The following is a 144,179-nucleotide window of genomic DNA, read 5'->3' as shown; positions in this document are numbered from 1 at the left end:
TGTGTACTTCAGTCTGAATACATAGAGGTTAGGCAGCTAGTAAGGGACCAGGGAGAACAAGAGGATCCAAGGAAGAAGAAATAAGAGTACAATATTATAAAGAGATAAATGGAAAACTAGACTAGGATTCAATGGGAGGGTATGTGAGGGCAAGGTAGATGAGGGAATAAAAGGAAGGGCAATTACACAAAGGCCATTTGAAAACATATATGGAAACTTACTATTATAGAAGCACTCTATAAATATGTATATATGAAAGGAATAATAATGAAGTCACCATATAATAGACAAGACAATGCTCTAGAAAGACATCTTATGTCACCAAGTAAACCTTGAGTGCCAGGAATGGATTACATCATGTTCAGTCACTGGCCAAAGGAGTTCCTGTAGATCTCCCAAACATCACAGACTATTGCCAAGGCTATTGGTTGCTATCCATAACCTGATAGTAGGAACCTATTGCTGAAGACCCCACTTATTTATGTCATTAACACAAGAAATGAAGCAGGTACACATTGGAGGCTTCACCACTACTCCTAGCATTCATGGTGCTGGGAGGTTCTTTGATGCTCCTACAGGAGAATAGTAATCAACAGTATCCCCTAGTTATGAGCTCTGTGACCTCCCCAGTAACATGCCTGCAGAACATTTTGGCACAATAGTGGCACAAATGTTATGGGAACAACCAATCAATTTTTAAATTTGGGTTTAAGTTCCACAACCTGAAATGAAGCCTATACCTGACACTGTGAAGTGGTCAAGAACCTGAGACTAGACAGGTCCTGAGCCTGGGGGAAAACATACTGCTACTATTTTTCCAAGGAATCATAGCATGCAGTGATTTCTGATCACATATTGCTATACCTATAGACCAGAACATTGCTCAACCCTCATTAGAGAAGCTTCTTCTTGGTAGTTTGGTAATTTACAAAGAGGTCCACAACTGGACAATGTAGAGAGACTAGGAAACTTTGTAGCACATATCCCTACATGGGATGTCTTCATCAAACCCCTCCCATTGACACTCAGAGGTCTATGCAGAAGGGGAGGTAAAAAGGTTTTAAGAGCTGGAGGTGGTGGATGCCTCCAAGGAAACAGGATCTTTCAGAAACTATAGGACTAACACACACAGGAACTCACAGAGATTGTAGCAGCATGCACAAGACCTGCAGCTCAAGCCAGACAGAATCCCAGCACTGAAAAGGGGAAGTGGACACACAATCCCACCCCTAACCCAGAGGCTATGTGTAATTGGTATTTGCTGGGAAAAATAAAATCAGTTTTCTCCAGTAAGGTGTCACTGGGAATAACAGCTCCACTCCAGGGCATGACCTTTCCCCCGGGTTAAGTGACCAGCATGAAACAGACTTCATATGGGTTTTTGCAGTTTTGTTTGTTATTCATTATCCTACTGCTTTTCCTGTTCTTTAGTTTGTCTGTTTTGATTTTCTTTTGTTGTTGTTGTTTTTCTTTCTTTTCTTCAGCTCAGGGAGAGAGAGTGGGCTATCACAGAGTTAGGTGGGTAGGTAGGTGGGAAGGATCTGGGAGGAGTTGGGGAAAGGGAAAGAATATGATCAAAATAAATTGCGTGGAAATTTGTTTAAATAAACATCTTTAAGTGCATTTGTAAATACATTACAAACCATTCTAGGTTAGGAAATGGATTGTGACTAACACATGTAAGACAGTCATGCTCTTCTCTAATCAGGACTTCCTGTCTCCATGTGTTGCTTCTGAAATGACACAATGGACCCATCTCTGTTTACCCTCAGAGTACTGTAACAGTTCAGGTTTGTCTTCTAGCATTTACAGGCATGGACTCAAGTTTCCCATCCACCTTTTAGCCAATTTATGTTTTCTGAATTTATTGAGACAAATTTTTATGCCCTTAGGACAAACTTGCTTGAAATCCATGTTCCTGTGATTCTGACTCCTGAACTGCTGCAGTTGCATGAGTATCCCCCTACATTTGGCTTAGTAGGCTTAATTTTCAAATACTTTTATGTATACAGAAATTTAGGAAGATAGTGTAGAGAGTTCTTGTGTGCCCTTTGCCCATATTTTGTTAATGTGAAAATTTCCTTTGCCAAGGTACTTTGGTTAAAACTGACATTAACATTGGGACATTGCTGTTCATTAATCTGAACACTATAACAAATTCCACCACTTTCCTATTAATATCCTGTCTTGTTTAGGGATCTAATTTGGGACATACATTGCATCAATCTTTCCTTATTAAAAAATAAGCTGTTAGATATAATGGGGCCTAGAAGATCACTGAATTTAGACCCCTGTGACTGGATCCTGAGTATCATTTAGCACACAGTGGATGCTCTGCAGCATTGTTTCAACATCAGTCTAGAAGACGTTGCTATACTCTTTTATCTCTGAACTTTAAGGAAGAAGGTTATTCCCTTATGACCTTGGGATTATTATAATTTACTATATGTCTTAAATACTTTGTGAATATCAAGGCCTGTTAGTTAGGTTTTTATTTTGATAAAACTGTATGACCAAAAGCCCCTGAAGCTACTTGGTGAGAATTGCCAATGTTTTGACTAAATGTGCCTCTTCTGATGCTTTCCAAACTAAGTAGATAGGTTGATCAAGACCTAGAGGTATTAAAACAATAGATAGATTCTTTCACAAAATTGGAGAGGCATAGACTTCTCATGAGATTAAAGGATTCTGCATGACTTTGGGAACAACCTGTTGTTTCTATCAATCATTAATTTTAAATAAATCTTGCCATTGTCAGAAAAAATTAATACCAGTCTCTGTTCTCTTAGTTCCCCTGGCTAACTACTCTATTATCAGCACTGTCTGGGCCTTTAGTTCTCATTCTGATTGGATTAACAGCAGTGCCTTACATTTTAAACTAAAACAGGATGAGTCCATGATTTGACTCATTCACTAACACCAGTCGAGAATGTAACAGGTCTCCAGGCCTTAGCACAGCTGACTCCATGATAGGAGTAACATTCATGTTGTAGACCTCAGCATGTAGGCAGCACTACCTGCCAAGATTAGACAAAGGCCTACTATGTCAAAGTCCACATAGTTCTGAGAAAGTCCCAAAATGTACTGTTACTTTGTAGCTTCTACAGTTCTGCTTCTGGAAAACTGTTCTTGTTAACTGAAGTATGCCAACCCAGAGCATGTCTATTGTGCTTAAAAGCTGATCCTGGGAAAGTCTTAGTGCTACATTGGGATCCTGAACACCCAGTATAGTCACCCTCTGGCTAATAAAGAGTTTCTATGGCTTAAACCCATGTCTGAGCAGTCTTCTCTGGTGAATATCCTACAAAAATGAGGGCATATCTTATAAACTTATGTTCTACCAAGTGGGAAACCCCAAAAGATATTGATGAATTTCTAGACATTATGACCTAACAAAGTCAAATGCAGATGAGATAAAAATATAAATGGGATAGAAGTGGTAATATACCACTCCCAAAAGTCCAGGCTCAGATAGATTCAGTGTATAATTCTACCAGGCCTTCAAAGTAGAACAGCAAGTGATCTCAAGAGATTCCCAAAAGTAGAAAAGGAAGGAATACTTCCCACGTCATTTTATGAAGTTAGTGTTATCCTGATACCAAAACCAGACAAACACACAGCAATATAAAAGTAAATTGGGGGCCGGGAGGTGGTGGCGCACACCTTTAATCCCAGCACTTGGGAGGCAGAGCCAGGTGGATCTCTGTGAGTTCGAGGCCAGCCTGGGCTACCAAGTGAGTTCCAGGAAAGGTGCAAAGCTACACAGAGAAACCCTGTCTCAAAAAACCAAAAAAAAAAAAAAAAGTAAATTGGGGAACATAGATACAGACATTCTCCATAATATCTGCAAACTGGTTGTAAAAATAATTGTTCATCATGATTTAGCTGGCTCCATTTAGAGATACAAAGATGTTCAACATTCACAAATCAATAAATGTAATACATCACATAAATAAACTCAAAGTCAAAATCACTTGATTATTTTAATAGTTGTAGGAAAGGACCTTGACAAAATCCAACACCCTTTCATGAAAACAACCCTGAAGAAAATATGAGTGGAGGAAACTCATCTCAACATGATACAGACTGAATGACCTGCAGCCAACATCATGATATGTGGACAAAAACTCAAGGCATTTCTACTAAAATTAGGAATAAGCCCAGGCAGTCTGCACTCTCCACTCCTGGTCAGTACACTGCTTGAGATCTTAGCTAAAGCAGCAAGACAAGAAAAAGACAGAGACAAACAGGAAGGGAGAAGTCACAGTGTCCTTATGTGCAGATAACAGGAGCCCACACATAACAGACTCTAAAGTCTTCATCAGAAAATTCTTAGAGCTAATAAACACCTTCAGTAAATTGCTGGGATACAAAATTAACAAGTAAAATACAGTAGCTTTCCTACAACCAATGACAGACTGGGAAAGAAATCAAGGAAATAATATTAACCACAGCACCCTCAAAAGCAATAAAATACCTTGTAGGGAAACCTAACAAAGGAAATAAATGATCCCCACAATAAAAACTTAAAAATACTAAGAAAGGAATTGAGGAAGATTCCAGAATAAAGACCTCCTATGCACATAGAATGGAAAAATTACTGTTGTGAAAATCGCTGTTCTACAAACAAACAAATACAAAAAAAAGCAAAACCAAAAAAACTTATCAATGTAATCTCCATTAAAATTCCATCACTTTTCACACAATTGAAAAAAAAACCATGGTAAAATTAGTGTATTTAAGCATAAAGACCCAGGGACTCCAAAGCAGCCATGAATAAGAAAAACTAATTCTGGAGACATCAGCATGCTATACTTCAAGATATACAACAGAGTCACAGACCTAGAAACAGTACAGTACTGGCACAGATAGAGAGTGTAAATCAATGGAACAGAATGGGGGACCAGTATATACTGACTTATAAGATAGTTCTATTTTAAGTCTCTGAGAAATCTCCATGCTGATTTCAACAGCATCTGTATCCGTTTACATTTCCACCAATAGTGAAAAAAGTTTCACTTCCCCCACATGTTCACTATCATTCGTTTTCTCAATAATATCTGTTTTTATTGGGGTAAAATACACCTCAAATCATTTAATTTACAAGTACCCACTGAGTAAGAATTTGAGCAGTTTTGAAAATATTTATTATCTATTTTTCCCTTTCTTCGTTTATGTGTGAGTGAGTGAGTGAGTGTGTGTGTGTGTGAGTGTGTGTGTGTGTGTGTGTGTGTGTGTGTGTGTGTGTGCATTTCTTCTGTGAGAACTCTCCGTTTATTTCCATAGCCTATTTTTTATTGTGTCATTTGCTTTCTTGATGTTTTCAGGTTTTTCTCTATTCTGGCTATTATCCCCCATCAAGTTTGTAGCTGAGGATTTGCTTTCACCACATGATCCAAAGGACTCTGTCTCCTATTACAGAGATACTTGCCCATCTGTGATCATTATTGTTCTAGTCATAACAGAGGAAATGAAAATTGCCTAGCTGTCCAGTGCTGAGATGGCACTGGTGATGAACTTAATGGAAATGGGGCACTATGATAATCCATGCTAGAGAGATACAGACCACCACACTAATGTAGACAATTTAGTTTATAAAGTCCTTTAGTTTTGGCCATTGACTAAGAGCAGGTTCATACTTCAAAGTCTCCTGGTGCAGAAGGTCAGAGGTACAGCATTTTAAAGGCAAAACCTACAATTTCATTGATGTTGAATGAGAGGCAAAGTTACCTTGCATCATCTGTTTTTACAGAGCATTGTTATTTCAACACAACCTGATAATTAATTTTGACTTATACCTTCTTCGGTTACTTTAAGTTCACACACATATCAATAATTATTTTGGTTAATACGTCTGGATCATGGTCATGGAAATCCCAGATGTGTTGCCAAGACAGACATCACTGTTGCGGGGTTGAGGCCTAGAAGTGTCTGAGGAGACCCAAATGGAGTCAGGACAGGATGGCTTTTGACAATTCAGTACATGTATGCAGTAGAATTTTATTGAGTGTAAAGAAAATGAAATTGGAAAATGGATGGAACTTGGAAATATTATGCCAAGTGAGGTAATCCAGGCCTGGGAAGATAAATGTTCTCTCTCAAGTGTTAATCCTGCCTTGACACTTTTAGACTTGTATGTTTAAGTCACATGCCTGTAGAGGCCAAGAAGTGTGAAAAGGGCCATTACTGGGGAAGACAGTAGATATGTGTTATATGAAAATACAGAGGGAACACTAGAGTATAAAGGTTTACATGGGGGTAAGGGAGGAGGAAGGAAGTGGAGGGAAGTTCATCTGAATCAAGATCTGTGTGAAAAAGCCACATAGAAATGTACAATTTTGCAAACCAATTAAACAAAAATAATTTAAAAATGAGCTTGAAGGGTGGTGACATGTATGAGTAGACAATGCTGCTCCCAGAGTCATAGGTTCTTAAGCAAAAGTCCTGGAACAGATGTGGGACTCCTCCTTAGTAGTTTTTGCCCAGAAGGCTCCAGGTGGCACAGAAGTGTAAGGCAGGTGTCCCAGATCCACTTGGGTTTAGAGTAAGGCCAGGTTAGGGTTGGGGGTGAAAAGAATCAACTAGAAAGTTGATTACATAGTTATCAAATCCTCAAATTTGGGGATGTAACTCTGGCATACCTGGGGCAGGCCTGGAGCCCTGGGTTAGGTACCAACACTATTACACAATAGAAGTAAAAACTAACTAGAAGTAGACAGCAAATGCACAGAAGGAAGAACATGGTGACCTTTGGAAAAGGTGGCCATGATGGAGCTTGAGGGAAGCCCTGTGGTCCTCTGTCTTTCCTGTGTGTCTCACTGCTGCTATCTCCCTTCTCCTTCCTTTCCCCACTTCTGTCCTTCTCCATTCCTCCCTCTTCTCTTTTCTTTCTGCTCTTTTGTTTTCAAGGTAGAGAGCAGAAGTTTCACTTTGTAGCCCAGGCTGGCCAGCACCCTCTATGTAGCACAGGCTGTCCTTCAACTTGCAAACTTTGGACCTCAGACTGAGTTCTGAGATTATAGGTGTGTGCTCCTATTCCTCCTTTTGAAGTACTTGAAATGTTCCATAAAAAAATCTGAGGTTTACAAATACAAATATGTCACATTGTAAATGTACATCAAGCTGTCTATGTAGATGTAACTGTCTTGTTAAATAAGAAACACAGAGCCAAATGCAGAGTTTTTAGCCTAAGAGGTTAGAGCAATAGCTGATACAAAAACCCTTTCTTACCCTTCCTGCCATTGCCATCCTTCCTCTCAGCAAGAGCGCTACTTCTTGTGTATCTGTCTTTTTATTGACTTTCTGTTCTGCCTTCTCATTTGTTGTAAACCCTACCACATGACCTCCTCATCACTGCCTGTCTATACAGACCTCCAGGTCTTCTATGGTTGGTATTGAGATTAAAGGCATGTGCCTCCATGCTGGCTGTATCCTTGAACACACAGAGATCTGTCTGTCATGTGATCTGGATTAAAGGTGTACGCCACCATCACCCAGCTCTTGCTATGGCTTGCTATTAGCTCTGACCCCCAGGCAACTTTATTTATTAACATATAAATAAAATCACATTTCAGTACAAATAAAATATCACCATATTCCCCTTTTCTATTTTAGTAAAAAGAAAAAAAGGAAAAAATTTATAACTAATATAAGAAAAACTATATACAAAAGTACAATAACTATATACCATATATACAAGCAATAAATATCTAAACAATGTCTAGTCCATTTGCATTTGACAAATTCAGAGAAAATAATTCCATTATCTATCCTATTTTGCTAAGTCCAAAATATACCTGATTCACTTTCTATCCTAACTTATATTACTAACAGAACTATCTTATACGTCTTTCAAATTTATACACTTACACCTCTTTAGTGAGTTTCTTTTCTAAAATTCTTAACAACGAAAACTATAACAATAACTATCTAATCTTCAACATATAACTAACTAATCTTCAACTCCCTCAGAGACCCAAGAAGAAAATAATATTACTTAATAAAAATAAAAACAGGAAGTGCATGCAAGCAGCTTCCAAAAAAAAAAAGAATGTGAGTTGACAGAAACAGCCAGTTGCCTGGACAGTCACCTGAGATTTCTCTGCAGTGTTGGGGCATCATCTTCAGCCTATAGGTTTAGCGTATCTGACAGACTCATTTGTGAACTAGGATGTACACAAGGTCAACAGTTCAACCTTACATTGGGTGAGAGCAGTCCATGTGCCAGAAACACATGAGTTCCACTAGTGTCCTGTCATGATTCAGGATTTTAAATTCTGGAAATTGTTGATGTTTTTTTAATTCAGCTGTCCATTCTTCTTAGCTGTGTGTGTGTGTGTGTGTGTGTGTGTGTGGCTTCATCTCGGCATCCTGTTCTTCTCCATATTCCTCTATTGAATTCCAGTCTACCATTGAGAGGTTAGACTCTGTCAGCCTAGTTACTCTTCAAGAATAACTGTTTCGGCTGCTGTTCCACTGCACATCAGAAGCCATCGGCCCACTGCCTGTTCAGTTGCCTTTGAAGAAAAGGGCACTGTACCTTTTCCGGATTGTAAAGGCCACTTCAAGGATGGTGCCATATTGTGCTGGCCTCAGAAGATGCCTTTTGTTAAAGCCACAACCATACTTGTCTTGGCAAGAATTGGTAGTCCTTTGTTTCATGTCCTGTCTGTCCATTTTGTCCTGTTGATTAGAGGATACTTTGTTGTCCAGTGGCTAACTTTTGCACAGTGAAAGTTAACTCCATATGCAGTTTCTTCAGTGCCCATATTTTCTTTGAAGTAGATTGGTACTGCCAGGAGCCAATATGTCTCATAGTCATAACAAAAAAGAAAAATTTTCTAAGTTATTAAAACATTTTAAATGCCACATTCTGTAGCTCTCTGAAGGGTTTAAAGATGACTTGTCTATCTATAATATATCTGCTCAATCTTGAAAACATACCTAATAGGACTACAAGTTCTATTGTAACGTCTAACTACTAACTTTCGTTTCTTTATATCCTAATAGTTGGTAATAATAACATTCAAGGTTCAGCAAATTTCATTACATTGTTACATGAACGGTGTAAGTACGGTATCTTGAACAAGATTAGAATTATATGTATGTCATTTTCTAACAATATCAACCTCAATATATATAATTTGTATACAATATAAAACAATCCAATCCAATGTAAAGTATTTAAAACTAGTAATTGTTTTTTTCTTTTTTTTTTAAACAAGAACCTTTAGCTAGAGTTTTCCTGCCTGGCCCACAGTCAGGACAAATCTCTCTCACCTGCCAGTCCCACAGCTGCTCAGACCCAACCAAGTAAACACAGAGACTTATATTGCTTACAAACTGTATGGCCATGGCAGGCTTCTTGCTAACTGTTCTTACAGCTTAAATTAATCCATTTCTATATCTATACCTTGCCATGTTGTAGCTAGAGTTTTCCTGCCTGGCCCACAGTCAGGATAAATCTCTGCCACCCGCCAGTCCCACAACCGCTCAAACCCGACCAAGTAAACACAGAGACTTATATTGGTTTCAAACTGTATGGCCGTGGCAGGCTTCTTGCTAACTGTTCTTACAGCTTAAATTAATCCATTTCTATTAATCTATACCTTGCCACGTGGCTTGTGGCTTACCGGTACTTTACATCTTCCTTGTACTGATGGCGGCTGGCAATGTCTCCCCCACCCAGCTTCCTGTTCTCTCAATTCTCCTCTCTGTTAGTCCCGCCTATACTTCCTGCCTGGCCACTGCCAATCAGTGATTTATTCATTGACCAATCAGCAACACATTTGACATACAGACCATCCCACAGCACCATGTGGGTTGTGGCTTACCGGTATCTTCACATGCTTTTTGTCATCGTGGTGGCTGGCAGTGTCTCTCACTCAGCCTTCCACTTCCCAGCTTTATTCTCCTCCTTGTCCCGCCTATACTTCCTGCCTGGCCACTGGCCAATCAGTGATTTATTTATTGACCAATCAGCACCACATTTGACATACAGACCATCCCACAGCACTTCCCCTTTTCTTTTTTTTTTCAAAAAGGAAGGTTTTAACCTTAACAAAGTAAAATTACATATAATTTTGGAATTTGGGCATAGCTTCTCTTACTACTTCCTGCTGGAGGGGGGCACTGTATCTTATGGGGACACAAAGAAAATTTTAGGATTATGGAATAGTCCATGAGGCTGTATTGTCTGAGCCAGTTGCCTTCAAACCATTCTGGATGTTGGATCATCTGGGCCATGGTGTCATCACAGACCTTTCAGGGGGTCTTGGCTGGTCAAACCTGATGTATCTTAATCTGGAACAAATCCATAGCCTTTGGCTTTCTGTGGGAACAAAAGCAGAGACTCTTTTCCAAAGCAACATATCCTTATATCCAAATTTTGAAGTCAAGGTACCTTTAAAATATACATTTTGGCATAACTCAACAGCTTTTATAATCAAATGTTTTTCTGCAGTTAGAAATCCCAAAGACAACACAATCCAGATTCTCTGTGTAATATTCATCTTCGCATGGCTTATTTTTTATATTAATTTTACTGTCTCTTTAAAGATTTTATTTTTTAAAACTATGTATTTGTTTATATAACTGTATATATCACCTTTTTTGTCTCTTTCAAGCCTACATATATTTTACACACATTGTAAACTATTACATCTGAATCTGTCTTATTGTGAATCTATTGCTTTAAACTGCAGCATTTATAAGACTGAAAAGGCACTGTTGCTGCTGGATCCGCCCACCTCAGCTTCCCAACATGGTGGTGGTGCGTTTACCACCAGCTCTGGGAGCTATCGTGGGTCTATGCTTTTATCCAAGCAGCTTGTAGCCCAGAAACCTCTTTTTTTTTTTTTTTGTTTTGTACTAGCAAAGTCTAAATCTACCATGTAGCTTAATGTGCCACTTGCAGAGGCCTCATTCCCGCCATATGGCAGGTCGAGCATGCACGCATGCTAGGAACCTGCCAGTAGCTCAGACCGGCAGCTGCCACTCATTTGAGAGAGACAATTAAGAATCTGTTTTTAGCTCTGTTTTAGAATCTTTTTTCTCAGTTTTTAGGTGGAAACTCTTGCCCCATTTTGGGCGCATTTTTAGCTAGAGTTTTTCTGCCTGGCCCACAGTCAGGACAAATCTCTCTCACCTGCCAGTCCCACAGCCACTCAGACCCAACCAAGTAAACAGAGACTTATATTGCTTACAAATTGTATGGCCGTGGCAGGCTTCTTTCTAACTGTTCTTACAGCTTAAATTAATCCATTTCTATAAATCTGTACCTTGCCACATGGCTTGTGGCTTACAGGCATCTTCACATGCTGTTTGTCATCGTGGCAGCTGGCCGTGTCTCTCTCTCTCAGCCTTCCATTTCCCAGCTTTATTCTCCTCCTTGTCCTGCCTATACTTCCTGCCTGGCCACTGGCAATCAGTGATTTATTTATTGACCAATCAGCAACACACTTGACATACAGACCATCCCACAGCAAGAACCTTAAATCTAATCTCCTTTGCTTAGCCCTTTTCCTAACCCTTAACATTAACGATGACTAGTCCATTAACATTTGACAGGTTCAGATGGAAAACTTCATTAATATATAACAATGTCCAGTCCAGTAACATTTGTTAAACTCAGACAAAAATTTTCATTACTTATCCTATTTAAAACAAGTAGTTCCTTTTTAAAAGTAGATTTAATAATTGACCTTGTTTATCTTATCATATACATATTCTCTTTTTTCTTTTCATAATAGATTCAATAATCTACCTTTTGTCATTTTTATATCTTCTTTTTTTTAGAGTAGATTCAATTATCTATCCATTTATCCTATTATTTCTTCATGTTTTTTTCTCAGAGTAGATTCAATTATCTACCTCATATCTATATTCTTCTTTTCTTTTTCTTTTTTTTAAACAAAAACTCTGAATCTAATCTCCTTGTTCAGCTTTTTTCCTGATCATTAACAATTAACAACTTGTAACCAACCATCATAAACAATGACAATATCCATAACACATTGAACAACCAAAGACCTTCTATCCCACATCTTGGGAATGTGGGTGTCATTTTCTTAAAATTACTTCCTGCTTTCTTGGAGTAAAGACATCTTTAGGGAATCCTGAAAAGAAAAGTTTTGGGTTAATTGTCAAGTCCTGTATCATTTGTCCAGTTGATGCATAATGAGAAAGTGCAGGGCTTGCTTCAAGTCCTTGTTCAAGTAGTCTGTCAGGCTGGATCATCTCAGCTAGTCATCTCAAAATTGTCCTAAACACTTTGTAGTCCAAAGTCGATCTTTCCTTGGTGTTAATCATCTTAATGGCTTTACCATAGTCCATGTGGAATCATCATTGTGGGATCCTGTCATCCTTTTGAAGATTTCAAAGTTGCTGTTAGGCATGGTCATGGTTCCCTTTAGAATTTTTTTTTTGTGCCTCATCTGTGGTTTGGAGCAATCACAGTCTGATAAATGTCTGTCTCTCAGAACCATGAATGTCCTTTCCTAGAAGAGAAAATCTTCACAGCAATTTCTCCCCACAATTTGTCTCACCAAACTTTTCCAAACTGACCTTTGCCAATGTTTTCTTGCAATACGATGGTCCTGGCAATTCTTCTCTGAACAAGCAGCAGCAAACCCTTTGTCCCAGGTAGCAGCATCACTGCAGTCACTGACACAATGAGAAGAAGCCAGCAACTCGGAGTAGCGGCCACTGCCTCCATGGTCCCACCACAAACGTTTGTGGCTAGGCCCCTGCCGAAGCTTCTCCTTAGGAAGCCTTCTAGGCCGGCCTCAAACTTGGGATCCTCCTGCCTCTGCCTCCCTCAGTAAATCAACCAATGTGCTTCACCAAACCGGCTGAGAGTAGCTCAGTTCTGAGCAGGAACCCGAAATGTTACAGGCAAGCAGCTTTTTTGTAAATTCATACCACAAACATTGGGTACCAGATGTAGCATGAATCTTAAAGGTACTTATTAATAAAACCAAACCTGGGGCCAGTTATTGGGGCAATTGCTGGAAGATCAGAGAAAGAGAACAAGCCACAGCCACCTCACCTCGCCAGTTCCTCAGCTGATCCTGTTTCCTCAGACTGGAAGCCTCTGAGTCTTCATCCAGGATGAATCTCAGCTTAACTGTGCTGCTTGAAGCCTAAAAGCTTAACCAGCCAAAAGCTTCTAGTTCCTGGTTTTCACACCTTATATACCTTTCTGCTTTCTGCCATCACTCCCTGGGATTAAAGGCTCACTTTCTGGGATTAAAGGCGTGAGTCACCATGCCTGGATGTTTCCAATGTGGCCTTGAACTCAGAGATCCAGAGGGATTTCTGCCTCTGGAATGCTAGGATTAAAGGCGTGCATGTGCTACCACTGCCTATTCTCTATGTTTAATATTGTGGCTGTCCTGTTCTCTGACCCCAGATAAGTTTATTAGCGTGCACAATATTTTGGGGAACACAATAGCACCACATGTCTAGTCAGATTTTCTATAATTTTGTATGTATGTGCATGTGTGGCTGTATATGGGTGTGCATCCCTGTGGAGGTCAACAATACTCCTGGCAGTCATCAACTGTCTATAGCTCCTCAGCTGGAGAGGGAGGGCTCCTGTGATCCTCCCACATTCATGCTGGAATGTTACAGAGACTATTAGAGGATGAAACTGACTTATTTTCAACATTGACCTTTGTGGTCTAGGAAGTGTCCTGTACTGCACACACTGCACCATCTGACTGCAGGTTCACAGTCTACACTGAGTCCCCTCTCCCCTTCTTGTTCTTTAGGGATAGAGTTTGAGATTTAGCTAAGGCACACAAACCACAAATCCTTCTGCCCAACCTCTCAGCTATAGGGATTACAATCATGAACAGTGAATTATTTCTCAATTGGTCTCTTGAGATATCAAATGAAACTATAAATTAATTTATATTAACAACCTGGGCACTTAACAAGCCGTATCCTGGGCTGTCCAGACCCCGTGTTTGTCCCTTTCTGTGGTAAGTATATATTCGTCTACTGTTTATTATCCCCACTGCCAATCTATTAAAAAAGAAAGAAAGAAAGAAAGAAAGAAAGAAAGAAAGAAAGAAAGAAAAAAAGAAAAAAGAAAGAAAGGGACAGGGGAGGGAGAGACAGAGAAAGAAGGGAATGAGGGTTGAGGGAAGGAAGGGAGAGAGATGAAGAGAGAGAGAGGGAGAGAGGGAGAGAAAGAAAGAAAGAAAGAAAGAAAGAAAGAAAGAAAGAAAGAAAGAAAGAAAGACCCCTTTGCTTTTTTTTTTCTTCCCGGGGACTGATTCCCCAACATCCAGCACTGATGTGGGTCTTTTTTAGGGTTCAGTGCAGACTGCCCAGCTCTCCTGTTCTTGCCAGACCAAGGACTCCCTGACAACATAGCACAGGAGAATCCTGACTCTACCACCAGGTGGTGCGACCTGCATTCCATTTTTCAGGCGCCGCCCAGGCCCACCTTCCATCCCTGAAGTTCCTGATTCAGGCAGAGGCTGAGGACAAGCTGAGCAGCAGCCTGAGAGGCTCTTCTTCCCCTGCACCTGACAGCAGTGAGTGTGGGTGAGCAGGAATGGCTTTCTTATAGTATAATTAGCATCATACACCTCATTGACTTACAGTGAGGAATTCTGTGGCTATGGGTATATTCAGAGGTGTGCAAGCTTATTTCCATAACATACCCTGCTTATTAAATCCAGAGATGCTTTACCACAGCTTCTCTCGGTCTTTTCAGTGTGTGTGTGTGTGTGTGTGTGTGTGTGTGTGTGTGTGTGTGTGTGTGTGTGTGTAACACTGTGTGTGGAGATCACAGGATAACTTTTGAGAGTCAGTTCTTTTCTTTCAACTTGTTGAGGCGATCTCTCCTGTATTTCTTCCATGCTGGAGTACCACAGTACCTTTTATTGTGTGCAGGTGTGAGCTTTCTCTTCCTGGCTTGTTCAGGGCTGTAATCAAGAATGGATTTATTTTTTCATAGACTTCTTCCATATCATTCTTATCCTTGATCATGTTATGTGCTGAATTACTTTCATTAATTTGCATATGTTGAACCATGCTTGCATAAAACACATACTGTTCAATCACCACCTGTTTCTGTAGTTTCTTGTAGTTGATTTTTACTCCAATTCCATTGTGGTCTGATAGGATATGAGAAACAACATTTTAGATTTGTTAAAAGTGTGTGATTGAGTGTTCCAATTATTAATATGTAGTTACTTTTATTTTTCCTAACTTTGCCTGGATATCTGCTTTGTCAGGTAGGAGCATAGCTTTTGGAGTCTGTTTGCTTAAAATGCCGTTTTCCATCCTTGCACTTTCAGTCTCCATATACGTTGCCAGCTAGAGTTTCCTGCTGCAATAAACAGTTGGTTATTGTTTCCGGCTTTTCAATTCAGCCTGCCAGGTGCAACTTTTACTCCAGAATTAAGATCATTTATATTTAGGTTAGTATTAAAATATTTGTGTTGAATGAAATTCTATTATTTGGTGGACTCCTGTTCATCTTTCAATTTTCCATTTTGGCTTAAATTGCTATGTGTTCATTTCTTTCTCTCTCATCTTAGAAGTTTGCTGACTCACAGGGAATTTGCTTTCTATTGCAGTGATAAAACATAATGATCAAAAGCTACTTGGAGAGGAAGAGGTTATTTGACTTAAACATCCACACTGTAGTCATCACTGAAAGAAGCCAAGGCAGAAACTCAGGCAGGAACTGAATCAGAGACTATGGGGGAACATGGTTTACTAGTTGATCCTCATGGCTTGCTCAGCCTGCTTTCTTAAACATCCCAGGGCCCCAAAGTGGTCTGGTCCCTCCCACATCAATCGTCAATTAAGAAAATGCCCCACAGACTTGCCAATTCAGTGGAGATAATTCCTCAGTTGAGGATTCTTCCAAGATGACTCCATCGTGTATCAAGTTGGCAAAAAGCTAACCAGCACACTTACTGAGTCAATTCTGTTGATTCCTGAGAACTGCAGGAATTATTTTTTCCCGAGCTCTTGTGACTGTAGTGTTCTATCTTCTTGCTCTGTGATTTTATTTTCCTGTGAGTGTCTTCTGCACGGCAGCATCAGTGGTCAGCATTGCTTTAGTTATGTTCATCCTGAAGGTCTTTACAAAGGACAAATTTGCATGTAGTCAAACTGGTTGTCAATTCTTTTCTTTGAGTGCTTACAATACATAGGTCCATGCTCTGGGGTTTAGCATTTCTGTCAAGGAATGTGCTGTTGTTCTGACTGGTTTGCCAATCAGGTACTTTGTTAGTAACTTGCCTCTTCTCTTAATAGCTTCCAACATTCTTTTCTTGTTCTGTACTCTCTGTATTTTACCAAGAGTGTGATATGACAAGATTATTTTCTGGTCATATCCATGTGGTGGTCTAAGTTATTTCTGTACCTGAATGTCCTTATCTTTCAATAGATACAGGATATTTTATGATGTTGCTTCAATGAACAGATTTTTCCATAGCTTTAGTCTCTATTTCAGCATTCTAGAATAATAAAAATGTTCTTCTTTGGTCTCTCAGTCATGTCCCGGAGGTCATCATAAGTTCTTCTTTACTTCTCTTAAAGAAAGAGAAGTGCAATAACTCATTATCTGTAGCCAGAAGTTTTTCAAGTCCTGCCAGGCCCTGTGGTTGGGACGAATCTCTCCCACCTGTGTCCTGCAGCCACTTGGATCCAAGTAAACACACAGAGGCTTATGTTACTTGCAACCTGTATGGCCTATGGGTCAGGCTTCATGTTAGCTAGCTCTTATAACTTAACCCATTTCTATTAATCTATATGTTGCCATGTGGCTGTGGTGTTACCGATCTGCTGGCATCTTGTTGCTCCTTGGGCAGCAGGCTGGTGTCTCTCCAGACTCCCTGCTTCTACATCTTGTCTTCAGTCTGAATGTACCGTCTAACCTTATCCTGCCCTGCCATAGGCCAATGCAGCTTTATTTGTCAACCAATCAGAGCATCACATACTCACAGCATACACAAAGACATCCACAGCACTTCCCCTTTTCTGTCTAGTCAAAAAGCAAGGTTTTAACTTTAACATAGTAAAATTACATATAATAGAATAGTTATCAAGCAAGAATTACAGTTATAATATCTAGTCCATTTGTATTTGGCAAAATTAAAGAAAATATTCTATCACCTATCCTGTATTTGTGAGTCTAAAGTTTCATATCTAATTTTTCTTTTATTATAATCAAGGAAAATTAATTATAACTATTTAGTCTTCAACTACATCAAAGACCCCAGATGGATAAAATATTAACTAAATAAACCTATGCAAGCAACTTCCATAATTCTAGAAATGACAGAGACATCTGGCTGCCTGGACAGTCATCCAAAGTTCCTCTGTAATGTTGGTACATTTATCTTCAGCCTATAGGCCTAGAGTCTCTGGCAGACATTTTAGTGGAGCAGAAAATTTAAAGGGTTGTCTCGCCTATTGGCAAAGTTCATCATTTGCTTCTCCCTGTGTCCTGCAGAATGTCTGGCAGTCTCCTTGGTGAAGCAGGAATCTTAAGGACCATCTCGACCTGTTTTGGCAGAGTTTTGTGGTCAATTTCCCATGGGTTCTGTATGTCTATTGTATATAACATATTGTCAAGCAGTCCAGGCAAGAGAAATTTCTTGCCCAAATGGCCAGTTTTGCCAAGAAGAAGATAAACTCCATATGGAGTGTCTTAGATGCCCACTTCCTCCTTGAAGTAAATTGGTGCTGCCAGAAGCAGATGTGTCTCACTGTCCAGAAAAATCTAAGTTTTTAAAACATTTTAAATGCCATATTCTGTAGGTCTTTGAAGTGTTTAAAGATTATCTACCTAACTGAAATATATCTATGTATGCCTAGAAAACTTAACTAGCATGACTATAAGTTTGATTATCATAGATGACTATTAATCTGTATTTCTTAATTATACGTTGCAATTTTAAATGAGTTGTATAAACATAATACCTTAAACAAGAGTAGAAATATACATACAGTATAAAAAATTAACTTTAAATTTGTATCAATAAACTGAAATCCAACTGTAAAACATTTCAAACAAGTTGTTGCTCTTTAAAAGTAGATTCAACAATCTACCCTTTCATCCTATCATATCTATATCCCATTTTCTTCTTTAAATTATAATTAACCTCCTGGGGCGCCAGGTGTAGCCAGAAGTTTCTCTGGTCCTACCCAACCCTGTGGTCAGGACAAATCTCTCCCACTTGTGTCCTGCAGCTGCTTGGTCCCAAGTAAACACACAGAGGCTTATGTTATTTACAAACTGCATGGCCTATGGATCAAGCTTCTTGTTAGCTAGCTCTTGTAACTTAACTCAACCCATTTCTAGTAATCTGTATGTTGCCACATGGCCATGGCATTACTGGTCTGCTGGCATCTTGTTGCTCCGTGGGTGGTGGGCTGGCATCTCCCCCGACTCCATGCATCTTTATTTGTCAACCAATCAGAGCAACACATATTCACAGTATACAGAAAGACATCCCACAGCACTTAACTCTGTCTTTGAAGCCCTGAAATTTTTATCTTTCAGTTAATTTAGTCTGTTGGTGATGGTTTCTACTGAATTTTAAAAAAATTTATCTGCAAACTTTTCCAAAATTTCCATTTTTAAAAATTCTCTATTTATCACTCATTTCCTATATTGTTTTGCTTATTTCCTTCAGCTGTCTCTTTGTGAAGTTGCAATCCTTTTGAAGTTAACCTCCTGAATGATTTCCTCAGCATTCTGCCTAATCAAATATGTTTCCATTCTGCTGCTGTCGTGTTATGAGCTTTTGAGGAAGTTGTGTCACATTGTTTCCTCACATTCTTGTGTTTCATTCTCCTTTTGTGCAGCTGTGGGAGTGAATATATTTTACACATTGAAGTGAGGGTTTGTATAGTAACTTCCTTCTAGAGAGGGCTTAATCCCCAGCACTGGTTAGAATGCGAAAATAAACCACAGTAACAATATCACAGCCAACTTCCCACAATAATCATAATGGGAACAATGAAATAAAGAACAGGAGGTGGTGGTGCATGCCTTTAATCCAAGCACTTGGAAGGCAGAGGAAGATGGATCTCCAAGTTTAAGGCCAGCCTGGTCTACAGAATGAGTTCCAGGACAGCCAGAGCTACACAGAGAAACCCTGTCTCAAATAAACAACAACAAAAAGGTGTAGAAAGTAGGATTAGAAAAAAAGAAAAGTAGAATAAGAGAAAAGAACAAGAGGTTAAAAACAATATAGTACCAGAGCATCATTCACACTACAGAACTTCTTTGTATATTCTTTGCCACTGCTACCCCTAGAGGTCTTTGGGACCTGTAGTTCAGATAGGCATTTCTGTTTATGGGTTTGTCTAAGCAAAGCCATGTCTACCAGCTGCTTTGGGGAAAGTGGGGATCCCATACAGAGCATAGAGTTCTGCAATGGGGAGAAGTCCTGGGAGCTGAGCTGTGTGCCTAAGCATTTTCAGATCCTATCCAGCAGCAAAACACCATGTAAGAAGGAAGAAGCTGTGGAAAGTGAGTAATTCTTTCATTGGGTTCTGAGTTCTCAGCTCACGTCTGCTGCACATAAATTGCAGCATGAGGCAGTTTCACAAACCAAAAGATCTGCCAGCCACCTGCTCAGAACTCTCAGGCTCAGCAGTCATCCACAGGAACCACATCATTCCCAATACAGGAGGCAGGGCTGCCTGTCCTCATGCCTCCACAGCCTGAGTTATGAGTGTGTCTGTCAGTCACTCTCACGTGCACTACTGTCCCTCATGGCTGCCCACCACCCAGTGCATCCCAGGGCACCATGACATGTGCTTGATGGTTTTGGATACCCACCACAGTTCAGACTCAGAGAATAGAAGCTCCTGGTTCTAGCACTGTGAGAGATTGAGTGTGTAGAGCTTGGGCTGTGCCCATCTGTGTTCCTTTGTATTGTATAGGACAGTAGTTTTCAAAGTGTGCTTTACCCTGAGTGACTCCATTTTATACTGCAATGGTTTGCTTCATTTTGAAAACAAATACTGAGGCAAAATAAATCTGTACCTTAAATGTGCAAATGCCCAGCATAGATAGTAAGACATAGATTGATAAATAACTTATTAATACAAATAAATTATCCCTACCTATAAACATATTAAGCCAGGAACACCGAGACCCATGATGTTTGAAGACCTTGCACAAGAAACCGAGCTTGTGTCCTTGTCCAGAACACCAGAGCAATGAGCGCTGTCATGCCCTCACTTGATTCATACACACTGAGCCATCATCAGGCCACCTGATGTGTGCATCACTAGACACAAGGCAACAGACTCTCAATCCCGTCTTAGTACTTCTGCTCACCATGACCAGCCCTAATGGAAGTGACTCACTTGAGCTCCCAGTTGTTCAAACTCCTTATGCCTGGAGTCAGCTCTGTGCTTTGGAGCAATCTGCCCCTTGAACCCTCTCTGGATCTTGAACTGACACTGTGCCTTGAACCAACTGAGTATTTATTGGCCACCCTGTTCCAGAACAGCTTTCTCTGTTGCTGTATTAACTCTGTTTTTCCTTCCACAACTCTGCTTTAATCCTTGCACCACTGTAAACTTTCTTGATACTTTGTATTACTGTGTTCAATGCAGTCTGTGATCCAAGAGAAAATATTAGTCATTAGGATTGGAAGGAACCAGTTTACACTTGCCAAAAGGCAAAGCCTCAGAAAAAGCGAAGGTAGTTGAGAAATGAAAAGCAAGAAAGTTGATGCAGCTTGCGAATGCATTGTTCTTCAGTAATTCTGACATGTGGATGACATGAGTGTATCCATGCATGTTTTTCACATGGCATCCCCATGACAATTGTAATAGCATAGGCCCATAGGGTCAAGGAAATTGGCTCAAACCAGTTGCCAAGGTAACCACATAATGTACTCCTTATGAGCCAACCTGGAGTCTGCCAGAGGACCTAGCAACAGTTGCTGTCAGAGTTCCTGATCATGCCCAGCCAATAAGGGACGACCACACAGACTGGGTGCTGGGAGGAGGGTATACAAGGCCTACCCCTTTAGTGAATAAGAGTTCATTATTTGCCTTCAACTGACCTGGTGTCTGTGCCATTGACAACACACCTTCTCACCCCCTCCCCCAAGGGAGGCTTATAATCCAGCAACAGAAGGTGATTGATTCAATGAGTTTATCCCAGTACTGCTCTGCATGCAGGAGGAGACAGTGTCAGGTGGAATACCCAACCTGGATTTAAGGCTCCAGAGAATGATGGGTTCCTCCTGACAGTCTGCTATCACCAGGGCAGCCTGCTTGACCTTGGAGTTGCTGCCCTGGCCTCACACATGCTGAACATGCACTGACCTGTCCTCTCAGGGCCAGGCCATTTATTCTCTAGGTGCTAGTTGTCTTCTGCAGGTTCCCCCTCACAGGCGATCTTGTTCAGGTACTTCAGACCCTGTTGTCAAGTCCTGCAGACTTCTTACACTATCATGTAGCTCTCTGTCTTTTTAACTTGGAGCTTCTTTTTTCATGTGGTAATTCTCATTCAGGATGGATTTCATTTCAATATCAGTCATGTATTTCTCCAGTTCTCCTTCTTAATCTATCAGTGTTTAAGTGGTTGCTAAATGCATTTCTGAAATCTTAATTATGATGGTTTTTAAAATAGGTTTTGTGTCTTGTGATAAGAAATCTGTAATTCCTTTCTGTCTTTGAATGTAGCAATCAATTGTCATATTATTAATGATTGCTAATCTCAGTCTGGATTACTTGTGAACCTCTTTCTCTGTTCTCACTTTAGGAATATTTGATCATGTTTACTGGCATGCTAGAAATTTGCAATTGAAAGTTTGATAACATTTTTGAAACAGGAAAGATTTAACATTCTTTCAGCTATGTCTGAGCAAAGCACACTAATGTGGCAGAGGCTTAGCCCCATAGTTTGGTTTGTCTGAATTCCCAAAGCCTCATCCCTCTGGACCTCAAGGCACAGGGTTTAGAGCATGCCATTGTTCTGAGGATCCATGTTTGCCTAGTGACAGATTGCTAATGGTTTTCCCAGGAGTAACAGGGCTTCTGGCAGATGTGTTTAGCAGGTTTTGTTTTCCTGCCTTTCCTGGAGTCGCCCTGCACTTTTGAGGTTTTATGTGCCCATGGCAGGAGGGAAGGCAGGAGGGGGCTGGGCTGGCTCCAGTGCTGCTGTCCCTCAGCCCTGGCTGCTCTGGTTGGTGTCATCAGAGCTCTTCACACAGCTGCCTCCCACCCTGTCTGCTTTAAGGTTGCTCCTGGAGGAGGCTTGCTGAGCGGCTGGTCCCTCACAGGCAGGAGCTTACCACCAAGATGTCAGATCTTAGAAATAAAACTATCTGTGTTGAAGATGGTATTTTAAACTGTTTCACAAGCTCAGTTCACCAAAGGTCTTACTTTAAAGCAGACATTAATAATTTGTGAAATAGACATTTAAATTTCATTTGTATTGTTTTCCTTAAAAGTCCTAAACTGCTTAGCTACTGGTTTGGTGTCAATAATCATTATCATTTTAAAATCTAAGTCTTGCTGGAATTTCAACATTCCCATTCCAGCAATGATGATGTCATTGTCAGCAGTTCATCTTCTTGGTGTCTGAAGATGCCTGATGACCACAGACACAGTCTGAGTCTGGAAATAGCAGAAATTTCTCCTGATTGCTGTGCAATGCCAACTTATTAATATGTTACACCCCATAATGAGACAGACAGACAGACAGACAGACAGACAGACACACACACACACACACACACACACACACACACACACGTACACACAGGGCATGTGGTAATGATGGTCATGTATCTGTCTCTGAACTTACATTGTTTCACAATGTGCTTTAGAAGTAAGACAAATCTGCCCCCTCATCTGTCCCCTTCTTTCTTTATGAATTATGAATAACATTTATACTCTACTCATTAGGGCTCATTTGTTTCTTAGGAATTGGGTGTCTAAGGAGAGTCTATGTATTCGGTTCCGTCTGCTTCTCATTGGGTCCTTAGATAATCACAGTCACATGAACTGTACATCAAGAAGGAATCTGCCTATGCCTGTGCAGTTTAAAACAATCCTGAAGTGTGCTGTGCTGTGTAATAATGTTGCTTGTGTGGACCATCAACTCACTATTGCTGTTCCTTCTACAGGAAGGAAGAACCTCTGGAGATGTCTTCCAATAATGACCCTGTTGCAATCCCGATGATAGAAAGAAATCCCAGTGACCTTCCTGGAATGGACACCAGTGACCCAGATACATTGACTGGAGAGGCTGTGTTGAGTTTTCATAACATCAGCTATAGAGAAACTGTGCAGAGTGGCTTTCCATTTCGTAAAAAAACACGTGTGATAGAAAGACTGTCAAATATCAAGTATGTGCATACACTAAAGAGACCACAACTTTGGACAACTTTTTCAACAAGTTGTCCATCATCAATTAGCTGTGTGTGTGTGCATGTGTATGTGTTTGTGTGTGTTCAGTGTATATATCTCTTTATGTGTGAGTATGTGTTTACATGTACAGATGTGAGGGCGCTATGACACACCCATGGCACAAGGCCGTCACAGGACAACCTTGAGCACTGGTCTTCACCTTCTACCATGTTGCAGACAGAGTCTTTCACTGTTCACTGCTGGGTATGCCAGACTAGCAGCCTGCAAGAGTCCTGGGATTCTCCTGCCTCTGTCTCCATCTCTCCATAGAGCATGGAGTTACAGGTGCCCACTACTGCACCCAAGGTCATGTGAATTCTGGGTGTTTAACTTAGGTCCTCCCCCTCACACAGCAAGTGCTTCATCCAATGAACCATCCCCCAGCCTTACCTTGTCATACATATAGATAGGTTCATGATCACAGTGAAATTAATGAGATGGAGACTAAAGTAACAGCTTAATGGATTAATGGCACAAAAAGTTGGTTTTTAAAAATACGAATAAGCTTGACCATCACTTAGACATATTACAAAAAAAACCCCTGGGAAATGATTTTAATTCAATAAAATTAGGGATGAAAACATAATATCAAACATACTATTAAAATCAACATATGATGAGGGAATATTGAAGATTTAATACCTAGAAATTTGAATATATAAAAGAACTGTATATGTGTCTGTACGCACATGCACTCTCATAACTGAACTGAGAGTTTCTAACAGGCTGCCTGGGTCAGTTACAAGTGATGAGATGGAAGCAATGAGGAAGTCCCAACAGCAGAAAGTCCGGGTCCTCGTGTATTTGCTCAAAATTCATTAAGAGCTAAGAAGAGCTAAAACCAACATTCCACACATTGTTCCATAACATGGAGAAGGCATGCTTCTGACCAAATTTTGAGGACAGAGCACACATACCAAGATTTCCCCGCTGTCTGTATAGACTCTCCCTCCCAACCCCAACCATGGCCTCTGTTCTTGGGCACTGGTCATTTCTGCTCCTCCACCAGAACTTCCATCATTTTCTTACTAAGAGGGGAATGGGCAGGGCAAAGGATTGACACATTGTCTGGACTGAAATAAGAAATGGGAACGTAGCTAAGTTTTCTATAAGAATATGCCCTTTTCAATCTGGATATCCACTACTCTGAATCAATCAGTTTTCTGACATACCTTGTGTTTGTGCTGTACCTATATATCAATGAAGAATGTCCTGTACCTGAAGGATGTTTCTCAATTCTAAACTGAGCATATGCTAATCTCTTTATCAGGAAAGGAAGTCATCATTTTATGTGTGTGTATTTAGCTTTTCTGTTTTTATTAAGGTGGTTTTGTTTTGATGTGTTTGAGTGTTAAACTTGGCAATCCTCTCTTGTCCTCTGGAGCACTTCTTTCTAGTCTTTTGATTTCTACTTAAGATACATTGATTTGGGTTTGATCCTATTTTAATAGAAACAATACTGCTACTGATAATCCATGAATCATTGGTTTCTTCTGATGAGGTATACAAAGCAGCAAGCAGGGCTATATGAAGATACTGATCATTAAACATGAGCAAGAAACTGTCATAATTGACACATAAAGGCTGTATATATAAAGTGTAGCAGAATCTTAAAAGGTCTTTATTAATAAAAACAAACCTGGAGCCAAGTATTGGGGTGAACTCTGGAAGATCAGAGAGGCAGAACAAGCCACAGCTAACCTCACCTGGCCAACTTCTCAGCTGGTCTTGTTTCCTCAGACTGGAAGCTTCTGTGTCCTCATCCGAATGGCTCTCAGCTGAACTGCTGCTCGAAAGCCTGAAGCTTAACCAGACAAATGCTTAACCATCCAAATGCTTCTAGTTCCTGATCTTCACACCTTATATACCTTTCTGCTATCTGCCATTACTCCCTGGGATTAAAGGCTCATTTTCTGGGATTAAAGGCATGAGTCACCATGCTTGGCTGTATCCTTGAACAGATGGATTTCTGCCTCTGGAATGCTAGGATTAAAGGTGTGAGTGCCACCATTTTCTAGTCTCTATATCTAGTGGCTGTCTGTTCTCTGACCCCAGATAAGTTTATTAGAGTGCACAATATTTTGGGGAGCACAATACCACCACAGTAAAGGAGTCTTCATGAGAACCTGCTACTTGCTTCAAGGAACACTGAACTTAGATGCACCATGTTTCAAAAAAGACAAGTCCTTCAAATAATAAATAAAAGGGTTTTTGTGATATGAGGTATTTATCTGATGAGTCCCCACTAGCATTTGACATCTTTTGTAAATAATAGGTTTCTATTAATATTTCAATCTTATGAGTTTGTACTTATATTCTGTATAAAATTTCATCCAACTTCAATAGCATGTTCACTGTAGACCCTAAGTAAATAAAACTTCTTTAAAATAGAAAATCAACCAGTATGTTTTTGTGCTTACAGTGGGATCATGAGACCTGGCCTCAATGCCATCATGGGACCTGAAGATGGGAGCAGATCTTGGTGAGTATAACGGAAAGCACATGTATCCAGTTTCTGTATCCAGTGCTGTAAAATCACTTCCACAGGGGTTATTTAAGTATTGTGTGATTGTATATGTGTGAGTTTGTAAGTATTGTGTGAGTATATCTGTGAGTATATATGTGTGAGTCTGTAAGTATTGTGTGAGTATCTGTGAGTATATATGTGTGAGTCTGTAAGTATTGTGTGAGTATATCTGTGAGTATATATGTATAAGTCTGTAAGTATTGTGTGAGGATATCTGTGAGTGTATAAGTGTGAGTCTGGATGCATGTGCTGTGGATAATGTTCAGGGGGATGCATTTGAAATTACTACCAAGAACAGAAAGTCTTACTAGGTCCACTTTACTGATAGGAAACAAAGGAGTGATTGGCATATGTTTTCAAGTCATATTAATATTTAATGTGGTGGAGACAGTATTAAAATTGGGAAGATGAAGCAGAAGTTTTCTGGTGACAAGAAATCATCACCAGGGCTAATTCTCAAAATACAGCAGCACATTACCAGTTTGAGTCCCAAGGTCAGATTGCAGGGAGGGATAGTCATGTGGATCGTGTCTTGCATTCATAATTCTGGGCTGTATTAGAGCACAGACTGAACAGGAATGTGTGTGTGTGTGTGTGTGTGTGTGTGTGTGTGTGTGTGTGTGTGTGTATGTGTGTGTGTTTTCAATTAAACTTTTGACTTGTTCACTACTTAATTTTCTGTCTTACTTTATATGTAGAATTTTTATTCTGAGTAGCTAAAAGATGATAGTTTTACTGAAGGGAGAAAGTAAACTACATAACATATATAACCCTTTGTAGGTTGCTAGATGTCTTAGCTGCAAGGAAAGATCCACGTGGATTATCAGGAGATATTTTGATAAATGGGAAACCTCGACCTGCTAATTTCAAATGTACTTCTGGTTATGTACCACAAGTAAGTGTTGGTGGGTTTGTAATTTTAAATTTCCCTTGTCTCTGTATGGGTAGATGCTCAGCTTGTAGATTTGTGTTTTTCTAAATAATTATATGACACATTAATAGGCCTAACTTTCTCTACACCAGCTTTTCCTAATGACTCATTACCCTGAGGCTGGCAGTATTAAGTAGGAAGATGGGGAGGGATTGGAGTCTGACAGCTGTGGTACAGCATTAGTAACTGCAGCTGGGATTTAATTCTACAAAGACTGCTGCTGTCCGATTTTGCCATCCCTTCATCTTTCCCCACTGCATAGAAGATGCCTTCTGCAAATAATTGCAGGTAGCAGTCACCTAAATCCCTGTGCTTTACTTGGAAGGCAAATGGGGGGGGGGGTGTAGCTAGAGTTTTCCTGCCTGGCCCACAGTCAGGACAAATCTCTCTCACCTGCCAGTCCCACAGCTGCTCAGACCTGACCAAAGAAAACAGAGAGACTTATATTGCTTACAAGCTGTATGGCCGTGGCAGGCTTCTTGCTAACTGTTCTTACAGCTTAAATTAATCCATTTCCATTAATCTATACCTTGCCACATGGCTCGTGGCTTACTGGCATCTTCACACGCTGTTTGTCATCGTGGCGGCTGGCAGTGTCTCTCTGACTCAGCCTTCCAGTTCCCAACTTTATTCTCCTCCTTGTCCCGCCTACACTTCCTGCCTAGCCACTGGCCAATCAGTGATTTATTTATTGACCAATCAGCAACACACTTGACATACAGACCATCCCACAGCAGGGGTGGTGGTGGTGAAATGATTTCATCCGGCTCTGTACCTGAAAGTAGTAATATTTTTAAGTACAGCATTACACTGGGTATGCTGTATGTGTGACTAGGTTAAACATATTAGAATGATGGTCTTGCTGATAACTATTTGTAATTAAATTTGAAATTCCATTTAACCTTCAGAATGATGTGGTGATGCCCACAGTGACTGTGAGAGACAACATAGAGTTCTCAGCAGCTCTTCGACTCCCGATGACTGTAACAAGAGATGAAAGAAGAAGGCGAATTGATGAGATCCTTGAACTTCTGCATCTGGATAAAGTGGCAAGTGTCCAGGTAATGTGAAGAGACATCTTGGAAGACTCAGAGAGAGAGAGAGAAAGAGAGAGAGAGAGAGAGAGAGAGAGAGAGAGAGAGAGAGAGAGAGAGAGAGACAGAGAGAGAGAGAGAGACAGAGAGAGACAGAGAGAGACAGAGAGAGACAGAGACAGAGAGCAAGAGAGAGACAGAGACAGAGAGAGATCGATCTCTGTGTGGGTTATATGACCCTCCATTATCAGTTTCCTCTAATGTGTGTGGTCCAGGTGGCTGCTCTCTGTATTAATGAGTAAGTGACTGGTTACATGATGTAAAGTGGAGATTGAGCTGGGAAGCCTTCTTAGCAATGGTTAAACCTGGGAATGGAGTATGATCCAGAAGGGAAGTGTTCCTCACATGGCCATTTCCAAGTTTCCTCACATGAGCCTCCTCTTCCTCAGCCTTAAACTCTTGACTCATGGAGAATCTGACAAGTGCTTTCTTCTGTTTATTGTCTCTTCCCTGAGGACTTGTCCCTTTGCTGTTTCAGAATGTTTTCTGGACTGACATATGACCTGGGATTGAGGACTCTGGCTCTGTGTTTCACTCTGTATTTATTTCCTCCAGGGTTGTACTTGGTCTCTTTAGCATTTACTTCTGACTTATTAAGTGCTTGTTATTTTCTGTAGCCTTTCTGTGTTTTTATCCCATCCTGTCTGTGGTGGCTAGTGTTAACTGTCACCTTGACACAGTCTGGAGCCACCTGGAATCATCTAGAAGAGAGTCTCTATGAGGAAATGTAGTCAGTTGTCTTGTGGGCATTTCTGAGGTGACTGTCTTGATTGAGTTAAGCGATGTGGAAAGACCCAGCCCACTCAGGCAGCACCATTCTTTGTGTTTGGGTCCTGGGTGTCATGAGAATGGGGAAAGTGAGTTGAACACTGACAGACCTGCATGTATTCATCCTCTCTGTGCTCTTGACTGGCTGTAACCAGCTGCATCAGCTTCCTGCCTGGACTTCCCTGCCATGGTTGACTGTACTTTGAACTGTGTGCTGAAATAAAACTTTTTGTTCCTTGTTTACCTTTTATCTTAGCAACTGGCCATAAAACTAGGGTACACTCTGCCCTCACTCCCCATTTCCTCATCTTCTGTTAATAGTTAGACCCTATTTAAGGTTTTATAGATACAACCTTGGGCAAGTGTAACAATGAGTGGACCAGTGATGCCTCCTGTTGAGACTTGTGCAGGATCAGGAAAGGTAATAGATGAGCGGTGAACTTCACAGCTGACTATTGAAATAGATCACTTGTTTCTTATTGACATATTAAAAAGAGTATTATATAGTATTCTATCCATTTATACTTATTTCTTCATCCATGAAAAATAAGAACATTTGCTTATCTTAGTAATTCCATTTTTAACTATCAAAATAAAGTAAACCTTGATATACTCAGTCTGTCAGGTAATAACCATTCAAATTCCCCAAATATATTTTACTATTATATTGTTTATAAAAACCTGACTAAGTACTGTATTTATTATATACTTAGAGATTATAATATCAAGATTGCTTTCCTTTTCTTGTGTCCTCCAAACCATCCTGTCTCTCACAATGACATTAATTCATTGAGAAGTTTATATATAGATGCCTTCTGAGCAGACATTTGGTGGTACTGATGAAAATGTGCTCCCCAGAATATGATTCTCATGAACTAACTCCTGTGGTGACTCCTCCTTAGAGGCAGTGAGGAATAGGAAGGTTAGGGCTGTTGATTCCCATGATACTTCTCCACAGTCGTTTATGAGATGTTGTTGATCTTGTTGGGAAGAAAAGCTGACATTCACCATGTGTTCTTTTTTCCAAAGTGATGGAATTTTGTTTGCTTTGGCTCTGTTTATTTACATATTTTATGTTTACAATAAAGTACATTATTTTAGTTTTGTTTTTAACAATAATTAGTTACTGCCCTAAGTTCCTTATTTGTTTTTTTAGGGACAACATAGGAAGATATTTATTAACTTCTTGAAAGTCATAAAATGTAATAGATTGCAAGAATTTTAATATAATTTTTAATGATAGCTTTCAAAAAAAGGTGTGTGTGTGTGTGTGTGTGTGTGTGTGTGTGTGTGTGTGTGTGTCTGCCCAAATGCCATAGCACACACATGGAGGTCATAGGACACCTTTGTCAATGGTCCATTCTCTCCTCTGCCTTGTTTGTAAGTCAGGGTCTGTCTTGTTTTACTGATGCCCTACACTCATGCCTGATGCTCCTGCTCCCCCTTCCAGCTCATTGTAATTACATCTTGATAGAAATACAGATGCATGCCACCACATACAACTTTTGAATCCAGGCTTCAAGCTTCTGTGGCAAGTGATTTTTCCCTGCAAAGACTTCTCTTCAGCCTTTTATAAGATTTTTATTTGAGAAATGTGTGGTTACTGTGAATGTTTGACTGTTACATAGCCAGCACAAGAGTACACTTGCTAATACCAGCTCTTGAGCTCCTTAGTGTTGACAACAGCATATTCACTAAAGCTGTTTCTCACTGCGGCATTTTAAAAGAACATTCGGGAGTATTTTCCTCCTGAGTACTTAATTACTTTTCATCCATAAAAATAATAACATCTGCTTACTGTAGATGTAACCAACCGTCTTATTAAATAAGAAACACAGAGCCGATTCAGAGAAGAAAGCCAAGAGGTCAGAGCTAAGAGCCTTACCCTTTTTGCTTCAGCCAAGAGAGCTTGTCATGTTGGGCGCCAAATGTAGATGTAACCAATCGTCTTATTAAATAAGAAACACAGAGCTGATTCAGAGAAGAAAGCCAAGAGGTCAGAACTCAGAGCCTTACCCTTCCTGTTTCAGTCAAGAGAGCTCTCCAAAAGGGACCTACTTCCTGTGTGTTTGTCTTTATAAAGACTTTTGGTTCTGCCTTCTCATTGGTTGTAAACACAAACACATGACTGCCTCGTCACTGCCTGTCTGTAGAGACTTCCAGGTCTTCTATGGTTGGGATTGAGATTAAAGGTGTGTGTTTCCAATGCTGGCTGTATCCTTTTACACACAGAGATCTACCTAGCTCTGTCTACCAAGTGCTGAGATTAAAGGTGTGCGCCACCACCGCCACACTCTTGCTATGGCTCTAATAGCTCTGACCCCCGGGCAACTTTAATTATTAACATACAATTAAAATCACATTTCAATATAAATAAAATACCACCATATTAGTGCTGTGGGATGGTCTGTTTGTCAAGTGTGTTGCTGATTGGTCAATAAATAAATCACTGATTGACCAGTGGCTAGTAGGAAGTATAGGCTGGACAAGGAGGAGAATAAAGCTGGGAAGTGGAAGGCTGAGTCAGAGAGACACTGCCAGCTGCCACGATGACAAACAGCATGTGAAGATGCCAGTAAGCCACAAGCCACGTGGCAAGGTATAGATTTATAGAAATGGATTAATTTAAGCTGTAAGAACAGTTAGAAAGAAGCCTGCCACGGCCACAAAGTTTGTAACCAATATAAGTCTCTGTGTTTACTTGTTCAGGTCTGAGTGGCTGAGGGACTGGCGGGTGAGAGAGATTTGTCCTGACTGTGGGCCAGGCAGAAAAACTCTAGCTAAAAATGGCGCCCAAAATGGGGCAAGAGTTTCCACCTAAAAAGTGAGAAAAAAGATTCTAAAACGGAGCTAAAAACAGCTTCTTAATTGTCTCTCTCAAAGAGTGGCAGCTGCCGGTTTGAGCAACTGGCAGGTTCCTAGCATGCGTGCGTGCTCGACCTGCCATATGGCGGGAATGAGGCCTCTGCAAGTGGAACATTAAGCTACATGGTAGATTTAGACTTCGCTAGTACAAAACAACAACAACAAAAAAAGAGGTTTCTGGGCTACAAGATGCTTGGATAAAAGCATAGACCCACGATAGCTCCCAGAGCTGATGGTAAACATACCACCACCATGTTGGGAAGCTGAGGTGGGCGGAGCCAGCAGCCATAGCACCATTTCAGTCTTACAAATGCTGCAGTTTAAAGCAATAGATTCACAATAAGACAGATGTAATAGTTTACAATGTGTGTAAAATATATGTAGGCTTGAAAGAGACAAAAAAGGTGATATATACAGTTATATAAACAAATACATAGTTTTAAAAAATAAAGTCTTTAAAGAGACAGTAAAATTAATATAAAAATAATCCACGTAAAGATAAATATTACACAGAAAATCTGGATTGTGTTGTCTTTGGGATTTTTAACTGCAGAAAAACATTTGATCATAAAAGATGTTGAGTTAAACCAATATGTATATTTTAAAGATACCTTGACTTCAAAATTTGGATGTAAGGATGTGTTGCTTTGGAAAGGAGACTCTGCTTTTGTTTCCACAAAAAGCAAGAGGCTATGGATTTGTTCCAGATTAAGATACATCAGGTTTGACCAGCCAAGACCCCCTGAAAGGTCTCCGATGACACCATGGCCCAGATGATCCAACATCCAGAATGGTTTAAAGGCAACTGGCTCAGACAATACAACCTCATGGACTATTCCATAATCCTAAAATTTTCTTTGTGTCCCCATAAGATACAGCGGCCCCCTCCAGCAGGAAGTAGTAAGAGAAGCTATGCCCAAATTCCCAAATTATATGTAATTTTATTTTGTTAAGGTTAAAACCTTCCTTTTTGAAAAAAAGAAAAGGGGAAGTGCTGTGGGATGGTCTGTATGTCAAGTGTGTTGCTGATTGGTCAATAAATAAATCACTGATTGGCCAGTGGCCAGGCAGGAAGTATAGGCAGGACAAGAAGGAGAATAAAGCTGGGAAGTTAAAGGCTGAGTCAGAGAGACACTGCCAGCCACCATGATGACAAATAGCCTGTGAAGATGCCAGTAAGCCACAAGCCAAGTGGCAAGGTATAGATTTATAGAAATGGATTAATTTAAGCTGTAAGAACAGTTAGCAAGAAGCCTGCCATGGCCATACAGTTTGTAAGCAATATAAGTCTCTGTGTTTACTTGGTTGGGTCTGAGCAGCTGTGGGACTGGCAGGTGAGAGAGATTTGTCCTGACTGTGGGCCAGGCAGGAAAACTCTAGCTACAGCTTACCTATAAACTCTATTCTTAACTATCAAAATGAATAATTCCTTTTTATCCTCAGCCTTGTCATGGTCACACTCACCCACATTCCCCAGACATCCTTTGTTGTATGTTGTCAGTAGGGCTTGATCATGGTTTTGGTTACAGTGTTTGGGGAGAATTGTTCCCTATTTCTGTGTCCCCATGAATCTTGCTATTCCCTCTCACCTTACACAATGACATTGACTTGTCCAAGACCTTGACAGTTTGACCTGTAGACAATAGTACCCTTTGATTTGCCTACAATGATGAGTCATGAATTCTGTGATGCTGTACAGTGTAAATAATGTCAATTTGCAAAGCTGTAAGGGAGTTAAAAAGGTCCTAATAAGGCAGTGTGGAATTTTTGATAAAAAGTAGTGTGTGTCTGTGTGTGCCTCTGTGTCAATGTGTTGTGTTCTGTGTATGTTGTGTAGTATGTGTTTATTTGTATGTATGTTGAGTGGAGTGTGTGTGATGTGTTGTGGTTATGTTGTGTAGAGTGCCTGTGTCATTGGTGTGTATTGGGAAGGTGTTAAGTGACTACTAAATTACTAGAGATACTTCATCTTTTCCTGTTCTGTCTTCCTCGTCCTTCGACAGAGATCTCATTGTGCCAGGCTTGGAGTGTGATAACTCATTACCCTAGAACATGTGACTTGATAAAGAACAAACAGTAACTGTCATTAGCATGGGCTTCATGTCAAGTCTGACCTGAGCCTCTTTCTATTCACTTGGAAAAGAGAGATGTCCTTCTTCTCCCAGGTGCCCATACTCTGCTCTTCAGGATAAAGACATAACAAAATCTTTTATTTCTGGAACAGTCTAGTTCACCAAATGACAATGACTGTGGTTGTTCTTCTTGATAATGATGGTCGTTGGTGCTCTAGCCTATATCTAAAGAGCTCAAGAAAAGGACCAGTATAGCAATGGAGCTGGTTGCAGAGCATCCCATTCTGTTCTTGGATGATCCCACCACTGGCTTGGACTTGAGGACTACAATAGATGTCATCTCGGTCCTGAGAAGGTAAGTGCTGAAAGAATATTAAATTTTATTCCCTTGATACCTGGTCACTTGTGTGTATTTTTGGTGCAGGAGATTCAGAATTAAGCATCAGAATTTCTTCTTTGTTTATTAGAGGGAAACTTCATTTAACAAGGAACACATGTCAAGAACAATGAGACAAGAGCATAGGGAAAGATGGCTGTGGAGAAGGTGGAGCACTGCTTTAAATACATGTCCCCATAACCCTCAAACATGTGACAAGTGAGCTAGGTGTGAGTGGGTGTGGTCTGAACAGAGTGCTGTACAGAGGGGAAATGCATTTGTTCTGAGGCAAAGCATGTTTAATGTGTCTGCTGAGGCCTGTCTCACTGAGTTGTGGATGGTGTCTCCTTCCTCTTTATGCACCTATACCCTCATCTTAAATGGACACCAGTTACATTAGGACACACCAGCTGAGGACCTATAGGTGCCAGCCCTAAAGGCCTCTTTCAGGGTCCAAAAAAGTTGCTACAACAAGTGAGGAATTTCTAATGATCTCAGGGTGAAGGAATGAATCAGCTCGCACTGTACTCTTTCTAGGCATGTTTCTGTCTTGTTCTCTGTTCTCTCTTTGTTCTCCAAAGTTTTCAGTTTATATACACATACAATCAGCAATTCTCTGGCCAAAGTGAGGTCACAAGGCTTGAATTCTTTTAGGGTCTTAAGGGCCAATGAGAAATGCACCAGGCAGTGACTGTCAGGCTTTCTTTATGACTCAAGGAGTGGGAGTGACTTGTGAAAGCCTCAGTGAACACTAAAGGGAACGGGCTCAAATGAAAGGGAGAGAGGTCTTAAATCAATAGAGAATAAATAGGATTATCTCTGCAACTGACCCTGGATGTGGTGGCAGAGAGAATGATTCCTAAGGTCTGGGTCCTGAACCAGGGGAAAAATGAAATAAAAGAAGTGGTATTTCCCTCTCTCAAGAAAGAAGTCTGAGACTACAATATTTATAGAAAAAAAGTATAAGGGTTAGTGTAGATGTAATGGTCTTATTAAATAAGAAACACAGAGCCAAATGTAGAGTTAAAAGCCCAAGAGGTCAGAGCAGTAGCTAAGAACTGAGACTAAAACCCTTTCTTACGCCTCGCTGCCACTGCCATCCTTCCCCTCTGAAAAAGACCTACTTCCTGTGTATCTGTGTTTTTACTGACTTTCTCTTCTGCCTTCTAATTGGTTGTAAACCCAACCACATGGCCTCCTCATCACTGCCTGTCTATACAGACCTCCAGGTCTTCTATCGTTGGTATTGAGATTAAAGGCATGTGTCTCCATGCTGGTGCTGTCCTTGAACACACAGAGATCTGCCTGTCATGTGATCAGGATTAAGGGCATGTATTACCACTGCCAGACTTCTACTATGGCTTGCTATTAGCTCTGAACCCCAGGCAACTTTATTTATTAACATACAAATAAAATATCACCATAGATTAGGTTTTTATATTTAAAACTTAATAAGTTTCAAACTGACTGAATAACCCCAAGAACCGTATAAGGACTGTCTAATTCCCATGACCTGGGCTCCTGGCTGTTGAACTTTACTGCACTCTCTGTCTGTCCTTCCTTCCCCTTGTTCTTTGTTTTGTTCTGACATCACGGTCCATCACCCTAACCACTCCTGCCTGTCCCTCCAAGAACCACATCATCCACCATTGCACCTTCCCGGTGAGGAAGTCAACACCTGGGGCCTTGTCACCTTCTAGTCTGTAGACTCCTCAGGTGTCACACCTTCCCTGTCTGTCCCCTCTCCTGTCTGCTTCAGGACACTCTAAGATCAAGTTCTTGCTCATATTCCAGTATGGAACGCTTCTCTCTGTCCCTGTGTCTCATGCCATGGCTAGTCTTAGTGCATTGCATGGGGCCATCCTAAGTGTGGTTGCTCCCATTGTTCTTGGAGCAGACTCAGGCCCTGATATGCTGTGTTCTCCTTGGTCTCCAACACTCCTGAAAGTGCATCCTAGTGATTAAATCATTTTCTATTTTTTCATCTATCTATCTATCTATCTATCTATCTATCTATCTATCTATCTATCACCTATCGTGTGTGTGTGTGTATTGTATGTGTGTGTGTGTGTGTGTGTGTGTGTGTGTGTGTGTGTGTGTGTGTGTCTAGCATGCATGTAGATGTCCTAGGAAATCTTGAGGGACTTGTTTTTCTCCTTCCACCAAGTGGATTCTGGAGATGGAACTCAGGTCTTTAGACTTGGTGTCAAGTGTCCTTACTGACTGAGACATCTTGCTTGCCTGACTTGAATCTTGGTCATCTAATCATGTTGGTGGTTTGGTTATATTATATGAAATTATAGTTTTTCCTTTGTGATTTATGAATAGTCTGTCTGGGAAAACAGTTGGCTATTATGCAATTATTCTGCCTCATCTCGTCTCTACCAACCAGTTGTTCTGCTGGAATTCAAGGTGTGCACTACTGTGTCTAGCTCTCTTACTCTCTTTTTCTTTCTCTCCCTCCCTCCCTTCTCCCCCCTCTCTCTCCCTCACTCTTTCACTCACTCTCTTTCTTTTGTTCTTTCTGTTTGACTTAATAAAACAGGGTCTCATGTAACCTAGGTGGGCCTTGAACTCCTGATCCTCCCAAGTGCTGGGACATTACAGATAGGCCACCATACCCAGCTTTAAAAAATAATTCTTTGTTGATTCTTTGGGAATTTCACATCATGCACCCCAATCCCACCCAACTCCCAGTCTGTCCCCCCATATCCACACTTCACCCTCATAGCATCCCCTAAAGGAAAATTTAAAAAGAAATTAAAATATTAATTAAAAAATAAAGAAGCAAAACAATATAAAAGCAAGACAGCAGCAATAAAAACAACAGAGCAAAAGAAAAACAAACACTTCACTCTTGTCTTTCCCACCCATCCATCACCTCTTCATTTGTATTAGTGGCACTGGGAGCTGTAGCACGTCATGGAGTAGACCCTTCTGTCCAAACAGCTTTACTTGTATAACCAGTTGTTGGTGAGGTTCAAGGCCTCTGTCTTCTGGTACACCGTCAATGCAGGACCCTCAAGTGAAACTCCTCTGGGATGTCCTGCTGCTACCCTGAGTCATGGAGATCCTGCAGCTATGGTTCTGCAGGATCAGTCCCTACATGTGCTACAGCAGGTCACAGATGGGGTAGATGTTGGGTTGGGCAAACTCAAAGCCCTGGATGTATGCCTGGGTGGTAGCTGGGCTGGTCAGTCCAGGCCAGATGTGCCACCACGCCCAGCTTTTATAAATGCATTTTCAAAGCAGTTTTAAACATTGTTTTTGGTTATTGTTTCTCCTAACAGAAGATATGACTCCCTGAAATGGTAGTCCAGCTTATTTTTTCCTATCATGGAATTAAACCAATGATTAAATCCCAGCTTTGCCCCTCACTAACTGTGATCCCTTGGCTTGTTGCTGGACATTTAAAGTCTTATCAACAGAAAGGGGGAAATTATATTAGAATTGTCTTATGCCAATATTGTGAAAATTGAGATGAGGTTATTGCTGAAGTGTTTATCAGGGAGAACAAGTGGTTATAATGTGAATTGCATTATCAGAACAAAGAAAACCAATTCCTGAAGAAACTGAAAGTATAAATGATTGAAGGGAATTGTGCATACAATCATAGTTGTAATACTTGCTCTGTCATTGGTCTCAATCTTGAGTGAACCTGCCCATCACCTGGGCAGCCTGTTTATGATATGGATTCTTTGCATTGACTCCCACATATTCCTATTCAGTGTCTGAGAAGACTGCCCACAGATCTACATAGTAACACTCAAGTGGACCCTGGACTACTGACAGCCCATACTTTGGAAGTCCTAATATTTTAAATAAAAGTTTGGAGCTTTGTTTCTCTATCAGGTGCATAATATAAGAGGGATGAATTGTTTTTAAGGAAATTCAAGCTGAAATGGAAACAAAGAGTATAACTTCAGGAATAAAATACTTTGTTGAGAATCTCAAGGTTCTGCTGTCCAGTGACTTTTCCTGCTTTGAACTTAGGATGTCTATCAGGGGACGGACAATCATCTTCTCCATTAATCAGCCCCAGTACACCATATTCAGATTTTTTGATAGCCTCACCTTAGTGGCCTCAGGAAAAGTCATGTATCATGGCCCTGCACACGAGTCATTGGAGTACTTCACATCCAAAGGTATGACTGGCTTTTGCTGTGAGAGTTCCTTCATTCTTGGGATCTAGGAAGAAAACAGGGCTTCTCATGAATGCTGCTTGACCCTCATGCAGACTTAGTGTGTGTGTGTTTCTCCATTTTACAGGACTCTGTTAGTGGTGTAGCAAAGCTTGTTGATCAGATCTCTTTTCTTTCTGCTTTCCTGTGTCATGCCTGTGTTACAGTATTTTTCCTGAGCCTCTTGTCCTGCTTCCCAGTTATGGTGACTCTCTTAATTAATATGCTGTCCTCAAGTTCAGTTATCCGTCATTGGAACAGCTTTGGAAAGCCCAGCATCATCCTGTTCTTGCTCACTTAACAGAGGGTGGTTTTCAGTTTTCCCCTAGTGTGATTTGACTCTCAGGATCTGTGGAGATGTTACTTAAATTAGTAGTAACTTTGCATTTCAGGTTTAGGCAATGCTTGGGAGATAGAGTGGCTTAAGTCTGGCTTCTGTGGACTCATGTTTTTCATCTACCTGGTTTGTTTACAGTCAGATTTGATGATGACATATTTTGTAATGGTTCATGCTGTCAATTTCATCTTAGTGAAATATGAATATAGTTATGGAAGATTCTCTTTGACTATAAATATATGTTTTAATATTTGCTGTACAATACTCTTTCTTTGTTTTGATTAATCTTGGCCATTTAAAAAGGTGCAAACATTTGTGAGTCTATGGAGTCCAATAAAAATTTAGGCCAAATTCAAATGATTCTTTCACAGGAAGAGTTCACATATCTATGTGTATGTCCAGCCTACGTCTAGTTCATGTCAGGGTCTATGTATAGCCTATGCCCATGTCATGTCTATGTCTAGTCTAGGTCTATTCTGTGTCCATGTCTAGATTTGTCTATGACTATATCTGTGTCTAGTCTATTCCTATGTTTGGTCTATGTATCTGTCTAGTTGTCTTTGTCTATGTCTAGGCTATGTCTACTCTATGTCTCTGTATTGTATATGTGTGTGTATATATATATATATATATATATATATATATATATATATATATATATATAAAACCAACATAAACACACAAATGTATACAATGGGATGTGAAGCAGAGATTGCTGAAATATTATGAGTGTATATATAATAGGAAAGATAGTTTTTTGTTGTTGTTTTTGTTTTTTGAGACAGGGTTTCTCTGTGTAGCTTTGTGCCTTTCCTGGAACTCACTTGGTAGCTCAGGCTGGCCTCGAACTCACAGAGTAAGATAAATTAGTGGGGAAGCACAAGAAAATGAAGAAGTGCTTATATTTTGTCTCTCCTCCCCATCCCACACTCTGAAAGAGGGTCCTCAGGTTTGTGTTCCTGGCCTGCCTTCTTTGTAGGTTACATATATGATTCCCACAACAACCCTGCAGACTTCTTCCTGGACATCATTAATGGAGGTTTCTCGGCTATATTAGACACAGAGGAAGATGGCCATGATGGTATGTGAATCTTCTTGAGTCACAGGTTTTTGTCTAACTGATTTCATTAAAACACAACCATGAGTCTCGTTAGAAAATAACTTTTTATGTTAATCAACTGTCCTAAAATTTGCTAATAACAATTGCTGTAAGTTAGTGCTGTGTGTTTTTTATTTAATTTATAAAAGAACACTTACATGATATTTTCACAGGGGAAATTTCTGTTAAAAAGTAAATGTACTTATTGTTTCTGATATTGTTCTTGTTATTGTTTTAGATAGAGTTTGCTCATACAGCCAGACTAGGTTTGAATGTGTGCTCTTTATGTCTTATGTCTCAAGTATAGGTATTCAGGGATATATCAACATGCCTGACTTTGTTTATAACATTTTAAAAACAAGATACTTGTCAGTTTACACGTTTGCATATACATTCACAAGAGGCAGAAAGCAGGGACCAGGCTTTTATGTAACAAAATATAGATCCATAAGGGAAGAAAGACTTTGTTAAGAATGGGGATCCAGATGGGAAGAAGTCATTCAGTTTGCTGTATCCATGGGATAATGACAGTAGTCAGGTCAGTTAGGGACACTTTTCTAATCTGTAAAGGAATTACACAGGAGTAATTTTATTATGCTCAAACTGTGGTGGGTTGAAGATGAAGGTCAACTGGTAGAATGTTTGCCTAGCATGCACAAAGCCTTGAGTTTGGATCCCAGCAGCACATAGCTGTGTGGGCAGTGCATGCCTGTCATCACAGCACCTGAGACAGACACAGGAGGACCTGGAGAAGTTTTAAGGCCACCCTTGGCTTCATAGCAAATTTTATGCCAGTCTAGAATATATGTTGCTGGAGTTTTCTACAGTCCTGCCTGGCCCACGGTCAGAACAAATCTCTCTCACTCACCAGTCCCGCAGTCACTTAGACCCAACTAAGTAAACACACAGAGACTTACATTGTTTACAAATTATGGCTGCAGCAGGCTTCTTGTTATCTAGTTCTTCTATCTTAAGTTAACCCATTTCTATTAATCTATAAGTTGCTACGTGGCTCGTGGCTTACCAGTACCTTACATCTTGCTTGTCATGGCAGCGGCTGGCAGCGGCTCTCTGCCTCAGCCTTCCTGTTCCCACAAATATACGAGACTGTCTCAAGGAAAAACTTACACATAATTTATGTTACTCATAAAAAGTGTCTCAGGAAAATCAGTTAAATTATTGTCTAACGGTTTTTTGTCTTTGTCCACTTTTACCCAAAAGCTGACAAATATACAGAGCTTTCTAGGAGACGGCACCAAGTCACAGAAAAATTAGCCAACATGTATGTACAGTCCTCCTTATACAGAGAAACGAGAACTGAGCTGGATCCACTCTTGGGGGAACAGAGGGCAGGGAGGAGCTCGGCCTTGGAGGAGATCACGTGTGTCACCCCTTTCTGGAATCAGCTCGGGTGGAATATCTCTCATTTATTCAAAAATTACTGGGGTTTTCCGCATGTCACTATGACTCAGGTAATCTGATGAATTATTTTTAATTGTATTGTGAAAACAAGTGGGAACAATTTGTTTATGAGTCAGTCTACTTCGGGGTCACATTTATCTTCTACTCTGCTCCATGTATTTGTCATCTCTACTTGTCATATAGAAATATTCAATAAAGCAAATAAAACATTACAGAAAATACTACTTACTGAAAACATTTTTAGTGGTGATTTTTTTATTTAGAGAAACTATAATGAGTAATCCCAGTAGGAAATTTAATTCAGGAAAGGCAACAAGAAATTCAGCACACCTGGGAGTTCCTCACACCTGTCTAATTCACCAGTGCATTGAACAAGCTTATGTCCAGGAATGAGTCAGGGAGTCAAAGGCTTTTCTCCTGATGTAACTTTTCATGTTGATGGATGAATGGTAATGAATAAACAGATAAAATTGTAGCATATCAGATGAAAGTAGGGACTTTGGAAAAAGTCTAAGTAGGAAGGGTGGAGGTGACTGGGGAGGGAAAGGGGGATGGTCTGTGGTTGAAATCATGGGATGAGGAAACAAGGCCATTGATCCTCTCTGAGGGAGCCTGTGCATGCACTGCATGAGAGATGAGCCCATTGCAGAGTGCTGTTCCTTATTGGAGTCCAGGGTGAGAGCAGAAGCCACTCAGAGTGCAGTTCACACATAGATAGTGACTGGACTGAACAGTGCTCTTCCGTGTCACCTGACTGGGAACTGGGAGGAAGTGAGGTTCTACTTTTCTTTAAACTGGCTCTGTAAGAAGAATCGTCATGCCTTAAGATTTTCTGTTATTTTAACATGAATGTCACACAGAAATGTGGTTCTTCCAGCTCACTGGGCCATCACTTATTCATTTATCTTTTTTTTCATGATGTTGAGGATTCTGCTGTGTTTGTATTTGATTTTGGGGCCTTAGCCGTGAGAGGACAATCACTCTACCATGGACCTACCTCCCTGTCCCTGTTCAACCAGAACTTAGAGTCAGTTCTGCTGTTAATGTATTGTTATTTACTCTAGAAAAAAGTGAGTTACATTAATCAAATTGGGCTACTCACTATTCAAAAGTGAGGCAATATCATAAGGTAGGAAGTATGAGTATATTTGTGTGGTGTGTGTGTATGTGTGTGAATCTGTGTGTTTGTGCATGCATGTTAGCAATGCTAAAATTTGAGGACTAATTTTTAAAATTATTTATTTTTTATGTATGGGTGTTTTGCCTCCGTGGATATCTGTGCATCATGTGCATGCCCATGGGGCCAGAAGAAATCATCAGATCTTCTGGAACTGGAGTTACAGAAGGTTGTTAGGGTCAGTTTGGGTGCTGGGAACTAAATCCCAGGTCCTCTGCAAGAGCAGCAAGTGCTCTTAACTGCTGAGCCTTATCTCCAAGCCCTAGGATTTTGGTTTATAATTTATCAAGTTATGTGGGAGGATGCTTTGTTTTAGATCATAATATTCTACTTATAAAACATCATCAGACGAATAATAGATTCATTAATATAAGTTACAGCATTATGTAGCCTCACTCCTTTCCTAAGTGAAGCATCTTTTAAAGCCATTATAACCCAAAACCAAAGCAGTGCAGGTCCTTGTGACTGTCTGCACAGACCGAGTGGATGGAGGTAGATGAGGGTCTGCAGGAGTTGGCAGCTTATATGAGACTTGAGCACAGGTTGCTCTGGCTGAGGCTGATGGAGCAGCAGTGACAGAGATGAGGGGCAATGGGGCATCAGGTGACCCAGAGGACGCTGTCTGAACACTGTGGTGACAGCAATAGTGCTCGTTCCCACACAGGCACAGACTTCCCAGAGGTGACACAGGTGAGGACCAGCTCCCCACTTCTTAGCACACAAGATCCCACTGCTAGGAACTGGGTTGTGAGTCATCTTCAGTTTTGTTATTTGGTTTGCAGTTGAGGGGATCAGGGCTAGGTCTAGTGTATGTTGTGCAGGGCTCTGCCACTGAGCTGTCCCCTGGCCTGGGGTGAACTTGTTTCTAACTAGAGTAAGGAAAGCCCGAGTTCTTTAAACCACTTGAAGTAGAAATTGCACATGTTCGCTGCACCAGAGCTGAGGTCTCAGTTCAGGTGAACACTTTGTCTCTTACTTTGGTTCGTCCCCAACCTCCCCAGGCACCTGCATTCTCTCCACCTGTGTCATCCATGTTTCAGAACCTGAACTGAGCCCTTCACTGGCCGTTCCTGATGGAGCACTGGGAGAGGTCTTAGCTTTCCCAGGGTCTGTACTGTCAGAGCCTCAGACTGCAGAGACCTTAACTTTCAGTTTAACACACAAGCAGCCTATTAACATGTGTGTTAATATTCTATGGACTCTGGCCAAAGTATAGTGTTTATCTCACTGGAGAGATCTGATTAGGAAACCATATATCTTAAAATAATGGACCATGTGTTGAATACTTTAGACTCCTAATGGAAACTTTTCTTTTCCCATTTTCTTTTTGAAAGGTAATTATCACAATCATAGTGGCCGTGCTTATGGGCATCACTTTCCGTTTCCTACGAAATGATTGTACTGAAGTCAAGACCAGGTAAGCAAACTTGGATCCTGATTTTGAGAAATTCTGTCACTTTTTTAGAGCTTATATAAATCCATTAAGAATTAGAATTTGTGACAAGAACAGAATAACCATTTTGTCGTGTGACAGAGTGTGTTGGTACATTGAAAGCTAAGTGGAACAACTCACTTTTCACATGTGTTTATGTGTAGATAATATGAAAGTATACATTTCATACCTAAATGTAGGGCATTTTTTCTTCTTCTTCCCGAATAGAATCAGATAGCTCTGAAAGAAGACTCCACATACTACCCACTCCCGATTCCTGGCATCAACCATTCTACTTTCTGTCACTGAATGTGACTAATGGCGAACCCTGAATTGGATTCACACAAGCATCTGGGTTTTGATGTTGTTTGGGTTTTGTTTTTGTTTGATTTGTCTGGCTTGTTTCCATTGGTGTGACGTCCTCGGGTTCATCAAAGTGTGGCACGTGTGGGAATATCTTGGGCTCTGTAAGGCAGAATAATAGTCCATTGTGTGTGTGTGTGTGCTGTGTTGCTTCCCATTCATCTGTGTCTGGAAATGTGGTTTGCTCTCACCTTTGACTTCTCTGAACTGTGCTGTTGAGTGTGCAAGTACATCGCTTTGAGCTCTGGACTTTTGCTCTTTAAGGTAGAAAGCTTGAGTTGCCAAATCATAGGCCATTGGGTTAATTGTTTGAGGAACTGCTGTCCTGTCTCCAACTTCACTGTACTATTTTATATCCTCACCAGCACAACCCAAGGGCTCCAGTATTTCCACATTCTCACCCAAACTTATGTTCTTTCTTGTTTTGAATAAGATATTTAAGAAAAAATAAATCACAATTCATTGGATTTTTATGAAGTATCTGCAATTTTCCATTTTAAATAGGAATGATTTTTTCACTCCAATATATTTATTTCTTTAGCATGTATATACGTGTGGGCATATACGAGGAGGTCACAGGACAAATTACAAGAGCTGATCCCTCTATCACATGGGTTTCAGAGATGGTCCTCAAGGTCATCAAGAATGGCGGCAGTCATCTTACCTGCTGAACCATCTTTTGGCCCTTAATTTTTTTCTTGCTATTGAGTTATAGTTGTTTCTGACATGTGAGTTGCCTACCAGAACACAATCCACTTATATTTCTTCCCTTCTGTGTATTTCCTCTTTATTCTGTTTATAATGCCTTGGTGCATAGATGTTTTTAGTTACCTATTTATTCTTCCTTTGTTGCTCCAGTGTCAATTTTCTTGAATATATTTGATTTGTTTGATTGTGCATCGCGCCTCTGTGGCTTCAGCTTCCATCCCTGCCTCCAAGATCCTGCCTTCAATTCCTGTCTGACTTTCCTTGGGGATGAACTCTGACCTGAGATATGTAAGCCAAATAAATTCCATTCTCCACAAGTTGCTTTTGGTCATGGTGTTCACATAGCAACAGAAACCTAAGTAGGATAGTTTGAAACACTTCCTCAAGATCATCTATGGAATGAAGCTATTAAATTAATCTCAGGGTCAATATCAATATTTACTTCATCAGTAACGTTCAAGAGGCCAGAGATGCTTCTGGATCCATCATACCCTTTGTATATTGTCCAAGTAAAAACTAGGTTTGAATTTTGTGGCATGTGAGCTCCTTTTGCTCAACAGCATTATAGGGTTGAGGTGGCAGCCAAACATTAAGGAGAAGGCATTGCAAAAAACAATGAGATACAGACATTTATCCTGTGCATACTTACATGCCTATTTAAAATAATTTACCGAAAATTCATGTGAAGTCTGATGTTCATTAGAGCACTATGCATAGTAACCAAGTTAAGGAATTTAAGGGTCTGCCAACACATAAATAGTAAAGAAAAATGTCACTCATTTGCTGCTTATTTTTGAAACAGGAATTTGTAACAATATGGATAGAATTGTAGATTTTTCAGAACATCATGCAAAGTAAAATAATCCAAACCCAGAAAGACAAACATGTTTCACTTACATGTGGATTATAAAGCAATTGACCTCCAGGCAGCATAGTGTACACTTTGCCAGGGCAGTGGAGAATGAGGAGACACATAAGAGTGTAAAATCTGTTAAGTAGAAGAAGTAAGATTTTTTTCCTTTGAGACAGATTGTACAGCACCTTCAATCCAGCAAATATTAATACACATTTTAAAGTTTCTGAGGATATATTTCTAATGCATTACCTTTAAAATGATGTATATTTGTAGTGACAGGCATCACCTAATTTAGGTTGATATAATTATTTTACAAAATTGTTCATGAATCATGTTAGTTTTATACCTTAAATGTGTAGCTATAGGTTGTCAATCAATAATTATAATAAGTAAAAACTCAGATTAGAAAGTAGATGTGGTATATAAGGTTAAGTATGGCTAGGGCCATTAGGTTCCCTTTTTAAGTTCTTGGTTTTGTTGATAAAAAACATATGAAAGTAAGCACAGATGGAACTTGAGGACAACTTGAATGCCCTGAGCACCGGAGAATGGTTGTGTGTGGGAATAGAAGAGTGGAGAGAGAAAGTTGTACATTTAGTAGAATAAAGTTAGACAGATGAGCCTTGAAAGAAAGTCTGGCTCTTTAGGAGAGGAGGAGAATCCCATGTCCTCTGCTCTATGTTTAGTCATGGGGTGCCCAGCTCCTCCACTCAATGTTTGGTCATGGGGTACTCAGGTCCTCTGCTGTATGTTTGGACCTTTGAGGCAGGGATACAGTTGTGACCTGACAGGCCCAGAACTTGTCATGTAGCCCAGGCTGGCCTCAGTCTGCAGTAGTCCTCATGCCTCTGTCTCCTAAGTCCAGGAGTTTGGAGGTCTTTCTGCTCTTCTCAGAGTCTTACCCATTCTTAGGCTGTCTTTTTCTTTTCCTTCCTTCTTCTTTAATCTGGTCTTTGGTAGATTATAAAATGGAATTTTTCTTTAATGTAGTAGGAAACCTAGTCTCCGGCAAGGTCTCCCTCATCTGATCTGGATATCTAACAACCACTGTGTACCTAGATAAAGAGAGTCAGTGACCTCTGACCGTCAGTTGAGAAGGTGTTTTGTAGCTGGCTGTTACGACCCAATCATGCATCTGCCTAGAGGAACCTGACATGTGTGTCCAGGAAAACTACAGAGGGTCTTTTCTTCCCCCTCCTCCTGCTTACCATCCCCTATCACACCAACATACTATTTCTTCATAAATAAGCATGACTGAATGCCCTGGCCAGCGGGGTGTCAACGGGGGCGACCCACCTGTGGGAAAGAATAAGAGGGATGGGGGAGACACGAGAGAAGACAGCAAGACAGTGTGTTCTGATCAAGCTGCAAATTTTATTCTCCTCAGCAGGGCTTATATAGCATGGGAGGGGGAGGGGAGGAGGGAAGGGGTGCATGACCAAGGGGGACGTGCAGGTAAAGGGCTAGGTGCAAGTCGTGAGGCTGCTAGGTGGTAAGGTCACTGGTCAGGGCCCATTGTTCTGTTGCTATGCTACCTGACCTGCCTGACCTGTTCTTTATCTTCAGGGGCATCCGGTTTAGGGTAGGGGCTTGTTCTTTGGCCTAGCTAGTACTTTTCCATGGTCCATGTTTGGTCTCTGACAACTGAATTTATTTTTCGAGCTCTCTGGAAACCATGCAGGAAGTTGTTGGCCTATTTTAAGGATAATCAAATCAAGACCTTACAGATGTTTCTGCAGTTCACGTCTGTAGTAAGTTGTTGAGTAGAGATTCCCTCCACTGTTTCATGTTTTCATCCTTACTCTTCTGTGTAGCTAGTTTTCCTGCTTCTCCCACAGTCAGGACAAATCTCTCTCACCTGCCAGTCCCACAGCCGCTCAGACCCGACCAAGTAAACACAGAGACTTATATTGCTTGCAAACTGTATGGCCGTGGCAGGCTTCTTGCTAACTGTTCTTACAGCTTAAATTAATCCATTTCCATAAATCTATACCTTGCCACGTGGCTTGTGGCTTACTGGCATCTTCACATGCTGTTTGTCATCATGGCGGCTGGCAGTGTCTCTGACTCAGCCTTCCACTTCCCAGCTTTATTCTCCTCTTTGTCCCACCTATACTTCCTGGCTGGCCACTGGCTAATCAGTGATTTATTTATTGACCAATCAGCAACACACTTGATATACAGACCATCCCACAGCACTTCGTAACACAGCCAACTGAATATGAAAACTCCTTGGAGTTTTATTAATCTTTATGTTTCTCTCTTTATACATTAGGAATGATGCTTACCAACTTTGTTAGTTAAATTGGAGTGATGGCTTGGGCTGCCATGACTGAATATCACAGACTCGGTTGATTTAAAACCAAATGTGTCTCCACACTGTAGTGTGAGAATCTGAGGTGAGGATTCTCTCCCAGCCTCTTCCTGTCTGGTCACCTTGTCTCAGCCCTCTCCTGGCAGACACTGCAATGCTGTTTCTTCCCATGATGAGGACACAGATGACATTATGGGGCTCAACTCTCATCATTTCATCTAAAACAAATTAACTTTTAAATTGCATACTCTAGAATCATTACATTTAAGGGTCTTTATCCAATTATTGCATTTTAGAAGACACACTTCAATTAATAGATATCACTGAGGAGACAAAGAGGAAAATATCTCATGAGACTCATATTTCCTGATCTTTTTAACCAGAACAGTTATACATTTTCCATATTTCTTTTTCTAAGTACTTATTTTATTTTTATGTGTATGAGTGTTTGCCTATATGTACGTCTGTGTTTTGCCTGAGATCTGTGACTATCAGAAAGAGGCATTGGATCCTGTTTTGCTCTGATTAAGCTCATGACCAAAAGGCAAGTTGGGGAGGAAAGGGTTTATTCAGCTTACATTTCCACATTGTATTCCATTACTGAAGGTAGTCAGGACCTAAACTCGAACTAGGCAGGAATCTGCAGAGGTCATGGGCAGGTGCTGTTTACAGGCTTGTTGCCCATGGCTTGCTTACCCTGCTTTCTTATAGAACTCAGGACAGCCAGCTCAGGGACGCATTCCCACAATGGGCTGGGCCCTCCCCATCCATCAGTGATTAAGAAAATGCCTTACAATTAGATCTTTTGGAGGTATTTTCTCAGTTGAGGTTCCCTCCTTTCAGATAACTTTAGCTTGTGTCAAATTGACATAAAACTAGCTAGCACAGTCTCTACTTGAACTCGAGTGACAAATGGTTGTGATCCACTATGTGGGTCCTGCCAACCAAACCTGGGTCTGCTACAAGAGAACAAGCAATCTTTACTGCTGAGCCATATCTCCAGTACTGCTTTATTTTTTTTTTTTAAATTAAGAATTGATCCGTGTAATGTAAGGTGTATTGGAAATCAACCATCCTAATGTTGAATTTATTGTTGTTTTTGCCTCCATTCTCTCCTTGCAGAGCCAACCTGCTCTTCTTGCTCATAGGCTTTCAGAGCATCACAAGTGTGACCGCTGGGGAACTCTTTGTGATCGACAGGAATCGCTTTTTGTGAGTAACCCTTTGCTCCAGAAGCAGGCATCAGGGGCTGGTGATCAAGTGAACTACATTCATTCTTAGGCCTAGAATCTTATCTCATAAATTGCCAGTAATTTCCCCTTTTTCTTATTTATTTAGTTGAAAATAAATAAATTACGAAATTTTGTGTTTATCATGCGGTATCATGATTTTTGAAGTAGGTAAAGAGATTATTAATATTAACTGAAAATGGATGAGAAATCAAGAGCACAGGTGTCTGCTGCTTAGAGAAAGTTTCAAAATTGGGGTGAGATCATCAGATCTCAGTGCTGCAGACCACACAGTTGTATGGGGCTGAAAATAACAGGAAATGCATTAACCCCCCGCCAAATAAGGATGTCAGGGGTTTCACAGAGCTAAAGTGTGGTGGGTTCGGCAGCACATTGGAGTTGGAGAGGTACAGCTGCACAAGAATGAGAGTCTCCTCTTGATGGAGGGCTGGAAAGAGCCAGACAGCAGCTGTGTAGAAAAGGGCTGTTTATCTCCTGTGCTTTTCAAACATGGAAGAACCTTTTCCTGGTGGCTTATGCTTAGGATTCACTGCTCTCAAAGATGGCCAAGATTTTCTCCAAGTGCATGCCCAGGAGAGAGGAGCTGAGGGCCTCACTCAGTAGTTAGAGTGCTTTGTGTGCCTGAAACCCTGTGTTAGATTCACAGTACCACAAACCCTGAGCATGGCTGTATTCCTGTAATCCCAGCACTTGGGGCCAGGGTAGAGGCAGGAGGATGGTCATTCTTGGCTATATATGGAATTTAAGGCCAGCCTGTAGAGGTGAGTCTGTCTCAAAACAAAACAAAAACCAGAGATGAAAAGAAGACACTGGGAGGGGAAGAGCTTGGGATCTGGAAGGGCTGGAAGGGAAAGGATCAGGTTCCGTATCTGGTAAAGATTCACAGTTGTACAGAGAGATTACTAAGGAGTACATCTGTCCTAAAGTGAGAGTAGCTGGAGAGAAGGATGTTGTGTCCTGAGGCTGCACTGTGACCTCAGAGTGACAGTGTCACCTTCTTCATGAGAACTGGAAGGAGAGAAGTCTCCATGACCACTGTCTGAGGTGAGGTAGGAATGAGCTGCTCCTCAGGGAACCAGCTTCAGAGGGGCAGAGACTCTGAGAAGAGGCACATGGGGCTGCTTCCCTGGAGGGTCTGTTGTCTGACCAGAGTGGGCAAAACAAGGTAGAGTTCTCTGATGGGGAGAATCCTAGTGAGAATGTCATCAGGATGCTGGCCTAGAGATGCTGGTCCCTAAGATGGGGATGTGTATGGGAGTCAGCATGGAGCATAGGGGACACTGTCCTGTTAGGCTCCCTGTCAAGACAGTAGTCAGCTTAGCCATCATCTCACCTGTGTCTTCTGGACTAATCTAAGGATGTTTAACATGATCTTTGTCTCTCCAGACATGAGCATACCAGTGGATACTACAGAGTGCCACCATATTTCCTTGGGAAATTGCTGGCTGAGCTGGTACCCAGGAGGTTATTGACAAGTATTATATTTACTGTTGTACTATTCAGCATAGCAGGTAAGTGACAAAGCAAGAGAATGTGTCTTTACTCTTGGAGGAACGTGTTTTGCTTTGTACAACTGTGGCAAGTCTAAAGTAGAAATGCATAAGTAGAAAAGCATGTCTCCACTGTGTGCCATCTAAAACAGGTGTTCAGCCGGGCGGTGGTGGCTCACGCCTTTAATCCCAGCACTTGGGAGGCAGAGGCAGGTGGATCTCTGTGAGTTCGAGGCCAGCCTGGACTACCAAGTGAGTTCCAGGAAAGGCGCAAAGCTACACAGAGAAACCCTGTCTTGAAAAAAAAAAAAGTTAAAACAGGTGTTCAGTGTGAGGAAAGTCTCTAAGACTTTTTCACAAAATACTACAAGAGCTGTTTATGAAACTTTTTACTAGAGATTCTGTGTATTGTAATGAATGTAGATATAATGTACCCATTTGATAGATATCTATTAATACATATTGTAAAAGTTGTATTTTTCCTTTGTGGGTTTATGTGTGTGTGTGTGTGTGTGTGTGTGTGTGTGTGTGTGTGTGTGTGTGTGTGTGTGTGTGAACTAAGTGAATGCGGTGCCTGGGGAGGCCAGAAGAGGATATCAGATCCCCATGAACTGGAGTTACAGAATGTGAGCCACCATGTGGGTGCTGGGAATGGAATCCAGGGCTTCTGAGATAACAGCATATGCTTTTAATCAGTGAGCCATTTCTCCAGAGCAGCTGTATATTTTTCTGTGTTTCTGTGTAAGTGTCTCTATATGTAAATAAAATATAGAAAAGTAGATAATATCTCACACATATGTATGTGTGTAAAAGAACTTAAATGTATACAGTGTCTTATCCTACCTAATCTGACAAAGAGAGAAGATACTGAGTTTGATGTTTGTTGAAATTATATAATATAAATAGTTATTTGAAATATGCGTACAGATTCATTTGTAAATTTTGGTTATGCTTCACCCTAGATTAATTGTTCAGAATTCCCATAGTTCTCAAACACACACACACACACACACACACACACACACACACAAGATAAGCACACACACACACACACACAAGATAAGCACACACACACACACACACACAAGATAAGCACACACACACACACACACACACACACACACACAAGATAAGCACTGATAAAGCTTAGACAATTCTCATTCAGAACCGGTCATTAGGCCATGGGATGGTTATGGGAAATGTACTTCTCCTGCAGGACTGACAACCTGAATTTGATCCTTGGGATCCACATGGAAGAGAGAATCACTGGAGAAATTTTTCCTTCAAATCCACATGCACACCATGGCAATTGCACATCATGGCACATGTATACCATGATACATGCTCACCCATATCTATACATGCATTATACATACCATGATAATCATAACAATAACATTAAAAAAGGTTAGGCATGGAAGTCAGCTCCCCCAGGATGTAACCGTGCCCTTGTGACTGTTATAACACAGGACTGTGCCTGACTCATAGCATTAGCTCCATAATTACATGTAGAACATGTAATTATGAACATCAGCTTGTGGAACCCATCACCTTCCTGCATAGCAGTTACATGGTGATTTCCTAGGGGACACTAAAGTTGGACGAACCCTCCCATCCTCTAGATATTAAAACAACTGCCTGGCTGTTTAATCCTTGCCTTAGGTTTCTAATGCTGTGATAAACACCATGACAAGAACCAACTTGGGGAGGAAAGGGTTTATTTCATCTTACAGTTCAATGTACTTCAAGAAGGGAAGATACCTCTGCCTGTGGTGCCAGCCTCCATCAGGACAGGGCTCAAAGGGAAACCCAGAGTTAGGGCATACTAGACTTTTTTTCTCTGAGGGGGTTAGGGGAAAAGACACTCACACAGTCTCTTGCTGGTTTCCTTCAGACCTTTTCTTTGTTCTACTTTTGCGTTTTCTATTCTTCATTTTCCTGGAGATTTCCGTCTCTCATTCTTGATGTTTTCCTTCTAACTCTATCTTTATTCTTGATGTTTCCCTTCTAGTTCCTTCTAACTCTCTTATTCTTGATGTTTTCCTTATATCATTCTTTTTTTCTTATTTTAATTATTAAGAATTTTTTTATTCATTTTACATACCAACCATAGATTCCCCCCTCTCTCCCTCCTCCCAGCCTCCAGCCTTCTTCCCCACCCCCACCCCCTATTTCCACCCCCTCCAAGGCAACACCTCCCATGGGAGTCAGAAGAACCTGATATACCCAGTTGAGGCAGGACCAAGCCCCTCCCCCTGCACCAAGGCTGTGTAAGGTGTCCCACCATAGGCAGTGGGCTCCAAAGAACCTACTCATGCACCAGAGATGGATTCTGATCCTACTTCTAGGAGGCCCCTTAAGTAGATCAAACTTCACAACTGTCTTGCCTATGCAGACGGCCTAGTCCAGTCCCACGGAAGCTACACAGCTATCCGTCCACAGTTCATGAGTTCCCACTGGTTTGGTTTGGTTGTCTCTGTAGGTTTCTCCATCATGATCTTGATGCCTCTTGCTCATAGAATCCCTCTTATCTCTCTTCGACTGGACTCCTGGAACTCGGCCTGGTGCCAAGCTGTGGGTCTCTGCATCTGCTTCCATCAGTTACTAGATGAAGGCTCTATGATGACAGGGTATTCACCAATCTGATTACTTGGGTAGACTAGTTCAGACACCCTCTCCACTATTGCTAGTAGTCTAAGGTGGAGTTGTCCTTGTGGATTCCTGGGAACTTCCCTAGCACCCAGTTTCTCCCTATCCCCATGATGTCTCCCTCTCTCATGGTTTCTCTTTCATTGCTCTCCCACCCCTTCCCTGTTCCAGCTCGACCATTCTATTCCCTTATGTTCTCATCTCCAATCCCCTACCCTTTATTACCCACCCCCCCGCAGTTTACTCATGGAGATCTCATCTATTGTACCTTCTCAGTGCAATCCATGTGTCCCTCTTAGGGTACTCCTTGTTTCCTAGCTTCTCTGGATCTGTGGTTTGTAGTCTGGTTATCCTTTGCTTTTCATCTAGTATCTACTTAGGAGTGAGTACTTACTTCTAACCCTCTGATTCTTTTGTTTTGTCTTGTTTTGTTTGTTTGTAGACTGTCTCTTGCCATGTAGCTCTGGCTGGCATCTCAGATCTGTACCATTAAGCTGAGCTTGAGGATTCAACTTTGGACACAGTAAAGGAGAAACTGTGAGGTTAGTCAAGAGAAACATAGTGGGAAAGGGACTGAGTTGCTTTTCAGAGAAGGTCAAGGCTTGAGATGTGCAGTTGGGGTCACACTAAACCATGTATTTGAAAATCTTTCTTTCTTTCTTTCTTTCTTTCTTTCTTTCTTTCTTTCTTTCTTTCTCTCTCTCTCCTTTCTTTTTCATTATTTTTTTATTTAAAAGTATTTTTTTCATTTTATATACCAACCACAGTTCCCACCCCCCCTCCTTCTGCTCCACTCCTCCTCCTTCCCAACCCAACTCCTCACAGAGGGTTAGGCCTACCATGGGGAGTCAACAAGTCTGGTATATCAATTGAGGCAGGACCAAGCCCCTCCCCCCTGTATCAAGCCTCAGCAAGGTATCCCTCCATAGGGAATGGACTCCAAAAAGCCAGTTCATACACTAGAGATAATACTGGTCCCTCTGCCAGTGGCCCCACAAACTTCCCAAGCCACACAACTGTCACACATACATTCAGAGGGTCTAGTTCTGCCCTATGCAGGTTCCCCAGCTGTCAGTACAGAATAAATGATCTCCCACTAGCTAGGGTCAACTTTCTCTGTGGGTTTCCCCATCATGATCTTTACCCTTTTGCTCATATAATCCCTACCCCCTCTCTTCAACTGGACTCCAGGAGCTCGGTCCAGTGCTTAACTGTGGATTTCTTTTAGGTTTTCCAGTTTTGTGGAGTACAGGTGTTTGAAGTATGACCTAATGATTCTCTGGATTTCCTCAGTGTCTCTTGTTATGCCCCTTTTTTTCATCTCTGATTTTGTTAATTTGGATATTCTCTCTCTGCCTTTTGGTTAGTTTGGATAAGGGTTTGTCTATCTTGTTGATTTTCTCAAAGAACCAACTCTGTGTTTCATTGATTCTTTGTACTATTCTATTCTCTTTGTTTCTATTTTATTGATGTCAGCCCTCAATTTGATTATTTCCTGGTGTCTGTTTCTCCTGGGTGAGTTTGCTTCTTGTTCTAGAGCTTTCAGGTGTGCTGTTAAGTCACTAGTGTGAGATTTCTCCAACTTCTTTATGTGAGCATTGAGAGCTATGAATTTTCCTCTTAGCACTGCTTTCATGGTGTCCCATAAGTTTGGAGATGTTGTACATTCATTTTCACTGAATTGTAGGAAATCTTTAATTTGTTTCTTTATTTCTTCCTTGACCCAGTGGTGATTCAGTAGGGCATTGATCAGTTTGCATGAGTTTCTAGACTTTCTATAGTTTGTGTTGTTGTTGAAATCTAGCTTTAACCCATGGTGGTCTGATAAGATACAGGGGGTTATTCCAATTTTTTTGTATCTGTTGAGATTTGCTTTGTGACCAAGTATGTAGTCAATTTAGATAAGGTTCCATGAGGTGCTGAGAAGAAGGTACATTCTTTTGTGTTTGAGTGAACTATTCTATAGATATCTATTAAGTCCATTTGAGTTGTAACATCTGTTAGTTCCCTTATATCTCTGTTAATTTTCTGTCTGGCAAATCTGTCCGTTAGTGAGAGTGGGGTGTTGAAGTCTCCCACTATTAGTGTGTGGAGTTTGAATGTGTGATTTAAGCTTTAGAAATGTTTCTTTTACATATGTGGGTACCTTTGTATTTGGGGCATATATGTTCAAAATTGAGACTTCATCTTGATGGATTTTTCCTGTGATGAACATGAAATGTCCTTCTCCAGCTCTTTTGATTAATTTTAGTTTGAAGCCTATTTTGTTAGATATTAGGATAGCTATACCAGCCTGTTTTTTAGGTCTATTTGATTACAAAATCTTTCCCAACCCTTTGCTCTGAGGAAATGTCTGTCTTTGAAGTTGAGGTATATTTCTTGTATGCAGCAGAAGGACAGATCCTGTTTTTGTATCCATTCTGTTAGCCTGTGTCTTTTTATGGGCAAGTTGAGTCCATTGATATTAAGGGGTATTAATGATCAGTGATTGTTAATTACTATTATATTTTGTTGATGGTAGTAATGTGTTTGTTTTTTTTTTTTTGATGTTAGCAGTGTGTTTGTGTGGGATTTGCTGGTGTGAGATTACCTATTGCCTGTGTTTTTGTGGGTGTAGCAAACTTCTTTGTGTTGGAGTTTTCCTTCTAGCTCCTAATGGCTTCCTCAGCCTGCTTTCTTGTAGAACCTAAGACCATCTGCCTAGGGATCCACATTTGTCTAAGACCTCCTACATAAATCATTCATCAAGAAAATGCCCCCACAGGCTTGTCTACAGGCTAATCTGTAGCATGAATCTTAAAAGTTCTTATTAATAAAATCAAACCTGAGGCCAGTTATTGGGGTGAATGCTGGAAGGTCAGAGAGACAGAACAAGCCACAGCTAACCTCACCTGGCCCTTCTCAGCTGATCTTGTTTCCTCAGACTGGAAGCCTCTGAGTCCTCATCCAAAATGAATCTCAGCTGAACTGCTGCTGGAAGCCTAAAAGCTTAATCAGCCAAAAGCTTAACCAGACAAATGCTTCTAGTTTCTGGTCCTCATGTCTTATATACCTTTCTGCTTTCTACCACCACTCCCTGGGATTAAAGGCTCGCTTTCTGGGATTAAAGGCGTGAGTCACCATGCCTGGCTGTTTCCAATGTGGCCTTGAACTCACAGAGATCCCAGATGGATTTCTGCCTCTGGAATGTTAGGATTAAAGGAGTGAGTGCCACCATTTTCTAGCCTTTGTATCTAGTGGTTGTTCTGTCTCTGACCCCAGATAAATTTATTAGGGTGCACAATATTTTGGGGAACACATTACCACCACACCAATCTAATGGAAGTATTTTCTAAGTTGAGGTTACCACTTCCCATATGACCCTCAGGTTAAATTTACAAAAAAACTAACCGGCATAGTCCTAATTCCAATTTCATTACTAATGCAATTGTAATAAACACAGGGAAATGTGGACATGAACGTGTTCTGTTGATGATTCTCCTGTGAGAGAATGCAGTAAAATTTTGGCCATTTGTGTTGCCTGTGGCTCTCCATGTCAGGATCCCATAAATTGCCCATAATTATGTATAGAGGAGAATAGGTATTATATGGAAAGTTATTTTTGTAGCAAGTATAAAAGACAAGCCACATGATGGAGTTAGAGAGAGGCTCATTTGTTAAGAGCACTTGCTTCTCCTCCAAAGTCCCCAAATTTGTTTCCCAGCACCCACATGATCAGGTAGCAGTTGGAGACCCAGAGAAGTGGGTGGTTTTGAAACTGTTACTAGTCTCAATTGTTATTAAAGTATTATTTGAAATATGTACAGTTCTCTTGACTTAGCAGATCAACTGACCCTACTCTTTTCTTTCTAAGGAGTGAAAACAGATGTGAAGGGTTTCTTCACTATGTTATCTACCATCATGATGTTGGCTTATTCTGCCAGTTCCCTGTCACTGTCAATAGGGGCAGGGGAGATTGCAGCAGATGTATCAACAGTACTTGTGATCATCTACTTTATGTTCATGCTGGTGAGTGTGAATTGTGTTTTCCTAAGAGGAAAATTTTCCTTGTGTTCCTTCTTAAACATGTACATGCTTGACACATCAGTACTTGGGACATGAGGTCTTACACTAAAGCTTATTATGGTCTGTAGGAGAAAAGGCGAAGGATCCTGCTTTTCTCCAAGGCTTTGTGGCTACTACTCTGATGTAAATACTATGATGTAATTAACATGCCCTTTCTAGTCAGCTCTTACCAGACATTTATTGGGATCATATTATAAAACCATAAGAAATTGAAACTTCAAGAAAGTGGTATGATTGGCTGATTCCCCCACAACAAGACAGATTACAGCCTTCCTTTCATGCTGTTGCGAGAGACTTGCCTGCTGTTTTAATTTGATTTATTCAATAGTCTCTAATGGGAAAGCATAGGGCATGATCTATAGTTGGTTGTATTTTACTCTTTACTCTTTGCTCTTTTGGGCACCCATAACCCAGCTCCCATATAAATCACACTGAATCTAATTATTACTTATAAATGCCCAGCCTTTCTTGGAGGCCTCTGAGTCCTCATCCAGAATGGGTCTCAGGTGAACTGCTGCTCAAAAGCCTGAATGCTTAACCAGGCAAAATGCTTAACCAACCAAATGCTTCTAGTTCCTGGTCTTCAAGCCTTATATATCTTTCTGCTATCTGCCATCACTCCCTGGGATTAAAGGCTCACTTCTTGGGATTAAAGGGATGTGTCACCATGCCTGGCTGTTTCCAATGTGGCCTTGAACTCACAGAGATCGCAGATGGATTTCTGCCTCTGGAATGTTAGGATTAAAGGTGTGAGTGCCACCATTTTCTAGCCTTTGTATCTAGTGGCTGTTCCTGTTCTCTGACACCAGATAGGTTTATTAGGTACACAATATTTTGGGGAACACAATACCACCACACTTCTCTCTTTTTGTCTAAAATTTAAAAAAAGCTTATAACTAATACAAGAAAAATTGTATCCTATAAGTATATACATTATACACAGTCAAGATTACATTAACAATGTCTAGTCCATTAACATTTGACAGATTCAGAAAAAAACTCCATTATATATATTAAGAATGTCCAGTCCAGTCCAGTAACATCTGATAAACTCAGACAAAAAATTTTTCCTTACTTATCCTATTTAAAACAAGTAATTCCTTTTTAAAAGTTTTTTTCTTCTCATAATAGATTCAGTAATCTACCTTTTGTCATTTTTATATCTTCCTCTTTTTCTTCAGTGTAGATCCAGTGATCTACCCATTTATCCTATTATTTCTTTATCTTTTTTCTCAGAGTAGATTCAATGATCTACTTCATAGCTATATTCTCTTTTTTCTTTTTCTTTCTTTCTTTTTTTTAAACAAAAGCTCTGAATCTAATCTCCTTGTTCAGCTTTTTTTCTGACCACTAACAATCAACAACTTGTAACCAACCATTGTAAACAATGACAATATCCATAACTCATTAAACGACCAAAAACTACCCACCCCACTTCTTGGGAATGTGGGTGTCTTTTTCTTAAAATTACTTCCTGCTTTCTGGGGGTGAAGACATCTTTAGGGAATCCTGAAAAGAAAATTTTTGGGTTAATTGTCAAGTCCTGTATCATTTGTCCTGTCCAGTCGCTGCAAAATGAGAAAGTGCAGGGCTTGTTTCAAGTCCTTGTTCAAGTAGTCTGTCAGGCTGGATCATCTCAGCTAGTCATCTCAAAATTGTCCTGACCAGTTTGTAGTCCAAAGTCGATTTTTCCTTGGTGTTAATTAGCTTAATGGTTTTATCATAGTCCATATGGAATCATCATTGTGGGATCCTGTCTTCCTTTTGAAGATTTCAAAGTTGCTGTTAGGCATGGTCATGGTTCCCTGAAGATTTTTTTTGTGTGTGTGTGTGCCTCCTCTGTGGTTTGGAGCAATCACAGACTGATAAATGTCTGTCTCTTGAAACCATGAATGTTTTTCCCTGGAAGAGAATATCTTTATGGCAATTTCTCCCCACCATTTGTCTTGCCAAACTTTTCCAAACTGACCTTTGCAGATGCTTTCTGGTATCACAATGGTCCAGGCAATTCTTCTCTGAACAAGCAGCGGTAAACTCCTCATCCCAGGTAGCAGCATCACCGCAGTCACCAACACAATGAGAAGAAGCCAGCATTTCGGAGCAGCAGCCACTGCCTCCATGGTCCCACCACTGTTTGTGGCTTGGCTCCGGCTGAAGCTTCTCCTAGGTTGGCCTCAAACTCGGGATCCTCCTGCCTCTGCCTTCTTCAGTAAATCCAACCAGCGTGCTCCACCACAACCAGCCGAGTGTAGCTCGGGTCTGAACTGGGGTCCGCAAGGCCACAGGCAAGAGGCTTTTCATGAATTCGTACCACGAATGTTGGGCGCCAGATGTAGCAGGAATCTTAGCGAGTCTTATTAATAAAACAAACCCAGAGCCAAGTACTGAGGTGAAGCTGAGAGAGACAGAACAGGCCACAGCCACCTCACCTGGCCAGATCCTCAGCTGGTCTTGTTTCCTCAGACTGGAGGCCTCTGAGTCCTCATCCAGAATGGGTCCCAGGTGAACTGCTGCTCAAAAGCCTGAATGCTTAACCAGGCCAAATGCTTAACCAGGCCAAATGCTTAACCAGCCAAATGCTTCTAGTTCCTGGTCTTCACGCCTTATATATCTTTCTGCTATCTGCCAGATTAAAGGGATTAAAGGCTCACTTCTTGGGATTAAAGGCATGTGTCACCATGCCTGGCTGTTTCCAGTGTGGCTTTGAACTCACAGAGATCAAGAGGGATTTCTGCCTTTGGAATGCTAGGATTAAAGGTGTGAGTGCCACCATTTCCTAGCCTTTGTATCTAGTGGCTGTTCTGTCTCTGACCCCAGATAAGTTTATTAGGGTACACAATATTTTGGGGAACACAATATCACCACAGCCTGGACTGTAAGTGAGTTTCTTTAAAAGTAGTTTTGGCAATCTGTAGCAGGAATCTTAAAAGTTCTTAATAAAATCAAACCCGAGGCCAGTTATTGGGGTGAACTCTGGAAGAGCAGAGAGACAGAACAAGCCACAGCTAACCTCACCTGGCCAACTTCTCAGCTGATCTTGTTTCCTCAGAATGGAAGCCTCTGTGTCCTCATATCCCAATGGCTCTCAGCTGAACTATGCTGCTCAAAACCTAAAAGCTTAACCAGCCAAATGCTTCTAGTTCCTGGTCCTCACGCCTTATACACCTTTCTGCTTTCTGCCATCACTCCCTGGGATTAAAGGCTGACTTCTTGGGATTAAAGGCATGTGTCACCATGCCTGGCTGTTTCCAATGTGACCTTGAACTCACAGAGATCCCAGATGGATTTCTGCCTCTGGAATGTTAGGATTAAAGGTGTGAGTGCCACCATTTTCTAGCCTTTGTATCTAGTGGCTGTTCCTGTTCTCTGACCCCAGATAAGTTTATTAGGGTGCACAATATTTTGGGGAACACAATACCACCACATTTCCCCTCTTTTTGTCTAAAATTTTTTAAAAAAGCTTATAACTAATACAAGAAAAATTGTATCCTATAAGTATATACAATATACACAGTCAAGATTACATTAACGATGTCTAGTCCATTAACATTTGACAGATTCAGATAAAAACTCCATTAATATATAACAATGTCCAGTCCAGTAACATTTTATAAATAAGATAAAAAAATTTTTCATTACTTATCTTATTTAAAACAAGTAATTCCTTTTTAAAAGTATTTTTTCTTTTCATAATAGATTCAATAATCTACCTTTGTAATTTTTATATCTTCCTCTTTTTCTTTTGAGAGCAGATTTAATTATCTACCCATTTATCTTATTTCTTTATCTTTTTCTCAGGGTAGATTCAGTGATCTACCTCATATCTATATTTTCTTTTTTCTTTTTTTTTTTAAACAAAAGCTCTGAATATAATCTCCTTGTTCAGCTTTTTTCCTGACCACTAACAATTAACAACTTGTAACCAACCATTGTAAACAATGACAATATCCATAACTCATTAAACAACCAAAAACCTCCCACCCCACTTCTTGGGAATGTGGGTGTCTTTTTCTTAAAATTACTTCCTGCTTTCTGGGGGTGAAGACATCTTTAGGGAATCCTGAAAAGAAAATTTTTGGGTTAATTGTCAAGTCCTGTATCATTTGTCCTGTCCAGTCGCTGCAAAATGAGAAAGTGCAGGGCTTGTTTCAAGTCCTTGTTCAAGTAGTCTGTCAGGCTGGATCATCTCAGCTAGTCATCTCGAAATTGTCCTGAGTAGCAATCTGGTTTTTAGACCTAAAAACCTGTAACATTCTTGGATGCTCTTGTTGGGGTATGGTGGTATTTCCACTTCCCTCATTGCTGGGGTGCTGGACTCTGAGGGCAAGGAGCAGTAGACAGTCGTGGCACTTGTGGACAAGTCATTCTGTAGGAGATTGGCTCTATTGCCATCCCAGAACAAGGACCCCATAGCACATAGAAAAGAACAAGGCCAAGGAACCATGTCAAGGAGTTCTGCCCATTGTTGGTTTTGGTTCTTCTAGTTCAGGGGGTAGAAGGGAAGTCTAGTCACCTACCAGAGCCCAGAATTACCTGAGCATTGTTATAGAAGATTTTAGAAAATGAAATGCAGTTTACAGTGACTCCAGTGCATTGGGTGGAGGGTTAAAGAGGATTGAATGTGTAAATATAAATAAGGTGGACAAAGCCTGTGTGACTCTTACCCTTTTCCCTTCTTACCTGTGATTATATATTTAAGGGGGAGAATATACATTCACAACACAGTAAGTTTATCCTAGAGAGTATAAAGCTGGAAATTTCAAAGGGAGTGCATGAGATATTATCATGATAAACTGTCTCCTGGAAGTCTCCCTACATTCTGTGAAATAGATTGGCCTTTGTTGGGTTAGGAATCCAGATGAAATTCCACAAATACCAAAGAAACAAGTAAACAAATAAAAGAAAACTTTAATATACACTGGTAGGAATACATGCCTCCTCAGACATATAAAGGCCTCCTCCCTTCCCCATGCTGCTGCTGGTATGATGAAGACTCTCTTAGAGTAACTCAGAACTAAAGAGATTTGTTTAAGATTAAAATAGCTTTCAGAAAGGGCTGGGGGCCTCTCTCCACATGAATGTTACATGCGTCTCCTGTCTTAGGGAGTCCACAGGCATTCCCACCAGGGAAACTAAAATCAGTTTCTTATCAATTGTGTTGAGGATCTCTCCTCCACTTTACTTTCTCTTAGTTTACAAAGTTTTCACCAGACTCCTCTGCCAAATTTTCCAGCCCATGGTTTCCTGCTTGGGGAACACATGCTGCTAAAAATCTGAAAAACAAAACAAAACAGAAAGCAAATTGAAAGAGACCTGGGAGGCCCCTTCCTGTGACATTAAATGAGAGCACAGTCCAGCAGGTTGAAGAGGTGGGACACTTTACACCCAAGAGAAAGGCTGCTGACATCATTGCCCAGGGGAAATGGACAAGCTCAGCACAAGGAAAATCATTAAAATTAAGATTTGAAAGTCTCATTTATTATTTTTTAATGATAATAAAAACTTGTTAATGTAACTACAACAGTTTTTCTGTTGAAAGTTCAATTTGATGAGTGTCCCCTTCCCCTGACTCCCATCTACCCCCTCCCCATCCACTTCTCCCATGGGCTTGAAGAAAGCATGGCATATCAAGTTGAGGTAGGGCCAAGCTCCTCCCTAGAGACATTTCTTGATTCTTGAGGTTCCCCACTATCCAGTGAATTTAGCTTGTGTCAAGTTGATATAAAATGAGCCAAGACAGTGTTCTTCTAGCATGTGTTCTTAGATGGCAGCAGTTTTATTAGAATAGTCACTACATTTGGCCTGTCATATTGTCAAAGATTCAACCAATCATATATTGAAAATATATGAAACAAATGATTCTTGTGCTCTGAATGTCGCCATCCCATGAATTATACAGTATAAACTATATTGTTACCTAAATTAGATATTATAAGGAATTGAAAGAGGATTTTAAATACGTAGTATGGCTGTATTTGAAGTTATGTTCATAGGTTGTATGCCATTTTAAAGATAATTTAATATCTGTAGGGTCTGGCTCCTGCAGAGTTGGGTGGCAGGCCCTTCTTTTAAAAAGCCTTGGATTGCAAAAAAAAATGAAGAATTATGCTTAGAGTTTACTGAAAGAATGTTTTAAAGAGCTGGTCTGAGCAGAAATGGTCAGAAGGATGAAGGGGTCTTAAAGAGTGAGGATCTTATCTAGAATTCTTAGTCAATAGACTGGTTCTAATTCATGGTTTTGTTCTTCATAGTTTTTCTCAGGTATGTCACTATATTTAGAAAGCTTATTACCTGGGCTCTCATGGATTCAGTACTTCAACATTCCTCATTATGGATTTACAGTAAGTTGTCCTGTCTGTCACTGTCCTTGGGGTCTCCAACTGTAGCAACTGAAATGAATCCCAACCAAGTCCTTTCCCCAGCTGTAATCTCTAACCAGCAGCTGCCCAGGATTTTCCTTCCAGGAGCAAAAGATGAGAACTTTCCTGTTAATTCTGGCCAAAGGTCAGTGAGTCATCTGGGGTTTTCCCCAGTCACATGTTATTTAAAGGAAATAAAGAGTGAGAAAAATCCCAGAGTAAAGAGGAAAGATAGATGGTATGATGAAAAGCATACAGTTGTGATTCTACTCAATAAGAAAATAATGAAGGATCATGGATAAAGATATATAATTTATATCAGGAAATTAAAAGAAATAGAAGCCATGTGATATCCATAGCCATATTGGCTTTGTCCAGCTTTCTCTGCAGTAAAGTGTGTCTTAACAGATTTTCTTACCTCCATAATCTCAACCGGTTTTGATGAAAAGAAGCAAGAAATATTGTTACTATAAATCAATAGTATTGTTTTAATTACAGTGTATATATGGTTATGGACTGGGCAGAGAAGGAGGTGCCTGAGGTAATCTAGTTAGAGAGTTCACCTCTTAGTAGTTGGGAGGCATCATTTCAATCCTAAGCCTCCTGAGTGTGAGGGAGGGGCACTGCTTTGCTGGGCAGACTGAACTCGGTGAGAGTTTGTTCATTTAATTTTTTTTTTTTTTTTGCAAATTACAGTCAAGATTGAATTACAATTTATAGTTGTATTTATTTTTTTGGAAACTTTTGGAAATGTTAAACTATTTGCCTTTCCCTGTTCCTGTTTGTGTTACAGGCTTTGCTGCACAATGAATTCCTGGGACAAAACTTCTGTACAGAACATAACACAGCAGAAGTCAGTAGATGTCAGAACTACGTAATGTAAGCTTGAGTTCAGTGTCATAATGGGGACAGAGAATGCTCCTAGACTTGGAAGGAAAACCCATACTTTCAGGATTAGCACTCTGTCCTCTCCTGGTTCCCCAGAGAGAATCACTGTAACCAATGCACACATGGATGTGTTTTGACCTACTGCTCTATGGTTTAGAATGTGCAGAAAGGGTTTTTGGGGGCTTTTAAAAATGGTTTTGGTGTCTTGATTGTGGATTTGAGTTCCTTGTTTCAGAACATCTGAGTTTGACCTAGGCTGCTCTGATAGTTAACAAGGGCATATAGTTTCTACATGTATAGACTATGGTACCTGTGAGCAGAGCCCAAGAACATCAGGGCAGCAAGGACCAAAAGAATTGAGCTTTGCCTGCCAGCATGCAGGGCCTTCCCTATGCCTCACACTCTAGAGGACTTCAAGAAATCAAAGGGGTGTGTGTGTGTATGTTTGTGTGTGTGTGTGTGTGTGTGTGTGTGTGTGTGTGTGTGTGTGTGTGTGTGTATGTGTAAAATGTCCTACCAGAGGATATGTCCTACAATGAAAAAAAACACATATTTCAGTATATTGAGAAGGAAATGTCATTTTTGTTTAATACCATTAAAATAGAAACAAAAAATTTTTAATAAAATTAAAGCGTGTTATTTTAAAGTTACAATATCTTCCCTTTCTACGATTGCTCTCATTGATCTGATTTTGATCTATAAATGAGATAGGAACATGCTGATGTGTTAAACTCCCATGGATGTACAAAATGATAATGAATAGTAGTAACCCAAATTATGTTTGAATTACTGATAAGAAAACAACTATGGGGGGATATCTTATTTCTCATATCTCCTCTCTCCTGGTGTGGTGTGTCATCCTTCTAAAACAAATTTCTTACCAGTTTCTTGTCAGAAGGATGGGGATGGGTAAATGAAACCAGGGACAGGCCAAAAACGGACCTCATACTCACAAAAGGATTGTCTTCACAAAAAGAGGAAGAAGAAATCTGCCCCTGTTACATCCTAAGAGATACAAGAAAACGGATATACACCGGGATGGAGACACAGGGATAGAGACACAGGGATGGAGACACACAGAGAATGAGACACACAGGGATGAAGAAACAGGGATGGAGACACACAGAGATGGAGACACACAGGGGTGGAGACACACAGAGATGGAGACACACAGAGATGGAGGCACACAGGGATGGAGACACACAGAGATGGAGACACACAGGGATGGAGACACACAGAGATGGAGACACACAGGGATGGAGACACACAGAGATGGAGACACACAGGGATGGAGACACACAGGGATGGAGACACACAGGGATGGAGACACACAGAGATGGAGATACACAGGGATGGAGACACACAGGGATGGAGACACACAGAGATGGAGACACAGGGATGGAGACACACAGAGATGGAGACACACAGAGATGGAGACACACAGGGATGGAGACACACAGGGATGGGGACACACAGGGATGGAGACACAGGGATGGAGACACACAGAGATGGAGACACAGGGATGGAGACACACAGAGATGGAGACACACAGAGATGGAGACACACAGGGATGGAGACACACAGGGATGGGGACACACAGGGATGGAGACACAGGGATGGAGACACACAGAGATGGAGACACAGGGATGGAGACACACAGAGATGGAGACACACAGAGATGGAGACACACAGAGATGGAGACACACAGGGATGGAGACACACAGGGATGGAGACACACAGGGGTGGAGACACACAGAGAATGAGACACACAGGGATGGAGACACAGGGATGGGGACACACAGGGGTGGAGACACACAGGGATGGAGACACACAGAGATGGAGACACAGGGATGGAGACACACAGAGATGGAGACACACAGAGATGGAGACACACAGGGATGGAGACACACAGAGATGGAGACACAGGGATGGAGACACACAGAGATGGAGACACACAGAGATGGAGACACACAGGGATGGAGACACACAGGGATGGAGACACACAGGGATGGAGACACACAGAGATGGAGATACACAGGGATGGAGACACACAGGGATGGAGACACACAGAGATGGAGACACAGGGATGGAGACACACAGAGATGGAGACACACAGAGATGGAGACACACAGGGATGGAGACACACAGGGATGGGGACACACAGGGATGGAGACACAGGAATGGAGACACACAGAGATGGAGACACAGGGATGGAGACACACAGAGATGGAGACACACAGAGATGGAGACACACAGAGATGGAGACACACAGGGATGGAGACACACAGGGATGGAGACACACAGGGGTGGAGACACACAGGGATGGAGACACACAGGGATGGAGACACACAGGGATGGAGATACACAGAGATGGAGACACAGGGATGGAGACACACAGGGATGGAAGCACACAGAGATGGAGACACACAGAGATGGAGACACACAGGGGTGGAGACACACAGGGATGGAGACACACAGAGATGGAGACACACAGGGATGGAGACACACAGGGGTGGAGACACACAGGGATGGAGACACACAGAGATGGAGACACACAGGGGTGGAGACACACAGGGATGGAGACACACAGGGATGGAGACACAGGGATGGAGACACACAGAGATGGAGACACAGGGATGGAGACATACAGAGATGGAGACACACAGAGATGGAGACACACAGAGATGGACACACAGGGATGGAGACACACAGGGATGGAGACACACAGGGATGGAGACACACAGAGATGGAGACACAGGGATGGAGACACACAGGGATAGAGACACACAGAGATGGAGACACACAGAGATGGAGACACACAGGGATGGAGACACACAGGGATGGAGACACAGGGATGGAGACACACAGAGATGGAGATACACAGGGATGGAGACACACAGAGATGGAGACACACAGGGATGGAGACACACAGGGATGGAGACACACAGGGATGGAGACACACAGAGATGGAGACACACAGGGATGGAGACACATAGGGATGGAGACACACAGGGATGGAGACACACAGAGATGGAGACACACAGGGATGGAGACACACAGGGATGGAGACACACAGAGATGGAGATACACCGGGATGGAGACACACAGAGATGGAGACACACAGAGATGGAGACACACAGGGATGGAGACACACAGGGATGGAGACACAGGGATGGAGACACACAGAGATGGAGATACACAGGGATGGAGACACACAGGGATGGAGACACACAGAGATGGAGACACACAGGGATGGAGACACACAGGGATGGAGACACACAGAGATGGAGACACACAGGGATGGAGACACACAGGGATGGAGACACAGAGGGATGGAGACACACAGGGGTGGAGACACACAGGGATGGAGACACACAGAGATGGAGACACACAGGGATGGAGACACACAGGGATGGAGACACACAGGGATGGAGACACACAGAGATGGAGACACACAGGGATGGAGACACACAGGGATGGAGACACACAGGGATGGAGACACACAGAGATGGAGACACACAGGGATGGAGACACACAGGGATGGAGACACACAGAGATGGAGACACACAGGGATGGAGACACACAGGGATGGAGACACAGAGGGATGGAGACACACAGGGGTGGAGACACACAGGGATGGAGACACACAGAGATGGAGACACAGGGATGGAGACACACAGAGATGGAGACACACAGGGATGGAGACACACAGAGATGGAGACACACAGGGATGGAGACACACAGAGATGGAGACACACAGGGATGGAGACACACGGGGATGGAAGCACACAGGTAGTAATTGTATATTCAAAACTTTTAGCAGCAGCTGCTTTTCTAACCTGTGTCAGGGCCCCTGCTGTGCTCCAGCTGCTACCCAGGCTCTGTCTGTAGCCATGGGCTGCTGGGGATGTTCCATAGCTGAGCATCTGTGGTTGTCATGCTCCCTTAGTAGAAGAACTGACAGGAATTGACTGACTCCTTTCAGAAACCCTTAGTCTCCTCTGGTCCTCGGTCTAGAATTTGATGCTGTGTTTTTTGCATGACTGTCTACTGAGTCAGCAGAACTGCACAGAGCTTTGATCTCTTAGAGTGTCTGTGTGTCATTAGGAAGCTGAGGTTTTCCACTTCAGGAGAAAGAAGTCCTTTATCCATGCCTTTGCCCTTTGAGGAGAAGGCAGCATTGTAGATTTAGAAATGGATGACATAGTGAAGACTACAAAGTTGGATCTTAGTGTGACTCTCTAAACTTAGCCTACTTTACTGAGCCTACTTCCTCTATGCTTTTAAAAAGATGTGATAGCTATGCTTCTTTGTATGATTTTTTTTTTGAAATTAACAAAGTGATCTGATACAAGTAAGTTAGATTGACATAATATATAACAAAATTGTAAGTACATCATTAGTACTACCAATTAAATATAAAGAAGAAATTTTTAATGATGTGTTGAAACTATGAGTTTTTAAAAGGAAGCAACAGTGAATGTACTGAATAAACTTTGACATTATTTGTGTGTATGTTGAATTACAGATGCACTGGTGAAGAATTCTTGATGAACAACGGCATCGATCGCTCATCTTGGGGCTTCTGGAAGAATCATGTGGCCTTAGCTTGTATAATGATTATCTTCTTATCAATTACCTATGTGCGATTATTACCTCTTAAGAAAAAGAGGCATTTTTAAATCTCTCTTCCACTTTCTTTGAATTAATCTGACATTTAAAAAAGTCAAAACTTTTCTGGTGGCCATGTCAGTGGAGCATCAGCGAGCACTTGAATTCAGGAGTTTGGCCCACCAGAATATAAGGCAATTATGGGTGAATCTTGGATAGACAAGGCCCCAGAACTTGGGCTCCAGCATGGATCTTGCTATTGCTGTGCCTTTGCATCTTACTCTTGTAGCTGGCATGGTGTGAATGGGGGTGCGGGATCCTCACTGCCTTTAATGTAATGTGATTATCTCATGGAAACATCCTGTTCTACTGGGCATTTCAAATGTGGATTATTATGAAGTTGATTTCTAATTAAGCTGTACTGTTTAACTGAAGTAATGATTTTATGCAACAATAATGGTAGTTTAAATAGAATTTTGATGATTAAGAGTTTTTAACACATGTAGTAAGGGATTATGATAGAGGTTATTTTAGTGGGAAAATTAATATAGGTAAACAAGGATATAGTGTTGTCCCCGCCCCTGATAAAGCAGGGGCTGCATAGGATAGAAAATAGGACCGAGGAAGGGTCATCAGCTGGGACTTAGGAGTTTCTCTTGAGGAGCCTATAGACTGTGGTTTAGGTTAATTAATGATTAAGGAAAACAATCGAGTTGGAGGAATTAGCTCAAGATCTTTTCAATATTGGGAAATGTGTTTATGGATTTTGGTGTGCATCATAGCTAAAACAAAGCTTTAAATAATACTTCATGTAACTAGAAAACAAAGAATTTTATGGTTAGTTAAGATAATTCTGTAAACTCTAAAATGTGAAAAGTGAAACTAGTTATCTGTTTTTCTGGCAATTAGAAAAACTACTGTCTCTGTTAAGAGTTATGGCTGAATTCTAGAAGATAAATGTTTAACTGTATGTGGGTGCTTGGGGATAATTTGCTTTTCAGTTGTAATACATAAAATGTTTATTCATGTAAGGGAAATGGGAAACATGCTTTTTTTTTTTTACTTTTATTCATTGTAATCATTCACTTAAAACATAGAATGTAACCACATCTTAATTTTTATATTGCTTGAAAGATTCTTCCGGGGTTTATAAGCTGTAAGGGAAGAAATAATGAAGTTAGAAGGAGGACATCAAGAAACAGTGAAAAGGAAGTCATCAGGAAGTAGTGAGGAGGAAGTCATCAGGAAGGAGTGAGAAGGAAGTCATCAGGAAGGAGTGAGAAGGAAGTCATCAGGAAGTAGTGAGAAGGAAGTCATCAGGAAGTAGTGAGAAGGAAGACATCAGGAAGGAGTGAGAAGGAAGTCATCAGGAAGTAGTGAGAAGGAAGTCATCAGAAAGCTGTGAGAAGGAAGTCATCAGGAAGTAGTGAGAAGGAAGTCATCAGGAAGCAGTGAGAAGGAAGTCATCAGGAAGTAGTGAGAAGGAAGTCATCAGGAAGTAGTGAGAAGGAAGTCATCAGGAAGTAGTGAGAAGGAAGTCATCAGGAAGCAGTGAGAAGGAAGTCATCAGGAAGTAGTGAGAAGGAAGTCATCAGGAAGTAGTGAGAAGGAAGTCATCAGGAAGCAGTGAGAAGGAAGTCATCAGGAAGTAGTGAGAAGGAAGTCATCAGGAAGTAGTGAGAAGGAAGACATCAGGGAAAAGAAAGAAGGGAAACGTCAGGGTAGAAGAACAGAACAGAAAAAGGATAGAGTAGAACAAGCAATGGAAACAATAATAAAATGAAGAACTAAGCTTTGACCCTCAGAAAAGTCCTAACGTGTCTGTTTGTCTGTCTGTCCGTTAGTTCACCTGCTCTGCATTTCCTCTTCAGTTTCTCTAACCTGCTGAAGACTTGCCACCCATCAACATCCTTGGTGAGAACCTGACATGTTGGAAATGTGTGTGTGTGTGTGTGTGTGTGTGTGTGTGTGTGTGTGTGTTAACTTCTACTCCTCCAGACAGAAAAGTCAATGGGGTGATTAGTCCTTCTACTCCGTGGCTCGCCTTCAATTCCTCTCATGCTAAAGGCTGGTTTCTATAGCAGCAAAAACTTTTTTTCCCTGTAAATCCAGTCAAAAACCCAGCAACTAGGGTTTTATGTTCTATGGTGGAAATATTCTACAGTTGCTTAAAGATATGTGATTACAAACTGTCTTCTAAGTATTTATATTTATATTCATGGACAAATGCTACAACCAGCTTTACCCAGAAATGATTCCCACTGTAATGAACTGTGGTGAATACAGAGACTCACGGCTGCTCCAGGTACCAGAGTGAGTGACACTTGAGCACCTAACCCTACACAGGACACGTATACCATCTCCTCTGAAGCTTAGGACAGTGTGGAAAGAGAACAGGAGCTGGAAGATGAGAAGAAGCACTGTAAATGCTATATTGTGGGCAGGACACACACAGTCCTTGCCACCCTGATCCATCTCACAACATCTACAGCTACCTGCACAAGACTGGGTCCCTCATCAGCACAGCAAGGGTCAGAGAGGGACTCGACAGGACCATACTCCATTCTGCTGAACTGTTGCTACTGGTAGATTATGGGAGAGAGGCAGTCATTGATTTCACATATATACTCACAGGAGAGCCAGCTAGACTCTAGAGGATATTCTAGAACCCAGGGTCACACAGACAGCTCTGGTAAAACTCTTTGGGTCACAAGACAAAATGCAAAGATATGGATATGTGAAAGGGACTTGTAAAGAGGGGCATTTGAAGGGGTTGGAAGGGAAAACAGAACAGTGGGAAGGAGGGAGAATGACTGAAATGCATTGTATACATATATAGAATTGTCACATTTAAAAATAAAATTACAAATATAAGAAAGGAACTTCTTGTGTACAGTATCTAATGAAGATTTTTTTCTATTTGGTTTCTGTTTTGCTGTAAATAAGCAATGGTTAATTTTCTTTTAAAGTCCACAACATAGTAACAAACCAAATTATAAGTAAAAGGGTCTAAGCTCCAAGGTAATGTTATTAAGTACTGCATCTTAGTTCATCTCATCGATAATAATTATGAGAGGCAATTAATCAAATTCCTTTTACCTAAAAAGGAGAATTTGTCTTAGAAAACCTTATATTCTTTATGTTTTTACATCTTCATATTTACATTGACAACATAACTTATCATCCACCAAATGAATCCATCATTGGCCAAACCTGGTACATAAGATAAGTACTGATTCTAATTTAAAAGCATGGTTCTAAAATATGTTATAAAAATCTTTGTTACTTCTAAGGTTAAAACAAATCAATGAACTTGTTGTGGTGGTGCATGTTTACAGTGTCATCTCTTGAGAGGTGGAAACATCAGTAGTTCAAGGTCATCATCAGGTAGATAGTATGTTTGAGGTTACCCTGGGCTACAAAGACTACCTCAAAACAAAAGAAAAATGAATGAACAAAAAAAACACACATAATGAATGACCACAAAAACATCTTTGATGAGCTCATTAAATAAGATTTATGGATAGTGTCTTTTGGTGTCTATTACTATGAAGAAACACCATGACCAACAAGCAAGTTGGGGAAGAAAGTGTTTAATTGGCTTGTACTTCTACATCACTGTTGATCACTGAAGGAAGTCAGAACAGGAACTCAAACAGGGCAGGAGCCTGGAGGCATGATCTGATGCAGAGGCCATCGAGGGGTACTGCTTATTGACTTGCTCATCATAGCTTACTCAGACTCTTTCTTATAGAAGCCAGGATCATCAGCCCAGGGGTAGTCCCACTCCTAGTTCCTGGGCCCTCTCACATTGATCACTAAGAAAATGCCTTACAGCTGGATCTTATGAAGGCATTTCCTCAACTGATGTTCTTTCTTGTCTGATGACTCTTGCTTGTGTCAACTTGTCATAAAACCATCCAGGACAGGTGGATACTTCTGTATGGTGATGTAATGGCTCAGGAGTCTTGACTGGGGGGGGGAGGGGTTGGATATTAACTGCAGTAAAACAACAGGGTTCTTGTGATATGAAATGACTTTTGTAACATTTCAGGGGGACTCTGATCTGAAAAGTCACTTAAGCTATGGGTTAACTCAATAGCATAGAATTTAGCAAGAGGCTGTCCTTAGGAACACTGCTGAGACACAGATGTTGGGGCCCAGCCTTGTGCACCAGTATCTATAAAAACTGCCTCTTGGAATACTTGCCTATTCCTAGATCAGCTAGGTTCCAAGATCCTTTGCAGCCCTAGAGATTACAGGCTATGTTTAGTAGTTGCTGTATCTGCACTATCACAGGTCTTTATTCCCATTGTGTTTCCATAATTTATATTCATAAGTTCTTCATTTAGTCTTATTTCATAACAGGATAGTACTCATCAGCAATATGGGTGTTTTTAAACATCTTACAAAGTAATGCATAATGTAACAAAAAGTCCAGTTTGGTTCTTGGTACAGACTCAGTGTGCCCTAGTTCTTCCTGTTGGCCTTTTCCGTGGTTCCTTTTAACTCATCTTCATTCCTTTGGGACTCTGCTGACCCACACACTCTCTCTAGCAGGGACCCACAGTGTCCCGACCAGCTGGATCTTCAGCAGAGACCCTAGAAGGGGGAATGGCGAATCAAAGGGACAAGAGACACAAAGAATTGACAGCAAGACAGTATTCTGATCAAGCTGCAAAATTTTATTTTTCTCAGGTGGTTTTTATAGTAAGCAGACCAGGAAACTTTCTTTAGGAAAAGATCAGGGGACTTTTGAGTTGCCAAGCAACCCAACCAAGCAACCTAACCACAAAACATTGTTACTAATGGTCAGTGTAGCAGAAAGATAAGGAAATGTTAAGTTATTTTCTAATAACTTAGGACTTGTCCAGGCATGTCAAAAGTTTCTTGTGAGTGGCTCAATACTGGACAACAGAAACTTAACTCAGGCTGGCATTATGGCATGGCTCTTAAAATTGTCCTCGGCACCACAGTTGCCACACTAGGCTAGTACTCAGGTAGGGGACCTTCATCCTCCTTCCTGTCCTCCATTCCGGTCTCTCTAGACTTACCCTCAGTCCTGCTGCAGCCTGTCACATGTGCCACCCCACTCACCAAGCCTATCTCCACCCCATAGGGACCCAGTCTTTTGTTAATGACCCAGAGAACTCAGAACTTTCCACCCACACTGTGAGTATTTCCTTCTAGCCAACCTCTGTTCCTGTGTGAGTATCTGCTGACCTTCAGAACAGCTCTCACAGTAGGCTGGAACTCAGGGCCCACACACTGGCCACAAGTGGCTAGGACCAGAGTTGGCAACTTCAGCCCAAAACAACAACAACAACAAAACAGAACACCCACCCAATGAAGACAAGACCACATATTTACACTAGGAAACTTTTCAGATATCATTATTCCATGTGCCTTATCCCAGTGCAGAAAATACAAACACGGCCAACCAAGACATCTGCCTCCACCAGAATCTGGCACTGTAACAAAACTCTGAAAATTGATCTACTATAAGATCCAGCTAGAATGCTCTTGGTTATAGACCCAAAGAGCTCTACATATTACTACAGAGACACTTGGTGACCCACGTTCACTACTTCTCTGTTCATAACACCTGAAATTGAAAACAGCCTCTATGACCATCATCTGGTAAAGAGATACTGGAACTTTGTTACATTTACAATGGAACATTATTCAGTTGTTAAGAAAAAATAAATTTTCAGCTAAATGAACGCATGTAGAAGCAATTATTCTGACTGAGTTAACCCAAACAACAAAAGATGGTGCATGCTTTCTTCTACATGGGGATGTTGGCTTTAAGCTTTAGTCATGAGTACTCAATCTGAATAACAACAGACATTAGGCAGTTAGTAAGGGACCAGAGGTGATGAGAGGACCTTTCAAGGAAGGAGAAATCAGAGTATAGTGTTCTAAATAGGTAAATGGAAAACCTGAGTGGGAGAATTTAATGTGGATAGGAGGACAAGGTAAGGGAGGGAATAAGGGGGAGGGACACCTAGTACTAAAGGCCTTTTGAAAAGCCATACACAAACTTACTACCATGGAAGCACCCTAAAATATATACACACATGAGAGTAATTTAAATGGAGTCACAATATAATGAGGGAGACAATTCCCCAACAAGACATTTTATGTCACCAAGTAACATGTCACCTTGAGTGCCAGGAATGGATGACATCATGGTGAGTCATTGGTCAAAAGAATTCCGATAGATCTCCTCAAACATCACAGATTATTTCAAAGGCTGTTGGTTGCTATCCATAACCCGATAGTAGGACCCTGCTGCTGAAAATCCCACTTGCCTATGTCATTGAACACAGAGAAATCAAGCAGGTACCCAGTTAGAATCCACACCCCCACTGTTAACATCCATGGTACATGAAGGCACTTTGCATGCTCTAGAGGAGAAGAGTAACCAGTGTCACCAGCTACAAATTCTGTGACTTCCAGAAGAAACATGCCTGCAAGATAGACAGTACAATAATGGTACAGATGTGACGGTTGTAACCAACCACCTTAAAAACAGGTTGAAGGTCACTACATGAGATGAAGCTTATCTCTGACACTGTGAAGTAGACAAGAACCTGAGACTAGACAGACAGGTCCTGGGCTTAGGGGAAAACCTGCTATTATTATTTGTCCAAAGAAACGGAGCATACAGTGACTTCTGATGACATAGATGATGAAGTAGGCTTTATCCCAGGGATGCAAGGGTGATTCAACATACAAAAGTCTGTCAATGTAATACACCATATAAACAAACTCAAAGAAAAAACCATGTGATCATCTCACTAGAAACAGAAAAGGCATTTGACAAAATCCAACACACCTTCATGATAAAGGTCTTGGAGTGATCAGGAATACAGGGAACATACCTAAACATATTAAAGGCAATTTATAGCAAGCCAACAGCCAACATCAAATTAAACGGAGGGAAACTCAAAGCGATTCCACTAAAATCAGGAACAAGGCAAGGCTGTCCACTCTCCCCATACTTATTCAATATAGTACTTGAATTTCTAGCCAGAGCAATAAGACAACATAAGGAGATTAAGGGGACACAAATTGGAAAGGAAGAAGTCAAGCTTTCCCTATTTGCAGATGACATGATAGTATACTTGAGTGACCCCAAAGATTCCACCAAGGAACTGATACAGCTTGTAAACACCTTCAGCAACATAGCAGGATACAATATCAACTCAAAAAAATCAGTAGCCCTCCTATATACAATTGACAAAGAGGCTGAGAATGAAATCAGAGATACATCACCCTTTACAATAGCCACAAATGACATAAAATACCTTGGGGTAACACTAACCAAGCAAGTGAAGGACCTATATGACAAGAACTTTAAGTCCCTAAAAAAAGAAATTGAAGAAGATGTCAGAAAATGGAAAGATCTTCCATGCTCATGGATAGGCAGGATTAACATAGTAAAAATGGCAATCTTACCAAAAGCAATCTACAGATTCAATGCAATCCCCATCAAAATACCAACACAATTCTTCACAGACCTGGAAAGAATAATACTCAACTTCATATGGAAAAACAAAAAACCCAGGATAGCCAAAAGAATCCTGTACAATAAAACAACCTCTGGAGGCATCACGATCCCTGACTTCAAGCTCTGCTATAGAGCTACAGTAATAAAAACAGCTTGGTACTGGCATAAAAACTGATATGTGGACCAATGGAATCGAATTGAAGACCCTGACGTTAATCCGCACACCTATGAACATATAATTTTTGACAAAGAAGCTAAAAATGTACAATGGAAAAAAGAAAGCATCTTCAACAAATGGTGCTGGCATAACTGGATATCAACACATAGAAGGCTGCAAATAGATCCATATCTGTCACCGTGCACAAAACTTAAGTCCAAGTGGATCAAAGACCTCAACATAAATCCAGTTACTCTGAACCTGATAGAAGAGAAAGTAGGAAGCAGTCTTGAATGCATTGGCATAGGCGATCACTTCCTATATATAACACCAGTAGCACAGACACTGAGAGAAACAATCAATCAATGGGACCTCTTGAAACTGAGAAGCTTTTGTAGAGCAAAGGATACGGTCAACAAGGCAAAGCGACAGCCTACAGAATGGAAAAAGATCTTCACCAACCCCACATCTGACAGAAGGCTGATATCCAGAATATATAAAGAACTCAAGAAAGTAGACATCAAAACGCCCAACAGTCCAATTAAGAAATGGGCTATAGAACTAAACAGAGAATTCTCAACAGAGGAAGTTCAAATGGCTGAAAGACATTTAAGGAATTGCTCAACATCCCTAATCATCAGGGAAATGCAGATCAAAATGACTCTGAGATACCACCTTACACCTGTCAGAATGGCTAAGCTCAAAAACACTGAAGACAGCTTATGCTAGAGAGGATGTGGAGCTAGGGGAACTCTCCTCCACTGCTGATGGGAATGCAAGCTTGTACAACCACTTTGGAAATCAATATGGCACTTCCTTAGAAAATTGAGAATCAGTCTCCCCCAAGACCCAGCTATACCACTCTTGGGCATATACCCAAGGAATGCTCAATCATACCACCAGGGCACTTGCTCAGCTATGTTCATATCAGCATTGTCTGTAATAGCCAGAACCTGGAAACAACCTAGATGCCCTTCAACTGAAGAATGAATAAATAAAATGTGGTATATATACAAATTGGAACACTACTCAGCAGAGAAAAACAATGACATCATGAGGTTTTCAAGCAAATGGATGGATCTAGAAAAAATCATCCTGAGTCAGGTAACTCAGACTCAGAAAGACAAGCATGGTATGTACTCACTCATAGCAGGATACTAGATGTAAAACAAAGATGACTAGACTGCTACTCACAACTCCAGGGAGGCTACCTAGAAAACAGGACCCTAAGAAAGACACAAGGATCGCCCAATGACAGAGAAATGTATGAGACCTACATGAACAGCCTGGACATGAGTGGGGGTAATGAAGGGCGAGGGTCGAGGGAAAGAGAGCTTAGGGGATCAGGAGATCCCACCTGGATCAACAACAGAGAGGGAGAACAAGGAATAGGAGACCATGGTAAATGAAGACCACATGAGAATAGGAAGAAGCAAAGTGCTAGAGAGGCCCACAGAAATCCACAAAGATACCCCCACAATAGCCTACTGGCAATGGTTGAGAGAAAGCCTGAACTGCCCTACTCTGGTGATAGGATGGCCAAACACCCTAATTGTCGTGCTAGAAATCTCATCCAATGACTGAGGGAACCGGATGCAGAGATCCACGGGCAGGCCCCAGGTGGAGCTCCAGGAGTCCAATTGGCGAGAAAGAGGAGGGAATGTATGAGCGAGAATTGTTGAGACCAAGATTGGAAAAGGCACAGGGACAAATAGCCAAATGAATGGAAACACATGAACTATGAACCAATGGCTGAGGAGCCCCCAACTGGATCAGGCCCTCTGAATGGGTGAGACAGTTGATTGGCTTGAACTGTTTGGGAGGCATCCAGGCAGTGGGACCAGGACCTGTGCTCATTGCATGAGCTGGCTGTTTGGAACCTGGGGCTTATGCAGGGACACTTGGCTCAGCCTGGGAGGAGGGGACTGGACCTGCCTGGACTGAATCTATCAGGTTGAACTCAATCCCCAGGGAGTCATTGCCCTGGAGGAGATGGGAATGGGGGGTGGGCGGGGGAAATGCGGGGGGGGGGGGCGGTAGGGAGGGGAGAAGACAAGGGAATCTGTGGCTGATATGTAAAATTAAATTAAATTATAAAATTAAAAAAAAGTTGCTTGCTCATACTTCCTGTTTACTCAGGTAATATTATTTTCTTTCTCAGGTCTTTGATGGGGTTGTAGACTAGATAGTTACAGTTACAATCCTCTCAAATTTTAGCTAAGAGCATTTCAGGAACAAGATTTAGATTCTTCATGATAGGACAGCTATTGGAGTAATTTCTGTAACTTGCCATTTACCTTCGGCCTGGACATTTAGTATGTGTTTCTTGCTTGATGTTGTTCTTGTTGGTTGTAGTTCCATTTTTGTTTTGTTATTACCTTTTCTTTCTTCTAGACAATACTTGACATTTTTTCTTATTGTAGATAAACTTTGTATTAGGTTTAGATCCTTCTTATTTAGACAAAAAGGGGAAGTGGTGTGGGAATTTGCTCTGCCAATGACCTTGGGGTATCTGGCCCTATAGAGGTGGTAGAAGTGTGGTTTTCTTTGGGTCCATGAGTGCTTAAAACTGAGGAGGGCTCACACTGGCTCTCTTGGTGTGGTCAGAGACCAGGTGACTGGTCATTCACCCCCAGGGCTGCGTAGGACTGGAGAACGAGGATGGCTGTTTACTTCGTTCTCTACCCGTGAGTGAATTTCTCCACATTTTATACCTTAATAAATCCACTGATGCCCTTTAACAGACTCTCGTGGATTTGCTTAACAGAGGAGTTAGATAGATAGGTAGGTGGGAAGGATCTGGGAGGAGTTGGGCAAAAGGAAAGAGTATTATCAAAATATACTACATGGAAAATCCATTTATATAAAATTAAGTAGAGTTTGGTGAATTATTTTAAAACAAGTACATTACAAACACCACACTAGGTTAGGAAATGAATTGTGACTAACACATGTAAGACAGTCTTGACTCTCTCTAATCAAGACTTCCTGTCTCCATGTGTTGCTTCTGAAATGACACAATGGACCCATCTCTGTTTACCATCAGAGCACTGTAACAGCTCAGGTTTGTCTTCTAGTATTTATAGGCATGGACTCAAGTTTCCCATCCACTTTTTAGCCAATTCATTTTTTTCTTAATTTATTGAGACATATTTTTATGCCCTCAGGACAAACTTGTTTGAAATCCATGTCCTCCTGCCTCTGCCTCCTGATCTGCTGGAGTTACATAACTATCCTACTACATTTTGCTTAATAAGGTCAATTTTCAAATCATTTTCTGTATACATTAATTTAGGAAGATAGTGTAGAGAGTTCTTGGGTGTCCTTTACCCATATTTTGTTAATGTGAAAATTTCCTTTGCCAAGGTACTTTGGTTAAAGCTGACATTAACATTGGGACATTGCTGTTCATCAGATTCCACACTGTATCAAATCCCACAATTTTCCTGACAATATTCCTGTCTTGTTTAGGGAACTAATTTGGGATCTACATTGCATCAAGCTCCCCTTATTAAAAAGTAAACTGTTAGAAGTAAAGGGGTCTTGGGGATCCCTGAATTTAGACTCCTGTGACTCGATCCTGAGTATCATTTAACACACAGTGGATGCTCTGCAGCATTGTTTCAACATCAGTCTTGAAGACATTGCTATACTGTTTCATCTCTAAATTTAAGGAAGAAGGTTATTCACTTATGACATTGGCATCATTATAATTTACTGTATGTCCTGAATACATTGTGAATATTGAGGTGTATTAGAGTTTCTGTTTTGATAAAACTGTATTACCAAAAGCCCCTGAAAGTACTTGGTGAGCAGTACCAATGTTTTGACTAATTGTGCCTCTTCTGATGCTTTCCAAACTAAATACATAGGTTGATCAGGACCTACAGGTATTAAAACAATAGTTAGATTCCTTCACAAACTGGAGAGGCTTAGGCTTCTCATGAGATAAAGGAAACGATGTATGGCTTTGGGAGAAACCTGTTGTTTATATTGATCAGTAATTAAAAAAATCTTGCCATGGTTGGAAAAATAATTAGGTCCATCTCTGTTCCCTTAGTACCTCTGGCTAACTACTCTATTATCAGCTCTGGCTGGGCCTTTACTCTGATTCTGACTGGATTAACAGCAGGGCTCTGCATCTTAAACTAAAACAGGATGAGTCCATGATTAGACTCATTCAGTAAGACCAGTGGGGAATGTAACAGGCCCCAGCCCTTAGCACAGCCGACTCCATGATAGGAGTAACATTCAGGCTGTAGAACTCAGTGTGGAGACAGCATCACCTGCCAAAACTAAAACAAAGGCCTAATACATCAAATTCCATAGTTCTGAGAAGTCTCAAAATGTACTCTCCTTGCTTTTTAGCTTCTACAGTTCTGCTTTTGGCTTACTGTTCTTGTTACCTGAAGTATGCCAACCCACAACATGTCTTTTGTGCTTAAAAGCTGATCCTGAGAATGTCTTAGTGCTACACTGGGATCCTGAACACCCAGTATAGTCACCCTCTGACTAATAAAGATTTTCTATGTCTTAAACCCATGTCTTAGCAGTCTTCTCTGGTGAATACCCTTCAACAGTAAGGGCATTCCTTATAAACTTATATTCTACCAAATGGGAAAACCCAAAAAATATTAATGAATTTCTAGACATTTATGACCTAACAAAGTTAAATACAGATGAAATAAAAATATAAATGGGATAAAAGTGGTAATATACCAACCCCCAAATTCCAGGCTTAGGTAAATTCAGTGTAGAAATCTACCAGGCCTTCAAAGTAGAACTGTAAGTGTTTTCAATAGATTCCCTAAAGTAGAAAAGGAAGGAATTCTTCCCAAGTCATTTTATGAAGTTAGTGTTACCCTGATATCAAAACCAGACAAAGACACAGCAATGTAAAAAAAAAATTGGGGAACATAGATACAGACATTCTCCATAAAATATCTGTAAACTGATTTCAAGAACATATAAAAACGATTTTTCATCATGATTGAGGTGGCTTCATTCTAGAGACAAAGATATGTTCGACATGCACAAATCAAAAAATGTAATACACCACATAAATAAACTCAAGGACAAAAACCACATGATCATTTCAGTAGACATAGGAAAGGACCTTGACAAAGTCCAACACCCTTTCATGAAAACAACCTTGAAGAAAATATGAATGGAGGAAACACATCTCAACATGATACAGACTGAATGACCTGCAGCCAACATCATGGTAAGTGGACAAAAACTCAAGGCATTTCCACTAAGATCAGGAATAAGCCCAGGCAGTCTGCACTCTCCACTCCTGGTCAGTACACTGCTTGAGATCTTAGCTAAAGCAGCCAGACAAGAAAAAGACAGAGACAAACAGGAAGGGAGAAGTCAAAGTGTCCTTATGCGCAGATAACAGGAACCCACACATAACAGACTAAAGACTCCACCAGAAAATTCTTAGAGCCAATAAACACCTTCAGTGAAGTGCTAGGGTACAAAATTAACAAATAAAAATCAGTGGCTTTCCTATAATCAATGACAAACGGACTGAGAAAGAAATCAAGGAGACAATATTAAACACAGCAGCCACAAAAGCAACAAAACACCTTGTAAGAAACCTAACCAAGGAAATAAATGATCCCCACAATAAAAACTTCAAAACACTGACAAAGGAATCAAGGAAGGTCCCAGAAGAAAGGCCTCCCTTATTGAAGCATAAAGACCCAGGGACTCCAAAGCAGCTGTGACTAGAAAAACTAATTCTCAAGACAGTATCATGCTATATTTCAAGATATACGACAGACCCATGGTATTAAAAACAGTACAGTACTGGCACAGATAGAGATGTGTAAACTAATCGAATAGAATTGGGGACCATAATATACTCACTTATAAGGTAGTTCTATTTTGAGTCTCTGAGAAATTTCTACACTGATTTCAACAGCACCTGTATCAGTTTATACTTCCACCAACAGTGAAAAAGAATTCCACTTCCCCCACATCTTCACCACCATTTGTTTTCTCAATGATATCTATTTTTATTGGGGTGAAATAGACCTCAAATCATTCAATTCACACGTCCCCAAATGGGTAAGAATTTGTGCAGTTTTGAAAATATTTACTATTCATGTTTTTTTTCTTTTTCTGTGTGTGTGTTTTTTTTGTTGAGAACTCTGTTTATTTCCATAGCCTATTGTGTTATTTGGTTTCTTGATGTTTGCAGGTTTTTCTGTATTCTGGCTATTATTCCTCTGTCAAGTTTGTAGCTGCTGAGGATTCCCCCCCCCCCCACATAATCCAAAGGACTCTGTCTCCTCTTACAGAGATACTTGCCCCTCTGTGTTCATTGCTGCTCTAGACATACTAGAGGAAATGGAGGTAGCCTAGCTGTCCAGTGCTGAGATGGCAGGGTGAGGAACGTAATGGAAATGGAGATAGCCTAGCTGTCCAGTGCTGAGATGGCAGGGTGAGGAACGTAATGGAAATGGAGATAGCCTAGCTGTCCAGTGCTGAGATGGCAGGGGTGAGGAACGTAATGGAAATGGAGATAGCCTAGCTGTCCAGTGCTGAGATGGCAGGGGGAGGAACGTAATGGAAATGGGGCACTGTAATAATCCATGAGAGGAAGATACAGACCACCACACTAATGTCAATTAAGTTTATAAAAGTCCCTTAGTTTTGGCCATTGACTAAGTGTGAGTTCATACCTCAAAGCCTCCTGGTGTAGAAGGTCAGAGGTACAGCATTTTGAAGGCAAAACCTATAATTTCATTAATGTTGGATGAGAGGCAAAGTTACCTTGCATCACTGTTTTGACAGAGCATTGTTATTTCAGAACAACATGACACTTAATTTTGACTTACACCTTCTATGGTTATTTTAGTTTAAGATGTACATCACTAATTTGGGTTAATACAGCTGGACCATGGTGATGGGAATCCCAAATGTGGTTCCAAGTCAGATATCACTGTTGTCGGGGTAGAAGGCTGAGAAGTGTCTGAGGAGACCAAAATGGAGTCAGGACAGGATGGCTTTTGACAATTCAGTACATGTATGCAATAGAATTTTATTGAGTGTAAAGAAAATGAAATTGAAAATGGATGGAACTGGAAAATATTATGCCAAGTGAGGTAATCCAGGCCTAGGAAGACAAATGTTCTCTCTCAAGTGTTGATCCTACCTTGAAATTTTTAGATTTGTATGTTTAAGTCACATGCCTGTAGAGGCCAGGAAGTGTGAAAAGGGCCATTGCTGGGGAGGACAGTACACATGTGTTATATGAAAATACAGAGGGAACACTGGAGTATAAAGGTTTACATGGGGGTAAGGGAGGAGGAAGGAAGTGAAGGGGTGGAGGGAAGTTTATTTGAAACAAGATCTGTGTGAAAAAGCCATATGGAAATTTACAATTTTGCAAGCCAATAAAACAAAAATAATTTTAAAATGAGTTTGAAGGGTGGTGACATGTATGAGTGGACAATGCTGCTCCCGGAGTCATGGGTTCTTAGGCAAAAGTCCTGGAACAGATGTGGGATTCTTCCTCAATAGTTTTGGCCCAAAAGACTCAAGATGCCACAGAAGTATAAGGCAGGTATCCCAGATCCACTTGGGTTTAGAATAAGGCCAGGTTAGGATTGGGGGGTGAAGAGAATCACCTAGAAAGTGATTACATAGTTATCAAACCCTCAGAGTTGGGGATGTAACTCTGGCATACCTGGGGCAGGCCTGGAGCCCTGGGTTAGGTACCAGCACTACTGCACAATAGAAGTAAAAACTACCTAGAAGTAGACAACAAACGCACAGAAGGAAGAACATGGTGACCTTTGGAAAGGGCGGCCATGATGGAGCTTGAGGGAAGCCCTGTAGTCCTCTGTCTTTCCTGTGTGTCTCACTGCTGCTCTCTCCCCTTCCCCCTCTCCCCCACCTCTGTCCTTCTCCATTCCTCCCTCTTCTCTTTCTGCTCTTTTATTTTCAATGCAGAGGGTAGAAGCAGTTTCACTTTGTAGCCCAGGCTGGCCAGCACCCTCTATGTAGCACAGGCTGTCCTTCAACTTGCAAACCTTGGGCCTCAGGCTGAGTCCTGAGATTATAGGTGTGTGCTCCTGTTCCTCCTTCTGAAGTACTCGAAATGTTCTATAAAAAAAATCTGAGTTTCACAAATACAAATACATCACATTGTAAATTACATCAAGCTGTCTAGTCAGATTTTCTATAATGTTGTTTGTATGTGCATGTGTGGTTGTATGTGGGTGTGCATCCCTGTGGAGGTCAAAAATAGTGTTATCCTCACTCTCGCCCTGAACCTGAGGAATGAACCAGGGATTTCTGATTCAGTCAGAACGGCTGGTCAGCAAGCCTCAATGATGCCCCTGGCTCCCCCTCCCACTACCAGGCTTTTCACCTGGTGCTGGGATCTGAACTCAGGTCCTCATGCTTACAGAGTCGGGCCACTGCCCAGCTTGCACTTTTTCTGTGTGTATTTATACTCTGATAAAATTTAACCTTATCAAAACTTTGATAATTTGTATTCTTTGAGAATTTTGAGAACTTCATACATAGGACGTATTTTAATTATACTCAGCCTCACTCACCCTCCACTGCTATCTTTTTTTTTTTGGTTTTTCGAGACAGGGTTTCTCTGTGTAGCTTTGCGCCTCCCTGGAACTCACTTGGTAGCCCAGGCTGGCCTCGAACTCACAGAGATCCGCCTGGCTCTGCCTCCCAAGTGCTGGGATTAAAGGCGTGCGCCACCACCACCCGGCCCTCCACTGCTATCTTATAACAGAATTCCTCCCAACAACTTCTTCCTCCTTTCCTCCCTCCTTCCCCCTCCCCTTCTTCAATGACCACCGAGTCCAGTCAGTGCTGCCCATGTACACATGGAGTAGAATCATCCCCTGGATAGTCAGCACACCAAGGACCACACTCCCGAAGAAAAGCGACTTTCCCTCTCCTGGCAGTCATCAACTGTCCATAGCTCCTCAGCTGGAGGGGAGGGCTCCTGTGACCCTCCCGCATTCACGCTGGAATGTTACAGAGACTATTAGAGGATGAAACTGACTTGTTTTCAACATTGACCTTTGTGGTCTGTGAAGTGTCCTGTACTGCACACACTGCACCATCTGACTGCAGGTTCAGTCTACACTGAGTGCCCTCTCCTCTTCTTGTTCTTTAGGGATAGAGTTTGAGATTTAGCTCAGTCACCAAAACCCCAATCCTCCTGCCTCAGTCTCTTGGTTATAGGGATTACAATCGTGAACAGTGAATTATTTCTCCACTGGTCTCTTGAGATATAAAATAAAACAATAAGTCAATTTATATTAACAACCTGGGCACTTAACAGGCCATATCCTGGGCTGTCCTGACCCCGTGCTTGCCCCTCTCTGTGTTAAGCAGATATTCTCCTCCTGTTTATTATCCCCACTGCCAATCTATTAAGAAAGACAGGAAGAAAGAGAGAGTAAGAGAGAGAGAGACTGAGAAAGAGAGAGGGAAGAAGGGACAGAGGGAGGAAGGAAAAGAGGAAGGGAAGGATGGAGAGAGAGAGAGAGAGAGAGAGAGAGAGAGAGAGAGAGAGAGAGAGAGAGAGAGAGACAGAGACAGAGACAGAGAGAGACAGAGAAAAACAGAGAGACAGACAGACAGACGCCCTTGCTTTCCTTTTTTCTCTTCCTGGGGGCTGGCTCCCCAGCATCCAGCACTGATGTGGACCTGACCCAGGGCTCAGTGCAGACTGCCCAGCTCTCCTGTTCTTGCCTGATCCAGGCCTCTCAACATGGAGCACAAGAATCCTGATTAACCACCAGGTGGCGCGACCTCCACTTCTCTCTTCAGGCACCGCCCAGGCCCACCTTCCATCCCTGAAGTTCCTGATTCAGGCAGAGGCTGAGGACAAGCTGAGCAGCAGCCTGAGAGGCTCTTCTTCCCCTGCACCTGACAGCAGTGAGTGTGGGTGAGCAGGAATGGCTTTCTTATAGTATAATTAGCATCATGCACCTCATCGACTTACAGTGAGGAATTCTGTGGCTATGGGTATATTCAGAGGTGTGCAAGCTTATTTCCATAACATACCCTGCTTATTAAATCCAGAGATGCTTTACCACAGCTTCTCTTGGTCTTTTCAGTGTGTGTGTGTGTGTGTGTGTGTGTGTGTGTTACACTGTGTGTGGAGATCACAGGATAACTTTTGAAAGTCAGTTCTTCCAACTTGTGAGGCGATCTCCCCTGTACTTGCTTCCATGCTGGGTCCTCCTGGTTAGCTGGCCCTTCAGCTTCCAGGTGATTCCCCTGTGTTGGGATTCCAAAGGCATGCCACTGTTGAACTCAGATCTCCAGTCTTGTGTAGACGGCCTGTTTACCTGCAGAGACATCTTGCTAGATCCTGGATGGTTTTCAGAGCTTTTTTCTTGGTATGTAGTTCAGAGGATCAAATCCAGAGCCTTCCATATGCCTGGCAAGTGCTCTGTCAGCCCTGTGGGATTTGAAACATAGAATCATTTCATCCACTCAGAGGGTAATTTGACTTCTTCCTTTCCTGATTGTATCTCTCTTTTTCTTCTCTCGTCTTATTTCTCTGAGGGTCCAAGCTCGGTATTAAATGGTAGTTGAGGGAATGGTCGCCCTGAGCTCTAACCTATATTTAAAGGAAGTAATTTGAGTTATTCTCTGTACAGTATAATGCTGTTGGTGGGAGTATCACAGTACACTGTATTGTGTGCAGGTGTGAGCTTTCTCTTCCTGGCTTGTTCAAGGCTGTAATCAAGAATGGATTTATTTTATTGTAGACTTCTTCCATATCATTCTTATCCTTGATCATGTTATGTGCTGAATTTCTTTATTAATTTACATATGCTGAATCATGTTTTCATAGAACACATACTGTTCAATCACCATGTGTTTCTGTTGTTTCTCTTGCAGTTGAATTTTATTCCAATTCCATTATGATCTGATAAAATACAAGAAATTACCTTTTGGATTTGTTAAAAGTTTGTGAATGAGTGCTCCAATTATTAATATGTAGTTATCTTTATTTTTTCTGACTTTGGCTGGATATCTGCTTTGTCAGGTAGGGGCATAGCTTTTGGAGTCTGTTTGCTTAAAATACAACTTTCCATCCTTGCACTTTCAGTCTCCACATACGTTGCCAGCTGGTTGAGTTTCCTGCTGCAATAAACAGTTGGTTATTGCTTTCTGCTTTTCAATTCAGCCTGCCAGGTGCATCTTTTACTCCAGAATTGAGACCATTTTTAGTTAGGTTATTGTTAAAATGTTTGTAGTGAATGAAATCCTATAATTTGTTGGGCTTCTCTTCACCTGGTTTTCTGTTTTGTCTTCAATTGCTGTGTGTTCTTTGCTTTGTCTCTCATCTTAGAAGTTTGCTGGCTCACTGGCAGTTTGCTTTCTATTGCAGTGATAAACCATTATGACCAAAAGCTACTGGGGCAGGAAAAGGTTTATTTGACATAAACTTCCACATCACAGTCACCACTGCAAGAAGCTAGGTGGGAACTCAGGCAGGAACTGAATCAGAGACACTGGAGACACACGGAGACACACGGCTTACTAGTTGCTCCTTACAGGTTGCTCAGCCTGTTTTCTTAAGCACCCCAGGACCCCAAGATAGTCTAGACCCTCCCACATCAATCATCAATCAAGAAAATGCACCACAGACTTGCCAATCCCATGGAGGCAATTCCTCAGCTGAGGATTCTTCCTCCCAGATGACTCCAGCTTGGGTCAAGTTGACAAAAAGCTAACCAGCACACTTACTGAGTCAGCACTGTTGATCCTTGAGAACTGCAGGAGTTATTTTCTCCTGAGCTCTTGGGATTGTAGCTTTCTGTCTTCTTCCTTTGTGATTTTATTTTCCTGTGAGTGTCTTCCTCACGGCAGCCTCAGTGGTCAGCATTGCTTTAGTTATGTTCATCCTGAAGGTCTTTACAAAGGACAGATTTGCTGTAGTCACACTGGTTGTCAGTTCTTTTCTTTGAGTGCTCAGAATACATAGGTCCATGCTCTGACCTTTAGCATTTCTGTCAAGGAATGTGCTGTTGTTCTGACTGGTTTGCCAATCAGGTATGTTGCTGGTAACATGGCTCTTCACTTAGTGGCTTCCAGCATTCTTTCCTTGCTCTGCACTCTCTGCATTTTACCATGAATGTGATATGACACGAATATTTACTCATCATATCTATTAGTGGTCTAAATTACCTCTGAACATGGACGTCTTAATCTTTCAGTAGATACAGGACATTTTATGATATTGCTTCAATGAACGGGTTTTTCTATATCTTTAGTCTCTATTTCAGGCTTCTATTCTAATAAAAATGTTATTCTAGCTGGGTGGTGGTGGCGGCGGCGGCGGCGGCGGCGGTGGCGCACGCCTTTAATCCCAGCACTTGGGAGGCAGAGGCAGGTGGATCTCCAAGTTCAAGGCCAGCCTGGTCTATGTTATGCCCAGATTGCAACCTCAAAGAGATCACCGAAGACTGAGGATGTCCAGAATGCAACAGCAAGGTTTATTCTGTAGATACAAGCCTAGGCAGGGAACTCGTTCCTACACCCAACACAGTGAGGCAGGGAGGAGTTGCTCTTTCTTTGTGAGGCTAGCTTTTTAAAGGCAAAAACCACAAGCCCTTCTGGCCATTTGGGGAGGTTGGGGGTTTGGCACGGGTGCAACTCGGATTGGTTTATTTTTATCTCTGTTCTCTTTTAATTAGGTGAGGGTATGTAACCTTTGAATTTACTGGTTGGGGTTTACAATTATCATTTTGGGGGCTGTTCGGGACAAGTCCCAGGCTTTGTCCTTGAGCTGCCATGGGGGCTGGCTGGCCTACCATGTTCACATTAACTCTTGCATGTAGCTCTAAGTTGGTGAGCGGTCCCAGACAGTAAACAACTAGCTGAACTTTGAGCAGTCAGAGTACGTGCAGAAAGGGAGCTAGTGCAAGGACTATGTCTTTTGTTCACGGCCCTCCCAGAAACTACTTGCTCAAGTCTCAGGAAACTGAACTTGAGGCCTGATCTCTGAGAGAAGACTGAGCAGCCTATTATGGCATCTTCTTGGTCCTTTCAGTCTACAAAGTGAGTTCCAGGACAGCCAGTGCTACAAAGAGAAATTCCGTCTCAAATAAAACAACAACAACAAAGAGGTTTAGAAAGTAAGATTAGAAAAAAAGAAAAGGAGAATAAAAGAAAAAAGCAAGAGATTAAAAAAAAGATAGCACCAGAGCATCATTCACGCTAAAGACCTTCTTTGTATATTCTTTGCCACTGCTAGTCCCAGAGGTCATGTGGCCTGTAGTCCAGGTAGACACTTCTGTTTGTGGGTTTGTCTAAACAAAGCCTTGTCTCCCAGGTGCTTTGGGGGAAGTGGGCATGAAAACAGAGCATGGAGTTCTGCAATGGAGAGAAGTCCTGGGAGCTGAGCTGTGTGCCTAAGCATTTTCAGATCCTATCCAGCAGCAAACCACCATGCTATAAGGAAGAATCTGTGGAAATTGAGTAATCCTTTCACTGGGGTTCTGAGTTCTCAGTCCCTGTCTGCTGCACACAAATTACAGCATGAGATTGTAGCTAGAGTTTTCTCCAGTCCTGCCTGGCCCACGTCACCTGCCCGTCCCACAGCTGCTCAGACCCAACCAAGTAAACAAACACACAGAGACTTATATTGCTTACAAACTGTATGGCTGTGACAGGCTTCTTGTTATCTAGTTCTTATATCTTAAATTAACCCATTTCTATTAGTCTATAAGTTGCCATGTGGCTTTGGCTTACCGGTACCTTACATCTTGCTTGTCATGGCGGCAGCTGGCAGCGTTTCTCTGCTCCAGCATTCCTGTTTCCAGAATTCTCTCTGCTAGTCCCACCTATACTTCCTGCCTGGCTACTGGCCAATCAGTGTTTTATTTATCAATCAATCATCCACAGCATGAGACAGTTTCAGAAACTAAAGAATCTTTCAGCCATTTTCTCAGAACTCTCAGGCTCAGCAGTCATCCACAGGAACCGTGTCATTTCCGGTACAGGAGTCAGGGCTGCCTGTCCTCATGCCTCCACAGCCTAAGCTAGGAGTGTGTCCGTCAGTCACTCCCACCTGCACTACTGTCCCTTATGGCTGCCCACCACCCAGTACATCCCAGGGCACCATGACATGTGCTTGATGGTTTTGGATCCCCACCACAGCTCAAACTCAGAGAACAGAAGCTCCTGGTTCTAGCATTGTGAGAGACAGAGTGTGTAGAACTTGGGCTGTGCCCATCTGTGTTCCTTTGTATTATATAGGACAGTAGTTTTCAGAGTGTGTCTTACCCTGGGTGACTCCATTTTATACTACAGTGGTTTGCTTCATTTTGAAAACAAATGCTGAAGCAAAATGACTCTGTACCTTGTGTGTACAAGTATCCAGCACAGATAGTAAGACATAGATTGATAAATAACTTATTAATACAAATAAATTATCCCTACCTATAAACATATTAAGCCAGGAACATCTAGACCCATGATATTTGAAGACATTGACCAAGAAATAAAGCTTGTGTGTTGTCCAGAACACCAGAGCAATGATCGCTGTCATGCCCTCACTTGGATCACACCCACTGAGTCATCATCAGACCACCTGATGTGTGCATCACTAGACACAAGGCAACAGACTCTCAAATCTGACCCCAGGACTTCTGCTCTCCATGACCACATAAGTGAAGTGGCTCACTTGAGCTTCCATTTGTTCAGACCCTTGTGCCTGGAGTCAGCTGTGCTTTAGCAATCTGCCCCTTGAGCCCTCTCTGGATCTTGAACTGACACTGTGCCTTGAACCAACTGAGTATTTATTGGCCACCCTGTTCCAGAATAGCTTTCTCTGCTGCTGTATTAACTCTGTTTTTCCTTCCACAACTCTGCTTTAACCTTGCACCTTTCTTGGTGATACTGTATATCATTGTTTTCAATGCATTCTGTGATCTGAGGGGAAATACTGGTCATTAGGATTAGAAGGAACCAGTTTACACTTGCCAAAAGGCAAAGCCTCAGAAAAAGTGAAGGTAGTTGAGAAATGAAAAGCAAGAAAGTTGATGCAGCTTGTGAATGCATTGTTCTTCAGTAATTCTGACATGTGGATGACATGAGTGTATCCATGCATGTTTTTCACATGGCATCCCCATCAACAATTGTAACAGCACAGGCCCATAGGGTCAAGGAAATTGGCTCAAACCAGTTGCCAAGGTAACCACATAATGTACTCCTTATGAGCCAACCTGGAGTCTGCCAGAGGACCTAGCAACAGTTGCTGTCAGAGTTCCTGATCATGCCCAGCCAATAAGGGATGACCACACAGACTGGGTGCTGGGAGGAGGGTATACAAGGCCTTCCCCTTTAGTGAATAAGAGTTCATTATTTGCCTTCAACTGACCTGGTGTCTGTGCCATTGACAACACACTTTCTCACCCCCTCCCCCAAGGGAGGCTTATAATCCAGCAACAGAAGGTGATTGATTCAATGAGTTTATCCCAGTACTGCTCTGCCATGCAGGAGGAGACAGTGTCAGGTGGAATACCCAACCTGGATTTAAGGCTCCAGAGAATGATGGGTTCCTCCTAACAGTCTGCTATCACCAGGGCAGCCTGCTTGACCTTGGAGTTGCTACCCTGGCCTCACACATGCTGAACATGCACTGACCTGTCCTCTCAGGGCCAGGCCATTGATTCTCTAGGTGCTAGTTGTCTTCTGCAGGTTCCCCCTCACAGGCGATCTTGTTCAGGTACTTCAGACCCTGTTGTCAAGTCCTGCAGACTTCTTACACTATCATGTAGCTCTCTGTCTTTTTAACTTGGAGCTTCTTTTTTCATGTGGTAATTCTCATTCAGGATGGATTTCATTTCAATATCAGTCATGTATTTCTCCAGTTCTCCTTCTTAATCTATCAGTGTTTAAGTGGTTGCTAAATGCATTTCTGAAATCTTAATTATGATGGTTTTTAAAATAGGTTTTGTGTCTTGTGATAGGAAATCTGTAATTGCTTTCTTTCTGTCTTTGAATGTAGCAATCAATTACCCTATTATTAATGATTGCTAATCGCAGTCTGGATTACTTGTGAACCTCTTTCTATGTTCTCACTTTAGGAATATTTGATCATGTTTACTGGCATGCTAGAAATTTGCAATTGAAAGTTTGGATACATTCTTTTGACCAGGAGGGTTTTAACATTCTTCCAGCAATGTCTGAGTAGAGCACACTGATGTGTCAGAGGCTTGGCCCCATAGTTTGGTTTGTCTGAATTCCCAAAGCCTCAGCCCTCTGGACCTCAGGGCACAGGGTTTAGAACATGCCATTGTTCTGAGGATCCAGGTTTGCCTGGTGACAGATTGCTAATGGTTTTCCCAGGAGTAACAGGGCTTCTGGCAGATGTGTTTAGCAGGTTTTGTTTTCCTGCCTTTCCTGGAGTTGCCCTGTACTTTTGAGGTTTTATGTGCTCATGGCAGGAGGGAAGGCAGGAGGGGGCTGGGCTGGCTCCAGTGCTGCTGTCCCCCAGCCCAGCTGGTCCCTCAGAGGCAGGAGCTCACCTGCCAAGATGTCAGCTCTTAGAAAGGAAAAACTATCTGTGTTGAAGATGGTATTTTAAACTGTTTTACAAGCTCAGTTCAGTAAAGGTCTTACTTTAAAGCAGACATTAATAATTTGTGAAATGGACATTTAAATTCCATTTATATTGTTTTTCCTAAAAAGTCCTAAGTTGCATAGCTACTGATTTGGTGTCCCTAATCATTATCATTTTAAAATCTAAGTCTTGATGGAATTTCAACATTCCCATTCCAGCAATGATGATGTCATTGTCAGCAGTTCATCTTCTTGGCATCTGAAGATGCCTGATGACCAGAGGTACAGTCTGAGTCTGGAAATATCAGAAATTTCTCCTGATCGCATGCAAGGCCAACTTATTATTATGTTATACCCCATAATCAGACACACACATGCACACACACATACACACACACACACACACACACACATGCACACACAGGACATGTGGTAATGATGGTCATGTATCTGCCTCTGAACTTATATTGTATCACAGTGTGCTTTTGAAGTAAGACAAATCTGCCCCCTCATCTGTCCCCTTCTTATGTTATGAATTATGAATCACATTTATGCTATACTCATTAGGGCTCATTTGTTTATTAGGAATTTGGTGTCTAAGGGGAGTCTATGTACTCAGTTCTGTCTGCTTCTCCTTGGGTCCTTAGGTAATCACAGCCCTCTGGACCATTCATCAGGAAGGAATCTGCCTATTACTGCACAATTTAGAACAATCCTGAAGTGTGCTCTATTGTGTAATAAGGATGTGTGTATGTACCATCAACTCACTATTGCTGTTCCTTCTACAGAAAGGAAGAACCTCTGGAGATGTCTTCCAATAATGACCCTGTTACAATCCCAATGATAGAAAGAAATCCCAGTGACCTTCCTGGAATGGACACCGGTGACCCAGACACATTGACTGGAGAGGCTGTGTTGAGTTTTCATAACATCAGCTATCGAGAGACGGTGCAGAGTGGATTTCCATTTCGTAAAAAAACATTTGTGATAGAAAGACTGTCAAATATCAAGTATGTGCATGAACTAAAGAGACCACAACTTTGAACAACTTTTTCAACAAATTGTCCATCATCAATAAGCTGTGTGTGTATGTGTTTGTGTGTGTTCAGTGTATATATCTCTTTATGTGTGAGTATGTGTTCACATGTGCAGATGTGTGAATGCTATGACACACCCATGGCACAAGGCCATCACAGGACAACCTTGAGCACTGGTCTTCACCTTCTACCATGTTGCAGACAGAGTCTCTCACTGTTCACTGCTGGGTATGCCAGACTAGCAGCCTGCAAGAGTCCTGGGATTCTCCTGCCTCTGTCTCCATCTCTCCATAGAGCATGGAGTTACAGGTGCCCACTTCTGCACCCAAGGTCATGTGAATTCTGGATGTTTAACTTAGGTCCTCCCCTCACACAGCAAGTGATTCATCCAATGAACCATCCCCCAGCCTCACCTTGTCATATGCAGATAGGTTCACAATGACAGTGAAATTAATGAGATGGAGACTAAAAGAACAATGTATTGGATTAATGGCACCAAAAGTTGGTTCTTTGAAAACACAAACAAGTTGGACAACCCCTTAGACATATTATGCCCAAAAAACCCTGAGAAATTATTTTAATTCAATAAAATTAGGAATTAAAACATAATATCAAAGACACACTATTAAAATCAAAGTATGAGGAGGAAATATTGAAGATTTAATACCTAGAAATTTGAATATATAAAAGAACTGTATACGTGTCTGTATGCAATGCACTCTCATAACTGAACTGAGAGTTTCTAACAGGCTGTCTGGGTCAGTTACAAGTGATGAGATGGAAGCAATGAGGAAGTCCCAACAGCAGAAAGTCCCGGTCCTCCTACATTTGCTCAAAACTCATTAAGAGCTAAAAAGAACTAAAACCAACATTCTACATATTGTTCCACAGAGAAGGCTTGCTTCTGACCAAATTCTGAGGACAGAGCACACACACCAAGATTTCCCCACTCAGTCTGTTTAGATTCTTCCTCCCAACCCCAACCATGGCCTCTGTTGTTGGGCACTGGTCATTTCTGCTCCTCCACCAGAACTTCCATCATTTTCTTACTAAGAGGGGAATGGGCAGGGCAAAGGATTGACACACTGTCTGGATATGAAATAACAAATGGGAACATAGCTAAGTTTTCTATAAGAATATGCCTTTTTCAATCTGGATACTCACTACTCTGAATCAATCAGTTTTTTTTTCATAATTTGTGTTTGTGCTGTACCTATACATCAATAAAGAATGTTCTCTACCTGAAGGATGTGTCCCAATTCTAAACTGAGCATATGCTAATCTCTTTATCAAGGAAGGAAATCATCATTTTGTGGGTATGTAGTTAGCTTTTCTATTTTGATTAAAATGTGTTTTGTTTTGTATAATTTGTTTTGAGTGTTAAACTTGGCAAAACTCTCCTGTCTTCTGGAGTGCTTCTTTCTAATCTTGGATTTCCTCTTAAGAGGCATTGATTTTAGTTTGATCCTATTTAAATAATAATGACACTGCTACTGATATCCCATGGATCACTGGTTTTTTGTGACAAGCTTTAGGAGGCAGCAAGCAGGGCTATATGAAGATACTGATCATCAAACATTAGCAAAAAACTGTTATATATCTGACACATAAATCCCATATGTGTAATGAAGTCTTCCTGAGAACCTGCTAATTGCTTCAAGGAACACTGAACTTAGGTGCACTGTGCTTCAAAAAAAAAACAAAAAAAAAACAAGTCCTTAAATAGTAAACAAAGAGGTATTGTGATATGAGGCATTTATCTGATGAGTCCCCACTAGCATTTGACATCTTTTGTAAATAATAGGTTTCTATTAATATTTCAATCTTATGAATTTGTACTTATATTCTGTATAAAATTTCATCCAACTTCAACAGCATGTTCACTGTAGACCCTAAGTAAATAAAACTTCTTTAAAATAGAAAATCAACCAGTATGACTTTGTGCTTACAGTGGCATCATGAGACCTGGCCTCAATGCCATCATGGGACCTGAAGATGGGAGCAGATCTTGGTGAGTATAACGGAAAGCACATGTGAGCCCTTAATATCCAGTTTCTGTGCTGTAAAATCACTTCCACAGGGGTTATTTATGTATTGTGTGATTGTATGTGTGTGAGTCTGTAAGTATTGTGTGAGTATACCTGTGAGTATATATGTATGAGTCTGGACCCATGTGCTGTGGATAATGTGCAGGGGATGCATTCTAATTTTCTACCAAGAGCAGAAAGTCTAACTAGATCCACTTTACTGATAGGAAATGATAGAGTGATTGATATATGGTGTTGGGTCATATTATTATTTAATATGAAAGAGATAATATTAAAATTGGGAAGATAAAGCAGAAGTTTTCTGGGGACAAGGAATCATTACCAGGACTAATTCTCAAAATGCAGCATCACATTAACTCTTTGAGTCCCCAAGGTCAGGGAGGGGGGCAGTCATGTGAATCATTCTTGCATTCATAATTCTGGCCTATATTAGAGCATATATTGAACAGAAAGGAATGTGTGTGTGTGTGTGTGATCTCAGTAAAACTTCTTTCGACTTGTTCACTGCTTAATTCGCTGTTTTACTTTTAATGCAGAATTTTTTATTCTGAGTAGCCAAAAGGTTTTTACTGAAGGAAGAAAATAAACTACAAAACATAATATACTTTGTAGGTTATTAGATGTCTTAGCTGCAAGGAAAGTTCCACATGGATTATCAGGAGATATTTTGATAAATGGGAAACCTCGACCTGCTAATTTCAAATGTACTTCTGGTTATGTACCACAGGTAAGTGTTGGTGGGTTTGTAATTTTATATTTCCCCTGCTTCTCTACGGTTAGATGCTCAGCTTGTAGATATGTGTGTTTCCAAGTAATTATATGACACATTTATAGGCCCAATTTTCTGTACACCAGCTTTTCTGATGACTCATTATCCTGAAGCTGGCAATATTAAATAAGAAGATGGAGAGGCATTGGCATATGACATCTGCAACATAGTATTCATAATTTCAGCTGTAATTTAATTCTACAAAGGACTAATGTTGTCTGATTTTGCCATAATTGCAGGTAGTTGTAACACGAATCTTACAAGGTCTTTAATAATAATAATAATAATAATAATAATAATAATAATAATAAATAATAATAACCCAGAGCCAGATATTGGGATAAAAACTGACAGATCAGAGAAGCAGAACAATCCACAGCCAGCCTCACTTCACCAACTCCTCAGCCGATCCTGTTTCCAGGAATCCTCAGACTGAAAGCCTCTGAGTCTTCACCCCTGAGAGTCTCAGTTGAACTGCTACTTAAAAGCTTCTAGTTCCTGGTCCTCGTGCCTTCTGTACCTTTCTGCTTCCTGCCATCACTTCCTGGATTTAAACGCATGTGTCCTTCCCAAGCAAAGACATGAGATCTCAAACTCTTAGATTAAAAGTGTGTGCCACCATGCCTGGCTCTGTTCCCAGTGTGGCCTTGAACTCACAGAGATCCAGATGGATCTCTGCCTCCTGAGTGATAGGATTAAAGGCATGTGTGCCAACACTGTCTGGCCTCTATGTCTAATCTAGTGGCTATTCTGTTCTCTGACCCCCAGATATCAACCACAGGTAGCAGTCATCAAAATCCTTGTGCTCTACTTGAAAGGCAAATGGGAGGAAGGTGAAAATGATTGCATCAGGCTCTGTACCTGAAATTAGTAAAATTGAAAGAATATTTTAAGTACACCATTAGATTGGATATGCTGTATATGTGACTAGGTTATACATATTAGAGTGATGGTCTTACTGATAACTCTTTATGATTAAATTTAAAATTCCATTTAACCTTAAGAGTGACATGGTGAAGCACACGGTGACTGTGAGAGACAATATAGAGTTCTCAGCGGCTCTTCGACTCCCAATGACTGTAACAAGAGATGAAAGAAGAAGGCGAATTGATGAAGTCCTTGAACTTCTGCATCTGGATAAAGTGGCAAATGTCCAGGTAATGTGAAGAGACATCTTGGAAAACTCAGAGAGAGAGAGAGAGAGAGAGAGAGAGAGAGAGAGAGAGAGAGAGAGAGAGATTCAGAGAGCAAGAGAGAGACAGAGACAGAGACAGAGAGAGATCCCTGTGTGGATTATATGACCCTCCATTATCAGTTTCCTCTAATGTGTGTGGTCCAGGTGGCTGCTCTCTGTATTAATGAGTAAGTGACTGGTTACATGATGTAAAGTGGAGATTGAGCTGGGAAGCCTTCTTACAATGGTTAAACCTGGGAATGGAGTGTGATCCAGAAGGGAAAAGTGCTCCTCACATGGCCATTTCCAAGTTTCCTCACATGAGCCTCCTCTTCCTCAGACTTAAACTCTTGACTCATGGAGAATCTGACAAGTGTATTCTTCTGTTTATTGTCTCTTCCCTGAGGACTTGGCCCTTTGCTGTTTCAGAATGTTTTCTGGACTGACATATGGCGTGGGATTGAGGACTCTGGCTCTGTGTTTCACTCTGCATTTATTTCCTCCAGGGTTGTACCTGGTCTCTTTAGCATTTACTTCTGACTTGTTCAGTGCTTGTTATTTTCTGTAGCCTTTCTGTGTTTTTATCCCATCCTGTCTGTGGTGGCTAGTGTCAACTGTCACCTTGACACAGTCTGGATCCACCTGGAATCATCTAGAAGAGAGTCTCAATGAGGAATTGTAGTCAGTTGTCTTGTGGGCATTTCTGAGGTGACTGTCTTGATTGAGTTAAGCAATGTGGAAAGACCCAGCCCACTCAGGCAGCACCATTCTTTGGGTTTTGGTCCCAGATGTCATGAGAATGGGGAAAGTGGGTTGAACACTGACAGGCTTGCATGCATTCATCCTCTCTGTTCTCTTGACTGGATGTAACCAGCTGCATCAGCTTCCTGCCTGGACTTCCCTGCAATCGTTGATTGTACTTTGAACTGTATGTTGAAATAAAACCTTTTGCTCCTTGTTTACCTTTTATCTTAGCAACTGGCCATAAAACTAGGGTACACTTTGCCCTCACTCCCCATTTCCTTATCTTCTGTTAATATTTATTCCCAGACCCTGTGTAAGGTTTTATAGACACAACCTTGGGCAAGTGTAGCAGTGAGTAGACCAGTGATGCCTCCTTTTGAGACTTGTGCAGGACCAGGAAAGGTAATAAATAGATGAGTGGTGAACTTCACAGCTGACTATTGAAATAGATTGTTTGTTTCTTACTGACATATGAAAAAGAATATTGTGTAGTATTTCTTCCCTTTATACTTATTCTTTATCCATGAAAAATAAGGACATTAGTTCATCTTAATAATTCCATTTTTAATTATCAAAATGAAATTAATCTTGATATCCTCAGCCTGTCAGGTCTATAACCATTTGTAATCCCCAAATTTTATGATTACATTGTTTATAGAACCTGATCAGGCATTTAATTTATTATATGCCTAGAGTTTTTGCAACGTTAGGGTTATTTCCCTCTTCTTGTGTCATCCAAACCGTCCTCCCTCTCACAATGACATGGACTCATTGATAAGATTATATATAGATGTCTGCTGATCAGGCATTTGGTGGTATGGATGGAAATGTGCTCCCCAGAATATGATTCTCATGGACCAGCTCTTGTGGGGGCCCCTCCTTCCAGGCAGTGAGGAACAGGAAGGTACTGACTGTTGATTCCCATGATACTTCTCCACAGTCGTTGATGAGATGTGTGTCTTATTGTGAAGAATAGTAGACAAGCTAGTATTTACCACACTTTATTTTTTCCTGAGTGAGGGGATTTTGTGTGCTTTGGCTCTGTTTATTTACATGGTTTTATGTTTACAATAGCTATTTTCTTTAGTTTTGTTTTTAACAATAATTAGTCATTTCTCTAAGTTCCTTACTTTTTTAAGGGACAACATATAAAGATATTTATTAACTTCTTAAAAGTTATGAAATATAATAGGTTATAAGAATTTTAATATAGTTTTTTAATGATAGCTTTCAAAAATGGTATGTGTGCATGTATGTGCTTGTGTGTGTGTGTGTGTGTGTGTGTGTATGTGTGTGTTTGTGTGTGTTAGTTGTATTTGTATCTGTGTGTGTCTCTGTGTATATGTGTGTGTTGGGAGTGTGTTAAATTTAAACTAAATTACTAGAGATACTTAGTCTTCTCCTGTCATGTCTTCCTTAACTCCTTGACAGAGATTACATTTTGCTAGTCTTAGAGTATAATAACTCATTTCCCTAGAACATGGGACTTGATAAAGAACAAACAGTAACTGTCATTAGCATGGGCTTCATGTCAAGTCTGACCTGAGCCTCTTTCTATTCACTTGGAAAAGAGAGATGTCCTTCTTCTCCCAGGTGCCCATACTCTGCTCTTCAGGATAAAGACATAGCAAAATCTTTTATTTCTGGAACAGTGTAGTTCACCAAATGACAATGACTGTGGTTGTTCTTCTTGATAATGATGGTCGTTGGTGCTCTAGCCTAGATCTAAGGAGCTCAGGAAAAGGACCAGTATAGCAATGGAGCTGGTCACCAAGCATCCCATTCTGTTCTTGGATGATCCCACCACTGGCTTAGACTTGAGCACTACAATAGATGTCATCTCGGTCCTGAGAAGGTGAGTGATGAAGGAACATTAAGTTTTATTCACTTAACACCCAGTCACTTGTGTGTATTTTTGGTGCAGGAGATTCAGAAGTAAGCCATAGAATTTCTTCCATGTTTATTAGAGGGAAACTTCAGTTAACAAGGAACACACATCAAGAACAATGAGACAAGAGCATAGGGAAAGATGGCTGTGGAGAAGGTGGAGCACTGCTTTAAATAAGTGTCCCCATAACCCTCAAGCATGTGACAAGTGAGCTGTGTGAGTGGGTGAGATCTGAACAGAGTGCTGTACAGAGGGGAAATGCATTTGTTCTGAGGCAAAGCATGTTTAATGTGTCTGCTGAGGCCTGTCTCACTGAGTTGTGGATGGTGTCTCCTTCCTCTTTATGCCCCTATACCCTGATCTTAAACGGACACCAGTTACATTAGGACACACCAGCTGAGGACCTATAGGTGCCAGCCCTAAAGGCCTCTTTCAGGGTCCAAAAAAGTTGCTACAACAAGTGAGGAATTTCTAATGATCTCAGGGTGAAGGAATGAATCAGTTCCCACTGTACTCTTTCTAGGCAAGTTTCTTTCTTGTTCTCTGTTCTCTCTGTTTGCCAAAGTCTCCAGTTTAAATACACATACAATCTGCAAAAGTAAGGTCACAAGGCTTGATTCTTTCAGGGTCTTAAAGGCCAATGAGAAATGTACCAGGCAGTGACTGTCAGGCTTTCTTTATGACTCAGGTGGAAGTGACTCGTAAAAAACCTCAGTGAACTCTTAAAGGGAACGGGCTCAAATGAAAGGGAGAGAGGTCTTAAATCAATAGGGAAGTCTAGGAAGGGAAGAGGGAAATTCGAGTGTATTACTACATTCCTAAGTGTGGCTCGATAATAAGCTAATCAATAAACCGAGGTGAAAGTAAGTGTAAGGAGTTAAGAACTTATTTAAGATTAGTGCAGGGTGAGCTCAAGGCAGTGCTTTCCTATCTACTGGTGGGGTAAGATCAGAGCATGCTTGTTGCCAACTATCTAAGGGCTGTGAATCAACAAATTCAGACATGTTGTAATTCTATGTCCTTGGGCATCTGTGAATGTCTCAGATGAGATCCTTTTCCCTGGATACTAACACTGACCAACTGTCTGCCAATAAAGATAATTGCAGGAAAGCAGACTTCTAAGTTTATATTGGGAAATGGAACAAAGGTTTGACTGTATGTATGACTTACTTTCACACATTGCTGGAGGAAGTCATCCAATATACCAGTGCATAGGGGAAATTGTGCCCAATAAGTGATCACTACACTGCTAAGCTGTGGGAAGAAATCTTAAGTTGTAATAGAAGGGAAGGAGCTATGGCTTCACCCAAGAAATCTGCAGTAAGAAAGCAGCCAATTCATTCAAAAGGCAGTAATTCCAATATGCCTTGAGAGTTGGTTTAATCCTCCATCAAAATATTCATGTTTCTACTAGGTTGATGTTCTAAATAACAGCTGAGATCTCACTGCATAATCTTTCAGCCTGCAATAGCACATAATAATGGATCCTGAAACACTAGTATTCTCATTTAAACTTAATTACCTTTTAAAAAAGAATTTATCCCCAATTATAACTACATTCTAAGTTCTTAGATGTGAAGTCTTCAACAAATAAGTCTTTAGAAGGACACAATTCAGCCCTCCACATTCACAGTTGAAATGAGGGGCATTGGTTGGGATGGATGTAGATTACCTGGACCACCTGGGCCATTGTAAGGACTAAGGTTTCCATGGCAGGGGATGTGGGAAAGCTTCTGAGTTTAGAGCAGAGCATGCACCATGGAGAAGGTTGTGTAGTTGCATCACGGAGATGTAAAAATGTCAGCAGGAGGCTGAGGTGTGGGGGTTCCTTAGCTAGGAAATGGTATGTGCTGGGGTGCTTTAAAGATGGAATAAATAGAATTATCTCAGGGACTGGCCCTGGATGTGATGGCTGAGGGAATGATTCCTAAGGTCTGGGTCCTCAACCTAAGAAAGAATGAAATAAAAGAAATGGTATTTCCCTCTCTCCAGAAAGAAGTCTGCAGCTGAAATAGTTATAGAAAAAAGTGTAAGGGTTAGGTTTTTACATTTTAAAAATTAGTAAGAGTTTCACACTGACTGAATAACCCCAAGAACCGTATAAGAACTGTCCCATTCCCATGACCTGGGCTCCTGGCTGTTGAACTTTACTGCACTCTCTGTCTGTCCTTCCTTCCCTTTGTTCTTTGTTTTGTTCTGACATCACGGTCCATCACCCTAACCACTCCTGCCTGTCCCTCCAAGAACTACATCATCCACCCTTGCACCTTCCCGGTGAGGAAGTCAACACCTGGGGCCTTGTCACTTTCTAGTCTGTAGACTCCTCAGGTGTCACACCTTCCCTGTCTGTCCCCTCTCCTGTCTGCTTCAGGACACTCTAAGATCAAGTTCTTATTCATTTTCAGTATGGAACGCTTCTCTCTGTCCTGTGTCTCATGCCATGGCTAGTCTTAGTGCATTGCATGGGGCCATCCTAAGTGTGGTTTCTCCCAGGGTTCTGGGAGCAGACTCAGGCCCTGATATGCTGTGTTCTCCTTGGTCTCCAACACTCCTGGAAGTGCATCTTAGTGGTACAATCATTTTAATTTTTTAAAATTTTATTTATTTATTTAGTGTGTGTGGGGGGTGGCGTATAACATGCATGTACAGGTCATAGGCATACTCGATAGACTTGGTATTCTCCTTCCACCAAGTGGGTTCTGGGGATGGAACTCAGGTCTTTAGACTTGGCCTCAAGTGCCATATCTACTGAGCCATCTTGCCTGGCTGGCTTGAATCTTGGTCATCTAACCATGCTGGTGGTTGCTGATTATATTATATGAAATTGTAGCTTTTCCTCTGTGGCTTATGAATAGTCTGTCAGGGAAAACAGTCGTCTATTATGCCATTATTCTGCCCCATCTCGTCTCTACCAACCAGTTGTCCTGCATGAGGTCAAGGTGTGCCCAGCTCTTTCACTCCCTTTTTTTCTTTCCCTGCCTCCCTCCTTCCCTTCTTCCCTCCCTGCGTCTGTCCTCCCCTCCCTCCCTCCCTCTCTTTCTCTCTCCCTCACTCTTTCACTCACTCTCTTTCTTTTCTTCTTTCTGTTTGTCTTAATAAAACAGGGTCTCATGTAACCTAGGTGGGCCTTGAACTCCTGATCCTCCCAAGTGCTGGGACATTACAGATAGGTCACAATACCCAGCTTTAAAAAAAATCATAGTTCTTTGTTGATTCTTTGGGAATTTCACATCATGCACCCCAATCCCATCCAACTCCCAGTCTGTCCCCCCATATCCACACTTCACCCTCATAGCACCCTATAAAGAAAAACTTAAAAATAAAGAAAAATAAGAAAATAAAAATATTAATTAAAAATTAAACAAAACAATACAAAGAGAGACAGCAACAACTGAAACAACAGAACAAAAGAAAAACAAACACTTCACTCCTCTGTCTCTCCCCCTCCCCATCTCCTCTTCATTTGTATTAGTGGCATTGGAAGCTGCAGCACGTCATGGAGTAGACCCTTCTGTCCAAACAGCTTTACGTGTATAACCAGTTGTTGGTGAGGTTCAAGGCCTCTGGCTTCTGGTACACCATCAATGCAGGACCCTCAGTGAAACTCCTCTGGGATGTCCTGCTGCTACTCTGAGTCATGGAGATCCTGCAGCTATGGTTCTGCAGGATCAGTCCCTACATGTGCTACAGCAGGTCACAGATGGGGTAGATGTTGGGTTGGGCAAACTCAAAGCCCTGGATGTATGCCTGGGTGGTAGCTGGGCTGGTCAGTCCAGGCCAGATGTGCCACCACACCCAGCTTTTATAAATGTATTTTCAAAGAGTTTTAAACAGTGTTTTTGGTTATTGTTTTTCCTAACAGGAGATATGACTCCCTTAAATGGTAGTTCAGCTTATTTTTTCCTATCATGGAATTAAATCAAATCCCAGCTTTGGCCCTCACTGTGACCCCTTGGCCTGCTGTGGAACTTTCTAAGCCTTATCAACAGTAAGGGGAAAATTATATTAGAAGTGCCTTATGCCAATATTGTGAAAATTGAGATGAGGTTCTTGCTGAAGTGTTTAACAAGGAGAACAAGTGGTTAGTAATGTGGATCACAGTATCAGAACAATGAAAACCAATTCCCGAAGAGGCAGAAAGTGTAAATGATTGAAGAGAATTGTGCATATAATCATAGTTGTAATATTTGCTCTGTCATGGGTTCTCAGGCTTGAGTGAACATGCCCATCACCTGGGCTGCCTGTTCATGATATGGATTCTTTACACTGACTCCCAGATATTCTGATTCAGTGTCTAGGAGACCGCCAGGGATCTACATTGTCAGTAACACTCCAGTGAACCCTGGACTACTGAAGTCCCACACTAAAAGAAGTCCTAATATTTTAAATAAAAGTTTAGAGCTTGATTTCTCTATCAAGTTCATAATACAAGGGAGATGAAGTGTTTTTAAGGAAAATTCAAGCTGAAATGAGAGTCATGTGTAAAACTTTAGGAATAAAATACTTGGTCGAGAATCTCAAGATTCCTATGTCCAGTGACTTTTCCCTCTTTGAACTTAGGATGTCCATGAGGGGACGGACAATCATCTTCTCCATTAATCAGGCTCAGTACTCCATCTTCAGATTTTTTGATAGCCTCACCTTAGTGGCCTCAGGAAAAGTCATGTTTCACGGCCCTGCACAAGAGGCATTGAAGTACTTCACATCCACAGGTATGGTGCGGGGCGTTTACCCACCAACCCCACAGTTCCCCAGAGTTTTCTTGAGTGCGAGCAGCAGGAAATATTAGATAGAAGGATTTATTGCGGAGACTATTGCAGAGATAGATAGTAAATACAGGATAGCCTCAAGAGGGCCTGGAACCTATTCCAATGGGCCCTGACTGTCTATGCCCCAGGGTATTTATAGAGACACCAAGGAGTGGAGCAAGCCAAGTGCAGACCATCTCAAACATCTGCACTCAGGCCTGAGGTCCTAATCATCCTCTCTGTGGACCTGCTGGGTAAAGCCATGAGGAACCTGAATACGGGCTCCCACAGTATGGCTGGCTTTTGCTGTGAGAGTTCCTTCTTTCACGGAATCTGGAAAGAGAACAGGGCTTTCCAGGAATGCTGCTTGACCCTGGTGCAGACTTACTGTGTGTGAGTTTCTCCATTTTAATTTGGTTAATTTGGTGACAGGATTCTGTTAGCTGTGCAGTACAGGCTTGTTGTTCAGATCTCTTTTCTTTCTGCTGTCCTGTGTCATGCCTGTGTTACAGTATTTTTCCTGAGCCTCTTGTCCTGCATTCCAGTTGTGGTGACCTCTTAATTAACATGCTGGCCTCAGGCCCAGTTATCTGTTACTGGAAAAGCTTTGGAAAGCCCAGCATCATCCTGTTCTTGCTCACTTAACAGAGGGTGGTTTTCAGTTTTCTCCTGGTGTGGTCTGACTCTGAGGAGCTGTGGAGATGATACTTAACTTAGTAGTAACTTTGCATTTCAGGTTTAGGCAATGCTTGGGGGATAGAGTGGCTTAAGTCTGGCTTCTGTGGACTTGTGTGTTTCATCTACCTGTTTTTTTCAGAGTCAGATTGGATGATGACATATTTTGTAATGGTTCATGCTGTCAGTTTCATCTTAGAGAAATATGAATATAGTTATGGAAGATTCTCTTTGACTATAAATATATGTTTTAATATTTGCTGTACAATACTCTTTCTTTGTTTTGATTAATCTTAGCCATTTAAAAAGGTGCGAACATTTGTGAGTCTATGGAGTCCAATAAAAATTTAGGCCAAATTCAAATGATTCTTTCACAGGAAGAGTTCACATATCTATGTCTGTGTCCAGCCTATGTCTAGTTCATGTCAGTGTCTATGTATAGCCTATGCCCATGTCATGTCTATGTCTAGTCTAGGTCTATTCTGTGTCCATGTCTAGATATTTCTATGACCATATCTGTGTCTAGTCTATTCCTATGTTTAGTCTATGTATCTGTCTAGTTGTCTTTGTCTATGTCTAGACTATGTCTATTCTATGTCTATGTATTGTGTATGTATACCACCAACATAAACACATACATGTATACAATAGGATGTGAAGCAGAGATTGCTGAAATATTATGAGTGTATATATAATAAGAAAGATAAATTAGTGTGGAGGGGCAAGAAAAGGAAGAAGTTTTAGATTCTGTCTCCCTTTCCCCATCCCACTCTCTGAAAGAGAGTCCTCAGGTTTGTGTTCTTGGCCTGCCTTCTTTGTAGGTTACAAATATGATTCCCACAACAACCCTGCAGACTTCTTCCTGGACATCATTAATGGAGGTTTCTCGGCTATATTAGACACAGAGGAAGATGGCCATGATGGTATGTGAATCTTCTAGAGTCACAGGTTTTTGACTGATTTCATTAAAATACAACCATGAGTCTCATTAGAATATAACTTTTTATGTTAATTAACTGTCCTAAAATTTGCTAATAGCAGTTGCTGTAAGTTAGTGCTGAGCATTTTTTATTTAATTTATAAAATAACATTTATGTGATATTGTCAAAAGGGAAATTTCTGTTAAAAAGAAAATGTACTTATTGTTTCTCATATTGTTATTGTTTTAGATATAGTTTGCTCATACAGCCAGACTAGGTTTGAATGTGTGCTCCTTATGTCTCATGTCTCAAGTGAAGGTATTATTGTAGGGATATGTCACCATGCCTGACTTTGTTTATAACATTTTAAAAACAAGATACTTGGCAGTTTATACATTTTCCTGCACATTTGTATATATGTTCTCATGTGTCACAAAACAGGGACCAGACTTTTTTGTTACAAAGTATAGATCCATAAGGGAAGGAAGACTTTGCTAAGAATTGGGATCCAGATGGGAAAAGACCATTCAGTTTGCTGTATCATAGGATAATGACAGTAGTCAGGTCTGTTAGGGACACTTTTCTAATCTGTTAAGGAATTACACAGGAGTAATTTTATTATGCTCAAACTGTGGTGGGCTGACGATGAAGGTCAGCTGGTAGAGTCTTTGCCTCATTCACACAAAGCCTTGAGTTTGGTTCTTAGCACAGCATAACCATGTGTGAAGTGCCTGCCTGTCACCACAGCACCTGAGACAGACACAGGAGGAGCAAGAGAAGTTTAAGGTCACCCTTGGCTTCATAGCAACTTTGAGGTCAGTCTAGGGTACATGAAACTGTCTCAAAAAGAAAACAAAACAAAACAAAACAAAAACAAAAACAAACAAACAAAAAAACCCTGGTATATATTTTATGTTACTCATGAAAAGTGTCTCAGAAAAATCAGTTAAATTATTGTCTGTTTCTTGTCTATATCCACTTTCATCCCAAAGCCGACAAATATACAGAGCTTTCTGAGAGACAGCACCAAGTCACAGAAAAATTAGCCAATATGTATGTCCAGTCCTCCTTATACAGAGAAATGAGAACTGAACTGGATCCACTCTTGGGGGAACAGAGGGCAGGGAGGATCTCAGCCTTGGAGGAGATAACGTGTGTCACCCCTTTCTGGCATCAGCTTGGGTGGATTATCTGTCGTTCATTCAAACATTTAAAGGATTTTCGACAGGTCACTATGATTCAGGTAATCTGATAAATTATTTTAATTGTATTGTGAAAAACTCAAGAGGGAACAATTTGTTTCTGGCTCAGTCTGCTTCAGGTCACATTTATCTTCTACTCTGTTCCATGTGTTTGTCCTCTCTAATTGTCATATAGAAATATTCAATAAAGCAAGTAGAACACAATTAAATTTTACTTACAGACAACATTTTTAGCAGTGATATTTTTTATTTAGATTAACTATAATGACTAATCCCAGTAGGAAATAATTCAAGGAAGGCAACAAGAACTTCAGCACACCTGGGAGTTCCTCATACCTGTCTACTTTAATTCACCAGTGCATACTACAAGTTCAAAGTTCAGGAATGAGGAAGGGAGTCAAAGGCTTCTGTCCTGATGTAACTTTTCATGTTGATGGATGGATGGTGACTGAATAAACAGATAAAATCGTAGCATGTCAGATGACAGAATGGACTTCAGAGAAAGTTTAAGTAGGAAGGGTGGAGGTGACTGGGGAGGGAAAGGGGGTTGATCTGTACTTGAAATCATGGGATGAGGAAACAGGGCCATTGATCCCCTCTGAGGGAGCCTGTGCATGCACTGCCTGAGAGATGAGCCCATTGCAGAGTGCTGTTCCTTATTGGAGTCCAGGGTGAGAGCAGAAGCCACTCAGAGTGCAGTTCACACACAGATAGTGACTGGACTGAACAGTGCTCTTCCCTGTCAGCTGACTGGGAACTGGGAGGAAGTGAGGTTCTACTTTTCTTTAAACCGGCTCTGTAACAAGGATCATCATGCCTGAAGATTTTCTGTTATTTTAACATGAATCTCACACAGAAATGTGGTTCTTCCCGTTCAATGGGCCATCACTTATTCATTCATATTTATTTCATGATGTTGAGGATTCTGTTGTGTTAGTGTTTGATCCTGGGGCCTCAGCCATGAGAGGACAATCGCTCTACCATGGACCTACATCCCTGTCCCTGTAAACCAGAACTTATAGTCAGTTCTGTTGTTAGTGTGTTGTTATTTACTCTCAGGAATTTAGTTTCTGTTGATCACTGAAAGTTCCTGTTGTTGACCACAATGAAACACCACTTACTTCCTAACATGTGTGCTGCCCTTTTCATATTTGAATGTTGCTTCCTTACCTGTATGTATGTGAATATTCTTACCATTGGAGTTATACTGTTGTCAGTTGCTTCAAGCTGAAACAACTGGTATTTGCTTATTGGGTATTTAGTCATAAAAGAGGCATTTTTATGTCCATTCTTTTTTGGGAAAAAAAGGATTTAATATGACTAGAAAAAAGTGAGATACATTCAACAAATTGGGTTACTCACTGTTCAACAGTGAGGCAATATCATGAGGTAAGAAATAAGTGGTGTGTGTGTGTGTGTGTGTGTGTGTGTGTGTGTGTGTGTGTGTGTGTCTGTGTGTGTGTCTGTGTCTGTGTGTGTGTGTGTTAACAATGCTAGGAATTGAGGACCAATTTTTCAAATTATTTATTTATTTTTTTTTATGTATGGGTGTTTTGCCTGCATGAATATTTGTGCATCTTGTGCATCAGAAGAAGGCATCAGATCCTCTGGAACTGGAGTTACAGAAGGTTGTTAGGGTCCATTTGGATGCTGGGAACTGAATCCTGGGTCCTCTGCAAGAGCAGCAAGTGCTCTTAACTGCTGAGCCTTATCTCCAAACCATGGGATATTGGTTTCTAACTTACCAAATTACATGGGAGGATGCTTTCCTTAGATCATCATAGTCTCCTTTTAAAACATCATCATAGGAATAACAGTTAGACTCCTTCAAATAACTTACAGCATCATGTAGCCTCACTCCTTTGTTAAGTGAAGCACCTTCTAAAGCCATTTTAACCCAAACCAAAGCAGTGCAGGTCCTTGTGACTGTCTGCACAGACCGAGTGGATGGAGGTAGATGAGGGTCTGGAGGAGTTGGCAGCTTAGATGAGACTTGAGCACAGGTCACTCTGGCTGAGGTTGATGGAGCAGCAGTGACAGAGATGAGGGGCAGTGGGGCATCAGGTGACCCAGAGGACGCTGTCTGAACACTGTGGTGACAGCAATAGTGCTCGTTCCCACACAGGCACAGACTTCCCAGAGGTGACACAGGTGAGGACCAGCTCCCCCCTTCTTAGCACACAAGATCCCACTGCTAGGAACTGGGTTGTGAGTCACTTTCAGTTTTGTTATTTGGTTTGCAGTTGAGGGGATCAGGGCTAGGTCTAGTGTATGCTGTGCAGGGCTCTGCCACTGAGCTGTCCCCTGGCCTGGGGTGAACTTGTTTCTAACTAGAGTAAAGAAAGCCTGAGTTCGTTAAACCACTTGAAGTAGAAACTGCACATGTTCGCTGCACCAGAGCTGAGGTCTCAGTTTAGTGAACACTTTGTCACTTACTTTGGTTCGTCCCCAACCTCCCCAGGCACCTGCATTCTCTCCCCCTGTGTCATCCATGTTTCAGAACCTGAACTGAGCCCTTCACTGGCCTTCCCTGGTGGAGCACTGGGAGAGGTCTTAGCTTTTCCAGGGTCTGTGCTGTCAGAGCCTCAGACTGCAGAGACCTTAACTTTCAGTTTAACACACAAGCAGTCTATTAACTTGTCTGTTTTATATTCTTCTATGGACTCTGGCCAAAGTATAGTGTTTATCTCACTGGAAAGATCTGATTAGGAAACCACATATCTTAAAATAATGGACAATGTGTAGAATACTTTTGACTCATAATGGAAATTAGTTCTTTTCCCCATTATCTTTTTGAAAGGCAGTGATCATATTCATACTGGCTGTGCTTATGGGCATCGCTTTCCATTTCCTAAGAAATGATTGTACTGAAGTCCAGACCAGGTAAGCAAACTTGGATCCTGATTTTGAGAAAATGCTGTCAATTTTTTAGAGCTTATAAAATCCATTAAGAATTAAAATTTGTGACAAGAACAGCATAAACATTCTATCATGTGATAGAGTGCGTTGTTACATTGAAAGCTGAGTGGAACAACTCACTTTTCACATGTGTTTGTGTGTAGATAGTATGGAACTATACACAGCGCACATTTCATATTTTACCAGTTTTAGGGTATTGAGTAGCTTCAAGTTATGTGACTATCACCACACTCTAAATGTATGGCATCTTTTATCTTCCCAAATGGAATCTGATAGCTCTGAGAGAAGACTCTTCATACTACCCAGTCCCAATTCCTGGCATCAACCATTCTACTTTCTGTCATTGAATATGACTAATGTAGGAACCACGAATTGGAGTCTCACAAGTATCTGTTTTTGGTGTTCTTTGGGTTTTGTTTTTGTTTGTTTTGGGTGGCTTGTTTCCATTAGTGTGACGTCCTCAGGCTCATCAAAGTGTGGCATGTGTGTGGATTTCTTGGGCTCTGTAAGGCAGAATAATAGTCCATTGTGTGTGTGTGCTGTGTTGCTTCCCATTCATCTGTGTCTGGAAATGTGGTTTGCTCTCACCTTTGGCTGCTATGAACCGTGCTGTTGAGTGTGCAAGTACATCGGTTTGAACCCCAGACTTCTGTTCTTTAAGGTAGAAAGCTAGAGTTGCCAAATCATAGGCCATTGGGTTAATTGTTTGAGGAACTGCTGTCCTGTCTCCAGCTTCACTGAACTATTTTATATCCTCACCAGCACAACCCAAGGACTTCAATGTGTCCATATCACCCAAACTTATATTCTTTCTTGTTTTGAGTAAGATATCTAAGAAAAATAAATCACAATTCATTGGATAGTTTATGAAGTGTCTGTAGAACCTATTTTCCCATTTTATATTGGAATGTTTTCTTTTCATTCCAAAATTATTTATTTCTTTAGTGTGTGTATATATGTGGGAATATGTGTCCTACAGCATGCAGATGGAGGTCAGAGGACAATTTATAAGAGCTGATCCCTCCACCACATAGGTTTCAGGATTGTACTCAATGTTATCAATAATGGCCACAGTCATCTTAGCTGATGAACCATCTCACTGGCTCTTAATTTTTCCTTGCTATTGAGTTAGTTATTTTTGTTTTTGAGATGTGAATCCCAAACAAGATACATGATATGTAGACATTTCTTCCCTTCTGTGTGTTGCCTTTTTATTCTGTTGATAATACCCTTGGTACATAAATGTTTTAGTTTTACTATTTATTCTTCTTTTGTTTCTTCGGTGCCAATTTTCTTGGAAATATTTGGTTTGTTTGAATGTGAGTGTGGGGTAATAGGATGGGACTCAGTTTTTCCTGACTTGTCTTAAGATGTCACTTTTATGGTCCTTGTCTAATTGGAACTATAATGTGGCTTTAAAGATATCCTCTTATGTTAAATCTTTTTAGTGACTGTAGCATTTTTCAAACATATTGACTCATCAGCATCACAATTTTCAGAATTTTTACTGTAATTTATGGGTACATACCACCGTTTGCTCAACTAGGCTGCCTGCTTGACACCCACAGCCTCAGGGTACATCCTAATGGCCAGAGAGGCTTGACTATTAAGGAAAGATGATTAAGAACTTTAGGAAGCCTTTCTTGAGAGAGAGAGAGAGAGAGAGAGAGAGAGAGAGAGAGAGAGAGAGAGAGAGAGAGAGAGAGAGAGGTATTATAGGTACAGGTTTGTGTGGGGTGAACACATGTTTATGTGGTTGTGTGGGCATGTGCATGTTGGTGAGCATATTAAGGTCAGAGGTTGATGCCAGGCTTTCCTTGATGACCCTCCACTTTCTTTTTCAAGGCAGGTCCCTCACTATCCAGTAGAGCTCATTGACTTGGCCAGACTGGCCAATGAGCTCCAAGTGTCCACCTCTGTACCCGTCATCACTGGAGTTACAGATGAGAAGTACTGTGCCTGGGTACTTTTACATGTGTTTTAGGCATTTGAAATCAGGTCCTCACAGCTGCATGGCAGACTTGTTGCTGAATGGGTCAGCTCCTCAGCCCTACAAATCTGTTTTGATGTGTGGAAAACACAGATTAATTTTAAAGAAAAAAAAATAAACATAAAAATCAGTTCTTCTATGAATTGCCTTCTGTGTGGATCAGACGTTAGTCTGCAGTGAGGTGACTGGACCATCTGTTTCCATCTGTCCTCTTTTCACCTTCCTGACGACCAAGGTCTGGATGCTTTCCAAATCTGCGAGTTCTTGGTTTATGCCCTGTGTAGATGGCACATCTTAACCCAGCAGAGCAGAGACAACAAGACAGGCAGTGTAGACACTGTCACAGGAAGCTTTCAGACATAAATTCTAAAAAAAACCTGATGTGCAAATGTTCTTGGAAAATGCAGACACAAAGAAGAGCTTTCTTAGGTGTTTCTTCATATTCTTTTTAGAAACTGTGAAATGCTCTCAATTTGTATTTTTCACTTCATCTACTACCAGTATTTTATAAGAAATTGGATTATGTGACATTGGCTTTTAGGTATGGCTTATTTCAGTAGTCCTGATTAGTTGTTAATTCTTTTGGTTGGTGTGCTGATTAATTTTTTTTTTTTTTTGTCAACTTGGCACCAGCCAGAGTCTTGTGGGAAGAAGGAACCTCAATTAAAATAATTCATCTATCAGGTTGACTTGTAGGCAAGTCTGTGGGACATTTTCTTGATTAATGATGGATGTGGGAGAGGCCAGCCCAATGGGAGAAGTGCCCCCTCTGGGCAGGTGGTTCTGAGTTGTATAAGGAAGCACGCTGAGTGAGTCATGAGGAGCCAGCCAGTAAGGATCACCTCTCTGTGGCCTCAGCTTCCATCCCCTCCTCCAAGATCCTGCCTTGAATTCCTGTCTGACTTTCCTCGGGGATGGACTGTGACCTGGGATATGTAAGCCAGATAAATCCCATTCTCCCTAAGTTGCTTTTGGTCAGGGTGTTCATGGCAGCCACAGAAACCTAAGAGGGATAGTCTGAAACACTTCCTTAACATAATCTATGGAATAAAGCTATTAAATTAATCTCAGGGTCAATGTCAATATTTATTTCATTAGTAATGTTCAAGAGGTCAGAGATGCTTTTCATGTTTAGATCCAGCAAAGCCTTTATTTTGTCCAAGTAAAAACTAGGTTTGAATTTTGTGGCATATGAGCTCCTTTGGCTCAACAACATTATAGGGTTGAGGTGGCAGCCAAACATTAGGAGAAGGCATTGAAAGAAATAATTGAACACAGACATTTATTCTGTGCAGACTTATATGCCTATTTAAAATCATTTACCCAAAATGCACGTGAAGTCTGATGTTCATTGGAACATTGTGCGCAGTAAAAAAGTTAAGGAATTTAAGTGTCTACCAACACATAAATGGTAAAGAAAATGTGACTCAGAATGCTGCTTATCTTTAAAATGGGAATTTTTAACAATTTGGATAGAATTGAAGATCTGAGGAATATCATGTCAAGTAAAATAATCCAAACCCAGAAAGACAAACATGTTTCACTTACATGTGGATTATAAAGTAATTGACTCCAGGCAGCATAGTGTATACTTTGCCAGGGCAGTGGGGAGTGAGGAGACACATATGGGCTGAGAGTATAAAATCTGTTAAATAGAAGAAGTAAGAGTTTTCCCCTTTGAGATAAATTGTACAGCACATTCAATCCAGCAAATATTAATACACATTTTAAAGTTTCTGAGAATATATTTCTAATGAGTTACCATAAAAATTATGTATATTTGTAGTTATGGACATCACCTAATTTAGTTTGGTATAGTTATTTTAAAAAAATGTTCATGAATTATGTTAGTTTTATACCTTAAATGTGTAGCTATAGGTTGTTATTATACAATTATAATATCTAAAAAATCAGATTAGAAACTAGATGTGGTATATAAGGTTAAGTATAGCCAGGACCATTAGGTTCCCTTTCTAAGTACTTGGCTTTGTTGATAAAAACATATGAAAGTAAGCACAGATGGAACTTGTAGACAATTTATTGGAGACAAAGGAAGTGAGAATGCCCTGAGCACCAGAGAATGGTTGTGTGTGGGAATAGAAGAGTGGAGAGAGAAAGTTGTGCATTTAGTAGAGTAAAGTTAGACAGATGAGCCTTGAAAGCAGGTCTGGCTCATTAGAAGAAGAGGAGAATCCCATGTCCTCTGCTCTATGTTTGGTAATGGGGTGCTCAGGTATGTTTGTTCCTTTGAGGCAGGGCCACAGTTGACCTGATAGGCCCAGAACTTGCCATGTAGCCCAGGCTGGCCTCAGTCTGCAGTAGTCCTCATGCCTCTGTCTCCTAAGTCCAGGAGTTTGGAGGTCTTTCTGCTCTTCTCAGAGTCTTACTCATTCTTAGGCTGTCTTTTTCTTTTCCTTCCTTCTTTAATCTGGCCTTTGGTAGATTATAAAACGGAATTTTTCTTTAATGTAGAAGGAAACCTAGTCTCCAACAAGGTCCCCCTCATCTGATCTGAACATCTAACCACCACTGTGTACCTAGATAAAGAGAGTCATTGACCTCTGATTGTCAGTTGAGAAGGTGTTATGTGGCAGGCTGTTAGGACCCAATCATGCATCTGTCTAGAGGAACCTAACATGTGTGTCCAGGAAAAAGATAACTGCAGAGGGCCTTATTTTCCCCCTCCTCCTGCTTACCATCCCCTATCACACTAATACAAATTATCATAAATAAGCATGACTGAATTCATTTTATGAGCTCTTTGAAAACCATGTAGGTGTTATTCCCAGATCTTGGGGACTCCCAAGACCACCACAGAGACCAAATCCCAAAAGTAAAGAGTCTTTATTTTCAGCCTGGGAGCTTGGGCTCTCTGTCTGACATAGCAGTGAGAGCAGAGAGCCCAGAGCACAAGCAGGTGGGGTTTTTATCACGGCAGAGGTTGGGGTGAGGGGATTTCCAGGATTCAGGGCCCCGATTGGCTGACATTTGTCTAGGGGTATAGGGAATGTTTGGAATGTCAGGTATTTCCTCTTAGATGCAGGCCCCACTGGTGGGGTTAGCTTACGGCTTTTTCAGGTCCAGGTGTTGCCTACCAGAATCTGTCTGGGCTTCTAAGTTTGTCATTGTTAGTTTTTCGGCTGCACTGTGTTCTTACCCTGCAAGGAAATGTCACGAAACACGACAGGATCTGCTAATAAGAGTTTTATTAAAGGTAAAGGGACAGAGAGTGAACAGGCCTGCGGGAAGCACGTGTGTGGAGAAGAAGAAGGAACCAGGAACATGGCGCTGGATTTTAAAGGCTGGGCAGGGACAGATCTGCGTCACTACTACACGCAAGCGCGTAGATCACATGGCCACATTGCGTGCCTACGTAGCCAATGGAACGTCATGGATCTTGGTCACGCCAGATGCCCTGACCTGGAAATGGCTATCCTGACCTGGAACTAGCTAGGCGGAAGTGTCCAGGTCCGCCAGGCATGCTGGTCACACGAGATGCCCTGACCCAGAAATGGCTATCCTGACCTGGACCTGGCTAGGCGGAAGTGTCCGCCAGGCATATGCGAACACGCCCGACCGCGGGGGTGTGTTGTAAACCTTTCAGTCATGGCAACTGTGTGGTCAAGCTCTTTGGGGGCCTGTCCACACAGGAAGTTGTTGGCCTATTTTATGGATAACCATCAAAGCTTTAAAGATGTCTCTACAGTCCATGTCTCCAGTAAACTGTTGAGTAGAGATTCCTCTACTGTTTCATGTTTTAATTCTTACTCTTCTGTAAATCAACACAGCCAAATGAATGTGAAAATCCCTGAGAGTTTTATTAATCTTTATGTTCCTCTATTTATAAAGTAGGAATGATGATTATCTATTTTGTTAGTTAAATTAAAGTGGTGGGTTGGGATGCCATGACTAAATATCACAGACTCAGTAAATTTAAATGTAAATGTGTCTCCACACTGCAGTGTGAGAGTCTGAGGTGAGGATTCTCTCCCAGGCTCTTCCTGTCTGGCCACCTTCTCTCAGCCCTCTCCTGGCAGACACTGCAATGCTGTTTCTTCTCATGATGAGGACACAGATGGCGTTATGGGGGCTCCACTCTCATCATTTCATCTAAATTAACTTCTATATTACATACTCTAGAATCATTACATTACATTATCCAATTGTTAAATTTTAGAAGACACACTTCAATTAATCGATGCCGCTGTAGAGACAGAAGGAAAATACCTCATGGGACTCACACTTCCTGACCTTTTTAACCAGAACAGTTCTACATTTTCCATCTTCCCTTTTTTAAATACGTATTTTATTTGTATGTGTATGAGTGTTTGCCTACATATATGTCTGTGTACCATGTGTTTTCCCTGAGACCTCTGACTATCACAAAGAGACATTGTTTTCTGTCTTAGTTTGGGTTACTATTGCTCTGATTAAGCACATGACCATAGGTCAAGTTGGGGAGGAAAGGGTTTATTCAGCTTACCTTTCCACATTGTATTCCATTACTGAAGGCAGTCAGGACCGGAACTCAAACCAGGTAGGAATCTGCAGATGCCATGGGTGGGTGCTGCTTATAGGCTTGCTCCCCATGGCTTGCTTAGCCTCCTTTCTTAGAGAACTCAGGATGCCCAGCTCAGGGATGCACCACCCACAATGGGCTGGGCTCTCCTCATCCATCATTAATTAAGAAAATGCCTTACAACTGGATCTTATGGAGGCATTTTCTCAGTGGAGGTTTCCTCCTTTCAGATAACCCTAGCTTGTGTCAACATGACATAAAACTAGCTAGCACGGGCTCCCCTTCAATTTGACTGACAGATGGTTGTGATCCACCATGTGGGTGCTGCCAACCAAACCTGGTTCCTTTGCAAGAGCAACAAGCACTCTTTACTGCTGAGCCATATTTCTAATACTGCTTTAAAAAAAAAAAAAAAGACTGGATCTGTGTATGTTATTTAATCTACAGAACAAGGTGTATTAGAAAGAAACCATCCTAATGTTGGATTTATTGTTGTTTGTGCCTCCATTCTCTCCTGGCAGAGCCAACCTGCTCTTCTTGCTCACAGTATTCGAGTGTATCATAAGTGTGTCTACTGGGGAGCTCTTCATAATTGACAGGACTCGCTTTCTGTGAGTAACCCCTGCTCCAGAAGCAGGTGTCAGGGGCTGATGATCAAGTTAATTATATTCATTGTTGTGCCTAGAATCTTATCTCATGAATTACCAATAATTCCCCCTTTTACCTATTTATTTAGTTGAAAATAAACAAATTATGAAATTTTTGTTTATCATGTGGTATCATAATTTTTGAAGTATGTAAAGAGATTAATAATATTAACTGAAATGTATGGGAAATCAAGAGCAGAGGAGTCTGCTGCTCAGAGAAAGTTTCAATATTGGGGTGAGATCATCAGATCTCAGTGCTGTAGACAATACAGTAGTAGGGGGCTGAAAATAACAGAAAATTCATGACACCCCCAAAGAAGAATGTCAGGGGTTTCACAGAGCTAAAGTGTGGTGGGTTCAGCAGCACATTGGAGTTGGAGAGGTACAGCTGCACAAGAATGAGAGTCTCCTCTTGATGGAGGGCTGGAAAGAACCAGACAGCAGCTGTGTAGAAAAGGGCTGTTTATCTCCTGTGTTTTTCAAACATGGAAGAAACTTTTCCTGGTGGCTTATGCTTAGGATTCACTGCTCTCAGAGATGACCAAGATTTGTCTCCAAGTACATGCCCAGGAGAGAGGAGCTGAGGGCCTCACTCAGTTGGTAGAGTGCTTTGTGTGCCTGAAACCCTGTGTTAGATTCACAGTACCACAGAACCCTGAGTGTGCCTATATTCCTGTAATCCCAGCACTTGGGGCCAGGGTAGAGACAGGAGGATGGTCATTCCTGGCTACATATGGAGTTTAAGCTCAGCCTACATTGGTGATCCTGTCTCAAACAAACAAATAAACAAAAAACAGAAATGAAAGAAGATAATTGGAGAAGAAGAGCTTAGGATTTGGAAGGGTGAGGAATGGAAAGGATTAGATTTGGTATCTAGTAAAGATTCACAGTTGTAAAGTGAGATTATTGAAGAAATGCATCTGTTCTAAGTGTGGGTAGCTGGAGAGAAGGATGTAGTGTCCTGAAGCTGCACTGTGACCTCAGAGTGACAGTGTCACCTTCTTCATGACAAGTAGGAGAGAAGTCTCCATGACTACTGTCTGAGGTGAGGTAGGAATGAGCTGCTCCTCAGGGACTCTGAGTGGAGTGGGCACATTGGGCTGCTTCCCTGGAGGAGCTGTTATGTGGCCAGAGTGGACAAAACAGGGGAGAATTCTCTGATGGGGAGAATCCTAGTGAGAATGTCATAAGGATGATGACCTAGAGATGCTAGTCCCTAAGATGAGGATGTGCATGGGAGTCAGCCTGGAACACAGGGGACACTGTCCTGTTAGGCTCCCTGTGGTGGGAGAAGTCAGTGTAGCCAGTATCTCACCTGTGTCTTCTGGACTAATCTAAGGATGTTTAACATGATCTTTGTCTCTGCAGACATGAGCATACCAGTGGATACTACAGAGTGTCACCATATTTCCTTGGGAAATTGCTGGGTGAGCTGGTACCCAGGAGGTTATTGCCAAGTACTATATTTACTGTTATAGTATTCAGCATAGCAGGTAAGTGACAAAGCAAGAGAGTGTGTCTTTACTCTTTGGGGAGCGTGTTTTGCTTTGTACAACTGTGGCAAGTCTAAAGTAGGAAAGCATGAGTAGAAAAGCACGTCTCCAGTGTGTGCCATCTAAAACAGGTGTTCAGTGTGAGGAAAGTCTCCAAGACTTCTTCACAAAATACTAAAAAAGCTGTTTATGAAACTTTTTTTTGTTTTTTTGGATTTTGTTTGTTTGTTTTGTTTCGAGATAGGGTTTCTCTATGTAGCTTTGGAGCCTGTCCTGAAACTCACTCTGTAGACCAGGCTGGCCTTGAACTCACAGAGATCCACCTGCCTCTGCCTCCCAAGTGCTGGGATTAAAGATGTGCGCCACCTGTTTTTACTAGAGATTCTGTGAGGACATTCACACACTTTCTTGGTGGTGTCCTTCAGACCTTTTCTTTATTCTTCTTTTGCATTCTCTATTCTTCATTTTCCTGATTTCCTTCTCTCATTCTTGATGTTTTCCTTCTAACTCTATCTTTATTCTTGATGTTTCTCTTCTCCTTCCTTCTAACTCTCTCATTCTTGATGTCTTCCTTCTAACTCACTTTAACTCTCTCATACTTGTTATTTTGTTTTGTTTGTTGGAGACAGTCTCTTGCCATGTAGCCCTGGCTGGTTCTCAGGACTATAGTACTAAGCTGCACTTGAGGATTCAACTTTGGACACAGTAAAGGAGAAACTACAAAAATCCAGTCTATTTGGAGTTCTGTAAGCTTCTTATACCTTCATAGGCATGTCTTTCTTTAGGTTGGGAAAGTTTTCTTCTATAATTTTGTTGAATATATTTTCTTTGCATTTGAGCTAGAATTCTCCTTCTTCCATCCCTATTAATTCTTAGGTTGGGCCTTTTCACAGTGTCCCAGATTTCCTGAATGTTTTTTGTTAATTTGTTGGATTTGCATTTTTCTTTGACTGATGAATCTATTTCCTCTATCCTATCTTCAACACCTGAGATTCTCTCTTCAATCATTTATTCTGTTGGCTATGCTTGCATCTGTGGTTTCTGTTGGTTTACGCAGATTTTCTGTTTCCAGAATTCCCTTGGTTTGTGTTTTCTTTATTGCCTCTTTTTCAATTTTCTTGAACTGTTTCCTTCACCTATTTGATTGTTTTTCCCCCTGGATTTCTTTCAGGGATTTATTGATTTCTTCTTATCTTTTGTTTGCCTTTTCCTTGATTTCCACATCGATTGGAGGAAGAGACCCAATAGTTGGTCAGCAGGCAAGACTACTGTGGCTAGGCCACTCCACCAGAGGCATCAGAGGCCCCCTGGAGGCACAGGCTCTACCTGAACATATTCGAGGAAGACATTGAAGGAGGTATAACACTTGTACCTATAATTACCCAAACTCAGTTGGGTAGATGGCAGTGTAAAATACATTCAACAACATGAAGAGCAATATGGCACCACCAGAATCTAGTGGTTCTGCAACATCAAGACCTGAATATACTAACACAGATGAAACAGAAGAAAATGACCTTAAAATTAAATTTATGAGGTTGATAGAGGCCCTTAAATAGGTAATTAAAAATTCCCTTAAAGAAATGGAGGAAAAGACAAACATCATTCTTAATGGTTTTCCTTCTAGCCCATTTAGCTCTATCTTTTTTCTTTTTCTTTTTTCAATAAGAAATTTTTTATTCATTTTACATACCAACCACAGATCCCCCCCCTCCCCCGCCTCATCCCTCTTCCCATTCCCCCGAGCCTTCCACCCCAGCCCATCCCCCAGCCTGGTGATTTCCTTCTCTCATTCTTGATGATTTCCTTCTAACTCTACCTATATTCTTGATATTTCCCATCTAGTTCCTTCTAACTTTCTCATTCTTGATGTTTTCCTTCTAGGACATTTAACTCTAACTTTATTCTTTTTCTTACATCTTACATACTGCAGCAAAATCTTTCAGGCAATATAAAGATTACAATGTGGTTACATTCTGTTTAAGTGAATGATTACAATGAATACAAAACAGTAAAAGACAGCGTATTTTCCATATTCCTTATATGTTTAAACATTTTAAATACTTTAGGTGAAAACAAATTATCCCAAGAATCTATGTGCATTCATACTCAAGCAACTTTTTATAGATTAACTATGTAGGTAAGCAAGATATTTTTCTCAGTCAGGTCTTTTGATGATAGGTTACATTTTGCAGTTACAAAGAAAGGGCCAATTCCTTTATTACTTATCTTAAAAGATAATCTTATAAATAATCTTAAAAGAATTACAAATCTAAACTTTTATGAATGAAAAAGAATCAGTCAGCTCTAATTTAAATATTTGGTGTGCATACCCATTCATCAACAGTTTCTTATATCAGGAGGTTGAGGGCAAAAATCAGCACAAGGAATTAATCATCACTTTTGATCACCAACTAAACTTAGCAAGGAAAGTATGTCAGCTAATAATAATCAGGCTGCTTCGTATTTTTGACCCTAAGCCAATGAATCTATAACTCAGCTATGTATCCTTCTAAATTTTAGATTGTTTTCTGGGATTTTTCATCTTAAAGCTATTATCAAAACATCTGGATCTAACCTGAAGTTATTTTAAGGCTTTGTTTCAGCTAATGATGCACACCAAAACCTGTGACTCCATTGTTTAGCCTTAAGAGAATTAGAGCTAGCCTGGCTTCTGGGGACTCAATAGTTTTCCTTAATCATTAACCTGAACTGTGATCTATGCAGCTCCTTAGGTGAAATGCATAGGCCCTAGCAGTGTAACATGTTCTTGTATTTATTTTTATTCATCAAAACTCTGCATAAACTAACATTATTATTATCAATTAGACAGTAGAGATTAGGTAAGAATCATCTTCATAATAATCCACAGGTTAGAATGCCCAGTAGAACAGGATGTTTTCATGAGATAAATATAATATATTATAGGCAGTGGGGATCTCCCCACACCCATTCACATCATGCAAGATACCAGAAAAAGATGGCAGCAGCAAACATGTAAAGGCACAGCAGAAGCAAAGACATTGTGGGGTCTTTGGTCTTGGAGACTTGCCTGTCCAAGATTCACCCATCAGGGTGTTGCTTCCTTGGGGGCTGACACCTTGAACTTCAATTGCCACCTGCTGCTCCTCTTACATGGCCACTAGTAAGAGTTCAGGGCAGGAAATCTGGGCAGGAATCTGGAGGCAGGAAATGAGGCTATGGAGGAGTGCTGCTTACTGGCTTTCTCCTAATGGCTTCCTCAGCCTGTTTTCTCATAGAACCTATGACCCCCTGCCTAGGGATGGCATCATCCACAGTTGTCTAAGACCTCCCACAGAAATCATTCATCAAGAAAATGCCCCACAGGCTTGCCTACAGACCAATCTAATGGTTGCATTTTCTTAGTTGAGGTTACCTCTTCTAATATGACCTAGCTTGTGTTAAATTTACAAAATACTAACCAGCACATCCTGATCCCTGCTGTGGGATGGTCTATATGGCAAATATGTTGCTGATTAGTCAATAAATAAAACACTGATTGGCCATTGGCTAGGCAGGAAGTGTAGGCGGGACAAGGAGGAGAATAAAGCTGGGAGGTGGAAGTCTGAGTCAGAGAGACACTGCCAGCTGCCACAATGAGAAATAGCATGTGAAGATGCCAGTAAGCCACGAGCCATGTGGCAAGGTATAGAAATGGATTAATTTAAGCTGTAAGAACAGTTAGCAAGAAGCCTGCCACGGCCATACAGTTTGTAACCAATATAAGTCTCTGTGTTTACTTGGTTGGGTCTGAGAGGCTGTGGGACTGGCAGATGAGAGAGATTTGTCCTGACTGTGGGCCAGGCAGGAAAACTCTAGCTACAAATGGCGTTCAATGTGGTGGCAAGAGTTTCCACCTAAAAAGTGAGAAAAAAGATTCTAAAACGGAGCTAAAAACAGCTTCCTAATTGTCTCTCTCAAATGAGTGGCAGCTGCCGGTTTGAGCTACTGGTGGGTTCCTAGCGTGCTCGAACTGCCTATGGCGGGAATGAGGCCTCTGCAAGTGGTACATTAAGCTGCGTGGTGGATTTAGCCTTTGCTAGTACAAAACAAAAAATGAGGTTTCTGGACTACACGCTGCTTGGATAAAAGCATAGACCCATGATAGCTCCCAGAGCTGGTGGTAAACCACCACCATGTTGGGAAGCTGAGGTGGGCAGAGCCAGCAGCCACAGCTGCTGCAGTTTAAGCAATAGATTCACAATAAGACAGATTCAGATGTAATAGTTTACAATGTGTGTAAAATATACGTAGGCTTAAAAGAGACAGAAAAGGTGATATATACAGTTATAGAAACAAATACATAGTTTTAAAAAATAAAGTCTTTAAAAAGACAGTAAAAGTAATATAAAAAATAAGCCATGTAAAGATGAATATTACACAGTGAATCTGGATTGTGTTGTCTTTGGGATTTTTAACTGCAGAAAAACATTTGATTGTAAAAGCTGTTGAGTTATGCCAAAATGTATATTTTAAAGATACCCTGACTTCAAAATTTGGATATAAGGATATGTTGCTTTGGAAAGGAGACTCTGCTTTTGTTCCCACAGAAAGCCAGAGGCTATGGATTTGTTCCAGATTAAGATACATCAGGTTTGACCAGCCAAGACCCCCTGAGAGGTCTCCAATGACACCAAGGCCCAGATGATCCAACATCCAGAATGGTTTCAAGGCAACTGGCTCAGATGATACAGCCTCACAGACTACTCCATGATCCTAAAATTTTCTTTGTGTCCCCATAAGATACAGCGCCCCCCTCCAGCAGGAAGTAGTAAGAGAAGCTACGCCCAAATTCCCAAATTATATGTAATTTTACTTTGTTAAGGTTAAAACCTTTCTTTTTGGAAAAAAAGGGGGAAGTGCTGTGGGATGGTCTATATGGCAAATGTGTTGCTGATTAGTCAATAAATAAAACACTGATTGGCCATTGGCTAGGCAGGAAGTGTAGGCAGGACAAGGAGGAGAATAAAGCTGGGAAGTGGAAGGCTGAGTCAGAGAGACACTGCCAGCTGCCACAATGAGAAATAGCTTGTGAAGATGCCAGTAAGCCACGAGCCATGTGGCAAGGTATAGAAATGGATTAATTTAAGCTGTAAGAACAGTTAGCAAGAAGCCTGCCACGGCCATACAGTTTGTAACCAATATAAGTCTCTGTGTTTACTTGGTTGGGTCTGAGTGGCTGTGGGACTGGCAGGTGATAGAGATTTGTCCTGACTGTGGGCCAGGCAGGAAAACTCTAGCTACAGATCCCAATTTTATTAATAATGCAATTATAATAAGCACAGGGAAATGTGGACATGAGTATGTTCTATTGCTGATTCTCCTGTAAGAGAATGCAGTAATATTTTGGCCAGTAGTATTGCCTGTAGGTCTCCATGTCAGGATCTTATAATTTGACCATAATTATGTATAAAGGAGAACAGGTATTACATGGAAAGGTATTTTGTGGCAAATATAAAAATAAAACCATATGATGGGATTGTAGACACATTCATTGGTTAAGAGCACTCGCTGTTCCTCCAAAGTCCCCAAGTTTGGTTCTCAGCATACACATCATTTGGTAGCAGTTGGAGACCCAGATTAGTTGGGTGGCTGTGAAACTGTTGCTAGTGTCATTGATTATTAAAGTATTATTTGAAATATGTACAATTCTCTTGACTTAGTAGATGAACTGACCCTGCTTTTTTCTTTCTAAGGAGTGAAAACAGATGTGAAGGGTTTCTTCACTATGTTATTTACCATCATGATGTTGGCTTATTCTGCCACTTCCCTATCACTGTCTACAGGGGCAGGGGAGAATACAGTAGCTATACCAACAGCATCTGTGGGCATCTACTTTATGTTCATGCTGGTGAGTATGAATTGTGTTTTTCTAAGAGGAAAATTTTCCTTGTGTTCCTTCTGGAACATGTACGTGCTTGACACATCAGTACTTAGGACATGAGGCCTCATGCTAAAGTTTATTATGATCTGTAGGAGAAAAGGAGCAACCTTTCCTCCTAGGCTTTGTGGCTACTCTCTGATGTAAGTACTATGATATGGTTAAAATGTTCTTTCTTGTGAGCTCTTACCAGACATTTATTGGGATCATTTTACAAAACCATAAGAAATTGTAACTTCAAGAAAGTGGTATGATTGGTTGATTTCCTCCCACAAGAAGACAGATTGCAGCCTTCCTTTCATGCTGGTGTGAGAGTTTTGCCTGCTGTTTTAATCACAGCAGAGGTGATTTGGTTTATTCAGTCATCTCTAATGGGAAAGCAAAGGTCATGATCTGTAGTTGGTTGTTTTTCACTCTTTACTCTTTGCTCTTTTGGTGGCTTGCCATGCAGCTCCCAAATAAATCACACTGAATCTTATTATTACTTATAAATTCCTGGCCTTAGCTTGGCTTGTTTCTAGCCAACTTCTCTTAACATAAATTATCCCATCTACCTTTTGCCTCTGGACTTTTTCCTTTTCTTACTTATGTGTATCTTACTTTTACTCTTACTCTATGGCTGGCTGGGTGACTGGGTGGCAGGTTGGCTTGCCCATACTGTCCTCTTCTTCTTTTCTTGCTCCTCTATCATCTCAGATTTGTCCTCCTATTTATTCTCTCTGCCTGCCAGTTCCACCTATCCTTCCCTGACAAGCTATTGGCCATTCAATTCTATATTAGACCAAATAGATGTTTTAGACAGGCAAAGTAACACAGCTTCACAGAGTTAAACAAATGCAATGTAAAAGAATGCAACACATCTTTGCATCATTAAGCAAATGTTCCACAGCATAAACAAATGTAATACATCTTAGAGTAATATTCTACAACAATGATCAATGTAAGTGTTCAGCATGAGGAAACTATCTTAGGACTCACTTGTAATCTGAAAAGTGTTAGAAATAGTAGAAGATTCCAGACTCCTAAATAGTAATCAGTCTCCTGAATTAGCTACTTCTGCTCATCTGTCTGTAATTGGTTACCCAGTCTTAGTCTTTCATACATGTAAATTACACACTTAATGTTAATAAATCAACTGATAAATGGAACCAGATTCCACATTTTCCCAAGAAGCATATCAAGTAAATAGAACAATTAATTTAGTGTGTTAACATTCATATCCTTTCTGCTATTGTAAGAGCATACTGTAGCTTGGCAATAGCAGATGCATGTCTTTGAGAAAGTACTAAGTTTTGTTTATATTTCCTATATAATATGGCCATATGTATATGGCCATTCAGTAATGTAAATTTTCAATAAATGTTATTAATTAACTTTTGTTTTAGAGATTCTTAAATACACACAAAGTGTCTTGATAAAGTCCATGTCATTTTCTTCCTCCCAAATCCTTCCCTGTGGAAGTTTGAAGGAGAATTGTCCCCTAAGGCTCAGGGACTTGAACACTTGGTTTGCAGTTGCATCATGGTCTTGACCCCCTTTACTCATAGAATCTCACTTCCCTCTCTTCGACTGGACTCCCAAAGCTCAGCCTGGTGCTTGGCTGTTTCCATCTCAGTTACTGGATAAAGGCTCTATGATGATAGTTAGGGTATTTACCAATCTGACTACCTAGATAGGCCAGTTCAGGCACCCTATCCACTACTGGATATGGATCTGTTTGCAATTTTCTACATGTTGACATCCAATTATGTCAGCACCATGTGTTGAAGACGCTTTCTTTTTTCCATTGTACAGTTTTGGCTTCTTTGTCAAAAATCAGGTGTTCATAGGTGTATGGATTAATGTCATGGTTTTTAATTTCATTCCATTGGTCCACATGTTGGTTTTTATGCCAATACCAAGCTGCTTTTATTACTATAGCTCTATAGTAAAGCTTGATGTCAGGTGTGGTGATGCCTCCTGAAGTTGCTTTATTGTAAAGGATTGTTTTAGCTATCCTGGGTTTTTTGTTTTTCCATATGAAGTTGAGTATTGCTCTTTCCAGGTCTGTGAAGAATTGTGTTGGGATTTTGATAGGGATTGCATTGAATCTGTAGATTGCTTTTGGTAAGATTGTCATTTCTATTATGTTGGTTCTATCTATCCATTAGCATGGGAGAGCTTCCCATTTTCTGATATCTTCAATTTCTTTCTCCAAAGACTTAAAGTTTGTGTCATACAGGTGTTTCACTTGCTTAGTCAGAGTTACCCCAAGGTATTTTATATTATTTGTGGTTGTTGTAAAGGGTGATGTTTCTCTGATTTCTTTCTCGGCCTGTTTATCATTTCTATATAGGAGAGCTATTTTTTTTTTTTTTTTAGTTAACCTTGTATCCTGCCACTTTACTGAAGGTGTTTATCAGTTGTAGGAGTTCCCTGGTAGAATTTTTGGAGTCACTTATGTATACGAGCATATCATCTACAGATAACAAATGTTTGACTTCTTCCTTTCCAATTTGTATCCCCTTGATCTCCTTTCATTGTCTTATTGCTCTAGCTAGAACTTCAAGTACTATATTGAATAGATATGAAGACAATGGATAGCCTTGTCTTGTTCCTGGTTTTAGTGGAATCAGTTTGAGTTTCTCTTCATTTAACTTGATTTTGACTGTTGGTTTGCTGTATATTGCCTTTATTATGTTTAGATATATTCCTTGTATTCCTGATCTCTCCAAGACCTTTATCATGAAGGGGTGTTAGATTTTGTCAAAGGCTTTTTCAGCAACTAATGAGATGATCATGTGTTTTTTTCTTTCAGTTTGTTTATATAATGGATTATATTAACAGACTTTTGTATGTTCAACCATCACTGCATTTCTGGAATGAAGCCTACTTGGTCATGGTACATGTTTTTTTTTATGTGTTCTTGGATTTGGTTTGCCAATATTTTACTGAGTATTTTTTTTTTTTGTTTGTTTTTCGAGACAGGGTTTCTCTGAGTAGCTTTGTGCCTTTCCTGGAACTCACTTGGTAGCCCAGGCTGGCCTCGAACTCACAGAGATCCGCCTGCCTCTGCCTCCCGAGTATTTTTGCATCAATGTTCATGAGGGAGATTGGTTTGTACATCTCTTTGTTTGTTGCATCTTTGTGTGGTTTGGGTATCAGGGTAACTGTAGCCTCATAAAAAGAGATTGAGAATGCTCCTTTTGTTTCTATTCTGTGTAACAATTTGAGGAGTATTGGTATTAGCTCTTCTTTGAAATTCTGGTAGAATTCCGTGCTGAAACCATCTGGCTCTAGGCTCTTTTTGGTTGGGAGATTTTAATGATTGCTTCTATTTCCTTAGGGATGTTAGGTCTATTTAAATTGTTTATCTGAGCCGGGCGGTGGTGGCGCATGCCTTTAATCCCAGCACTCGGGAGGCAGAGGCAGGCGGATCTTTGTGAGTTCGAGGCCAGCCTGATCTCCAAAGCGAGTTCCAGGAAAAGCGCAAAGCTACACAGAGAAACCCTGTCTCGAAAAAAACCAAAAAAAAAAAAAATTGTTTATCTGGTCTTGATTTAATTTGAGTATGTGGTACCTATCCAGAAAATTGTCCATTTCCTTTAGATTTTCCAATTTTGTGGAGTACATGTTTTTGAAGTATGACCTGATGATTCTCTGGATTTCATCAGCGTCTATTGCTGTGTCTCCCTTTTTGTTTCTGACTTTGTTAATTTGGATGCTCTCTTTCTGCCTTTTGGTTAGTTTGGCTAAGGATTTGTCTATCATATTGATTTTCTCAAAGAACCAACTTTTAATTTCATTGATTCTTTGTATTGTTCTCTTTGTTTCTATTTTATTGATTTTAGTCCTCAATTTGATTATTTCCTAGCATTTATTTCTCCTGGGTGAGTTTGCTTCTTTTTGTTCTAGAGCTTTCAGGTGTACTATTAAGTCACTGGTGTGAGATTACTCCAAATTCTTTATGTAGGCATTTAGAGCTATGAATTTTCCTCTTAGCACTGCTTTCATATGTCCTGTAAGTTTGGGTATGTTGTACATTCATTTTCATTGAATTCCTGGAAGTATTTAATTTCTTTCTTTGTTTCTTCCTTGACCCATTGGTGATTCAGTTGAGCATTAATCAATTTCAATGAGATTGTAGGCTTTCTGTAATTTGTGTTGTTGTTGAATTCTAACTTTAAGTCATAGTAGTCTGATAAAATACAGGAGGTTGTTCCAATTTTTTTGTATCTGTTGAGATTTGCTTTGTGACTGAGTATGTAGTCGATTTTAGAGAAGGTTCCATGGGGTCCTGAGAAGAACGTATATTCTTTTGTGTTAGTGTGGAATGTTCTGTAGATATCTATTAAGTCCATTTGAGTCATAACATCTGTTAGTTCCTTTATTTCTCTGTTAAGTTTCTGTCTGGCATGTGGGAGTCTATGGGAGTCCAGCTCCCACCTTTTCCACCTATTCTATAGTTCTTAGGAGGAGAGAGGGGTAAGAAAATATCAGATGGAAAGAGAGACCTCAACAAAGAAAAAAAGACAGAAACATGGAATAGCTTCAGGAGGACCTGGGTCAGTATCCAATGGCCTTTTTTGTTTATTCAAAAGGCTTTTTATAACATGCCAAGGGGAGAGGCAAAAGACCTTCCCCTTGCAAGAACAAAGCATACTGTACAGCCAAGTGTAGACCCTTCCAAATACCTGGTAACCACACCTGTGGTCAAATCATCCCCTTATGCTGCCATACTGGATAAAGGAAGCTCAGATTATCTGGCTCTGAGTAGTTTTGGCCTCCACACTGGCAGACCTGTCCATTGGTAAGAGTGGAGTGTTGAAGTCTCTCACTATTAGTGTGTGGGGTTTGATGTACAATTTAAGCTTTAGTAATGTTTCTTTTATATATGTGGGTATTTGGGGCATAAAGATTCAGAATTGAAATTTCATCTTGATGGATTTTTCCTGTGATGAATATGCAATGTCTCTCTTGATCTCTTTTGATTAATTTATTTTGAAGTCTATTTTGTTAGATATTAGGATAGCTACACCAGATTGCTTCTTAAGTCTATTTGATTGGAAAGTCTTTTCCCAACCCTTTACTCTGAGGTAGTATCTGTCTTTGAAGTTGAAGTGTGTTTCTTGTATGCAGCAGAAGGGTGGATCCTGTTTTCATATCCATTCTGTTAGCCTGTGTCTTTTTATAGGTGAATTGATTCCATTGATATTAAGGGATATTAATGACTGGTGATTGTTAATTCATGTGATTTTTGGGATGGTAGTGTGTGTGTTTCTCTTCTTTGGGATTTGTTGGTGTGGGATTTTCTCTTGCCTGTGTTTTCATGGATGCATCTAACTTCCTTAGGTTGTATTTTCCTTCTAGTGCTTTCTATAGGGCTGGATTTGTTTGTCATGGAATATCTTGTTTACTCCATCTTTGATGATAGAAAGTTTTGCTGGGTATAGTAGTCTGGGCTTGCATCTGCAGTCTCTTAGTGTCTTCATAATGTCTGTCCAGGGCCTTCTGGCTTTCAGAGTCTCCATTGAGAAGTTGGGTGTTATTCTGATAGGTCTGTACTTTATATGTTACTTGGCCTTTTTTCTTTTGCAGATCTTAATATTCTTTCTTTATTCTGTACGTTTAGTGGTTTGATTATTATGTGGTGAGAGGACTTTTTCTTTGGGTCCAGTCTATTTGGTTTTCTGTATACTTTTTGTATCTTCATAGTCATTTTCTGCTTTAGGTTGGGGAATTTTTCTTCTATGATTTTGTTGAATATATTTTCTGTGCCTTTCAACTGGCATACTTCTCCTTCTTCAATCCCTATTATTTTCAGGTTTGGTCTTTTCATGGTGTCCTAGATTTTCTGATGTTTTGTGTTATGACTTTGTTGGCTTTAATGTTTTCTTTGACCAATGAATCTATTTCTTCTATCATATCTTCAATGCCAGAAATTCTCTTGTGTTCTGTTGGCTATGCTTGCATCTGTAGTTCCTGTTCGTTTACTCAGATTTCTGTTTCCAGCATTCCCTCAGTTTGCGTCTTCTTTATTGCCTCTATTTCAAGTCTTGAACTGTTTCCTTCACCTGTTTGATTGCTTTTTCTTGGTTTTCTTGGCTTGCTTTAAGGAATTTAGTGATTTCTTCCAATTTTTGTTTGTGTTTTCCTTGATTTCTTTAAGGGAATTTTTCATTCTCTCTTTAAAGGTCTCTATCATCTTCATAAAGTTATTTTTTATTTTTTTAATATTTTTATTATATAATTAATTTAATTTTACATATCAGCCGCGGATTCCTCTGTCCTCCCTCCGCCCACCCCCAGCCTTCCCACCCAACCCACCCCCCATTCCCACATACTTCAGGGCAAGGTCTCCCCTGGGGAGTCAACCCAACCTGGTGGATTCAGTTGAGGCAGGTCCAGTCCCCTCCTCCCTACACCAAGGCTACACCCCTCCTCTCTCTCGCCAGTTGGACTAATGGAGCTCCACCTGGGGTTTGGTCATGGATCTCTGCATCTGCTTCCATCAGTCACTGGATGAGAGTTCTATCATGACTGTTAGAGTGTTTGGCCATACAATCATCAGAGTAGATCAACTCAGGCACTCTCTCGACCATTGTCAGTAGTCTACAGTGGAGGTATATTTGTTGCTTTCTGGGGACCTCTCTAGCACTCTGCTTCTTCCCATTCCCATGGGGTCTTCATTTATCATAGTATCTCTTTCCTTGTTCTCCTACTCTGTTCCTGATCCAGCTGGGACCTGCTGATCCCCTAAGCTCACTTTCCCCCGACCCTTGCCCTCCATTAGCACCCCCACACCCAGTTTGCTCATGTAGATCTCACCCATTTCTCTGTCATTGGGCGATGCCTGTGTCTTTCTCAGGGTTCTCCTTACTAGGTAGCCGCCCTGGAGTTGTGAGTTGCGGTCTGGTTATCCTTTGCTTTACATCTAGTATCCACTTATGAGTGAGTACATACCATGTTTGTCTTTCTGAGTCTGGGTTACCTCACTCAGGATGATTTTTTTTTCTAGTTCCATCCATTTGCCTGCAAACCTCATGATGTCATTGTTTTTCTCTGCTGAGTAGTACTCCATTGTGTATATGTACCACATTTTATTTATCCATTCTTCAGTTGAAGGGCATGTGTCCTTGTGTTATGATTGAGCATTCCTTGGGTATATGCCCAAGAGTGGTATAGCTGGATCTTGAGGGAGATTGATTCCCAATTTTCTAAGAAAGTGCCATATTGATTTCCAAAGTGGCTGTACAAATTTGCATTCCCACCAACAATGTAGGAATGTTTCCCTTGCACCACATCCTCTCCAACATAAGCTGTCTTCAGTGTTTTTGATCTTAGCCATTCTGACAGATGTAAGATGGTATCTCAGAGTCATTTTGATTTGCATTTCCCTGATGACTAATGATGTTGAGCAATTCCTTAAATGTCTTTCAGCCATTTGAGCTTCTTCTGTTGAGAATTCTCTATTTAGCTCTATAGCCCATTTTTTAATTGGACTGTTGGGTATTTTGATGTCTAATTTCTTGAGTTCTTTATATGTTATGGATATCAGTCCTCTGTCAGATGTGGGGTTGGTGAAAATCTTTTTCCATTCTGTAGACTGTCGTTTTTTCTTGTTGACCATGTCCTTTGCCCTACAAAGGCTTCTTAGTTTCAAGAGGTCCCATTGATTGATTGTTTCTCTCAGTGTCTGTGCTACTGGTGTTATATCATAAAGTTATTTTTTTAATGTTGTTTTCTTCTACATTGGGATGCTCATGTCTTTCTGTTGTAGAGCTGCTAGGTTCTGGTGGTGCCATATTGTTCTTTATGTTGTTGAATGTATTCTTGCACTGGCATTTACCCATCACTTCCTCCAGTCGGTGCAAGCAGTGTCTGTTTCTCAGGGAGCCTCTCTTGGTCCAATTGGCACTCTTGGTCCAATTAGAGCTGGTGGAGTCTGTGTCTTAGTGAGCCACTGAAGTCTCAGGGGATAGGTAGATTTGGGGAATGGAGTAGGGCTTATAGATTACAGAGTCCCTGACAGCAGGAGTCTTACCTATTGGCCAGCAACTGGGACTGCAATGAGTGGGTTAAGAAGACAGGGGTTGTGCTCCAGTCTATGACCTAGGGACTTGGGTGACTGTCTAAGTGAACTATCACTTACCTCTTGGTCCAACTGGAGCTGGTGAAGTCTTTGTCTCAGGGAGCCCTTGAAGTTTCAGGAGATGGGTAGTTTTGGGGAATGGAGTGTGGCTTATAGATTACAGGGTCCAAAGGGGGGGTGGTGGTGGGCAGGCCTGTCTGCAGGAGTCTTGTTTGCTGGCCTGCAACTGAGGCTGCATTGGGTGGGGTTAAGGGAGCATAGGTTATGTCCCTGGACCTAGGGCCTAGAGACTGGGATGACCAGCTAGGAAAACAGTCACTCACCTCTCGGTCCAATCTGGGCTGGCAGAGTCTATGTCTCAGGAAGCAACTGCAGTCTCAGAGGATGGGCAGGTTTGGTAGAGTGAGTGGGGTTTATAGATTACAGAGTCCAATGGGTGTTGGTGGTGGGCAGGCTTGTCCACAGGAGTCTTACTGGCTACATGCAGTCTTTAAAATTAATCCTCAAAAGGAACCTAACAATACCTCATTACCTAAAGGACATAGTGCTATTAGCGTTCACTTTATTTTTTCTTTTGATAATGTACTTATAAAACTAATGTAGTGAATTGAATACTTGGGTAAACTGTGTTAACTATACAGTGCATGTGCCCAAGGAGCAATTGTTACACTTGCATGGAAGGACATCCCCAGGCTCAAGTGTCCTTTTCCTTTGAATGGGACCCTGGTCCTAGCAGAGGGAATGGCATGTTACCCTCTTTATGAGACAAGGACACATGGGGTGGTAAAATTTTCCAGAGTCTGTTGCTCTTATTCCAAGACATGCAGGTAGGCCCACTGAAAGCCTCTTATCCATAGAGAAGATGAATTGTTCATCACACAACATTGGGATGGATTCTTTCAAAAAATGGGTAGGGATACCCCCAGTGGTTGATGATACCTCTAGCAGTTTCCTTATTCAGGATCGTTCTGCTAATCTGAGTCTTTTGTATTTCCATGTGAAATTTAGTATTGTTGTAGCTAGAGTTTTCCTGCCTGGCCCACAGTCAAGACAAATCTCTCTCACTTGCCAGTCCCACAACTGCTCAGACCCAACCAAGTAAACACAGAGACTTGTATTGGTTACAAACTGTATGGCCGTGGCAGGCTTCTTGCTAACTGTTCTTACAGCTTAAACTAATCCATTTCCATAAAGCTATACCTTGCCACATGGCTCCTGGCTTACCGGCACCTTCACATGCTGTTTCTCATCATGACGGCTGGCAGTGTCTCTCTGACTCAGCCTTCCACTTCCCAGCTTTATTCTCCTCCTTGTCCCGCCTATACTTCCTGCCTAGCCACTGGCCAATCAGTTATTTATTTATTGACCAATCAGCAACACATTTGACATACAGACCATCCCACAGCATATTGTTTTTCAATTTCTTGGAATTATATTGGAATTTTGATGAGGATTGCATAGAATCCAAAATTATTCCTAAAGTCATGAATAGAGAGTCAAAACACATAAATAACAAGATTTATTGATTCTTGGAAGTAGAAGTGGGTATATAATGTTCAGTATTTGTCCTAGTTAGAGTTTTTATTGCTGTGAGGAAACACCATGACTAAAAAGCAAGTTGGGAGAAAATGATTTATTTAGCTTACTTTTTATTTACACTTACATATCACTGTTCATCACTGAAGGAAATCAGAATAGGAACTTAAGCAGGTAGGATCCTGGAGGCAGGAGCTGAGGCAGAGACCATGGAGGGGTGCTGCTTACTGGCTTGTTCTAATGGCTCACTCAGTCTGCTTTCTTTTAGAACCTAGGGTGTCCAGACCAGGGATGGTTACACCCACAAATGGTCTGGACCCTGTCATATCAATCGCTAGTTAAGAAAATGTCTTACTAGCTTGCCTATAGATGATTTTATAGAGACATTTTGTTTTGTAATTTTATTTTATTTTATTAACATTTTTGTTTATTTTACATAACAACCACAGTGTCCCCTCCTTTCTCTCCTCCTGTTCCCTCCCCCTGACTCATGCCTACCCCATCCCCATCCATTCTACCTCCTTCTCCATTCAGAAAGGGGCAGGCCTCCCATGGGCTTGAAGAAAGCATGGGACACCAAGTTGAGGTAGGACCAAGCTCTTCCCTACAGACATTTCTTTTGTCTTAAGGGTCCCCACTCCCCAGTGAATTTAGCTTATGTCAAGTTGATATAAAATGAGCCAAGACAGTGTTCTTCTAGCATGTGTTCTTAGATAGCTGCAATTTTATTAGAATATTCACTACAGTTGGCCTGTCATATTGTCAAAGATTCAACCAATCATATATTGAAAATATATGAAACAAATGATTCTTGTGCTCTGAATGTTGCCATCCCATGAATTATGCAGTATAAACTATATAACTAAATAAATTTGATATTATAAGGAATCTAAAGAGGATTTTAAATATGTAGGATGGGAGTATTTAAAGTTTAAAGAATGCTCATAACAAATATATGTAGATTTGGCTCCTGCAGAGTGGGGTGGCAGGTCCTTGTTTAAAAACCACAAAGAGCCTTGGATTTGGAAAAGAAGAAGAAGAAGAAGAAGAAGAAGAAGAAGAAGAAGAAGAAGAAGAAGAAGAAGAAGAATTCTGTATAGAGTTAAATGAAAGAATGTTTTAAAAAGCTGGTCTGAGCCGGCCACACTAATGGAAGCCCATGAACTGTAAACTAGTAGCTGTGGAGCCCCCATGTGACTAGACTAGGCCCTCTAGATATGAAAGACCATTGTTTGGCTCGAACTGTTTGGGGGGCACCCAGGCAGGGGGATCGGGATCTGTTTCATCCCTAGTGCATGGGTAGGCTTTTGGGAATCCGGTACGTGTAGTGTGATGCCTTGCACAGCCTTGGTGCAGTGGGAAGGGGCTTGGACCTGCCTAGGCTCAGTGTGCAAGGCTCTGCTGACTTCCCATGGGAGACCTTGATTTGGTGGATGTGGGGATGTGGGGTGGCTTGGGAGAGAGGGCTGGGGGGGTGGGAGGAAGGAGAAAGTGGGATCTGTGGGTGGTATGTAGAGTGAGTAGAAAATTTCTTAATAAAAAAAATAAATAAAAGCTGGTCTGAGCAGAAACGGTCAGAAGGATGAAGGGGTCTTGAAGAGTGAGGAACTTGTCTAGAATTCTTAGTCAATAGACTGGTTCTAATTCATGCTTTTGTTCTTCATAGTTTTTCTCAGGTATGTCACTATATTCAGGAATCTCACTACCTGAACTTTCGTGGATTCAGTACCTCAACATTCCTCATTATGGATTTACAGTAAGTTGTCCTGTCTGTCACTGTCCTTGGGGTCTCCAACTGTAGCAACTGAAATGAATCCCAACCAAGTCCTTTCCCCAGCTGTAATCTCTAACCAGCAGCTGCCCAGGATTTTCCTTCCAGGAGCAAAAGATGAGAACTTTCCTGTAATTCTAGCCAAAGGTCAGTGAGTCATCTGGGGTTTTCCCCAGTCATGTGTTATTTAAGGGAAATAAAGAGTGAGAAAAATCCCAAAGTAAAGAGGAAACATAGATGATATGATGAAAAGCATACAGTTGTGATTATACCCAATAAGGAAATAATGAAAGGATCAGGAACTAAGATATATAGTTTATATCAAGAAATTAAAAGAAATAGAAACCATGTGATACTCATAGCCATATTGGCTTTGCCAAGCTTTCTCTGCAGTAAAGTGTGTCTTAACAGACTTTCTTACTCCCATAATCACAACTGGTTTTGATAAAAAGAAGCAAGAAATATTGTTAGTATAAATCATAGTATTGTTTTAATTACAGTGTTTACATGGTTATCTATAAGAGAAGGAGGTGCCTGAGGTAATCTGGTTAGAGAGTCCACCTCTTAGTAGTTGGGAAGAACCATCATTTCAATCCTAAACCTCCTGAGTGTGAGGGAGGGGCACTGCTTTGCTGGGCAGACTGAACTTGGTAAGGGTTTGTTCATTTAATTTTTTTTTTTTTTTTTTTTTTTTTTGCAAATTACAGTCAAGATTGAATTTCAATTTATAGTTGTATTTTTTTTTTTGGAAACTTTTGGAAATGTTAAACTATTTGCCTTTCCCTGTTCCTGTTTGTGTTACAGGCTTTGCTGCACAATGAATTCCTGGGACAAAACTTCTGTACAGAACATAACACAGCAGAAGTCAGTAGATGTCAGAACTATGTAATGTAAGCTTGAGTTCAGTGTCATAATGGGGACATAGAATGCTCCTAGACTCAGAAGGAAAACCCATACTTTCAGGATTAGCACTCTGTCCTCTCCTGGTTCCACAGAAAGAATCATTGTAACCAATGTACATATGGATGTGTTTTGATCCTACTGCTCTATGATGTAGAATGTGCAGAAAGGGTTCTTTGGGGCCTTTGAAAAATGGTTTTGGTGTCTTGATTGTGGATTTGAGTTCCTTGTTTCAGAACATTTGAGTTTGACCTAGGCTGCTCTGATAGTTAAGAAGGGCATACAGTTTCTACATGTATAGACTATGGTACCTGTGAGCAGAGCCCAAGAACATCAGGGCAGCAAGGACCAAAAGGACAGAGCTTTGCCTGCAAGCATTCAGGGTCTTCCCTCTGCCTCACACTCTAGAAGACCTCAAAAAAATTAAAGGGGTGTGTGTGTGTGTGTGTGTGTGTGTGTGTGTGTGTGTGTGTGTGTGTTTGTGTGTGAAAATGTCCTATCAGAGGATATGACCTGCAATGAAAGAAACATGTAGTTCAGTATGTTGAGAAGGAAAAATCATTTTTGTCTAATACCATTAAAATAGAAACAAATTTTTTTTTTTTTGGTTTTTCGAGACAGGGTTTCTCTGTGTAGCTTTGCGCCTTTCCTGGAACTCACTTGGTAGTCCAGGCTGGCCTTGAACTCACAGAGGCTCTGCCTCCCGAGTGCTGGGATTAAAGGCGTGCGCCACCACCGCCCAGCCATGAAACAAAATATTTTTAATAAAATTAAAGTGTATTATTTTAAAGTTTCAAAACCTTCCCTTTTTACAATTGCTCTCATTGATTTGATTTTGATAGATAAACGAGATAGGAACATGCTGATATGCTAAATCTCTCATGGATTTTCAAAATAATAATGAATAGTAGTAACCCAAATTGTGTTTGAATTACTGATAAGAAAACAAGTATGGGGGATATCTTGTTTCCAAAAATCTCCTCTCTCCTGGTGTGGTTTGGCATCCTTCTAATACAAATTTCTTACCAGTTTCTTGTCAGAAGGATGGAGATGGGTAAAGTGAAACCAGAGACAGGCCATCCACAGACCTCAAACTCACAAAAGGATTATCTTCACAAGAGGAAGAAGAAATCTGCCCTTTCAGTAGATTTGAGAACTGTTAAATCCTAAGAAATACAAGGGAATGGATATACACAGAGATGGAGACACACAGAGATGGAGACACACAGGGATGGAGACACACAGGGATGGAGACACACAGAGATGGAGACACACAGGGATGGAGACACACAGGGATGGAGACACACAGAGATGGAGACACACAGGGATACAAACACACAGGGATGGAGACTGACAGAGATGGAGACACAGAGATAGAGACACACAGGTAGTGATTGTAGTACATCCAGAATTTTTAGCAGCAGCTGCTTTTCTAACCTGTGTCAGGGCCTTGCATCCTGTTGTACTCCAACTGCTACCCAGGCTCTGTCTGTAGCCATGGGCTGCTGGGGATGTTCCATAGCTGAGCATCTGTGGTTGTCATGCTCCCTTAGTAGAAGAGCTGACAGCAATGGACTGACTCCTGGCAGAAACCCTTAGTCTCCTCTGGTCCTCCGTCTAGAATTCGATGCTGTGTTTATTGCATGACTGTCTACTGAGTCAGCAGAATTGCACAAAACTTTGATCTCTTAGAGTGTCTGTGTGTTGTTAGGAAGCTGAGGCTTTCCACTTCGGGAGAAACAAGTCCTTCATCCATGCCTTTGCCCTTTGAGGAGAAGGCAGCATTGTAGATTTAGAAATGAAAGACACAATGAAGACTACAAAGTTGGACATTAATGTGACTCTCTAAACTCGGACTTGTTTACTGAGCCTACTTCCTCTATTGTAGCTTAAGTTTTCCTGCCTGGCCCACAGTCAGAACAAATCTCTCTCACCTGCCAGTCCCACAGCCTCTCAAACCCGACCAAGTAAACACAGAGACTTATATTGGTTTCAAACTGTATGGCCGTGGCAGGCTTCTTGCTAACTGTTCTTACTGCTTAAATTAATCCATTTCCATAAATCTATACCTTGCCACATGGCTCGTGGCTTACCGGCATCTTCACATGCTGTTTGTCATCGTGGCGGCTGGCAGTGTCTCTCTGACTCAGCCTTCCACTTCCCAGCTTTATTCTCCTCCTTGTCCCGCCTACACTTCCTGCCTAGCCAATGGCCAATCAGTGTTTTATTTAATGACTAATCAGCAACACATTTGACAAAAAGACCATTCCACAGCACTTCCCCTTTTTTTTTTCAAAAAGGAAGGTTTTAACCTTAACAAAGTAGAATTACATATAATTTGGGAATTTGGGCGTAGCTTCTCTTACTACTTCCTGCTGGAGGGGGGCGCTGTATCTTATGGGAACACAAAGAAAATTTTAGGATTATGGAATAGTCCATGAGGCTGTATCATCTGAGCCAGATGCCTTGAAACCATTCTGGATGTTGGATCATCTGGGCCTTGGTGTCACGTTTCAGGGGGTCTTGGCTGGTCAAACCTGATGTATCTTAATCTTGAACAAATCCATAGCCTCTGGCTTTCTGTGGAAACAAAAGAGACTCTTTTCCAAAGCAACATATCCTTATATCCAAATTTTGAAGTCAAGGTACCTTTAAAGTATACATTTTGACATAACTCAACAGCTTTTACAATCAAATGTTTTTCTGCAGTTAAAAGTCCCAAAGACAACACAATCCAGATTCTCTGTGTAATACTCATCTTTACGTGGCTTATTTTTTATATTAATATTACTGTCTGTTTAAAGACTTTATTTTTAAAACTATGTATTTGTTTATATAACTTTATATATCACCTTTTTTGTCTCTTTCAAGCCTACGTATATTTTACACACACTGTAAACTATTACATCTGAATCTGTCTTATTGTGAATCTGTTGCTTTAAACTGCAGCAGCTGTGGCTGCTGGCTCCGCCCACCTCAGCTTCCCAACATGGCTACGTTTACCACCAGCTCTGGGAGCTATGTGGGTCTATGCTTTTATCCAAAGAGCGTGTAGTCCAGAAACCTCCCCTTTTGCTCTGCACCAGCAAAGGCTAAATCCACCACGCAGCTCAAAGTGCCACTTGCAAAGGCCCCACTCCCGCCATATGGCAGGTTGAGCTCGCATGCAAGGAACCCACCAGTAGCTCAAACCAGCAGCTGCCGCTCATTTGAGAGAGACAATTAGGAACTATTTTTAGCTCCGTTTTAGAATCTTTTTTCTCAGTTTTTAGGTGGAAACTCTTGCCACCACGTTGGACGCCATTTGTAGCTTAAGTTTTCCTGCCTGGCCCACAGTCAGAACAAATCTCTCTCACCTGCCAGTCCCACAGCCTCTCAAACCCGACCAAGTAAACACAGAGACTTATATTGGTTTCAAACTGTATGGCCGTGGCAGGCTTCTTGCTAACTGTTCTTACTGCTTAAATTAATCCATTTCCATAAATCTATACCTTGCCACATGGCTCGTGGCTTACCGGCATCTTCACATGCTGTTTGTCATCGTGGCGGCTGGCAGTGTCTCTCTGACTCAGCCTTCCATTTCCCAGCTTTATTCTCCTCCTTGTCCCGCCTACACTTCCTGCCTAGCCAATGGCCAATCAGTGTTTTATTTAATGACTAATCAGCAACACATTTGACAAAAAGACCATCCCACAGCATTCTATGCTTTTAAATAGATGTGATAACTATGCCTCTTTGGATGATTTTTGAAATTAACAAAGTGACCTAATATAAGTAGGTTAGATTGACATAATATATACCAAATTTGTAAGTATAACGTTACTACTACCAATTAAATATAAAGAAGAAACTTTTAATAATGTGTTGAAACTATGAATTTTTAAAAGGAAGAATCAGTGAATGTACTGAATAAACTTTGACATATTTGTGTGTGTGTTGAATTACAGATGTACTGGTGAAGAATTCTTGACGATCCAGGGCATCGATCTCTCATCATGGGGCTTCTGGAAGAATCACGTGGCCTTATCTTGCATAATGATTATCTTTTTATCAATTACCTATGTGAAGCTATTAGCTCTTAAGAAAAAGAGACATTTTTAAGTCACTCTTCCACTTTCTTTGAATTAATCTGACATTTAAAAAAAAATCAAAACTCTGCTGGTGGTCATGTCATAGGAGCAGCAGGTAGGACTTGAATTCAGAAGTTTGGCCCACCAGAATGCCAGGTACTGATGGGTGAATCTTGGATAGGCAAAGCCCTGGGGGCTTTGGCTTCTGAATGTCTCTTGCTAGTGCTGTGCCTTCATGGGTTTGCTGCTGCCATTCTTTTCTCTGGAATGAATTTTGTGAATGGGGGTGGGGGAATGCCTACTGCCTTTAATGTTTATGTTTATCTTATGGAAATATCCCATCCTACTGGGCATTTTTCCTATGGATTATTATGAAAATGATTTCCTCTTGACCTGTACTGTTTAACTGAAGTAATGATTTTATACAATAATAGTGGTAGTTTAAATAGAATTTTGATGATGAAGGGTTTTTAACAAATGTAGTAAGGTATTACGATAGAGGATACTTTAGTGGGAAAATTATTATAGGTAAAGTAGGATATAGTGTTGTCCCCACCCCTGATAAAGCAGGGGCTGCATAGGATAGAAAATAGGACCAAGGGAGTGTCATCAGCTGGGACTTAGGAGTTTCTCTTGAGGAGCCTATAGACTGTGGTTTAGGTGAATGATTAAAGAAAACAATTGTGTCCGAGGAATTGGCTCATGATCTTTTGGGTTTTGAGATATGTGTTCATGGATTTTGGAGTGCATCATAGATAAAACAAAGCTTTAAATAATACTTCATGTAACTAGAAAACAAAGAATTGTATGGTAAGTTATGATAATTGGGTAGAACTCTAAAATATGAAAAGTGAAACTAGTTATCTGTTTTCCTGGCAATTATAAAAACTACTGTCTGTGTTAGCAATTATGACTGAAAGGCTCCTGATCTCTGAGAATCCTAAATGATAAATGTTGACCAGTATATGGGTACTTGGAGACAATTTGTTTTTAACCTGTAATGTGTAAAATGTTTAATCATATAAGGGAAATGGGAAACATGTTATTTTTTTTTACTTGTATTCATTGTAAACATTCACTTAAAAATAGAACATAACTACACTGTCATTTTTGTACTGCTTAAAAGATTCTACTGGGACATATAAACTGTAAGGGAAAAAATAAAGAAGTTAGAAGGAGGACATCAGGAAGTAGTATAAAAGGGAGTCATCAGGAAGTAGAGAGAAGGAAGTCATCAGGAAGTAGTGAGAAGGAAGTCCTCAGCAAGTATTGAGAATGAGGACATCAGGAAGTAGTGAGAAGGAAGTCATCAGGAAGTAGTGAGAAGGAAGACATCAGGAAGTAGTGAGAAGGAAGTCATAAGGAAGTAGTGAGAAGGAAGTCCTCAGCAAGTATTGAGAATGAGGACATCAGGAAGTAGTGAGAAGGAAGTCCTCAGCAAGTATTGAGAATGAGGACATCAGGAAGTAGTGAGAAGGAAGACATCAGAAAGTAGTGAGAAGGAAGATATCAGGAAATAGTGAGAAGGAAGTCATTAGGAAGTAATGAGAAGGAAGTCATGAGGAAAGAGAAAGAAGAGAAACATCAGGGTAGAAGAACAGAACAGAAAAAGGATAGAGTAAAACAAGCAATGGAAACAATAATAAAATGAAG

General features: G+C 41.0%; 2 protein-coding genes across 2 annotated transcripts; both read left to right on the top strand.

Annotated features, from left to right (window-relative positions):
- The first annotated feature begins 23,157 nt into the window (after positions 1-23,157).
- On the top strand, positions 23,158-71,174 carry LOC128108988 (ATP-binding cassette sub-family G member 3-like). The gene is made up of 15 exons (XM_052736011.1): positions 23,158-23,360; positions 25,844-25,903; positions 26,729-26,843; positions 27,788-27,940; positions 33,897-34,033; positions 38,048-38,199; positions 39,552-39,653; positions 40,893-41,143; positions 43,605-43,687; positions 49,066-49,155; positions 50,580-50,704; positions 57,186-57,340; positions 63,649-63,738; positions 64,550-64,635; positions 69,173-71,174. The coding sequence occupies exons 1-15, from the start codon at positions 23,158-23,160 to the stop codon at positions 69,324-69,326; spliced, it is 1,956 nt and encodes a 651-aa protein (XP_052591971.1). The 3' UTR covers positions 69,327-71,174.
- A 23,136-nt stretch (positions 71,175-94,310) lies between these two features.
- Positions 94,311-143,612, top strand: LOC128108987 (ATP-binding cassette sub-family G member 3-like). The gene is made up of 15 exons (XM_052736010.1): positions 94,311-94,513; positions 96,492-96,551; positions 97,201-97,315; positions 98,362-98,514; positions 100,994-101,130; positions 105,724-105,875; positions 107,408-107,509; positions 108,499-108,749; positions 111,509-111,591; positions 118,658-118,747; positions 120,152-120,276; positions 125,994-126,148; positions 137,452-137,541; positions 138,361-138,446; positions 142,404-143,612. The coding sequence occupies exons 1-15, from the start codon at positions 94,311-94,313 to the stop codon at positions 142,555-142,557; spliced, it is 1,956 nt and encodes a 651-aa protein (XP_052591970.1). The 3' UTR covers positions 142,558-143,612.
- The last annotated feature ends 567 nt before the right edge of the window (positions 143,613-144,179 follow it).

Source organism: Peromyscus californicus, unplaced genomic scaffold, assembly GCF_007827085.1.
Source record: "Peromyscus californicus insignis strain IS unplaced genomic scaffold, ASM782708v3 Scaffold_13__1_contigs__length_99412109, whole genome shotgun sequence".
Classification (NCBI taxonomy): Eukaryota; Metazoa; Chordata; class Mammalia; order Rodentia; family Cricetidae; genus Peromyscus; species Peromyscus californicus.
Note: the sequence above shows the minus strand (reverse complement) of the source record. Positions and strands in the feature narration are given on the sequence as shown.

Bases quoted from the DNA above. Each gene is read 5' to 3' on its own strand.
- LOC128108988 (XM_052736011.1), top strand. From the start codon at position 23,158: ATGTCTTCCAATAATGACCCTGTTGCAATCCCGATGATAGAAAGAAAT. The intron at 43,688-49,065 runs GTAAGCAAACTT...CTCTCCTTGCAG, and splicing joins TGTACTGAAGTCAAGACCAG to AGCCAACCTGCTCTTCTTGC. The intron at 64,636-69,172 runs GTAAGCTTGAGT...GTTGAATTACAG, and splicing joins AGATGTCAGAACTACGTAAT to ATGCACTGGTGAAGAATTCT.
- LOC128108987 (XM_052736010.1), top strand. From the start codon at position 94,311: ATGTCTTCCAATAATGACCCTGTTACAATCCCAATGATAGAAAGAAAT. The intron at 105,876-107,407 runs GTATGGTGCGGG...CCTTCTTTGTAG, and splicing joins GAAGTACTTCACATCCACAG to GTTACAAATATGATTCCCAC. The intron at 120,277-125,993 runs GTAAGTGACAAA...TTTCTTTCTAAG, and splicing joins TATAGTATTCAGCATAGCAG to GAGTGAAAACAGATGTGAAG.